At 34.0% G+C, this 142,430-nt stretch overlaps 1 protein-coding gene and 2 non-coding genes across 3 annotated transcripts; 2 read left to right on the top strand and 1 right to left on the bottom strand.

Annotated features, from left to right (window-relative positions):
• The first annotated feature begins 22,823 nt into the window (after nt 1-22,823).
• On the top strand, nt 22,824-22,896 carry Trnar-ccu (transfer RNA arginine (anticodon CCU)). The gene has a single exon. It is a non-coding gene; the product is annotated as a tRNA-Arg (tRNA).
• A 1,860-nt stretch (nt 22,897-24,756) lies between these two features.
• Nucleotides 24,757-24,829, top strand: Trnar-ccu (transfer RNA arginine (anticodon CCU)). Its single transcript has one exon. It is a non-coding gene; the product is annotated as a tRNA-Arg (tRNA).
• A 4,024-nt stretch (nt 24,830-28,853) lies between these two features.
• Nucleotides 28,854-93,851, bottom strand: LOC129228582 (diuretic hormone receptor-like). The gene is made up of 12 exons (XM_054863265.1): nt 93,833-93,851; nt 82,980-83,102; nt 82,791-82,900; nt 74,434-74,534; nt 71,000-71,120; nt 69,389-69,539; nt 62,668-62,752; nt 47,931-47,997; nt 45,739-45,824; nt 41,228-41,360; nt 36,348-36,389; nt 28,854-29,142 (listed from the first exon to the last, which is right to left on the bottom strand). The coding sequence occupies exons 1-12, from the start codon at nt 93,849-93,851 to the stop codon at nt 28,900-28,902; spliced, it is 1,281 nt and encodes a 426-aa protein (XP_054719240.1). The 3' UTR covers nt 28,854-28,899.
• Between the last annotated feature and the right edge of the window lie 48,579 nt (nt 93,852-142,430).

The following is a 142,430-nucleotide window of genomic DNA, read 5'->3' as shown; positions in this document are numbered from 1 at the left end:
TTGAATAATTAAAAAATGTATAAAAAAGTTTAAAAACGTGGTTACGACTGGCATTAATGCAACTTGGATAGTGTTTCCCACAGACCGAAACAGAGGCAGAGCGTTTTCAGCTAGAAGAGCACTTTAATTCAATTAAAAGGGCACTTTCTGATAAAACAATTTTACAATAGAAAAGGTGTTTCTTTTAAAAATCCAAAACTTTTTAGATTGCAATTACTTTTTTTAATAATGAAAACCTTTTGATGCTTACTTAAAAAAAAAATATGCTAAAACATTCAGGTTTATATTCTAATCAGATTCTAGTGGATAAATAAGCGAAACGAGTGAGTTACATTTCAAGGCTTGTGTGAACGAAAAAGTTTGCTTTTGCTGTAAAGCTTTGTCAAGACTTGTAATTAGCAAGCAGGGCGCATTTAACGGTACCTTTAACAGGGGCAGGGTGCAGTGAACTCGTAAAGAAGCCTAGATTTAACACTTCTGTATGTGAGTCTGTTACCATACTTTTAACCAGTTTTTAAAACATCGAAAATTTAATTAGAAAAGGGGTTCATTGAATTTCCGAAACACGTGTGTGCGTACTATGCAATTTTTGAGCAATTGTGCGATGTTATTTATTATTATTATTTTTTTTAACTCTTCTAGCACAAAGGTATTTAATCGGTTTCATCGAAAATGCATTTTGGGTGTTCAGTTGTGCCAAGAAATTTGGCTTGAAAAAAGCAAAAAAAAAAAAAAAAGCTGGGAGGGGGGGGGGGGAGAAATACCTCAATTTAGCATATTTTGTGTTTATTATGTTAGAAAACACTCAACACTTCTTGTTTTACTCTCTGAATGTCAGCGAGTTATCCGCCGAATTCTCTTTTTCTCTCTCTCTCTCTCTCTCTTATTATTTTCTGAGGTTGTTTCAACACTTTTCTCTGCGTATTTCTTTACTCTTTCAAAAGAAAAATAAAAGACCAAGCATTTGTGCTTTAAAAAAAGAGCAGTATAAGGCAGTCGTTTCCAAAGTCAAATAATATCAATGAAATTTATCACCAAGTATGATTACACGAAACTTCTTTTGGCATTTTCCGAAGGTTAAGGTTTCGAGGTAGTGTAGACAAAGCATCCTTTCTTCATTGGTTTTCAGTTTTTCTTTCTTTCTTTCTTTTTTTTTTTTTTTGTGCTGGTAATTTCATTTCTTATGCATCAATCACATAAAGTAGCCTTTGCGTCTTTCACATACGAAAAACCTCTTTTCTTTTCGAAAATGGGACAGACATTTCGGCAACTGTGTCCTTCATACAAAAACCCGAAAGCTCAATTGTGACATCCAGAGACTGCAGTTTTGTCCTTCTGGATGCGATAGCAGGGCTCTCGGTATATTGTATGTAGTTCTGCCTTAAGTCGGAATTAAAAAGGTGGTGTCTGCAAATATTTTTCTGCAAAAATGCGAGGTAAAGTAATGAAACATTTAGGGTATTTAGATGCAAAATATTCGGAATTTTATAGGACATTTTTTTTTTAAATCAGAAGTTTTTTCATCTTCACAAATAAACTGTAGGACTTTTTTTGGCAAGAACTTTGATGACCTGCGTCACCGTATCACCTAAAGACGTATTTGGTTAGTTTTCTTATTGGTGCTTACATATATACGGAGCTTAGTTAATTAGTTTTTTTTTTTTTTTTTTTAAAGCTTAGGTTGACAAGGGAAACTTACACGTCCTTCTTACTATTGAAATAACCGGTTATCAGTTCAGTTTCATATTTTGGAAATATGCATGGATAAAATATTCTAAGGTAAACTCCCCGGGGAACCGGTTTATGCGGCAGCTATTTATTCGACAAACAACCTGCCGCTTGCATGGAAATTCTTTGTAGCAGCTTGGTGTATAATTAACTCCTCTTTTTTTTTCTTCATCATTTGAAAAGTCTATTGCATTAAGAGAAATATTGAAGTTGTACAATTTTTAGCAGCCATGTCATTGACTACTGAGATCTTAGGAGAATCTCTCTGAGATCACTTAAATCAAAGGTCCTTTACCTTAGCTTCTGCGGAACCTTCGAGTTTTCTGGAACTTTGAAAGGGTGCCCGCAAGTGATCAATTTGTTTCAACAATGTTCCAAAATTTAGGAAAAATTTTGATTTTTATAAAAATTGAATTCTTAAAGATGGTTTGTTTATAAAAATAAATAATAACAAATATTCTATGAATACCATAAAATGCTAAATTTCGCGAAGTAGCATGCTACAGATACAGGGTGACAAGAAATAACTTGGACAAGCATAATACAGTATAAGTTTAATGCCAATGAAAATATTACGACCTCACTTACTGATATTTTATCTCATTCCTTGCATGGGGATTTCTTTAGGGATGTCAACGTTTTATGAGGTTCACTCTTGTCGCCAAGATGGACCAAACAGAATAATCCGTTGGGTTCAAATCTGGGGAAAACGGTGGCCATTCTGGAGCTTCAATGAATTCTAGAAAATGTGTCTTGCTCTAATCTTGAGTATCTTAGTTTTTTGTGTAGGTGCGGAATCCTGTTGGAAGGTCCATTATTTACTTCCTTTTACAGAAAAAGAAGTATTGTACTCGCGAAAAGATTTTCCCTCAAAATTCGGCCTTAATTTCCATTTTGCTTACACCCGAATTAATGTTGAGTTTTTTTTTCAACCCGACCACACGCGGATAAGTGTCTAAGAACATGTAAACACCCGAAATATCCATTTTGTCATTCCCCGATTAAATTACAACGACTTTTCTCGTGACGTCCGTATGTACGTATGTATGTATGTGTGTATGTGCGGATGTATATCGCAGAACACAAGAACAGTATGTCCTTGAAAGTTGAAATTTGGTACGTAGACTCCTAGTGAGGTCTAGTTGTGCATCTCCCCTTTTGGTTGCATTCGGGTATTGTTAAAGGGGTCTTTTGCCCCTTTTTGGGGTTAAATCATTGTTAATTTCGATGGATACTCAAGTAGTGTTATAATTTGGCGGACACTTGGCAATATATCGCCAGTCTTTTGGTCGCCAAGTTTTGTCGCGAATTTGGCGACAAATTTGGTGATTTTTTTTTTTTATCTGATTTCAATTTGGCCACTGTTGGTGATATTTAGAGAGTAAACTATTGAATCACATTAAAATTGCAGTAATGGGGAAATGACATTAAATTGGAGTAAAAGGAAGTCATGTGATGCACACATCAGTTTGTTTTCCAAAGAACTTTTGCGATCAAGGTAAAACAACATCTCAAAAAATGTGCTTCCGATATATGTTTCTATATGATTATTTTTATCCCTAACAAAAACAAGTGATGTTTTCCCGCTAGCACATATCCCACCCCAAACCATTACAGACTGACGTCATTCAACAATTTAAAGTCTCGGATACATGGGTGTGCTAAACCTCATAAAACTTTGGCATCTCTAAAGAAATCTTTATGCAAGGAATGGGAGCGGCCACTGATCTGAACTAGTTCAGTGGTTGCGGCCCATGGCCGAAAATTTTGTGGCACGTTTTAAGTTCTGCGTTAAGACTAGAGGTAGCCACTTTGAAAATTTGTAAATATGTTAAATGACATAATGAATTAATACTTATTTTGAAGTTTGGTCGTAATATTTTCATTAGAATTAAAATTATAATGTATTATGCGTGTCCAAGTTAATTATTATCACCCTGTACATTAATCGAGAAACATTTTGCCATATTAAAGTCACATTTTGATTTTTAATATTTTGTACAGGTGAAGTTTCAATTTCAATTAAAAACAAACAGACAAGTCATTAAACAGATTGTTATTTATTAATTTATCATAGTTAAAAAGACTGATGCTAAGGTAGAACTACCTGCAAATATACCAGGCAGCGCGGTTCATACTAACATCGAACTTCTAGCATCTGATCAATATTTTTTAATTAGTTAAGCCTGCATATTATGTCTTGTTTAAGCTGATTTCTAAAAACAAAATATGCCTATCTCATCTGAAGAAATAGATACGCATAAAAAAATAAAATAATGAAAAAATAAAGTAGTAGCACTTTTAATCAATGCAGTTAAATTTTTTTTTTCATGAAAAAATATATAATCGCTTTCAAATAAAAGAAAGTAAAAATGAAAAACATATCAAAAAGAGAAACATTTTCTTTTGAAAGGCGGCAAAACGAGCAAAATCTGTACTTGGCATTAACTGTAAATACATTTATTTATTTTGCTTTTCTAGTGTAAATTTCTTAAAATCAAATTTTTAGTTTTCCTAAAACTTTTATTTTTATTTTCACCACGTTTTTTAAAAACATAAATATTTACCTGACAATAAACAAACCAATTCGTTTCACACTAGTGTGGTAAATTTGAATTAAATGGTTAGAAACGAACTTTTAATTAAATCCCATAAAAAAAAAGTCAAATATTTTCATTTTTCATAACAATTCAACAAGTTTAAAACAATGTTGCAAAAAAATCTGAAATGCTTGAAAGCTCTCAGAAACCAAAAATAAACATCACTTCTTAAAACAAGATATTTTGAGATGCGTGGGAATCAAAATAAATGCTGATTTCTGCTGGCTCTTTGTATTGACTGTAAATGTTATCAACATTCCAGGAAGTTATGCTTGAGAGTTACGAAAAACTTATCTCCTAACATATTTGAAAGCATTAAACATCACCTGAAGATAGTGTCCGATCTAACTGATTGCAATGCCGTATTTGAAAGAAAAATAAACATGTGGTATTTTTTTAGGCAATAAAGCGAGAAGATTGAAAGTGAGCAAATAAACTGAAGTGACAGCTTTGAAAGAAAATAAATATAAGTTGAAAAGTAACGCTATAGGAGTTGAAAAGTCAGTGACCTCTGACGGTAAGAAGTCGAACTACCGGATGGATGACAGGAAGTCTGGAGGATTTAAAAGTACATACCATGAACAGGACATAAAACATGAAAATAAATTTATTATACGGAATTACTTTTTTAAAGTAATAATTACTGAAATGAATAATTTTTTCAGATAAAGAGCTGAAAGCAGGAACATTACTCGCAGTAAAATTTGCTGTGAACAAATTTATTCTTTTTAATTTTTTGAATCAAAAAAAAAAAAAAATGTGGCCAAAAGTTACGTTGAAAACCTTTTGAAGTTAAAAATAAAAGCGGAACATTTTAAAAGCAACTGTGATGCCCAGAGTGTGTGGATATATATATATTTTTTTTTTGCATAATGCAGGATGAGCGAAAATCCCGTGTCCACCATTGTCTCTCTACATTTATGATGGATTTGCTGAAAGAAAGTCAAAAAAACATGCATGCACTGTGACGAGTGAGTGATACACCCCCTAGCAGAAAACTGTGGCTGCCGGTCCGATCAGTGCCATGGAAACTGACTTGCATCACTGCCATTATCACTTGAACATTAATTTCGATTACTGGACAATTCTCGTGCTAATAGTGGGCACATGATTTATTTTGGCGCATTTGGTTCATTTGATAGAGAAACTGAAGAAAAACCTACAAATTCATACTTAACTCAATTAAAAAAAAAAAAAAAACTGTGACCTACTTCTCCCAATTAATTCTAATTTGAATTCCGAAACTTTGAATTCAAATTATGTTTTTCGCAATCACGAGTTGCGACAAGACCCTACTGATTAGAGTTATTGTTTCTAGAAATGGCTCCCCCCCCCAGCATGTCCCTCCTCCTGGGTGGTTACGTGTGTATAGTTGTGTGTGTAAGCTTACGTGTGTGCACGTAGGCGTGTGTATGTGTGTAAAGGCGTGCACACGTAGGGGAGTGTGTATGAGCATGCGTGTGTAGGACATGGACGCCACCGCCCAACAAAAGTGGATTCCGGTGGACAGTGCTCAGGGCCAGCCGCGCCGCCGCCGGTGGACAGCGGTGCTGCATCCCTGGTCCAAGCTGAAAAAGGAACCGTAACGTCAAGGACAGTCAAATGAAAGCAATAAGCAATCGTGATTGCTCAAAAATTATGACGTATGCCAATATCATTCTAACCCGTCCAGTAATCACATGCTTTTTTACTGAGTATGCTCCTCAGATATTTAGGGGATATCCATAAACGATGTCACTTTGCAGTAAAATTGACCCCTTCCCTCGGTGTCACGCATTTTTACACTTTGTCGTAACCTTTTCCCCCTTTGTCACTTGTCACGATGTTTTTGGTAAGCATAGTGTAAAAAAAAAAAGCACGATGTCGCACTTTTTGTTACGCCCTCCCATACTCCCCCTTTTCACAAAATGTCCCAATTTCATGAGCCTCCTCCCCCCACAAAGCGTGACATATTTATGGATTGTCCCTTAGTCACTGTTAAAAAATTCTGAAACGTCACTGATTACTTCCGGGGGGGGGGAGGGTTTCGGGATTTCAAGGGTTTACACTACTTTCCCGTCAAAAACAAGTTTTTTTGCGAAAAAGTTTCCTGAAACGCAACAAGTTCCACGAATGCCGATTTTTTACTGCTGTGAAAGACATTTTTAGCAACCAGTGTAAAAATATATTAAGCTTTTTATTAGGTGTTTCTCCTGCAGCCTAGTTACAGCCCCTCCGGATTGTTTGAGCCCCAATCAAAGGCGAAATACAGCCTCCGGGAAATGTAGTTTTGAAATACAATGAAATACATTTAACACGAAAACGCTTAACTTGAAAAATCGATTTACGCAAACTGGTATAGCGATCCAGACTGTATACAGCGCACTTAAATATAAATCTTTAAACACGAAATTCGTTTATCATGATTTTTTTTTTTTTTTTCGGTCTTTTCAGCTTCGTGTTAAAGGTTTTCCACTGTAATTGCTTGCTGTTCCGTCTTAGCTTCGGTCATATTTGCTTCAGAAGCCCTCCTGGTAAGATGCCACACTGTTACTATACACATGAATAAGTTTTCGCTGAGGGTTCCTGAGTTAGTACAGAAACATGACTGGCTTCGGTCGGAAAGTTTCTGTACTTTTCCGAAAGGTTCCTGATTATTTTCAGGAAGGTTAGAGACCTTGAGCGGGATACTTGCCTAGTTGTTGCTAGATATGTTATAGGTAGAAATCAGGCACATTAACAGCTCATTTTTTTTCCAGGATCGTTTCAAAACTTTTTTTTACAGTTTTGAAGACATCAAAGCCACAAAAATGATAGTTAGGGTGGTTCGAAAAAATCTATTTCTTTATTTCGGAATCGCGTTACCTATCAAAAATGGTAGTTTGGTATTCTGAATGGGGGGAAAATAATAAAATAAATTCTAAGTTGACATCTTCAGTTCGCGCATGAGGCTGAAAATTTGAAAAAATATGCTAAAAATTGAATTTTTGAAAAAATAATATTAGTTTTTTTGTATTTTTATAACGCAATAGCCATAACTTGTCAGTATATAGCTCAGGTTGAACATAAAAAATTATTTTATAGCTTTTACATAACATCTTTCGTTTGAGCATATGCCTTAAATCGGGCTAAATTCTCCTGCCCAATCTAAGACGTATGCGAGAACTAAAGGTCTTATGTAAAAGCTATTAAATATTTTTTAAGTTCAAACTACGCAATTTACTGACAATTAATGGCTGTTGCACTTTTTTAACTACATAAAAACTAATTATTTTATTTTTTGAAAAATTCAATTTTTAGAATATTTTTTCCAACTTTCAACCTCATGCGCGACCTGAAGATGTCAATTAGAATTTTTTTTTATAATTTTTCCCCAATTGAGGATACCAAACTACAACTTTTGAAATGTAACTCGATTCCGAAATAAAGAAATCGGTTTTTCCGAACCACTCTAATGATAATTCATCAACCTACAACACCATATGGATGTTGGCTAAAAAGAGGTTTTTACACTCCAGTTTTGGTATTTACGAGCATAACGACCAAAACACAAAGAGATGGCAACCTGCCCCATCCTGCTGACAGAGAAGGCTTCCGTCCTCTGACGGAAAAACAGCAGTTCCTCTACGCATCCGTCACTCGGAATCATCTGTCTGCACCAAGAACTAGCATACTATTCCTCTTCCGCGCAGACAAATAAAAGGGGGGGGGGGAGGAACAGTAGCGATCTGTGGCATTCCACGATCCTCACAAGAGGACTTCAAGTGGATGAGTCAACGAGGAGTCCAGCTGCTCCAGAGAGATTGTCAAAGGTGAATGCCCCACAAACCGACAGAAAATAAGACGCCTACGACCTAGTTTGGGATGCTTTGTTTCAGGGTGCCAGAAGATTTTTTTCTCATTCTGTTCTTCCTCTCTTCACTTTTCTCTCACTCGCAATCCTTCTTTCTCCCTCCCTTTTTTCTTTTCATATTTACTTATTGGGAGGAAAAATGGAACAGGCGGTATTTCTTTTGCTCTGGAGGACGATTTTTGCCAGTTTAGTTCAGATTAGAATTATAGTCATAGCTGCCAACATTGAAACATGAAAATTAGGGAGATTGTACGTGAAAATATTTAACATTAAAAATTTCTGGAGAAGTCCTTTCAAATAAACTAAACTATTCAAAGATGGTCTGCAATTGCATTTTTAGGACTTCAAATTCAAAAAAATTCGGTGTAAACCCCCAAAACTCCCTTTTTTGTAATATCATCAAAGATTGTCTAGAATTGCGTTTGTGGAAGAACTCAATCCTTTTCTTCCTTTACAATTTACATCATCAAAAATGGCCTGTAGTTGCGTTTTTAGGACTTCAATTGGAAAAAATTTTGAGAGAGCACCCAAACTCTTTCCAATTGTCATTATTATATAAAACTGCGGTTTTTTGGAACTTCTGTTTCAAAAAATTTTTGGAAGAGATTCTTTGAATCTCATTCTTTCTTCTAACGTTTCCGAAGATGGCTTGCAATCGCATTTTTAAAACGTCAATATCGTAAAACTTGTCTAGAAGGTCCCCGAACCTTCTCTTCCCATAACATAAAAAAAGGTCGTCTAAAACTGAGTTTTTAGAGCTGCAGTTTTGAAAAACTTCCTGAGAAGAGCCACAAACCTCCACTTCCTAACATAATCGGAGGTAATGTACAACAGCGTTTTTAAAAGCTTCAATTTCAAAACATTGGACAGTGCCCCCGAGTCTCTTCTCCCCCAAACATTACAAAGATTGTCTCAATGCCATTTTAATAGTACAAATTCGAATTTTTTACGGGAGTGCACCCTTCTCCCCCTCATCATCACCAATGATCGTCTAAAACTACATTCTGAGCACTACAATTTCGAAAAAATCCTGGGAGGCAACCCCCGAGCCCCTTTTCCTCTAACATTTAATTGGAGGAAGCAATTGCACTTTTAAAGCTTCAATTTTGAAAACTGGATGGGGTTGTCTCAAACCTCTTCTCCCTTCACATTACAAAAGATCTTCTAAAATGCATTTTTACGTCTTCAATTAAAACATTTTCCGATAGTGTTATCCCTGCCTCTACCAATGGAATACCATATATACGATTAGGGCTATATTGTTAATACATACTTAGATCTAGTAATGGCTCCTTCTAAACCAGAAGTTGCATCAACTCTCTCTGTATTTATAAGATGCGTTTGAAAAAAAATAAGGGAAACCCAATTTCAATAATTTTTTGGCCTCGCGACGGTCCTGGGAGAATTACCTTATTTTAGAAACGATTTTAACAAATTAAAAATTATATTTTTATTAATTAATTTAATATTTATAAAATCAAAATTCAATAATTTATGAAAATGTCTAAAACGCACAAGTATTTAAAAAACTATTCCTTATATATCAGACTGTCCTGGGCCAGGAATAAAATATGCGGAATTCTCCATTATAAAATGTTTTTTGGGGTATTGGTCTGCAGTTCAGTGCTAGTGCTCTTACCTTATATCAGCACAGTAAAAAATTCCGAAACGTTACTGATTATTTTCGTGGAACGTTTCGGGATCTCACACGTTTTCATCTATTTCCCCGTAAAATCAAGTATCTTTGCAAAAAAGTTTCCTGAATTGCTACAAGTCGAAAGAATGCAGACTTTTCACTGTTATGAAAACTATTTTTAGCTACTAGTTTAAAGATTGACTGAGCGTGTTTATTAAGTTTCAGTTCGATTACGGCCCGTCCAGTTTGACTAGACTCCCAATGAGAGCGAATAAGTCACTGGATAGCTGCAGCTTTGCAAGGCTAGAATCGCAAGCAGGCGAGGAAGATGCGCGGTTCTAACTTGCAATACTGTCTTAACTATGGCCTAGGTTGCATTAATGTTTCTGGTACTTCTTTGGTAAATCAATAATGCTTTAATCAAATGCATTAGACTTATCTAATTTTGCTTGCAGGTTTACGAGATATGACTGGCTTTAAACGGGGAGATTTCTAAATTCTTCAGAAAATTTCCAGAATCATTTCAGAAAGGTTACTGACATTTAGTGGAAAACGTTCCTGTTTTTTGAAAAATATGTTGCTGGAAGAAATTAGGCACATTAAATTGCTCACTATTTTCCATGAACGTTCCTGAATTGTTTTTACAGTGAGTGCCTAGCTGCGGCCCTGGTGCGTAGTTATGTACGCACGTCATAAGCTCTGCTTAAAAAATTGTATATTTCTTAGATCCTTTCCCATTTCTATAGAAATATGTTATACATAAAGAATGGCACTTTCAAAACTAAAGAAATTGGATGTTCACTTTAGGCGTTTAAGATCTGAGATTTAAAACAACAAAAACTTTGTGGAGAACAGTCAGGAAAACCGGAAATTTCGGGGGAAATTCGTTTTTTCCACCAGGGAAAATTTAAAACTTTGAAATTTCTTGTACAAAATAATGTATTCAAAAATGTATTATGTTTACTTTTCAATTTTATTCATTTATTTATTTGCTTAAATATTTTTTTATGCTCAGTATCAGTATTCCTCGTGAAAACACTTTGATTATGAAAGTTGTAAGATAATTTAACTTCCTTGTCCACCAAAGCATTATGTGTTACCTTCCACCCTAATAAAACTGTTAGTGTAAGCGCGGGGCATAGTTATATATCAATAACATCACTTAGTGGAAATGTTTATGTTAAAATGTTAGCATATTTTCTTTATATTACACGTGTACGTAAATACATGTAACCAAATTTTTATAGAGAACGAAAAGCATTTTCTTTTTGTTTAAAATGTCACAATTTAGCAAAAAAAGAAAAAACTGTCAAAAAATTGATTTAGCTATTTGTAAAAATACCGTCCCACTCAAAATTAACTGCCAATTGTGATGGATTAATTTCATAAATTTAACAATAAAGAAAAAACTATGTATGAAAATATAGCTAATGAACTTCATTTTAATTGAAAAAAAGGACAAAATTTCATTTTTAACAATTATTCTAGAATATAGCCAGGAAGTTGTGTACGTGTAAAAGGAACAAAATTACGATATTAAACTGCTTTATCGTGAGCAGAAAAGCAGTTTAAATACTTGCAACTCAAGCTTTCGCCGCGATTCAATGCAGAAAAGAGTATTTTACAGAGATTCATAACACAGTACCCTTAATTTTAAAGTTGGTTCTACAAGAATGTCGCTAAATATTACTAATATCACCAAAGTGCCATTTTTAAGCTTTTTTTAAACCTGAAATTTTTTTTTCGGACATAGAGCTTATATGAGTGACGCTGATACTCTGGTTTCACTACAGCGAACAACAAGTGAAAAAATTAAAAAAAAAAAAAGAAATTTAAAGCTTCTGAAAATAACATTTAAAATTTTAAATATTTTAAGGGGGAGCGTTTCCACGAGTCTTCAAAATAGCTACAAATGTTCTTGAATTTTTCACCTCTCTAGCCCCTAATTAGAATGTTAACGGTTAATACAATCCTCCCTCCTCCAAATAAAATACTGGCTATGAAACTGTCTAAAATTGAAAAATGAATGTTTTCAGAAGCATTTTCAGAGTTTTTTTTGCCATGCAATGTATTTCAAAAATAAATATACAAAAAAATTTGTAATATTTTACAAGTTTCAAATGTTATAAAGTAATAGTTTTCCAGAAGGTGGAAACACGGATGCACTAAAGTTTTTAAATTTTAGCAATGATGTTTATCATATTTTAATCAACATTCCAACAAAGATCTCAATGCCTGCAGTCATATTATATAAAGGTAGTTTCCATTACATAAGAAAATGTTTTAAAGCTTTTTAGGTGTCAGTTTGAACCGTTCAAACATCGCTAATTATTCTTTCCATTATTTTCTTTATCCAGGTTCGTCATCTCAAACTCTTTAAGGGAAATTTGCACATTTAGTAGGGAAATGTAGGGCAAATTGAAATAGCTTAGATAATTTACTTTTTTCAAAATGAACAAACAGGAAATTTGCCCGGAAAATTACGGTACATAAAGAACAAACAATGTATTTTACAATGACACTTGCAATGATTTTTTTAAAAACATTTTTGGCAGTGAATTTGCACCTCTAAAAAAAGGTAGAAATTTTTAACTTTTTTCTTTCGTGGAGCAACATGAAAAATAAAATATTTTTTTTAATGAAATGTTTTCTACTCGATTAGTAAAGATGTTTTTGATAAAATAAATGAGTAAATGAAAGAATGAATCAATAAATGAAAAGAAAATGACACAATAAGTGAAAAAATGAATAAATAAATTAATTTTCGAGAAAAAATAAACGAGTGAATAAAATTGTGAATGAATAAGAAAATAAGTGAAGGAAGGAATTTTTTTTAAATGAAGGGATGTACATGAAATGATTAATAAATGAATACGTAAGTTATTTTGCAAAGGATTGAATAACTAATTGAAATGAGCTATTTCAGTTTGCCCCGTATGTACTTTACTAACTGTACAAAGTATTTACAACACAAATAAACTCAATATTAAAAAAAGGAATGCTGCACCGAATATTAGTAGATCTCAACCGATATTTGAAACGTTAATTACAAAATCTTTATCATTTAATAATAACAAAAATACTTTTTGATTTACAAAAAAATATTACAAAATGAGTATCAATTTTTGAAAACTGCTTTTTTCTTAAAAAATCATATTCTTAGATTTGCAGAGATTACTTTTTAATGACTGGAATAGACAGCATTTCCAACTACATAGTTAAAATATTACCAGATAGGAGACTCTAAAAACAGAGTAAATGTAAATATTTCACCATTTCACTTTACCCCGCTATTTCACTTTGCCCCCCATTTCCCTACATGTTGTACAATACACAATTTAGAAAAAAAAATGCTTGTACACACTTATTTAAATATATTATTTCGAAGCTAGGGGGCACAATTACAAAAATGTTGGCAAACAAAATGTTAAATAAACTCTCACTCCTTTCATGAAAAAAAGTTTGGAGTAGAATTTCGTGGTATTTTTCATCTTAAAATTCAAAAGGTCACAAATATAAAATGTTTTTCATCGATGATAAGTTTTACTATCTTGCACACAATCCCACAGTTTTGATGAAATAGAACGTTCATTTTTGCCGGTGCAAAATCGAGCATGCGCTTTACGTTCTAATATCAAGATCAAAAAGTTTGGTTTGCTTGTTAATGAAACGTTCTTAGTTCTAAGTGATGATGAAAATAAATAACTCATTTGCTGAAATTTTACAGGAATTGAAAAATTAACTTACGGTTATGTAGCTTCCATTTACTCTTATTAGACCATCCTTAAAATGAAGACTAATTGCGTTCGTTATTATAACAGGTGGTGGACTCTTAATGACACATGCTTTTCTGGAACAAACGCGAATCCCCGCGCCTTGTCAAACTACTGCAGACCAAGTTCCAACGTTCCAACATTTTTATTGGAACTTGAAACCGCCATTTAAATTCATGCCATTATTTGTTATGGTGCTGCCATCTATTGATGTGTTTCGGACTTTTCAAGAGAATTCCAGAAACGTCGGGAAATATGGTAGGGATTTGTCGCGTCGTTCCTGAAAGAATGGATCTAAATTAACGGATCCTTAAAATGAACAAATCCAAACGATCTCTTAAAAAATGAACAACCGTTCTCTTGAACTGTGAACTGTTTGGAACATTGTACTACTGATGCACTTGTGAAAAAATCAAAATTTAAAAAATACGACAATCATCTTCAATTTTTTAACTTTCAATTAATCGCCAATTTCCTTTTTCTCAATGCAGTATAATGTATTCATTTCATACCATTTTTACTTTCTGCTGTATTAATTTTTTTTCTTTAACCATTGCTGTTCATTTTCATTTTTTCAATGTGTCCATTAGTAATATTTTGTGTAACTTGTTTTGGCTACCTACAAAATGTTTGGACTTTCCACTTCCAATCCCACGCACCTGTTAAAATCCTTTTCATGCTTTTGTCTTCAAAACAGTTTCTAAAAATTCTTTTTATTTTTTTTCTGTCGATCTTTTTTGTCTTCCATCTATAACATCCCCATCAATTACCATCTACAGTAAAACACCTCTAAAGTCAGGGGCGGATCCAGACAGAATTCTCGGAGGGGGCCATTTGGAAAAATACGATGCTTTGGAAAATTTTTGAATTTTACAAATATTAATATAGCCCACCTTTAACTAGAGCATTTTTTTCGGAACTTTCACTAGGCGACTCAAGTTTAACATTAAGGCTGTAACCTTCGCAATAATTATCCTCTTTTCTTAACAAACGTGTGCATATATCGTCGCCTCAAAGTGGTATTCCTGTAATCATCAGTACTGTTGTGAGGCGACTGTATAGGACTTCTGATTTAAGAGGAAGCTGATATGAACCAACCGTAAGTATAATATTAATTTCGAAGGAAAGAGACCCGGGGGTTTCTCCCCCGAAAAATTTTCGAATTTGTAGTTTTAAAAACGCATTTTAGACGATCTTTGGTAATGTTAGGAGAGATGAGGTTCGGTGGCGCTCCCCTGTCTATTTTTCGAAATACGTAGTAGCTCTAAGAATGCAGTTTTAGACGATCTTTGATGATGTTAAAGGGAGTTAGAGGATTTGAGTTACCATCTAAATAAATTTTTCTTAAAGATGTATTCTAATTATCTTTGGTAATGGTAGGGAGAAGAGGTTTGGAGCGCTCCCCTCGAAATTGTAGCTCTAAAAATGGCTGTTTTAGACGATTTTTGGTGATGTTAAGAGGAGGAGAGATTAAAAGGCCTATACCCAAGAAATTTTACTAATTTGTAGATTTAAAAACGCATTCTAGAGGATCTTAGGTAAGGTTATGGGTTAAAAAGATTCTGAGGTAAACTCCCAAAACTTTTTAAAAATTGAACTCTTTTAAATTGCAAATGTAGATAGTCCATGATTCATGAGTAACTTTAAGAGGACCAGCAATTTTTCGAAATTGAAGCTCCAGAAACGTAATTCTTGAACTTTGTATGTATTATAAAGTTTTTTTTTTTTTTTTTTTTTTTTTGCATTTTTGCTTTAAAAAAGGGGATGTTAACTATTCCTGAAATTTTCTCGGAGGGGGCCATGGCTCCCATGGCCCCCTCCCTGGATCCGCCCATATCTAAAGTCAACACTAACGGGAACAGAGGGGTGCCCACCCCCTAACGGCGGAGGTGCACCCTCCCCCTAAATGTCATGAAGACCCTCCCAAAGCAAGAGCCCCCCAGAAAATGGGGAAAATGCCCCTTAAGACACCCCCTCCCCGCTTAAAAATTCAATGACGCAGTTTGCACCATAACACCCCCCCTCTAGCCGGGCACCCCTGGGGTACAGGGCAAACATTTTTGTCCGTAACACATAAGACATTATTTTGCATTATTCATTTTGTACTCTCAGTTTAAATATATTTATAACTTGCGCATATATGTTTCCATAACTTTTTAAATCTAATCTTTTTTTTAAATATACTATACATTGATAACGCTTACTATTTAAAAAGCAAGAAGTTGAACTCTATTTACTAATATTTACCCTTTTTTTCAATACTACAGTGATATAAGTGTTCAACGGTTGAAAGCAGATAGCGACTTTTGACGCATCTTTACTAATATTATAAAGAGAGAGGGCGGATTTTTGTGTGTTTATATGTTCGAGGTAATCTCCGGAACCACTGCACCTATTCGAAAAATTCTTTCACTATATGAAAGGGGCTTTCTTACTGAGTAACATAGGCTATAATTCGAAAAAATCCAACAAATAGTTCTTTTTTTAATTCAAATTTAGACCCAAATTTCACGTAAATTGCCTATTATTGACTATTTCAAGGGTGAAAAATTACTTGCACATATTAATATTTCATATCGTTGAAAAGGGTAAAATTTTCCGCGTTCTAAGCAATTTGTTTCAATGCTCTAACTTCATTACGACGGGAGCAATTTGCGTTTTTATCTCGAACTTTTTTTGGCTTAGCTGAAATTTTGGCAATACTTTCTTCATTTAATCTATCAACAAAAAGTGAAGGAATTGTCCCACAGTTTTCTTTTTGACACCGTTGGAAAAAGTGGCATTTTTTACTCCAGAAATATCTCGACCTATGGTCGGAAAAGTAACTTTCCATCTCCAAAGGAAAAAAAATTACAAGCCGTTAAAAATAAAGTTCGAATAAATCTAATCTCCATTAAAATTACTGATGTTTTGTTTCGCATTGCCATGGTTACGTCTTTTAGCTTCGCTTCATTTTAATTTCTTAAAGGTCCACAAACTTGGCACCACGGAATTTAAGCAATGGGGAAATGTTTTCGCCAATTCTGCATATTTTACAATAAACTTGATAGCTTTTATCGTCGGATAAAATTTGACAGGACTTACCTACCCTTCGCGTTCCGGAATTCGTTCACCTCAAGTCAATTTCTCTGACGAACAAAGTGTACCGAAAAGTACCAACAGAGAAATTGATGAATTTAAATATAACACCAAGTCCCCCTGCTGGAACCATTCGGGTTGATTCTTCTGTTCTTGCCCTTTTCCAGCTCATCACAAATATAAATACTTATTCAAAATAGGTTACTGATTTTATTTTTACAGTGTGCGCAAAATGCAATATATATTTTATTTATTAAAACATTGAACTCTATTACATGATTATTCCATTTCATATATACGAGAATCCCCCCCCCCACCATAAGAGTGAAAAAGCAACCCCCTGAAAGTGTCAATGGCACAGTCTGCGTGGTGAACACCCCTCGTCTTCTCCCCATATGTACATTGTATATTAATAACATAGTTTTTTAAAAAATGATCACTTTTAAAACAATGACATGAAATAATATTACTTTTTATTTTGGCATGTAAATGCAGCTGTTCCATTTTTGCCACTGACTCATTCCTCCTGACTGTCCTACATTAAACTAGTATGCATGCAGTAGGTACTGTCCTGAGGAAGACAAATTATAGGGACTTGTTTCTTAATTTAGCCGAGGTAAAAAACCCCTACTTTTAATTTTAGGTTTAAGCTCTTGTTTATTGCATATAGTTTAGCATATGGTGCGTTTGGCCCAATGTAATGCATATATTAGAGCTTAAACACTCTCTATTTAGTAAATAGTTTAATATCTTTTGGTCTTTGGACCATATTTATCGAATCTTCCACGACTGATGAGCTCCGAATTCAAACTTTCAACTTTATTCTAATAATTGCTACTTTTAATTTTCTTTTTCTCATTGCTATTCATTGCTTGCGTATTTCATATATATACAAAAATATAGTATTGAGAAATAATTCTTGTTTGTTATATTTGCAGCTTCTTTCCCTTAAGGGCAGGTACATTGCGACTAAAATAAATCGTACTAATGAAGCTCTGCTGAGATAAATAATATTTCATGTATAATATAAATTATAAATCAAAGTATCATGTACATTATAAATCAAAGTATCATATAAATTATAAGTCAAATACTTTAATATGGTGTAAAAATACAAAATTATTTTATTAAGTCTTTTTTTTTTTTTTTTTTTTTTGCTTTTGGTCAAATTGAGGCTCGTAAAACGAAAAAAATGAAGACACTTTTAAATACATATTATCTATTTGTTAAAGAAATTAATACACATTTAACTAATTTAAAGCGTTTCGCTAATGCAAATATTTAAAGAGATATCGTCATTTAGATAATACTGAAGCACTATGTTCCTAATTACAAGAGATAGTTTTTTTTTTTACTTCATATAATCTAGTTACACTGTTTACAAGAGAATGAAAACATGCAACCTTAAAGACGACCTATCAAACCTGACAATTTGCATATTATAACATTTAATTCATAATCCTTGATACATAAATGTTCAGCCAAATATTAACTGAGATTGACACATAAAAACAAAGTACACAATAACACTTATTTAAAGTTTTTTATAATCTTCAATTCATAAATTTTACAGAATAAAACTAGACACAATTGCACTTTAAATATGTGTTCTATGTAATGTAAAATATTTTCAAATTGCAATAGTTCACAACGAAAAAATGATACTGAGGAAAATAGTTTTTTTTAACGAGATTTATATGAACTAAATCTCTTTAAAGTAATAGAGTTGCAAAGCGACTTACCTATTCGTCGGTGGTGGTCTTTTGCAGGCTTTGGTCTCCAAAAAGGTGATTTTTATGACAGAATAAAATTCTGCCAACAAAAATTACCCATTTGGTAGAAAGAAGAAAAGTATCCAAGAAAAAAGTAAATTACCTACACAAGTTATGCGACGCAACGAATTTACATGGCGTCCTCTCGGCAGCTATTTGGTTTTTAATTTCAGTTTGTACTCCTTCCGCGAGCATGCGTCGAGAAGTTGCACTTCGTACTTAAAAATAAGTGACATAGCTTCAAATTCAATTTCATGACGATACATAAGCAAGAAAATATAAGACTTTAAAATTATCTTCAGTGAATTCATGCGAGGAACAAAACTTCTACTAATCCCCTTGATGAGTGTTACTTCGCATACATGAGTCAGCACTTGTTTTCATTGCGTGCTTTCGAAAGTTTCAGTTTGGATTTGGTGCTGGACTATAAAATTGCCGCGTGAGCTGCGCATGTGTCGAGTCTTACTTTCTTGCTAAACGGGAAAGGTTTTTGATAAGAGCAGAAAACTGCTGAAGGCGTACGAATCTGTGTATTACGGAAAGCTTTTTTGTATATTCAGAGAGTTTTCCGAGATTTTTTACAGTGTATATTCAGACGAAGGGAGAGAAAAAAAAAAGAATAGTGCTGAGATGTCAGGAAAAACACATGTTTTGTATTAGAGTAGTTTTATTATCATAGTCGTACCAAAACTTTACAATTCAATTTTTTTTTTTGCCTCTAGAGTAATTGATGAAAAGTCTGATTTCCTCATTGAACATCAAATTCGCATCAAAAGTGTGAAATTGCCGCCCGGTGCGAACCGCCCCCTCCGCCCCTCCCTAGCTACGCCACTGGTCCTGCTAACCTATCAAACAGCATTTATAGAACTCGGTCTTACAGAGACCGATAAACCTTGAAAACTAAGCTAATTTGAAGCATTTATCCTTCTGATTAGGCTCCTAAACCCAGAGAATTATTTGTAGCAATTTTAACTTTTACGTCAACTTTTAGGTCCTATTGCTTTAAAAGGTAAGCATTTTTAAAAAGATCTCTTTGACGACATATGAAATGGGGAGGGTCAGCAGAATTATTACGATTGCCAGTCAATGTCAAATGATATAAACAAAAGTCTTATTTAAATGAAAAGCAAAATTTGTCAATAGAGCAAAAGCTGAACACGTTACTCTTGTTTGCCATCGCTGCAGAAAATTGACGAAAACAATTCTATTAAAAAAGATTGGTACATGATTGTCACCTACTGGAAGAGTACGTTTCTAATCACGTATTTCGCAATTTAGTATCTGATCAGCGACTCGCCTTTGACACGATAGTTAATAACGTTGAAAACCAGGATCGCAAATTCATTTTTATCGGCATACACGGTGGAACTGGAAAAACTTAATTAATTCAACACTAGTCAAAAATCGATCAATAGGCAGACTGCTTTTAGGGATAGTTTTTTACGGAATTGCCGGAACTTTACTTAGTGGTGAAAAAACTCACCATCCCACACTTAAACTACTTTGAATATCTCCTCCAGAAAGACTCCGTATGTTCCATAAGAAAAAACAGGCAATTTGGATAGTTTCTTTAAGAGGGTGTCTCATAGCGCAGGGCGAAGTTCGATATGCCATCGTTCGGATATAGAAGGTATAGATAGTAGTGATGTTCCGGATATCAGTATCCGTATCCGCGGATATCCGAGGAAAAATAAAGATCTGTACTCGTATCCGTATCCGTTACTTTTTTGACGGATCTTAAACGGATCATTTCTATTCTAAAAAATTTTAAATATTTGAATAAAAGACTCTTAATTCCGTTTAAATTAGGTTTTAGTCCCTATTTAAATTATAAGGTATCATTTCAGAAGCCAATTTGTACCCTTCCCCCTCCCCGTTGCAAAGAGGAAGGGGAAATAAGTTTTAAAAGTGTGTATCAGTGTGTTTTTTTGTGGCATCGTAGCTCTTAAACAGATGAACCGATTTTGATAGTTCATTTTTCGTTCAAAAGGTGACTTGATCGAAAGTGTTCTTAGCTTGCTCTCGTTTTTGTAGAACTTTAATTACCGGGGATATTAATCAAAAACCGATTTAACGTTTTTCACAATTATGGTTGTGAAAATTTACCCGTACGTTAAAAATGTTGACCCTAATTGAAAGAACGAAGTTTTCTGTGTTTGATATTTATTTATAGTTGAATTGGGTAAAAAAAAAATTGAGATCCGTATCCGTATCCGCGGATCTACTTTTTTTTAACGATCCGGCACATCACTAATAGATAGAACCCTAAAGGACCAAAATGGCTCAGACAAAGTTATGATAGATGTCTCTTTTGTGTTTGACGGTGCCTTTTATCAATCTTGTGGTATTCCAGAAGAACGCGTGCAGATGTACTTCAAGCCTGATTAAAGTCGTCTCGTTTTAGGAGTCCTATGCGATCTCTGTATCTTAAGAACAACTATAAGAGCCTGTTTAAGAGGTGGTAAGTCTTTCTCGAGTATTTTATTACAAGTAAGCAACGGGAAAATATCTTAGAAAATGAAATCTTATCAAAATAGATGAGTTGGAAAATTCTCTCTAGTTGATTTGAACCTCAATGTTTATCCCAAAACCAAGAATCTTTGTCAAAAGATTTATGAGTGGAAGTGCGAGAGGGCTATAGTTTTTCCAACAACGCTGTGCATCATCAACATCAGTTCCTTCATTCTCCACAGGACTTCCTTTCATGATTTTGATTCAAAAGCTATATTCCAATAATTTTATTGCCCAACTTTAATTTGCCTAATGCTGTGCAATAAAATTGAACCCAAATTAAAATTACTACGGAATAATATAATTTAGAGTATTCTTCTTACAGCATCTGCCGTTCGGTTTGCTCATATTCCTTGCATTCACATGGTCCCTGCATATTTCATTTTCCAATTTAAGTGATTACAATTTCCAATGAAAATTTTTTATGCCATCAACATTATCAAACATGAAGTTCAAACATGCAACTGCGTTCATTTGGGCATATTGTATTGTTCAGTGGGAACTAACTATAAGTTGGTCTCTTTTGATCAGGAAATGACGTAATTCAATTTGTTTCAACTTCATAAAAACGAAACAAAAATGTTGCTTACAACTGAATTTTAAAGTAAAAAGTACCTGCATAATATTTGGTGAAATTTAAATTTAATCTCTCGAGTTACCTGAACAGATGCAATAAAGTTTTGTGTTCTATGCTAAATTTCAATCAGTGGATGTGGAATTCTGTTAAAACATAAAAACTTGGAACATAGTAGTTACCTTTTATTTAGGTTTCTACTTTTGACATCCTCACTTAGGTTGATATCGATGGATTTAATTTTGAATAAGGGTTTCTTGTAGCCACCACAAAAATTGCACGTGTTTAGATCCTCAACAGCAATTACGAAGCATTTCTGAGTAGCGGAAGAATGTGCGAAAAATATAATTTTTGAAACAAATTAGAAATAAACATGTCTCTTTAATTAATTTTAAACGGTGGGCTCCTTGGACTTCCGTAGTTTCGGTAGCCCTCGTGGTCTAATGGATAAGACATCGGGCTCCGGAACCGGGAGTTGTGGCTTCGAGTCCCGCCGAGGGTAAATTGCGGGGTAAGAGTTTTATAGATTTTTCATTAAAAAACATAAATATTTAAAGTGTGATGAAGATAAAGTACCAAGCGAGAAAAATCTCGGAAAGAATGTCACACCGGTATTCAGACTCATTTCTCTTCGATACGGATGCTCGTTTGCGATGGTGAAATGTTGATTTAATCTCCCGAGTTACCTGAACAGATGCAGCAAACTTTTGTGCTCTATGCTAAATTTTAATCAGTGGGTGTGGAATTCTGCTAATACCTTAAAACATGGAGTATAGTTACCTTTGATTTTCATTTCTACTTTTGACATCCTCACACAGGTCGATATTGATGAATTTAGTTTAGAATAAGGCTTTCTTGCAGCCACCACAAAAATTGCACGCGTTAAGCTCCTCAACAGCAATTACGAAGCATTTCCGTAAAACGGAAGAATGTTCCAGAAATATAGTATTTGAAATAAATCAAAAATAAATGTGTCTTTTTAATTAATTAAAAACGTAGGGCCACTTGAGTTTCCGAAAGCTTCGGCAGCATTCGTGGCCTAATGGTTAAGGCATCGGTCTCCTAACCCGGGGATTGCGGGGTCAAATCCCACCGAGGGTAGAAAGCGATGTTAAGCTTTTTCAGTGTCTGCCATTGCAGACAGAGACGTCATAAGTTGAAATAATGATAGACGAGTCAAGAGCATGACTAGCATTTGTAAAACTTTTCGAGAATAAATAGATGTTCCTTTTAATTCGGGATCGAATAGTCAGCACTAACTCCCAGAAACTATCCTTTCATTTACGTTTATATTCGAGTAATTCACTCCTTTATGCGCAGCCCTCGTGGCCTAACGGATAAGGCATCGGTCTCCTAAACCGGGGATTGCGGGTTCGAATCCCGCCGAGGGTAGAGTGCAGGGTTAGTCTTTTTCAGTGTCTGTTTCAATTGCCATAATTAGTAGTGTAAACATATAACGCACAAATATGATCTGTGAAACAAAGTGTCGCAACAATGCAAGACAGATACATACCACGCTTTCGATCAGTTTCGCAAGTAAATTTGCAAATTTAAAGTTACCTGAATAAGAAACTCGAAGTTGTTAGATTCTGAAAAAACTTACTAACAGAAGTAGATTGCTATTTCACATTCGGAGCTAGGTGATGATTACGTTTTTAACAATCAAGTTCTCCGCCAAAACTCTCTCATGGCCGACTGAAATGTCATAAGTTGCTATTATAATTGCCGTGTCAAGAGCAAAACTAGCAGTAATGAAAAGTTTCGAGAAACGTAAAATATGTACTTTTATAATTTCACTCGTGAAAGGTCAAGAAACTTTTGGAGATTATTCTTTCATAAACAAACAGTCATATAACTTACTTTGCGCAGCCCTCGTGGCCTAACGGATAAGGCATCGGTCTCCTAAACCGGCCGAGGGTAAAAAGCATGGCTAGTTTTTCCTGTCTTCTTTACTGGAAGGAGAAAGAAAATGTAATCCAAATCCTTACAAATTGCTGAAAAAGAAAGTTTTGCTACCTTATCAGACTGATCGCTCAGTGGCTGCTTCCTATTGCCTTGGTTAAATCGTGAGGGGAAAAAAATTAAATACCGAAATGTTTACATTCCTCAATATATCAAATTCACTGCAAATAAAAAATTCTTTTTAGAATAGAATTTTGTTTACATTTTATTTATCTTTGACAAGTATTCATTATTTTCGGGTCGCATCTGAGCTACTTTTTGCTTGGCAGTGACTAATTTTAATATTAGAAATAAAACACGCAACAGTTGAATAAAAAATAGTGGTAAAATGTTCCCGTAAATATTTGTAAAAGAAACAAAACTTGTCGTATGTTTTTTTTTTTAATGCATGCTGCCGCTCTCATGGCCTAATGGATAAGGCATCGGTCTCCGGAACCGGGAATTGCGGCTTCGAGTCCCGCCGAGGGTAAATTTCGGGGTAAGAGTTTTATAGATTTTTCATTAAAAAAACTTAAAAATTTAAAGTGTGATGAAAGGAAGATAAAGTTCCAAACGAGAACAATCTCAGAAAGAAAGTCCCAACGGCATTCAGACTCATGTCTCTTCGATACGGATGCTCGTTTGCGATGGTGAAATGTTGATTTAATCTCCCGAGTTACCTAAACAGATGCAGCAAACTTTTGTGCTCTACGCTAAATTTTAATCAGTGGGTGTGGAATTCTGCTAACACCTTAAAACATGGAGTATAGTTACCTTTGATTTTCATTTCTACTTTTGACATCCTCACACAGGTCGATATTGATGAATTTAGTTTAGAATAAGGCTTTCTTGCAGCCACCACAAAAATTGCAAGCGTTAAGCTCCTCAACAGCAATTACGAAGCATTTCCGTAAAACGGAAGAATGTGCCAGAAATATAGTCTCAATAGAAACAAATCAAAAATAAATGTGTCTTTTTAATTAATTAAAATCGTAGGGCCACTTGAGTTTCCGAAAGCTTCGGCAGCATTCGTGGCCTAATGGTTAAGGCATCGGTCTCCTAACCCGGGGATTGCGGTGTCAAATCCCGCCGAGGGTAGAAAGCGATGTTAAGCTTTTGCAGTGTCTGCCATTGCAGACAGAGACGTCATAAGTTGAAATAATGATAGACGAGTCAAGAGCATGACTAGCATTTATAAAACGAGAATAAATAGATGTTCCTTTTAATTCGGGATCGAATAGTCAGCACTAACTCCCAGAAACTATCCTTTCATTTACGTTTATATTCGAGTAATTCACTCCTTTTTGCGCAGCCCTCGTGGCCTAACGGATAAGGCATCGGTCTCCTAAACCGGGGATTGCGGGTTCGAATCCCGCCGAGGGTAGAGTGCAGGGTTAGTCTTTTTCAGTGTCTGTTTCAATTGCCATAATTAGTAGTGTAAACATATAACGCACAAATATGATCTGTGAAACAAAGTGTCGCAACAATGCAAGACAGATACATACCACGCTTTCGATCAGTTTCGCAAGTAAATTTGCAAATTTAAAGTTACCTGAATAAGAAACTCGAAGTTGTTAGATTCTGAAAAAACTTACTAACGGAAGTAGATTGCTAATTCACATTCGGAGCTAGGTGATGATTACGTTTTGAACAATCAAGTTCTCCGCCAAAACTCTCTCATGGCCGCCTGAAATGTCATAAGTTGCTATTATAACTGCCGTGTCAAGAGCAAAAATAGCAGTAATGAAACAGTTTCGAGAAACGTAAAATATGTACTTTTATAATTTCACTCGTGAAAGGTCAAGAAACTTTTGGAGATTATTCTTTCATAAACAAACCAGTCATATAACTTACTTTGCGCAGCCCTCGTGGTCTAACGGATAAGGCATCGGTCTCCTAAACCGGCCGAGGGTAAATAGCATGGCTAGTTTTTGCTGTCTTCTTTAGTGGAAGGAGGAAGAAAATGTAATCCAAATCCTTACAAATTGCTGAAAAAGAAAGTTTTTCTACCTTATCAGACTGATCACTCAGTGGCTGCTTCCTATTGCCTTGGTTAAATCGTAAGAAAAAAAAAATTAAATACCGAAATGTTTACATTCCTCAATATATCAAATTCACTGCAAATAAAATAATCTTTTTTGAATAGAATTTTGTTTATATTTTATTTATTTTTGACAAGTATTCATCCTTTTCGGGTCGCATTTGAGCTACTTTTTGCTTGGCAGTGACTAATTTTGATATTAGAAATAAAACACGCAAAAGTTGAATAAAAAATAGTGGTAAAATGTTCCCGTTGATATTTGTAAAAGAAATAAAACTTTTCGTATGTTTTTTCTTTTTTTTTTTTTTTAATGTATGCTGCCGCTCTCGTGGCCTAATGGATAAGGCATCGGTCTCCGGAACCGGGAATTGCGGCTTCGAGTCCCGCCGACGGTAAATTGCGGGGTAAGTGTTTTATAGATTTTTCATTAAAAAAACTTAAAAATTTAAAGTGTGATGAAAGGAAGATAAAGTACCAAACGAGAACAATCTCAGAAAGAAAGTCCCACCGGTATTCAGACTCATTTCTCTTCGGTACGGATGCTCGTTTCCGATGGTGAAATGTTGATTTAATCTCCCGAGTTACCTGAACAGATGCAGCAAACTTTTGTGCTCTATGCTAAATTTTTATCAGTGGGTGTGGAATTCTGCTAATACCTTAAAACATGGAGTATACACTGTTAAAAATTCAGGAAGATTTTCTGGTAATTGTTACTGTAAAATTGCATCGCCCACGCATCGCTGATTTTTACGGTAATTTATACCGGAGAAATAAGCGATCCCAGCGCCAACTGGTTGCTGCGGCCTACCGAGGAAACCGTAAAATTTTACAGTAACATTTGATTTTTACGATAATAGTTACTGGCAACATGGATGCCAGTAACAATTACCGTAAATTTTCCGGAAAATTTTTAACAGTGTAGTTACCTTTGATTTTCATTTCCACTTTTGACATCCTCACACAGGTTGATAGTGATGAATTTCGTTTAGAATAAGGCTTTCTTGCAGCCACCACAAAAATTGCACGCGTTAAGCTCCTCAACTGCAATTACGAAGCATTTCCGTAAAACGGAAGAATGTGCCAGAAATATAGTCATTGAAACAAATCAAAAATAAATGTGTCTTTTTAATTAATTAAAAACGTAGAGCCACTTGAGTTTCCGAAAGCTTCGGCAGCATTCGTGGCCTAATGGTTAAGGAATCGGCCTAATAACCCGGGGATTGCGGGGTCAAATACCGCCGAGGGTAGAAAGCGATGTTAAGGTTTTTCGGTGTCTGCCATTGCAGACAGAGACGTCATAAGTTAAAATAATGATAGATGAGTCAAGATCATGACTAGCATTTATAAAACTTTTTGAGAATAAATAGATGTTCCTTTTAATTCGGGGTCGAATAGTCTGCACTAACTCCCAGAAACTATCCTTTCATTTACGTTTATAATCGAGTAATTCACTCCTATATGCGCAGCCCTCGTGGCCTAACAGATAAGGCATCGGTCTCCTAAACCAGGGATTGCGGGTTCGAATCCCGCCGAGGGTAGAATGCAGTGTTAGTCTTTTTCAGTGTCTGTTTCAGTTGCAATAATTAGTAGTGTAAACATATCACGCACAAATATGATCTGTGAAACAAAGTGTCGCAACAGTACACGGCAGATACATACTACGCTTTCGATCAGCTTCGTAAGTAAAATTGCAATATTAAAGTTACATGAATAAGGAACTCGAAGTTGTTAGATTCTGAAAAAACTTATCAACAGAAGTAGATTGCTAATTCACTTTCGGAGCTAGGTGATGATTACGTTTTTAACAATCACGTTCTCCCCCATAACTCTTTCCAAGCACTCATGGGCGACTGAAATGTCATAGGTTGCTGTTATAATTGACGTGTCAAGAGCAAAAATAGCAGTAGAGAAACAATTTCGAGAAACGTAAAATATGTACTTTTATAACTTCACTCGTAAAAGGTCAAGAAACTTTTGGAGATTATTCTTTCATAAAAAACCAGTCATATAAGCCTAACGGATAAGGCATCGGTCTCCTAAACCGGGGATTGCGGGTTCGAATCCCGCCGAGGGTGAATAGCACGGCGAGTTTTTGCTGTCTTCTTTAGTGGAAGGAGGAAGAAAATGTAATCCAAATCCTTACAAATTGCTGAAAAAGAAAGTTTTGCTACTTTATCTGACTAATCGCTCAGTGGCTGCTTCCTATTGTCTTGGTGAAATCGTGGGGAAAAAAAAACTAAATTACGAAAGGTTTACATTCCTCGTTATATCTAACTCACTGCAAATAAATTAATCTTTTTAGAATATAATTTTGTTTATATTTTATTTATCTTTGACAAGTATTCATCCTTTTCGGATCGCATTTAAGCTACTTTTTGCTTGGCAGTGACTAATTTTAATATTAGAAATAAAACACGCAACAATTGAATAAAAATAGTAGTAAAATGTTGCCGTAAATAATTGTAAAAGAAATAAAACTTTTCGTATGTTTTTTTTTTTTTAAATGTACGCTGCCGCTCTCGTGGCCTAATGGATAAGGCTTCGGTCTCCGGAACGGGGAATTGCGACTTCGAGTCCCTCCGAGGGTAAATTGCGGGGTAAGAGTTTTATAGATTTTTCATTAAAAAACTTAAAAATTGAAAGTGTGATGAAATGAAGATAAAGTATCAAACGATAACAATCGCAGAAAGAAAGTCCCACCGTTATTCAGACTCATTTCTCTTCGATACGGATGCTCGTTTGCGATGTTGAAATGTTAATTTAATCTCCGGAGTTACCTGAACAGATGCAGTAAACTTTTGTGTTCCATGCTAAATTTTAATCAGAAGAAGTGGAATTCTGCCAATACCTTAAAACATGGAGTATAGTTACCTTTGATTTGCATTTCTACTTTTGACATCCTCATTCAGGTCGATATTGATGAATTTAGTTTAGAATAAGGCTTTCTTGCAGCTACCACAAAAATTGCACGTGTTCAGCTCCTCAACAGCAATTACGAAGCATTTCCGAGAAACGGAAGAATGTGCCAGAAATATAGTCTTTGAAAGAAATTAAAAATAAACATGTCTTTTTAATTAATTTAAAACCGGGGCCACTTGAGTTTCCAAAGCTTCGGCAGCCCGCATGGCCTAATGGATAAGGCATCGGTCTCCGAAACCTGGGATTGCGGGTTCGAGTCCCGTCGAGGGTAGAATGCAAAAACTAGCTAACGTCACTGGATGGTCGACATGTCGCCACTTTTGAACTACGATCCAAGGCATTAGTTTCTCTTACCCCAATTGAATTAACCTTAAGTCCACTACGACACATACATATGTCCATTTTTTCTGTGGATTTCAATTGAACGACTCTCATTTAAAAAGGAATCTTTATTATTTGACGAAATCAGCGTACATTTAAAATCTACTGAACATTTACAACATATTCTCTTGTACTTGTGTGTTGCTCTGCGGACTTGCACTTTTGCTTTGCACAACTTGATTTGATGGAGTTTTGTTCGAAGCGCTGTTGGTTAGGGTGTTTCGAAGAGTTTTTCGGCGTACAGTGCTCTCTTTTTGAGAAGTAGATGAGAATCGACTGCTCCAGTGAGCTGAGTTAGTTCCAACTGTTTTCTGTGTTTGCCATCTCTGCAAGTGAGTTCGCAACGACGCTTGGACCTGGAGTGAAAAAAAGATAAATAAACACCAATTAAAAGCACTTTAACAGTGTTGTGTTCCCTAATGTTTTTTTAGGCCCTGCTTTTGTTACCGCTGGGCAATCTGCAAAAAATAATTATTTATATAGTTCGACAGCAAAAATATGAGCTTTACCTCCACCTCGTTTCAGAATTGTCCATTTTAGTGAAGGGACAGTATGGGAAGAAGAGTTATGTGTGTGGAACGGAATTTGCAAGTGCGTCATTGTTCTATAGATTAAATATGTCACCTTGGCATTTGAAAAAATAACCAAAGAGGTAAAACTATTTAGTTTTGTCCAATCAAGGCAGTTGTCTCATTGGGCAAGTCACATCCTGCGTAAGTGGGTGGGTCTTGGTTTTACTTCTTTCAGCAGCCATTGGTCAGAGATAATAACGCCCCCGATAATTGATTTCAATTGAAAATTGGCTCGAGTAGGGTTGCAAAAAGGATGCAAGGCTTGTAATTTTTACTTTTTTGCCAACTCAACGCAGTTATTGCCGCAACTTAAATCATTCAGGTCTAAATAATCACATAAAGAAAATATAGTAGGAATAAAATATTTTTCATGTCGCCAAAATGTTGCTATACTCCAAAATATGGCATGAGTCCCTTCTTCCTTCGCTACCTATATTAAGGAATGAACCCGTTTTCTCAAATGAATGACAAGGGTCATTTGTTCGCGGTGGGACTATAGGGTAGAGTGAAAAAACTTCTTTTTTTGTTCATATAATCTTGTATGTGGAAAACGTGCCTTTTGTGTACAGTAACAATTCTGAAAAATCACAATATTTTCTTACAATTTTTTGATTTCCCTTCGCCTCACTGAAAAATTGACATTTTGAGATTTTATATCAAAATGCTACATTAAAAGACATCGTAGCGCACTTTTAAGGCCATATATTTATTTATTTATTTTTTTTTGTTTGTTTTTGTGCCGATGGTTATTAAAACGAACAATGTTAAATATTTCATTTTATTTTCGAAAGATGGGGTATTAGTTGTTATCGGAAAAATAAAAGGTTATTTTCCTGCCTTTATCATTAGTTTTGCAGCAACCATCCGGTGAGTGAAGTGGATATTAAAAGGTTTTTTTTTCTATGGATTTCATGAGTTATTATGTATGATTTTGTAGCCAGATTCAGCCTGAATTTAGCACGGCATATTATATTATTATACTAGAGTATTATTATATTACAGCACGAAGCCATAAGTATTTCGGGTTTTGATTCGATTGGGAACAAACTATTTAAGCTGAAAATCAATTTCAGTTATCTGGTTTTTCGTATATGCTTTTTTTCGAGAGAGGTTTTCTACCGCATGAATAATAATATTAAGTATATATATTACTTATTAAATAATAAACATTGCATTTATTATATAAATCAAATTGATGACAGTTACAAGAAACCAAGTATCATGCGTGATATTTGGCGCTCCACGAAATATCCTTCCAGTCAATACTCTCCCAAATAACACCAATGATATGAAGAAATATATATGCAACTAGCTGCGTTGCCCGGCTTTGCCCGGTCTACCTTGAAAATAAAAATTGTGTCAAGTGACTAATATTCAACAATGAGGCGTAAAAAATAAATTTAAAAAAATCATGATTTCCCTTCCAAACAATGACGACAGATATTAAAATACTTTTAAAAAATTAAATCCAGAAAGATGGATTTAAAATGCGTAACCATGGAAACACAAAATAAAATAAGTTTGAGGAATTAAAATGCGAAAGAAAATGGTTCACAATTTGAATGGAATTGAGATTTCTTAAACTTGAATTAAAAAGGCTTGTAACTTTTTTTCCTTTCGAAATAAAAGCTTATTTTTTCGACCAAAGGTCGAGTTAGATCTGGAGTAAAAAAGGTCGCTTTTTCCAATGGCGTCAAAAAGAAAGCTGTTGGACATTTCCTTCAATTTTTATTGATTTATTTAATGAAGAAAGTAGTGCATAAATTTCAGCTAAGCCTAAAACAATTCGAGCTAAAAAAGTAAATAACTCCCGCCGTAATAAAGTTAGAGCATTGAAACAAATTGCGTAGAACGCGAAAAATTCTACCCTTTCTAACGATATGTAATATTAATATGTGCACGTAATTTTTCACCCCCCTATTTGATAATTTATGTGAAAATTGGACGTAAATTGCAACTATTCATCGAATTTTATCCGAACTGGTCTGCAAACCTTTTCAGGACTTAAAGGAACAAACTGTGAAAATTTCAGCGCAATCGGCAGGGTAGTTCTCGAGTTTTGAGAGTTCAAACACACAGACGCTTTTTGGACACTTCATTTTATACTATGTAGAGATTACGACTCGACATCAAAAAGGGAAATGGAAAATACTCATCATTTTTGGACATGTCGCACAATTTTTGCTATGAATTGGAAGAGATCTGGATAACTTGAATTAGCATTCTTTCTGGCTGTTGTTGTTAGCTTTCTTCCACATTTACTTTGGTTACATTTTTGCCAACCAGTTTTTCTATATTTCCTTAAAGCCGCAGACTGTAACACATTCATTTAACTCGAATCGTTTTTTTTTTCTAACTTTAAATGATGGCACAATATACAAATGTTTTGTTTCCCAACTATCACGTTGATGACTCAACTTGAGCAATAGAATAACGTAACATTTTCCGAGAGTCGAGCTTTTTCTTGCCGCAATTTATCAGCTAACAGGTGTGCAAATATTTTCTCTGCTTTTCAAATTGAACATTCTAATTTTTTGTCCCACATAAAAGATCAACATATGCTTTCAATGTGTTGACGACTCTTAAAGTGCTAAACAACATTTGTAGAGTTGTTGAAAATTGCTTTGCTCATTCATGAATAACATGCTTTACTCTTTTTAATTCGCATGCGTTCCTTTTATACAACACATTGATAAGTTTTGTTGAAAAAGTTCTGACATACTATTATTTTCAATTTGGGTATTATATGGTTGAATCCCCTTTTTTTTCATGTCCATTCTTCCCAAATCCAATCCTTTGTGCTGCCAAATTAAATGAAAATTATTCAGAAAACTTAAAATTCGACATAATTAGTAACATTGGTGCACATGAAAAATATGCAAAATAAAAATAATAATAATAAACTTGCAAGATATCTGAATGGAACTGATGGAATAAGGGTTTATTTTGTTTGAGTTCGGCCACTCACAATGCCTGCGGCTTATTTTGCGGTATAGTTAGAAGTTAAATATTTATCTTAAGCAACTTTATTTACAAACCAATTAAACAAGTTCAATGAATAAATTCGACCCAGAAATTAACTTTTCTGAAATACGAAAACGCATCTTCCTAGCATCCAATTAAGTTTAGTTGAGTTGAATCGTTTTCTCAATGCTTCATTTATAAGTTAAAGGTTTACTAAACTTTACTGCTAAAAGACAAACTGTGCTGCGATTGCAACCAGGTTACGTTTAATGAAAGAATGTTCTGTTTATTTTAATATTATAGGCTGCTATCTATTTCAGCATAAGAAATGATCTTTCATATAAAGACTTAAAGTGCTAAATCATACACGGTAAGAGTTATAATCCGTGGATGCAGCAAATTTTCAAAAATCTTGGAGCCACAGCTATTTTTAAAGTTCTATTAAAATGCCCAAATCCCGCCAAATAAATAATTTACTATATTAAAAATAATTACAAATTCCGTGAAAATTTAAAATACTGTCAAATAAAGATAATAAGACATTAAATATTATTGGAAGTTAAAATTTAGTGCAACATACACTGTAAAAAAATTCCGAAACGTTACTGTTTCGTAACGTTTTCGCCTATTTCCCCGTAAAAACAAGCATCTTCACAAAAAAGTTTCCTGAATCGCTACAAGTTGCACGCGTGCAGACTTTTCACTGTTGTGGAAAATATTTTTAGCAACCAGTTAAAAGATTGAATGAGCGTGTTCGTTAAGTGTATCGGCCTAAGGTTGCGTACGGCCTGTCCAGATTGACTGAGCCCTTAATGAGAGCCAAAAAGGCAATGGATAGCTACAGCTTTGCAAGGCAGGAATTGCAGGCAAGAGATATGGTTGGTTCCTTCTTGCATAGCCTTGGCCGTGGTCGCTCTGATTTTTATGGAGCCTACTTGGTAAATCAGGAAGGTTCTAATCAATAACACTAAACCTACTAAATCTTTCTAGAAGGTTCTAGAGACATGACTGGCTATAACAGGAAGATTTCGCATTTCTTCAGAAAGTTTTAAGGTTAATTTCAGAAAGGTTACTGACTTTTAGCAGAAAATGTTCCTGATTTTTTCAAGATATGTTACTGGAAGAAATTGGGCACATCAGCTGCTTATTATTTTCCAGGAACGTTTCTGAATCGTTTTTAGTGTAATTTTTCAACTAAACTAAAAACAACAGCAGTTAACGTCAGGCCTGCTTAGGCAACACGTAACCAGTACTCAGTTCATGTCTGCGATATTTAGAGAAAGGAACCCATCCATTTGATTTGCCGAAGTTGTCTACTTCCCCAATAAAAAACAAGAATGTTGTTTCTTTGATACTTATGTATTATATCGACGACCGCTGTTGCCAAATAAAAAAAAGTGTGGCCCGATTAGGTTGACTAGCGCAAGTTTGGAAAAATTCATTGTTAACAAAATCACTTATTAATAAAAAAAAAGGTTTTAGCTTTTCTTAATGACTTGCTTCACTTAGTAAATATTGTACTTTACATTTTAATGGAAATTATAGACTTTTAAAATTTATCCGAAATACTTGATTACCTATTAAATAGTATAGATTTATAAAATGATACATTGGCCGCCGCTTATATGAATTATGTACGTTTGTTCTAAACAGTTTTGACTCCATAAAACGGCTGATTCAATAAAGTGACTGATTCAATAAAGTGACTGATTCAATAAAGCGGCTGATTCAATAAAGTGACTGATTCAATAAAGCGGCTGATTGATAAAGCGAATGATTTAATAAAGCGGCTGATTTAATAAAGCGGCTGATTCAATAAAGCGACTAATTCAATAAAGCTGGATTTTGATTTGTTTTTGACAATTTGATTCATTACAGCTGTTGATTCAATTAACCACTGATTCAATTGACCGGCGCCCACTGTACATCGAAGCTGGCGACTGTCAGAATCCCCAAATTTCACTATAAAAACGATTCAGAAACGTTCCTGGAAAATAATGGGCAGCTGATGTGCCTAATTTCTTCCAGTAACATATCTTGGAACAATGAGGAACGCTTTCCGCTAAAAGTCAGTAACCTTTCTGAAATTAACCTTGAAACTTCATGAAGACGTGCGAAATCTGCCCTGTTAAAGCCAATCATGTCTCTAGAACCTTCTTGAAAAATTAAATAGGTTTAGTGTAATTGAATAGAACCTTCCTAGTTTACCAAGAAGGCTCCATTTAACTCAGAGCGACCACGGATCAAGTTATGCAAGTAGGAGCCAAGCACATCGATTGTCTGCAATTCCTGCCTTGCAAAGCTGTAGCTATCCATTGACATTTTCGCTCTCATTGGGAGCTTAGTCAATCTGGACAGGCCGTAAGCAACCTTAGGCCGATACACTTAATAAACACGCTCATTCAATCTTTAAACTGGTTGCTAAAATATTTTCCACAACAGTGAAAAGTCTGCACGCGTGCAACTTGTTGCGATTCAGGAAACTTTTTTTGTGATAATACTTGTTTTTACGGGAAAATAGGTGAAAATGTTTGAAATCCCGAGACGTTCCACGGGAATAACCAGTAACATTTCGGAATTGTTTTACAGTGTTGGCAAGATTCATGGTCAACAGGATAACACGTACATTTTTTCTTTAGCTGAATATTAAAACTAGCATTAATTTTATATACACTTTAAAGGACTGCTTGTTTATTCCAAACCACTAGGTAAAGGTACAGTAGGCGCCGCTTAATGTGATCACTTTGGGGCAAATATAATTTGACAACAATAACCGACTGATAACAATAACCGAAAAGAATCCAGGAGACACAAAATAATGATTTTTTTTTCCAATTAAGGTGTATTTATTTTGGCAGCCTCAAATTAAAATCAAAGTGACTCAACTAAACGCACTTTCAAATTATAAATTATTAAATTAACAAAATGGAAATATCTGAATTATGAAAAGTTAAAGCTAAATAATGCAATTTTTAATCACATAGTAATAGGTGAAGTAAAATATGACCGTTTTCCCTGACATTCGTAAACCAGTTTCAAAGCACATTCAGCTTTTCTATCTTTTCCAGCATGGTTTTGATTGTTGTTTAAATTTTAATTTAACTTCGCTTTGTTTTCAATCTCGACACAATTCTTTAATAGTTTACAAAGCAAAGGCAACAATGGAGGTCCTACATCAATGCCATGTCCAGCGAGTGATTTTTTTTAGGTGCAAAAGAAAGTTTTCTTAGGGGGAGTCTGTGGTCACTGGGGCGAACTTTCTGTAGCTTCATTCCTAGAAAATTTTTGAACTGCTATTGAAAATCACAAAATGCTACACAGAAAGTTAGTCTCGTCAGAGTTTGCCTATGTATTTCTGTTAATTGAGGAACAATAACGGGGAAAAAATTGAAAGTTTATGAAAAAGTGATAACAATAAACGAAGACGCTGATTACAATATCCGACTTTTTTAACGTGTGTTAACATACAAGCGTTCCGGGGCTTCGTGATTCTGATCACATTAAGCGAATGATAACATTAACCGTGATCACATTAAGCGGCGCCTACTGTATAAACTAAAAACTAAAAGTATTCACTTTTTTTCTGAGAGATAAAATTCTCCACTAAAAATTTCTGTTAAGAAAATAGTTTAAATTAAACAAATCTATTCAGTAGTTTATTTGCTCTTTTACATTTTTTATGCAAAAGTTACCGCTGAAATTATTTCATGTTTCCTGTCATCACATTACAGTTTTTAAAAGATACAAAATCATCGCCATACATTTACGATCTCCTACTTGCTACATTGGTGATGCCCAGGTAGAACATGTAAGGCTTAAACGTTTCATAAACGTTTTAAATGGTTCTCACAACGTTGAAAACCATTTTACAACGAATTGTGCTACATGGGTAAAAGCATGTTATTGATATTTAAAACCGTATTTTGATTATATATTGCATATCAAATATAGTACGAAAATTTAAAAAATAATAATGAAAAAAGAACAGAAACAAAAGAGAAGAATGCAAAGAGAAAAAGTCTTACTTCTCCATTGAGGAAGCAATATAAAACAGCTACCATGAACCCCTGTGGGAAATAATATTATTTGAGACTTCTTCAATAAAAATTCATTGCAGTAAAAATGGAAAATGGAAAAATGGAAAAATGCTATAGAAAAATTCAATGCAGTAAAAATGGAAATGGAAAACATGGAAAAATGCTATACATCCATCAATTTACTGATTTTAATTATTTTTCCAACTTATAAAATAGATAAAAATGCATTTCTTAATTTTCATTAAATACTAGGGTGAGTAAGTTTTAGTAGGGGAATGTGGGGCAAAGTGAAATGGTGAGATATTTACTCTCTTTTTAGCGATACCTATCTAGTAATATTTTAACCATGTTGTAACACACATAATCTATTCCAGTCAAGAAAAAATTACCTCTGAAAATCAAAAAATATGATAATACAAGCAATTTTCAAAAATTGATATTCGTATTGTAATATTTTGCTGTAAGTAAAAAAAATTTTTTTTGTTATTATTAAATCATAAAGTTATTGTTATTAACATTAAAATGACTCATGATCTCATGAATTTTAAAAATATATTGCATGGAAGTATGTTGGGGTATTTTAATGTGACTTTCATATATTAAATTTGATTTAAATAATTAACGTAAAAAATTAAAATATGAAAAGTGTCCCTAGGTACAACACTCTCCCCTATCTATTCTTACGAAAATAAGTTGAAAAAATCATCAAAACAAAAGAAAACAATCCAAGAATTTGAAAACAATTAAATATTTATATAAATTATTAACAAAATTCTTTTTCTAAAACATGACCATTTAAGATAGAAACATTTACCTCTTTCAGAAATAAATTGTAGGAGTAACATTTCGAAAAAAGTGATCCTTGTAATCCCTAAATACATTATACAGTAACACATTTTATACAGTTTTTTCACACAACCCAAGAAGTTCTCAGAATCTAGGTTTAAAGATAAAAAGGGTAGCATAAACCATAAACATAAATCAAACCAAACATTTAATAAATCAATGATTTGAAAATTTGGGAAAAGAAATTGAAAAGCACTAAGATTAGTAGAAATTATAATAAATCATATGTGACACAGGAATATGTTATAAATACTTATATGTATGGTTACAGTTTAAGGATTATAATGTAGTCATTATATAGGGTGGCTACTTTTGACTAATTTCATGTGATCGTTGTAATCTGAGTAATTTTTTCATTTTGTATTCTTGCATTAAGCTGCTGTTAAAAAGAGATTCCCTGTTACAGTTTTCAAAGAGTTTTTCCCAGCGATACAAAGAAAATGAGATTGATTGAAATAATTATTTTTTGTTTTGGACTCTTAAGTACACTGCTGGCCACATAAAATGCAAAACGAAAATTGACAAGACATATCCCAGCGAAATGTATTTGACGCGCAGTACTAAGATCAAACAATCAAAACTACAGTCTCTAGTGACGAGTGAATAATGACAAATTCAGCAGTTAGTGTAGTCGCCATTGTTGGCTACAACCGCTAACACACGCCTCAGCATCGAATCAAAGAAGGCATGGATGCATCCTTGTAGCTGTTCAAGTGGCTTCCACATATTGACAATGTTGATCTGATGTAGCAGCAGGTGGTGTATCACGGGCAAGTCGTTGTGCAAGCATGTACCACACGTTTTCCATTGCCGATGGATAGGGAGGACAAGGAAGCAATCCAAGCTGGGAGGACCATGGGCTCCAGAGATTGCAGCACTGGCTGCTCAGTGTACAGGGAATGCGAACTAGAAATGTGCGACAGTGAAATCTAATACCACCCCAAACCACGACATTCGGTGCAGGACCAGTGTGGTAATTCATAACGCAACAGTTTATCAGTCTCTCAAAATCTCAGCATTATCACTATCAATAATTAGTACAAATGTTTGCAGATGCAGCATTATTTAAAACAGTGGGAGTGCTTAAAATAATCGCAAAGGACTAGGCTCCAAAGCTAACAGAAGCAAATAGTTGCCCTCAAAAAAAAAAAAAAAAAGAAAAAGTTATTGTTACAAAATCATAACAGAATTTTTTAAAAAATACCAAGCACTTTTCATAATGCACTCAAAAGGACAAAATAACTTTTCTGGGTCAGAAAGTACTATTTAAGAATTCCTGTAGTTTTCGAAAATTCCAAGAAAATGACACCACAAACGAAGAAAAGTGTGGCTCAAGTCATGATTTATTAGAATTTATTATCATTATCTAGCTTTCAATCATCATATTTTTCTTATTGAGAAAGTTTGGTTTGAAATAACTAGAACCGCACTTTTCTTCGTTAGTGGTGTCATTTTCTTGGAATTTTCGAAACGTACAGGAATTCTTAAATTGTCCTTTCTGACCCAGAAAAATTATTTTGTCCTTTTGAGTGCATTATGAAAAATGATTGGTATTTTTAAAAAAATTCTGTTATTTCATTCTTTTTAGTGTAAATGTATTTCAGAAATAGAATGATTTTACCCTCACGAAACTTCAACTTATTTTTTCGTATAAATGTTCGGTACTAAAAGGGAAAAAAACTATTACGTGTCTAAAATTTTAAGCAGTTGGTACTAAAATTTATTCATTGTTCCTCTCTAGGATTTATACTTCGAGATCTTGATTCAAAAATTTCATTATGATTGCTTTTAACATTACTGTTGCGAGGCAACAATATTTGTAACAATGGGTTTTATATTTAAACATTTAATAATGAAATTTGCTGTTTTCCATCCTGACTGAAATAATAATTTTATTTTAGAATGTTAACTTTTCATCGCTAAGTTGTACCTTAAGATTAAGCAAATCATTTAGTGAAATCCCGAAGTCTGTAATGGTCTAGTTGCAGAGATATAAGCAAAACCAGGCCCCAGATTTTTCCGTGACAATCAGGCCAAGTATATAATAAAAGTGCTTAAAAATAACACTCCCAAGCATTGACTAATAATAAGAGTAGACCGAGCTTTCCCATTGTTGCTGCTGAAGAAAATTGGTTCACACATATAACATGTGATTGGTGTGGCTTGGCGAAAACTTTGGCAGCATGGTTTCTAGATGGCGGCATTATCTATAGTTTGGCACTCGACATTTATTTTAAGACGGAATCGATTTTCATTAGGTTTTTTTTCTTTCCCCGGTGCAGAGATTGAACTGTTTTTCTTTTAATTATAAATTATTTTGACATTAGTAATTAGTTTTAGATAACAGTTTTCAGTAACTTTTATTTCATTTGGAACTGATCATTTTAAGTGTAATGTTATGTGTTGACTAAATGTATTCGCAGCAAACAAGTTGAAACAAATTGCTGTCTGCATTATACTGAAACAATTACTGCCTATACTACATTTCTTTCAAAATTGAAAGAAATTAGGAGATACTAGGTTTCTAATGAATGCTGAAGAATTATCTGATTTCAAAAATTTGCTGCCTACGGAAGTTGTCCGCCGTAAGCTACACTAGATTGTAGCCAATTTAGAAATGCGCCACTGTAGTAAACTAAACACTAAATTATTTTCCCACTTTACTTCCTTAAACAAATATGATAGAAATAAGTTGTATCTCAAAACGTGTTTGGTATTTCAAATTTTATAAATTACGTCAAAGCATTATTGCAAGGATGTCATCACAAATTAATAGGGACCAAATTTGACGATCTCGGAAATTTTGAAACTTCAGCTTAGAAATACGAATTATTTAAAGATAGTATGTGTACATAAAAGAGAAAACTAAAAACCAAGGTTGTTTTCAGTTTAAAAGGGAATCTTTTAAATTGGCGGGAAGAAAATGTCGGTTACATAAAGTCAATTTTACTAATACTTAAAAATCATTTCAAAATGCATTTCACTTTTCTGATGATAAAAATAGTTCCAGAAGCTCAAAATAGTGTATAAACTGCATCCCTATGTTTTTCACTGATGTAACTTAATATTTAATAGAAATATTAAGAATGGAAACATTTAATAGAATTAAATAGTTATAAAGTTCCTAGCGAAACACGGCTCGAAAAATGAAAATTTCAAGAAATTAAGTAAAATGTAATATTAACAATACTGCATACTTGTGAAATGTTACGACTAATCCTTTTACACATTTATTATTATTATTTTTGCAAGGAAATGCACAGCAAAAGTGAACCATCTTTCTTGCACTTGGGTGTTTTGAATGAGAAATTAAACTTTTAGCGCTTGGCAAACATAATTTCTTGAAGACGTCGTCTGCTACAATCAATGCCCGCCGTTGCTATGGTACACACCAGTCACATGACTTGGTTTGTGAGCAGCAAAAGGGTTGCCATTGGCCTACTCTTATTATTAGTCTATGCTCCCAAGCAAAAACGATTGCTTCCTTGACAACACAACAATATACGAAACTAAAATCATAAACTTTAAAAATAATTGTACTGCAAGGCTGGACAAGTTATTAGCTTGCAGTCTGTCCACCGATGAGGTGAAAAGGCAAACATCCGGTTTACAGGAGGAAATGGAAGCATTTATTAGTTTTCAGGGATGCCAGCTTTTGCAGATGTATTTTTAATAGATGTAGTTAAATTTGGTTAAAATCGAAGGGGGGCTTCTTGTGAGTACATTTCGGTCAAAGTTACTCCGTTTTCGAGTCAAAAAATTAAAAGTAAATCCTCACAGAAAAAATGTAGCCTCTAAATTAAACAGAGTCATATTGAAGTTATGGAGCACGCGCATCAAATTTTTACTTTACCCCTTTATTTATGTAGACTCGTCTTAACTGTACGCTTGCCAATTCCATATTAACCGTGGGCAGACTGAATTTAAATTATTCATTTCTTCTTCTTTTTTTTTTTGTCTTTTGAAAAGGTAATGACTCTTCTAATTTGCCATAAAAACATACATTTTCGTTGTTTTTTTACCTGTATGGAGAGTAGGGTGGCTTGAATATATATAAAGACCACTTCTGCCGCAGGGTCACTGGGAGTAGCTATGACAATAATATACGTGACTCCAAGGAGAGGAATTAGCACCAGCAATGCTTTGGCAGCTTTCCTGTTCAAAATAAATCGAATAATGGAAACTAAATAAGTCACAAAGCACTATATAAGATACGCCGGCGCATCAGCTTAAGTTTAGCCATTTTGGAACGAATTTTTTGTTGTTGTGGAGCTAGGGTTACCAGAGCAAAGTTACAGGACGTTGCAAAGCTTTGCCAAATTGGCCAAGGAAGATATCTTATTGAATGAACAATTCAAGTGCTACCAATAATTTCTCGCAGTGCAAAATCCCTCGATAACTGAACAGAAAAGATAACCACTTCAGTACGCGCTCCGATCCGAAATGTCTGATCTTAAGCTGATGCGTCAACTTGTCTACATAGTGACCTTAATCAATATACTCGTATTCTACATTCGAACAGAAAGATATTGTTCAAAATTTTTTTCAAAGAAACAATTAAATCAATCTAGTAAATCATCTAATAACAATCACTTGTTTGATCAGAATTAGAATCTAATCCGATTGGAGAAAATAATACAATTAAGCATTATTCATTCGTCAAAAAAATAGTTAATTATGAAATAACTGGCATCTTTAAGACAATGGCGATTTCAAAGAAGACACGGCTTAAGTCCTTGCTAATTACATGCACAAGTATGATTAAAAATTAATTAATCTTAAATCAATATCTCCGGAATTTAAAAACGCACGCCCAAAAGTTTACTTGTGCGGAAAACTGAGTGGCAAAGAATGGATTTAATTAAAACTACATCTTGTCGTAGCTGGAAAACAAAACCGGCAAAACTCATTAGTTTATAATTAAATGAACGCTCTTTTGTTGGGAGGCAGTATGAATGAGAATTGCATTCGGGAATCGACATTTCTGTATTTATTTCGAGTATAAATAGAGAAAATAAAATCTGGGATGAAATGATGAATGAAAAATGTATTAATTTTGAAACTGAGTTTAGGTATTATTGTTGATTATTTAAAATGAAATTTTTGACAGTCGCTTGTTCCGTCCCTTTAATTTTGTCTTAAATTGCACATTTTACAGTAACATATAGAAATAATTCTCCATTTTATATTTGTTACACCTAGCTGGTAGTTTTAAATGAGAAAAATGCAGTAACGTGCATGGCAGAAGGTAGTTAAGAACAAGAGATGAAAAACGAAATATAGTTAAAAATTAATTTTTTTGAAAAAAAAAAAAAAAAAAAAACTTTCCTGTCTTTCTAATATATAAGCATGTAGATAAAAGAAATGCTTCGCATTTTGGCAAAATACGTATATTTAGTGGCATGGGCATCTCCAGAAGAGGGCAAGGGAGAGCTGCTGCCCCCCGCCCCATTCAAAATAAAAAAATATTCAAAATTGATGCAAAAATAAAAAGCAAGAAATATACAAAAAAAAAAGAGCCTTCAATTTTGAAATTTATTAATGCATTCGGATCTAATGACTTTATGACTGATTTTGAAAATATACATTTAAGGCAGTGAGAAGCAAAGGGATGTAAATGAACATTTTCAATTTTTGAGTGAAACGCACGTAAAGCTCCGGTCCTAGGAAGGCTTTCATTGAAAAGTTATTTAAAATCATGCTGTATAGCAGCGCCTACCAGGGCTACTAGTACTATCTCTTGCTCCGAAAGAAAGGAGAGGCTCACCTACCATTGGTGTACTGGATATCACCAAACTTTTTATCTTGGTACTTCCATACTTTTGCTTCTCATTGCCTCATTTCCTCTTTGGGAGCTCATTGAAAAATTTATTGATCTTAGTTGGGGGGGAGGGGAGGGTAATACTGCAATGCCACTACGAAGGTAACGCAAGGTGTATCAAAAACGCTTCCCTTTTCCACTAACTCCTTATAGATTTTTTTTAATTTCTTTTGTCTAAGTGTATTGTTACAAACGACCCCCTCCTAACACACCGCAAACAAGAAAATTTAGAAATTTGGATATTTTTCATGGGTCTTGTGCTAAACCACGGAGTGGTCTTGTTACCGGTCCCTGGTTCGTCATTTCTAAGTTTTTCACGGACGATTGGGAAAAGGATATATTCAAAGCACTTTATTGAGAAAAACAACAAAATACATACATAAATGCATAATCTTATTGGGGTAGGGAAGGGGGAAATTGGCCGTGTTGAGCTGGATACTCCTTTGTTTAGCAGTTTGATCATTTCTTTGTGTAGGCGCTTTTACTCAAAAAGTAACGCCAGGAGTAAAGAAAAACTAGGTATGAATTAGTTTTCGGCACTGACCCTGCAAACTAGTGGGCGCAGTGAAATTGCTACAGCTTTCGAAGTAATGCAAGCAATCAAACAATTGATACATAGTGCTGGCCAAATTATCAGACTAAGACTGTTTTAAAAGCAAATTCTTCATTGATTACATAACTATAGACACATTAAAGAACAGTGAAATAATTATCTAATATTTAGTATGCATTCCCTTGTTCTTGATGCTCATTTTAAGTTTTTTTGGCATACTTTTCACAAGGTTTACACAATTTCTTAACTTTTTAAAAAAGAAGGTAAAAAATTGTTTTACTCACTATTATATATACTCACATACACATACTCACTAATTACCTAAATCTAATTTTAAATATAACAGAACACACTAATAAAAAGAACTAGTGAACTGTTTAAGCTGATTGAGGTTATGTTTCTGGTAGGTAGGTAAACAAAGAACATAAACAAAGCAGACAGTGCTTCCACCTAAACATTAACACATTATTAACACAAACATTAAATTATGCTAAAATTTAAAACTACTCCTGTGCTTTCCATGCAATTACTTTGTAACCAACAAACAATGACTAATTTAATACAGAGAAATGCAGCCATTCTATATAATAGATTAACTAGACTTCCAAACAATTTCTGGAGAGGTTACAGTCTTTGTGCAATTCGTAATCTAAAGACTCAGAGGGGTTTCATTCAATGTGTTCGTGAGAACCCCCAATACAATGACATTAATGATGCTCCCATTGAACTTCTGTCTTTCGCGAACGCACTGAACCATTTGGAACTCGATGTCAGACTAGACTTGGTTCTGGACTTAAAAAAACGCGACCTAAATCCTACTTTTGCGCTATTGCCTTGGAAACAATTAACACTCGTTTCCCTCCTGACGAATGGCTTCACATCTATACTGATGGGTCCCTGTTGGATTTTTCCCGGGGTGCCGGCTTTGGAATATTTTTCGACTATTTTTCTTTTTATCAACATCTTGGATCTTTCACAACCCATTTCGATGGAGAACTTGAAGCCATTCATGTGGCCTTACAACAACTTGCTTCGCATCTGTATCCCTTCCAAAAAGCAGTAATACTTTCAGACTCGACCTCTGCTTTACAGGCTTTGTCTAGTAATAACCATGAAGGTAAGGGGTCTCGTGTACAGTGCTTCAAAAAACTCCTAAGGGGTATAGAGAAACTGTGGCTTTTCAGTGGGTACCATCCCACTGTGGTCTTCCCGGAAATGAGAAAGACGACTTCTTGGCCAAGAAGGGATGTAATATTCTCCAAAGGTCTCGTGGACCCTTGCCGCTCCACTCTGCTGGATTGGAGATCAAAAGGGTTCATAGGGTTGCGTTTCATCGTGTTGCTTCCCGGACTGCTGAAATTAAACCCTGGGGGGAGACTGTGCAATGAGTCCCACTTTATCCCGAATTCTCCTCGAGCTGCTCTATTTGTTCCGCTTTCAACTGAAGGATCCCCGACCTGCACTTTATGCAACTCTGGAAGAGTCATCATGGACGCTGCTCATCTAGACGACTGCTCTGCACTAGCTAATTTTAATTGTGTTGTCGAGAAATATTGGAGAGCCCGCGGTTTTATGGCCTAATGGCCAATGCACCCGGCATTTGTGAAATAAAAATAATTGTGCTAAAATAACCTAATAATCTGTGTACAATATGTACTGTACTTTAACAGTAAAATAAATAGTATTTTAGTACATATAGTGTACAAAAAACAAAAAAAAACAAAAAAAAAAAACTCTTTAGTCTAATAATTTGGAGAGCACTGTACAGATGGACCTTGATATTATCGGGTGCAAAACAGTTTTTGACACAAACTCTGCCGCGGGTAGGTAAAGGGCAATAACTGCAAATTTTCAATTTTTTTATATTTTTTTCATTTTTGTCATCGACTGCACGTTAGCTTGCTAATTTGATTTCTGCTGAAAAAACGTTTAATTCCGCAAATATTCCATACTGTTAGTATTGAATCCAACACACATTTCTTCAAATATCTTAAAAACTCATTGCTGCAGATACTGCCGTTTATCTGCACACGGCAGAACTGTTCAAAGTAGCGGATCCCGTTGATAGGTTTTACCGTTCGTTGCTCATAGCTGAAAAATACCAAAGAAAAATTTTACGCTAGCTAAATATGTTAGATTATTCTGTATTTAGTACTCACCAGTATTGCTTGGACTCCAAGGAGTTGGATGCACGGAGTTTCGTAATTAGCACCCACATTATCCTTCCCAAGAAGAATATGTTCGTCTAGAGTAATAAAACATTGAAATTAAAAATCTTGCTTAACCATTTTAACAGAGTTATTTGGTCCAAGATGCCATGCGTACGAATTTTAGTGACAAAAATAATGTAACACTGTTAGAAAAATTATGAAATATTGAAAGTTATTGTAAAATTTAAAAAAAAAAAAATGAACTGGAGAGATATACATTTGAAATCCTTATCACTTTTCAATCTGTTGTTCAAAATATTTGTTTATTTTAAATATGGATAACGAATATTTTGCCTTGGGCTAAAATATGTTGTGCCTAAACACTCATGCGTATTTTTCCTCAACATAAAGAATGGGAAGGTAAGCGAAAGGCTGCTGCTTGTTTTTCACACATTAAATTTACGAAAGCACTAACTTCTCTATCCTGTGTCACAGAATTCCATCGCCGACCCGTTGAGGAAGCGTCACTGCAATCAAGAATGGACACGACAAGTCGACAAACTTGGACATGACAAGTTTGTTGACTGTCATATTCAATTCTCCTTGCAGTCCAGAGCTCGAGTAGTGATTACTACTTGTTTCCTACTCGTAAGTTTAAGAAACACTTTGATGGCCAACGTTTCCGGTGCGACAAAGTCAAAAAAAGGTGAAATGCTTCCTCAGCAGGTTGGCGGTGGAATTCTGTGACACTCGATAGAGAATTTAGGGCACCGCGGACAATAATGCACAGAAAAAGATGGAGATCATGTATAAAAATAGCGAAACGTTTTTTTCTTTCCACAATGTAAATTTCAATGAGAATAGACAGTGCTGTATATTTATAAAATTGATGTGAACCTGACTTTCGGATCAACCCTCGTATCTACAGGTAGTTATCAAAATAATGCAAACACTTGTGAATAAAAGTGACATTTTTAAATGTGCTTCGTACGTAATAAATAATAAAATGAGATGTCTGGGTTTTTTTTTATAAATAGCAATGTACATATTCTGGTATTATATAGTGAATTAACTGAAGTTCTGGACGTCTTGGATTTTTTTCAAGCGCGTGAAATATCGGACCTCTCAAATTTTAAAAGAGGCCAGATTGTTGGAGAGCGTCTAGCTGAAGCAAGTGTAACTGAAATATGTCAACTTTTTGGAGTTTCTAGAGGTACGGTATCTAAAGTCATGACAGCATACACGCAGCACGGTAAGACAAGCTCGGCAAAGCAAAATAGTGGATTCAAAGAGAAGCTTAGTAAAAGAAACCGACGGTATTCAAGAGGATTGTAATGTCTAAAAAGCGAACAATATCAGCAAAAATAACCAGAGAACTCAATCACCATCTGGATTCACCAGTGTGAGTGATTAGAGTCAGAAGGCACCTTTATCAACAGAACATTTATAGCAAAGTAGCGATTCCCAACACACTTGTCACAGAGTGTTTCCATTATTTTAATGACTACCTGTATATGTTCCAGGACGTATGCCAAAGCGCATTTGTTTTCACTTCCCTATCATTACATTGAAGACAAAAGGGAAACTCAAAGCGCATGTGCGAAGACACAGGTTAAATGCTTCACCGAAAGATATGAGCTCACTGTAGGTTTATGGTGGTTATGACTTATGTCAGTGATAACGAAAGCATTTTACATCCAATTAAAAGGTAGTGGTTGAACAATTGGAGAATTGCTGAAAATACGTTTCGAAACGGTGCGCTGATTAGACGATGATCGATTTTAGTGTCACTTGGTACGCCAACTCATAACTGTCCTGTGTATGGATCATTGAGCAAAAAGAAATCTGTAGTGAAGAGTTGTCACACTTTAACAAAGAACATCGTGAGCCTATGCGCATGATTATATTTGCCTTGTTGGCTCCAGCCATAATGGTAAAACATAGCTGACAGTACTTTCACTGCGTCATTAGAATTGAGAAAGAAAAAAAAACTCCTGTATTTTGTTGTTAAAAACTAAACGCTCTAAAGTTATTTAAAGTTTTTAAAAAAAGGGAAAACAACTAAATTTTGTGGTTAAAAACTAAGCGCTTCAAAGCTATTTAAAATTAAAAAAAAACACGACAATAGCAACGATTAAAAAACTGATGATGATTTACAATTTAAAGATACAGTAATTTTTAATAGCTCAAAATAATCTTACCAATAGCACCAGCATAACAGGACAGCTAAACACATAATCGTAGTAATCTTTGTTTTGCCATGGGCACCTAAAAATTAAAGGAACAAAATATCAAAAAGCTACCGCAAAATAAAAATATAGAGTAATGAAAAAGTAAACGAAGCATAACCAACTAGTAAAGACTCATACAAAAATCGATTACATGTATGCACGAACTTTGCATTGATTTCCTGCCAATAACTCGTAAAATAATTTCTTTGAAAAAATATATTTTTGAAGTGGGTATTATTCACTTTTCTTTAGATGAGTATATTTTTCTCATTTTAAATGCTTTCTTTTAAAAGTCGATCCCTTATTATACTCATACATAAAAGTTAACTTCAAATTGCAGAAATCATGTTTAAAATTCCAAATGCAGGCAAAAAATTCTTTTAAATATCAGTGTTATTATTTTACATTAAAAATTTTTGTTGCTCCAGAAATGTCAACTACTATGATATAATATCAAAACTTAAACATTAAAACCTTCTTTTTTACATTTAAAAAATTTAAATTTCTCCCACAATTGCTAATGTCAAAAATTTTAGTTGTACAAATATGCCCTTATACTAGCCTAACCCAAGAGTTATTTTTCGTATTGTAACGGATTCGGTACGGCTTCCAACTTTCTCGAAAGGATGACACAGTTCTTGATTAAAAATACAGGAAATTTATTTACACTATGTACAGGAAAGAGCGTCAACAACTGCTAAATTAATCATCAGCAATTAAACCAGTATCACTCAACACCGTAAACTCAACGTTTACACACGTATTTACTTCCAAATACGAAAACAACACAGCGAAATGCCTCGCAATAAACAGAGCTAATACACTCTCAGTTCGAAATCTGAATCGAAACTCTACTGTTTATCACGCAGGACGCTTTTATAAACATCGAAGAATTTTCCACAACATTCTTTCTGCTTCCAGAAATGCGTAGACCGTTATCTAATTTTATCAATGAAAAGAAAAGGAAATAGGGGGTCGTATACTTTAGCGGAATGAAAAGGGGTTGTATATTCATTACGGGAAACTATTTACAGGTTACGTCACTACAATAATTACTATTTACAGAATTTGTAACATTGCCCCCTTCCTAAGGACTGCACGTCCCGGGCAGTACAATCCCCAGAAAGGGTGCCAAACTTCTATCACAAGTTCACAAATACACACATTAAATAATAACCAATAATGCATAGGAAACACAATAATAACAAGAAATATTACTAAACATTAAAAGCAAAAATTATCTACAACTTTCATGTTATCAACCATGGTTGTTTACGTAATACTCATGAACTATGGCCATAGTATGGGGCTAACCGATCATAATGTACAACCCTAGGTTTTGCATTAGGTGATTTTTGGATCCTTACTACGACGTCATTTAGTCGGTTAAGGACTTTGTAGGGTCCATCCCAATGCGACTGCAATTTGGGTGACAGACCTTTCCGTCGGATGGGATTCCATAACCAAACCTTGTCGCCTTCGTTGAATTCATGTCCAGTAGACCTTGTGTCGTATCGGGTCTTCATCTTCTCCGCCGCGATGTTGATTCGCTCTCGTGCGAAGTTATGAACGTCTTCCAACCGGGCCTGGAGATCCTGGATGTACTCCTCAGGCGATGCAGGCGCATCCGGAGGACGACCGAAGACGAGATCACAAGGTAGCCTTAGCTCTCGTCCGAAGAGCATCTGAGATGGGGCATACCGGTAGTCTCGTGGACAGCACTGCGGTAGGCCAGCAGGAACAAAGGTAGCTTCATGTCCCAATCCTGTTGATTTCTGGATACCATAAGCGAGAGATTATTCAGGATTGTGCGGTTAAATCTCTCCACCATGCCGTCCGATTGTGGGTGTAGTGGTGTTGTCCTAGTTTTCTCAATTCCGAAAATGTGACATAGGCCCTTAAACACAGCAGAGATGAAATTCCTCCCTTGATCGGAATGAATCTTCAAAGGTGTTCCGTATCTCGAGATCCAATGTTGGACCAGAGTCTCTGCTACGGTGGTAGCCTCTTGATCTGGAATGGGATATGCTTCCGGCCATTTGGTGAAATAGTCGATGGAAACAAGAATGTATTTGTTCCCATCAGCAGTTCTTGGTAGAGGACCCAGGATGTCGATCCCAATTCGTTCGAAAGGAGCTCCAACGTTGTACAGATGTAGCTTCCCTCTGCTTCTTTTCTTCGGTCCTTTACGAGCAGAACAGGCGTCACAAGAATGGCACCACTTCTCCACGTCATCCTTCGCCTTGCTCCAGAAGAAGCGCTCCCGAACTTTATTGAGGGTTTTCAAGACACCAAAATGTCCTCCAGTCGCACTACCATGTATTTCTTTCAGAACATCTGAAATCCTTGATCGGGAAGTAGTAACTGCCACCTAGACGTTTTGCCGTCATCAGATTCCCATTTTCGGTGTAGCACGCCGTTCCGTAAATGGAGCGAGTTCCATAAAACCCAGTATCTTTTTGTTGCAGGACTGAAGATGGAAACGTCCTGCCAGCTAGGTCGCCGACTGTCACTTTCCATGAACTCCAAAATTGGTTTTATGTCGGGGTCTTCAAGTTGATCTTTTCGAACTTGGTCGTCACTCCATGGATTAGGTTCTGATGATATTGGAGTCACTGTCACCTGATAGGCGGTAGGGCTAGTCGTTCCATACTGTTTCTCGATTCGGGAACAATAGTGGCAGTTCTCAGGACAGGGTCTCCTTGATAAAGCGTCAGCATTACCGTGAGATAACCCTTTTCGATGCTTGATCTCCATGTCATATTCCTGGAGCCGCTGTATCCATCTGGCTATCTGACCTTCCGGATTTTTGAAGTTCAAAAGCCAAGTTAATGAGGCATGATCTGTCCGAAGCAGAAATTTTCGGCCGTAGAGGTAATGATGGAAGTGTTCTAAAGCTTTCACTATGGCCAGTAACTCCTTTCTGGTGACGCAGTAATTTCGCTCCGACTTTGATAAGCATTTGCTCCAGTAAGCGATGACATGTTCATTTCCGTCAATTTCTTGGGATAAAACAGCTCCGATGCCCTCGTGGCTCGCATCAGTGTCTAGGATGAAGGATTTTTCAGGCTGAGGATAGGCGAGGATAGGCGTTGATGTTAAAGCCTCCTTCAGTCGTAGAAATGCATCTTCGCATTCTTTGGAACATTCAAACTTTTGCTTGCTCTCCGTCAGCTTATGCAAAGGTCGTGCGATGTTGGAAAAACCCTTTACAAACTTCCTGTAGTACGTGCAGAGCCCCAGGAAACTTCGCAGCTGATGGATGTTTTCGGGACGACTCCAACTCTTGACCGCGGATACCTTTTCTGGATCGGTTTGTACACCTTCAGAAGAGATGATGTGACCAAGGTAGTTCACTTCCCGGCGGAACAAATTACATTTGGACGGGCTTAACTTCAGACTGGCTTCCTTAAGCTTTTGCAGCACCTTCCTAAGATTTGCCAGATGTTCTTCGGAACTGCGTCCCACGATGATGATATCGTCTAAGTAGACCAGACAGGATTCGTAGGAAAGTCCTCTTAACACTGTCTCCATAAGACGCTCGAACGTAGCTGGTGCATTGCAGAGGCCGAAGGGCATCACTTTAAACTGCCACAAGCCTTGTCCAGTTGTAAACGCTGTCTTCTCTCGGTCATCAGGGTGTATTTCAACCTGCCAGTAGCCGCTCTTCAAGTCCAGGGTCGAAAACCACTTGTGTCCGGAAAGAGTGTCCAAGGTGTCGTCTATCCGTGGAAGAGGATAGCTGTCTTTCTTGGTGATTTCATTCAGCCGTCGGTAATCGACACAAAATCTGGTGGAGCCATCTTTCTTTCGGACCAAGACGATGGGAGAGGCCCAAGGACTGGATGAGGGTTCGATTACATCATTCTCCTTCATTTCTTTCAGGAGGGTCTCAACCTCTTCCTTCTTGGCGAACGGTAGTCGTCTTTGATGCTGTTTAATAGGGGGGTGTTCTCCAATGTAGATCCTATGCTGCGTTAAATTCGTACGGCCAACATCCTCCGATGTAGATGAAAACAGATGCTTGAAGTCATCCACCAATTGTTCCGCAGCAGTTCTTTGATCTTTCGATAAGGGTGCACTCCCAATTAACTTCGATGTCAAGGACTCAGAAGACACAGTCTCGTGGGAATTGATTCTTCTAATGATGCAGTTTACTGGAGTACAAGTTGCCAGCACTTCACCTTTCCGGATATTCCTTGGCCTTTCACTCACGTTGACGACTCGCACAGGAATTACATCTTTAGAAAGGTCCACCAGCGTAGATGCTACCAGCACTCCATTTGAGCTATTGCTTAAGTTGGGGTATTCAATGAGTCCAAATCGAAAACTATTGCTTTCTTCAATGGAGCCAGGTATTAATGATTCTGACCTTGAGGGAATCGATAAATCTGTTTGGGCTATTATTTGATGAGCGGATTTTACATCACTTTCTGCGGGGAAAACGGCTATGTCTTCTCTCATCGAGTGCAGTTCATTTGTCTTGAAGTCGAGGTTGAAGTCATACTTCTTTAAAAAGTCCAATCCGAGAATGAAAGGGTCTGTGATAGCAGCAACGAATGCCGTATGATGGTAAGTGGCATTTCCAAACACAATTTCTAAGTTTACTTTACCTTCAATCTCGATCTTGTCACCTGTCACAGTTTGGCGGGTAACGCAGGGCGGCGTCCATAGAATGTTGAGTCCAAATTGACGAGCCACATCTGTTCTAATGATTGTAACATTGGCTCCAGTGTCAATAATCAGTTCGCAGGGAAACCCGTTTACGTATGCGTAAACAAACAGTCCATTACTGCCGCCACTCGTCGATGAAATCTGGAAAACTTTAAGATGGGGCTCATTCCAATTTGGCGACCTCCGCCCCGCGAGATTGCCATGGCTTAGTTTTCCTGGACCTGGGAGGAGAGGTGCTCTTCCCTCTGGTTTCTTGGCGAGCTTCACAGTTTCTTCGTAAGTGACCCTCGCCGCCACATTTCCAGCACTTAAGTGATTGTCCATTTTGGTACTTGGGAGCCGAAGTCCTTTTGAGGATTCCTGCAATTTCTTTTATTTGCTTTTCCAGTTCAGCAAAGCGTGACGAAACCGGATCAGGCTCATCACTTTTCACGCCGCGGATCGAATGGCGATCCTTGCGGGTTGCTTGCTGGACGGCCTCCAACTTCATCGCATACACAACAGCAGAACTCAGGTCTTTGACATCCGCCATCCGTAGAGCTTTCTGGATTTCCGGATCTCGCACCCCGTCGATGTAGTAGTTGAGTGCCAGGTTGTCTCGAACATCCGCAGGACAGTCGCAAAAAGCAAGATGAGACAGTCTCTCGACGTCCGCCGCTAGCTCTTGCAGGGTTTCCCCGGTTTTCTGGAAATGGGACTTCAACTGGAGTCGGCTGAAATCCTTCTGGCACTTTTCACCGAAGCGAAGCTCCAACGCAGATGTGAGGGCGGCGAAATCCAGGCGCTGGCTGTCCGGAAGGGTCTGGAGAATGTCCGCTGCGTCACCTCTCAGGGATGCTGCAAGATGACAGGCCTTGGTAGCAGAGTCCCATCCGTTCGCTTCCGCCACTATCATGAATTGGGTCTTGTACCTGCCACGAACTTTTCCCATCAAATGTGGCCAGTTTAATGGACGGTCGAGCAACAGATGTGGGAGCGCCAAACTGTACCAATCTCCGTTCCATGTCTTTAATTATTTCTTCCTTAAATGAAGTAAATTTCTTGTCTTCTTCTTCCAACTTATTTTCCACATTGGCGATACGCTCTTCCACAGTATCAAATTTTTCTTCCAGAGCATCAACTTTATCTCCCATGGCGGTTAGTTGATTCTCCATCATGGTTTTCATCGACGTTAGGTCACTTTTTATTTCATCTTGACTTGTAGTAATTTTAGCAGTTAAATAACTATTTAACTGTTCTTGGTTAGTCGCCAATTCATTTTTCAATTGTACTTGATTTGCAGTCAATTCATTTTTTAATTGTTCTTGATTAGCCGCCAAACTTTCGGTCAAGTCACTTTTCACAGCATTAATTGCTTCCAGAAGTTGTTTTAATTGGTCATCCATTGCGCGAGTAATCACCATAAAAACAAAGTCTATAAATTCTAACAGTCTTTATGAAAAAAAATGTCCAAAGTCACACTTACTCCAAGAAAGTCCAGAAGAAGCCCCACGTTGGGCGCCAAATTGTAACGGATTCGGTGCGGCTTCCAACTTTCTCGAAAGGATGACACAGTTCTTGATTAAAAATACAGGAAATTTATTTACACTATGTACAGGAAAGAGCGTCAACAACTGCTAAATTAATCATCAGCAATTAAACCAGTATCACTCAACACCGTAAACTCAACGTTTACACACGTATTTACTTCCAAATACGAAAACAACACAGCGAAATGCCTCGCAATAAACAGAGCTAATACACTCTCAGTTCGAAATCTGAATCGAAACTCTAATCACGCAGGACCCTTTTATAAACATCGAAGAATTTTCCACAACATTCTTTCTGCTTCCAGAAATGCGTAGACCGTTATCTAATTTTATCAATGAAAAGAAAAGGAAATAGGGGGTCGTATACTTTAGCGGAATGAAAAGGGGTTGTATATTCATTACGGGAAACTATTTACAGGTTACGTCACTACAATAATTACTATTTACAGAATTTGTAACAGTATGAATCCTAGCACAAAGTGTCTCTACGGTCAAGTCTTTCCGATGGAAATCCATGTGTTAAATGGGGATTAACAGTGGACTATCTCTATTCTGAACTTTCATGGGACCGAACAAAAGTGTTCAGATTATGGAGGTGTTCATTATAGAGGGAGCCTCTGACGCATGCATATGTATTCTATTGTGTTAATGGACTATGTTCAATACTTTGCCAAGTGAGCTATATCAGTTATTGGGATAGAGATACTGAATTTTGGATTGGCGGATTGTGCAATGTCGGATAAAACTCAGTATAGGGCTTAAACTCTCTCATTTTTTTTTCTTTTTTTAATTTAAAACGTTTTACGTTTCAATTAACTATAAAATACTGCAATACAGTTATCTGTCCAATGCCTGAAAAAGAAGAATAATTTAAATACGCTTTTGTATTGCGTATTTTCATGCAAGGTACGTGTAATCAATGGTGAAAAGATTTCCAGGTGATTCTCAACCGCATATTGCCTGTAGGTAATCGTACTTTAGAGGACTTAAATGGTTAAATTCTTGAAATATGCAGTTCATTGGCAGAAACTTCAGGCTCATATTGCGCAGCTGAATGAATTTATGAAGTGTAGCTATATTTACGAAAAAATAATCCTTCTTCTTCCTCTCTTCATCTTCTTAATGATCTTCAATCATTATGATTTAAGAAGGTATTTCAGGTCTTACAATTTGATTCATAGGAATTCCTACGTGCCAAATGTGACCACGTTCAGTATATAGAGAAGTAATAATTCAACGGGGTTGAAAATAGCGTTCATAATACTGGGACATTCATATTACACGGTGTTCATAGTACTACGTTACGTCTATGGAGTTTCGTCCGAACCATCAAAATGTGTTCAGAGTATCGGGGTGTTTACATTAGGGAGTGTACAGATAGAGAGAGTCCACGGTATATCGTTTAAACTCCCTCATAGAGCCTAATGTTAAGATTTCTTGAATTACTTTAAATAGACATAATAAATAGATAAAAATAAAACAAGGAAAGAGAGAGAGAAATAGTGAATTGAAAAGAAAGAAATTAGTGAATTGAAGAGAAAGAAATTAGTGAACTGAAACGAAAGAAATTAGTGAACTAAAAAGAAGGAAATTAGTGAACTGAAAAGAAGGAAATTAATGAACTGAAAAGAAAGAAACAAGTTAACTGGTTCCAAGCCAGTTTGTGTGTGTGTGTGTGTGTTTTTTTGGTGCAATTTTGTTTTTATAAGATTTTTTTTTTCTGTGCGATTTTTTTTTTTTTTTTTTGTGCGGTATATGAAAATTTCTACCAGATTGGGACTCAACTGCTGAAATTATTTATAAAACGGGCGAAGTTACCTTTAAAATGGACGAAGTTGTCTTTAAAACGAACGATTTTTTTATGCAATTTTTATTTATGCGGTCCCTATCCACCGCAGAAAAACAGGTTTGGATGTAACCAATTTTAATATTTTGAAACTTCATTTGAATTGATTTAGCTTTTAACCCTCGACACACAAAGGACGGGGGTTATAAGTTTGACGTGTCTGTGTATCTGTGAACCTGTGTGTCTGTCTGTGGCGCTCTAGCGCCTAAACGGATGGATCGATTTTGAAAAAAAAAAAAAAAAATTCGAAAGGAGAGTTGATCGAGAGTGTTCTTAGCTAGGTTGCGTCTTTGGATGACATTAATTAACGAATATATTAATTAAAAACCTCTAAACGTTTTTTCGCGATTTTTGCAGTGAAAACATAGTTAAAAATTTCACAATTTAATATCAAAATAAAGAAAAAAAATTCCGCGTCTGATAGAATGTGTTTGGAACTTCTATGTTTCATAGAATTCGAATTATAACGTTTATTTAAAACAGATTTTAATAACGGCTAAACCTTTATTCACGCAATTGATAACTGAATTCATTGTTGGCCGACAAGGAAATAAAACTCAATGATTTAAACTTTTTATCTGTTGCCAGTTTCTATTTAACAGCAAATAAAATACTTGACATTGATTTTTAATAATATAAGGCTTTTAAAAGGATTTTCAATATTCCCTCTTGATTCTACAGTTGCAACTCAGTCGGGGTTTTTTAAAATTTTTAATTTTATATTTTCATAGTATTTACAAGATATTAGTCAATGTACAGGGATTTACAAGGCATTACATTTTCCTTCATGTTCGATTGTTTTTTTTTTTTTTTACATTTTTAATTTAACTTTTGTATTTGTATGGGGAAAATAGGCTAAAGCCATATGATAAATACTATGTACCTCAGCACTTGTTCTACAAAAGCGAGGTTAACGACGCTTCTAATGCCTTTGATTTCGTTCTTATACACTGGTTAGCAAGCAGCTCCAATTCTTAAAACAAAATATACCAACAAATGCTCCGCTGTTGCAAGCAATCTATGCCTAATTACTTTTTTTTTTACGTTATGGAACTTTTATTTAAAATTATACATTTCAAATGTATAATTTGAATGTTTCCGTTAAATAAAAGAGTTTGTACTGGAAAACACAGGTTTTCATTCAAGAGTTGCTCTTTTCTAACTTAATACACATTTATTTTAAAACAAATATGCATTCAAATTCCGTTTCATATCAATATTCAGCATCTTCTGTTAATCACTCAGCCATGAAAATTGGTACTTATGCATACGAAATTAAAATCACCTTCGTTAATTACTTTTTAGTGAAATAATAAACTATTCCAGCAGAAATACATTACAAAATATCGAATTGTTCATTTCCCGCTAATCCTAATATATTATTCACCATTTCTCTCCATGCGTCTATCTTTTGCATTCTTAATAGTTTTGCTGCATCTTTTTGACTCAATGCAGATATCTTTGAAAGAATGGCTAGAGGGCACCGCCCAGGCTAAAATTGTTTACCTTCCATTTCATGAATATGTTTTTTTTTTTATGTCATCGTACTTTCTCCACGCTTTCTTTTATCCTGCCATTGCTTTCCAATTATTCTATTGTAATTGGTTGTACGTCAACAAGTTTAGTGTTTACAATCTAGAGACTTTTTCTCGTTGCTTTTGGCTTTCAGTTGTTTTTGTTGCTATACACTGTTTTCTAAATTATCCTTGGAGATCATTAAGAGTTCTTTGTCATATGGTAGATATTTCTGCATTCGCCTTTTTTAAGCTTTTGCCAGCCTGCCAATAGTTCATCTATCATAAAGTGATTGTTAAATTTGTACCTCGAAGCCATAAGCGTACGTCCAAAAACTGTTGTTTTCAGTTTATTAGTGTATAGTGTGTGTTGCATAGACTAATAATAAGAGTAGACCGAGCTATGGCAACCCTTTTGCTACTCACAAACCAAACCATGAGACTGGTGTGTATCACAACAACGGCGGGCGTTGATCGTAGCAGACGACATCTTCCATATCTGAAGAAATCATGTTTGCCAAGCGCTAAGTTTATTTTCTTATTCATAACACCTAAGTGCAAGAAAAATGGTTCACTATTGCTGCTCATTTCCTTTCATAGAAAAATATGTAAAAGGATTATCTGTAACATTTCACAAGTATGCAGTACTTTTTCGAGTCGTGTTTCGCTATGAAGTTTATAAATATTTGTATTAAATATTAAGTTACATTAGTGGAAAGCATAGGAATACATTTTATACACTATTTTTAATAGCTTCTAGAAGTATTTTTATCCCCAGAGAAGTGAAATGAATTTTTAAAAAGGTTTTTAAGTGTTAAAAAGTAGTCTAAATGTTGGCGACAATTTTTCCCACCAATTTGAAAGATCCCTTTTTAAACTAAAAACAATCTTAATTTTTAGTTTTCTCTTTTATGTACACATAAGTCTTTAAGTAATTTATATTTCTATGTTGAAATTTCAAAATTTCCGAGACTGGTAAATATGATTCCTATTAATTTTTCTGACATCCGTTTAATGATGCTTTGACGTTATTTAGACAGTTGGAAATACCAAACTCGTTTTGAGAAAACAACTTATTTCTATCATATTGATTTTAAGACAGTAAAGAGGGAAAATAATTCAGTGTTTAGTTTGCTACAATGGCGGATTTCTAAATTGGCTACCATCTAGTATAGCTTACGGTGGACAACTTCCGTAGGCAGCAAAGTTTTGAAATCAGATATTTCTTCAGAGTTCATTAAAAACCTACTATCCCCAATTTCTTTCAATTTCGCAAGAAATGTAGTAATAGAGGCAGTAATTGTTTCAGTATAATATAGACGACAATTCGTTTCAACTTGTTTGCGGCGAATACTTTTAGTCAACACATAACATTACACTTAAAATGATTAGATCCAAATGAAATAAAAGTTACTGAAAACTGTTATCTAATACTAATAACTAATGTCAACATAATTCATAAGTAAAAGAAAAACAGTTCAACCTGTGCATCTAAAAGAAAAAAAAAAAAAGAACTAATGAAAATTCCGTCCAAAAATACATGTCAAAAGCCAAACTATAGATAATGCCGCCATCTAGCAACCATGCTGCCAAAGTTTTCGCCAAGCCACCAACCACACCAGTCACATGATATACCTGTGAACCAATTTTCTTCATTAGCAAGAATATGAAAGCTCGGTCTAGTCTTATTTTTAGTATATGGTGTGTTGAATCCTATTCAGTATCGAGCCATATAAATGTAATTGTTAAAAAAAAATCCTTTGGAACTATTTAAATGTTTTAAGAGCACGAGTTTCGTCCTTTTGCACCAGGCAAACGTATCCCCTCTCTCTTGAAAAGTAACGACTATGTGACTTACGTTAGTTTGGCTCTGAGTAGTACAGATAATGAGGGCATTTAAGCGTACTTGTTTTCTTAAAACTTCAGAGCAGTCATCTTTGAAATTTTGGGGCCCGTTACAACTGACTTTTACGGACCCAGCCCCATTTTGCTTACCCCTACGTCCCCTTACATATACACGGTAAGATCAAAAAGTAATGAGCCTTCGTTTAAAAAAGTCAGATTTATTGACCTGATAGGTACAACTGACTAATAGTTTTAAAAATAGGCACCTCCTGCAACGATGCACTTCTGTAGGTGACTTTTCCAGCACTCAAAGGGATCCCTTAATCGGGATATCTAGAAGGGTTGCCTTGAAACGAGCTTGGTTGTCCTCGATGGAGTCGAAAAGTTTTCTTTTCAGCACTGATTTTAATAGTGGAAACACGAAGAAGTCAGGAGGCAACAAACTCGGACTGTAGGATGGCTAGGGCACCACGGGAAGGCTGATTCGGACCTTTTTCAGTCAGAACTTCCGGCACAAGTATCGTGCAGACTTTCCGCGTGTGCAACTCCTCCATAACAACTCGTTGCACCGTTGTCTCCGAAGAGTCCAGGGCTTTTGCTACTTGGCAGAGACTAAAAACGCCAGTTCGTATTGAAAAATTTACATATTCGTTGCACATTCACGGCAGTACGGGCCGATGACGGGCGTCCAAACTGGGATTTCTCAGTCACCTCTTCCCGGCCTTACGAAGGCCTCATGCCACTTTTCTAAATGCGAATAAGACAGACACTCAGTCCCAAACGCCTGCTGAATCATTGCGAATGTTTGGAAAGGAAACCAGAGGCAAGATTTGATCGTTTTGCGTTGCTCTGACAAACTTTCCATATCTCACGTGTCATGAATCACCGTATAGAGGTTACTGTTAAGGCCGATGGTGCCACTCCGAAAGCTGGGAGGCTACTGACCTGTGTTAGCTGTCAAGTTAACCCCCCATTACCGTCGCTGTCAAGCGGAGCGAGCTGCAAGGTACGCATGCGTCAGTATAACGTGAAGCTCATTACTTTTGGATTTTGGATCCTACCATGTATTTCATCCCTCACTTTACAAATCTAGGGTACACTTCAGACACAGGCCCGGGCCAACAGGTGCCCCCCTCCGTACTTGTACGCCTCTGCCTGCCAGCGAAACTGATTCGTGTGGCCCGTGGTTTGGTCAATGTTAAAGACCGAAAAGCAAGATTAGTGCCCAGGTCAGAAATTTGGAGTCAAATATTCAGAAATTGGTTTCTGAAAAACAGATGCAATTAATAAAATAAGTATCAAGAAATTAATAACAATTCTTGGTTTGTAATTTTTTTCTATCTTCCATATTTTTCCACGTTATTTGGAAACATTGTAAATGTTTTAAAACTTTACAAGTGTTCTGGCCAGCGAGAATCATTTTAATATGAGGTGCGGCCCTCAGGTGAAAAAAGGCTGGTCATTACTGACGTAGACAGACAAAAAGGCAAAAATTGGGAGTTTTTAACGAACCTTTTATCCCCCCTCCCACTTCCTTACAGGTCTTAATGCTGCTTAAAACTACTTTTATGAGCAAAATTATCTTTTCATGATCATACTGAGTGATCACACTAAAGTTAAATTTGGTGCAAGTCATATGTTTTGCCGGCATCTGTTGACGTTACTAAATTTGATACATACGTTGGGGTGATGAAAATCTCCGTAGCTGAAATATCACAAAAGAAGCGCAAATATTGCAAGTTGTATATAGAATGTATTGCATGTAAAACTTTAAATGCAGCCACCTGTTATAACAGCTGGTTCTTTTTAATAAACCCTGTATTTAGCGTTTGAAAGATTTAAGAAAATACTTAAATAATGACACAAAAATTTTTACCAGTATTTTTAATCAAAGAAGTTCGTTAGCATAAAAAAATCCGCTGCGTTCAAATTTTAAAAATGTAGTTTTACTAAGCAATTTTTGATTTTTGATGAAAATTCATCGGTGCTAGTGATTTTGATTAAATTGTACGAATTAGGGATATAAGTCATTACAATTACTCGGAAGTATTTCTTTTAAATTTTGATATCATTTTGGAACCAATATCTCTGCAGTTTATGTTTCAACAACGCGTGACCATCGAGATGAGTTTTTGGGTCAAGGCTACTATAGTTGTTCCTGAGAAAAATATAGAAGCAATAGACTATTCTCAGAATTATCGTTATAAGATGCAAATGGTACGTTTCCAAAAATTTGTTCACCAAACTAGTCAAAACAAAGTGCTGAACTTGTCAAACTTTTCCAAAACTATGTAGTCGCAATTCAGAATGGAGTTGTTTCTTTCAGTCAAAAGTACTACTTTTAGTCACTGAAATTGATAGAATAAGCAAAAAAAAAAAAAAAAAATAACATGGACCCAGAAAATACTTTTATTTTCCCCAACGGTTATTTTTTCAATTATTTTTTTTAAATGTCCGATTTTTCAAACAAGGCGTGGTCTTTATGACGTCACAAATGATGCACTTCGGCGCATATGTTTACCGCATTTCCACGTTATGATAATCAACACACGAATCAAATACTGCGCTCTACGCTTGCTATCAACCATATCGTTGCCAGTACACGCGAGTAAAGATGCAAATTAAATATTATGCTTTGTAAATGGCAACACTGAATGGCATTTCATCATTTGTGATGTCATCTGGCAGAAGCGTAAACAATTAAAGCACTCCAATCAAAGCATTTTTCAAAAATATTAAACTTTGTCAAATAATTTTAAAAATGGTCAGATTCTATGTTTTTAATGTTCTTTAAAAAAAAATACTTTTAAATTTTGGAAATTACCCCCTTAAATGTTTTATTTTGAAATAAAGTAAGCCCTTAAACAAGATTTAAAAAAGGCACTTAAAGTAAAATTCCGACAAGTAACTGAATTAAGCAACTAAAAATCCAAATATTGTCAATAAAAAGCAACAAAAGTTGCGTTAAAGTGCATGCTTAAAAGTAAGAGGAGCAAAAATAACAATAGAAAATTCGTCCACCAATTTACATGTTACAAATTATGATAAGCCCTCAAAACTTCAATAGCATTAAAAAAGACTTATCTACTTTCGTTTTATAGCATGAGACAACGTTCCATCAAAACCTCTTTATGGTAAAAATTTTAATCAATTTTTTGTTTTCCCACAGTTCTTCAATTTCTTTTTTAAAAAAATAACCCTAACTCCCCACCCACAAACACTATTTTTCAAAGGTTAACATCTCCGCCACATTATTTTCCCATAAAAATGTAATCCTTACTCGAAAATGAAAAACATACCCTCTCTGAGCAAGTGGTTCGTCTGAAGTGCCTCCGGCCACTCCTTTAACGATCGCCCAAGCTGCAGCAATTATGGCAGGGATGCCTGTGAGAAAAAATGAGAAAAATTAATTGACTTTACTCCAGAGTTCGTTCTTCCTCATCGCAAGCAATAAAATTTTCTCAAGATTATGAAGAAAGTGGGAGGAAGCATTGGGAGACGAGAGACAACGGAATAGCTAAAACACAAATTGGCGAACATATTTATTGATGCAATAACTGTCAGTGTGATTCATCCAAAATCTAAAAATAAAATCTTCAAATAAGTAAAAAATTGTTGAACACCGATGAAAATTTAAAAAAAAGTTATAATCAAAATACTGAGTTATAAATTTTTGAATTTAGTATTCATTTCAGCTATTTATGTAATTGAATTCATGCTTTTTGCAAAAATTTAACAACATGAACAATTATTAACTGCCTTTTTATTTGTAGAATTTGAAAATATTTTTACAGCTGCTTTGATGTGCTTTTTTTATAAGATTGTTGAAATATTTTATATGATTTTCGTACATTGTTCCTAGAATGAATTAGTTCCTATTCGGAAGAAAATGGCAATGGATTTCCAAAATTATTTCCGTCGGTATTAAACAAAAATGCGTTCTTTCTTTGCAGAAAACATTTAAATACTTGCTAAAGAATGATTGCCAAACAAATTGTGAGTAGAAAAGAAATAACAACGTACAATTGTACAAATTTCATATTACTGCAGACAGTTCAAAGATATATTTGTCCGAAACTTGGTAAAGATTCACCACCTAGTCACAGCATCGAGCAAGGGCGCCCACATAGGGGGGCAAGTGGGACTCGAGCTCCCCCCCCCCTTAGAAATGAGAACTTCCTTGTATTTGGTACTTTTATCTTTGCAAAAATGTAAAAACATTTCTTCTCCAGCCGTTAATGAATAAGTAATTAAACATATCAAAGTTTAATGAATCTAATCTGTTTCCATGGGGAAAATATCCTGCTAAACGATGGTGAAAATATCTGAGTCCTCCCTCCCCCTCATTACAATTTTGCATATGGGCACCCTTGGCATCGAGTGGTGGATGATGAAGTTTTAGGTTAGTTGTCTACCTCATGGTTGTGCTTGGAAAATATGCCATTGCTGTGTTGGCCACCGATATTCAAAGATATATCCAACGCCACCGTATTACTAAATGCCTATCGCTTTTTCGCTTTTAACATGAGCATATATGAACTCAAAACTGTTCGGTATCATTGCCATCTATCGAAGATATTAGACATTAATAGCGAAGAAATTACTCATTGGTTAATTTCTAAATTTAAGTTTAGCAACTAATCAATTAGAAATTTAATTTGAAATGTTTTTATGTATCGCCATAGCAACGCTTCCGTAGTTGATAGCTGGGCTTCGCTGTTCTCTGAATTCGCAATTCCAATAAACTATAGGGGGCGCTGCAACCACTGTCTAATGGCGGATGAAAAAGGTAAAACAAACAAATGCCGTAACTTTTAACTTGCATCTACGCTTCGTGAATGGCAGTAATTTTTCAACGTGTTTATGGGAAGCTTTCTTTTCTATTCTTCTGAAAGTACATTACACCCTAAACTGTTTGAAGCCTGTAATTTACCCCAAAGAAAACACGTGAAATAGAATGTTTACCTTTTTCAGCAGTATTGTTAACCACCGCAAGGTAGCTCTGCAGTTGCGAATGGGGTCGTTTCCAAAATTTTAGAAGTATTTTTTTCTGAAAGAGCATGCTTAAAAACATAGGATCTGACCATTTTTAAAATAATTTTTTAAAGTTTAATATTAAAAAAAATACTTAAATCGGTGCGCTTTCAATGTTTACACTTCTGTCGTGTGACATCACAAATTTTGAAATGCCATTCAATGTTGCCATTCACGGAACAAAATATTTAATTCGCATCATTACTCACGTGTATTGGCAATGATATGGCTGATAGCAAGCGTAGAGCGCAATTTTAATTCGCTTCCTGATTATCATAACGTGGAAACGTAGTTGAAAAATGCGTCAAATTGCATCATTTGTGACGTCATAAAGACCACGCCTTGTTTGAAAAATCGATCATTTAAAAAAATAATTAAAAAAAACTGTTGGAAAAATGAAATTATTTTCCGGAACCATGTAATTTTTTTTGCTCATTCTATCCATTTCAATGACTAAAAGTAGCACTTTTGACCGAAGGAATCCACCAAATTAATTACCATATATGGGTAGTTCACTTTTAATTAATGCGATAGGCATTTAGTATTAAGGGGGCGTTGATTTTTTCCTGTTGTGATGTTTTCCTATGGTCTTTTCTGAAAGACAGGATTTCATGGCACTTTTTCTGAAGGATTTACTCCTGTGTTTCCATGAGAAATGGAGACAACACCCTGTAGCTGCGGTTAACGGAAGTGCTTCAATGATTAATAATGAACTAGCTGCGTGCCCGGCGTTGCACGGGCTACGTAAAAAACGAAAGAGATGTCCAATTGATGTTTTTGCATTACTCTGACATCAGTTTCTAAAGCGCTAAGAAGTAAATAAATACGCGTAATGCAAGGTTTGCAAAACACCAGTAGAGCATATTTTTGGCAAAAATCTCTTTAAAGTTAATCATAGTTATCAATAATGCAAGTTATGCGTATTTTCAGTTAGCACAAAAGAAAAAAATACATACATTATCAATTATAATCTGTGCTCACTTTAAACTGAATTAAATCTGATAGACTATATCTGAAACATTTGTATGTACAATTACGATCAGCTTTTTACATAAAATGACACATACTTTTTGGTTGCTTACGTGAAACTAAAGCACCAAGACTTAATAAATACCAATTGCATTAATTTAATACCAAGTCATCAGATTCGAATTAAGCTTTAGTTAAAATCCTTAAAAACAATATTTTTGTTCAACTCTGTTTCACTTAAAGAAATTCAAACAATCTTAATTTAACATGTTCTTTTAACGATACAAACTATATTTCAAAAATAGAAACAGGAAGGAAAAATAGAGTTATTACGATTCGAAAACTCACCCATGTGACGGGAAAAAGTCCAACAAAATAAACATAATTAGTCGCACATCCTAAATGTACCAAAATATGAGGTCGGTGAATGATAAACTTACACTACGATCAATAAACATAGCTAAAGAAACAACTTTCATATGCAAAAAATATGTAAGTTGTTTCTTTATAATAATGTAATTCATATGTAAAAAATAAAAAAAAAGACAGACGATAAAATAAAAGCTATGTCCGAATAGGGCAACCAATTTTAAACTAATTTAAAATGAAATTCTAGATGGAAACGTTGTTTTAAGATTTGGACAGCAGCCAAAAAATCTCTTTTAAAACAATTATTAGAATTTTACTTGCTCGCGCATATGCAAAATGGCAACAGGAAAGAAATAAAAATTCCTGAATAACGTTATGTTAATTAACGTTTTAATTAATATCTCTGCTAATTAAAGTCGCACAATTACGAGATTGGTCCCATTGTTTTCTTTGGAAAATTTCGAATTGATCGGTATCTCGTTTGACTCCCGATTCGCAGTGGTTCTAGCGAAGATAGATCTTCAGATAGACAGACAGACGCGAACAGATTTTAATATTATAGTGGATGGATGGATGGATGGATGGACACTCAATGACAAGTACGGCAGGAACTGGAATACCGCATATATATTTACCGTGTCATTGAAAGGGGTACATATAAAACATCTATGAAATTTAGATAACTATGGCTTCTCTGAGAAAATGATTAGTTAAAATAATAACCTTTATAGATTAGAATAATGGTATACAACGTTCATAGAACATTTTGTCCACTCAAAATAAAACACCCTGTACCAGGGGCGCCCATATAGCGGGGCAAGGGAGGGCTCGAGCCCCCCCCCCCCTTTGAAATTAGAACTTCCTTGGTTTTAGTAGTTTTTTCTTTGCAAAAATGTAAAAACATTTCTTTTCTAGCCATTAATGAATAAGTTATTAAAAATGTCAAATTTTAATGACTCTAATCTGCCCTGAAATCGGTTTCCACGTGGAAAATATCCAGCTAAACCACAGGGAAAATTTTTGAGCCCCCCCCCCCCTTTCAACTTTGCATATGGGCGCCCATGCCCTGTACTGACCCCAAACTCTTCTAAGAGACGAATTTCCCGCCCGAAGGATGAGGGCTGTCCGCAAATGATGTCGTGCTTTGAGAGGTGTTCCTGAAATTGTGACAGTTCGTGACAAAGGGAATGGAGGAAGAAACAAGAAATGTGATATCACGCATTTTTTACTTCCTTTTACAAAAAAGGAAGTATTGTATTCGCGAAAACATTTTCACTCAACAATCGACCTTAATTTCCATTTTACTCAACCCCGAGTGAATATCGAGTTTTTTTTTTCGACTCGACCATACATGGATAAGTGCCTAAGAACGTATTGACACGCGAAATATCCATAATGAGGATTCCCGAGTTAATTGCAACGAATTTTCTCGTGACGTCTGTATGTTCGTATGTATGTATGTTCGTATGTGCGTATGTATGTCGCATAACTCAAGAACGGTATGTCCTAGAAAGTTGAAATTTGGTACGTAGACTCCTTGTGGGGTCTAGTTGTACACCTCCTCTTTTGGTTGCATTCGGATATTTCTAAAGGGGTCTTTTGCCCCTTTTGGGGGAGGGGGAATCATTGTTAATTTCGATGTAAACTCAAGTGGTGTTATAATTTGGCGGACACATGGCGATATATCGCCAGTCTTTTGGTCACCAAGTTTTGTCGCCAATTTGGCGACAAATTTGGCATTTCTTTTAAAAATCTGTTTTATTTTGGCTACTGTTGGTGATATTTAGAGAATAAACTATTGAATCACATTAAAATTGCCAGTAATGGGAAAATGACATTAAATTTGAGTAAAAGGAAGTCATGTGATGCACACATCAGCTCGTTATAAGAATATATTTATGAAAAGTAGCGCGAGATTTGACATAGGGGAGAGGGTATGGTGAAGTGTGACTCTTTGTGACAAAGGGGTGGGAGGAGAGGAGGTCAGAAACGTTGAAAAAAGGGGTGACATCATGGACAGCCCCTCAGCATAACTAAAATTAAACAGTTGATGTACCTCATACAAAAGCAGAAGTAACAGTTTGGTCTGCAATGCTGTTATAACTGAAATTTTGTAATGAAAATTTTTTTACTGCAAAACAAGATCGTAGAATTCATCCTATCACAGAAGAAGAAATATAAAACTTTCAAAGCGAGTAAAATATGAGATTTAACAAATCCTTTGATTTTTATAAATTAACTTCAGACATTTGAAGTGAACAGAGGAGAACACGAGGAAAAAATATTTTTATTACAGCTATTGAAAAGATAAGTTAAAAAAAAAAATCTTGAATCAATCACACAAAGGCTTCCGAAATGTTTTTCTGTCACTTCTAATGAAGATAAAGTACTCTTTTTTATGAAGGTTTCGAAGAACAAATTTCTTCCGAAAGATTCAATAAAGAAATGAGATGAATTGTGTCGAGCCTTCGGCAGAAAATACGCTTCTACTTTCAATTGAATATAGTGGCAACGAGGCTTAGGATTTTGTTTCATCACATTGTATCGTTAGTCTTTTTTCAGGAGCTGTCAAATAGTTCGAAGTAAACTTATTCGAGTTCTGAGAAACGGAAGTATTATAAAGTCGATTTTAAAAAAATATTGGCTTTTCGAGGCGAATTTTTAATGTAACAGCAAAAGAAGAATGATCATAAGAGTTATTCAGAATGTTATGATTGAAACATTATATATCATTTGACAAATAATGGATTAAAAACAAATAATTACAAGAACGTAAAGATCTCCTTAAACTCATTTCAGAACGAAAATTATAGGTTTTAGTTAATTTCAAGCTTAAAACTAAGTCTTTGGTGTTTTGTGCTAATCGTTTTTGATTAATATAAGTTGCAGTTTATTTTTGAATGCTGAAATAAAAAGTTTCAGTATAAAAAACACTAAAAAAAGTTGCAAAGATTTGTAGATATAGTTCATTGTAATTAGAGCAGCTAAAAAAGTCTCGCAGGATCCCGGGATCCAGCGGACGTAACAACAAATGACGTAAAATACAATGACGTAAATCCTAGTGTCACGCTATGTCACCTGTCACGCCCATGCTTTTTTACTTCTTCTTTATTCATTGAAAAAATTGCCAAAATTTTAAGTTTTGACGAATTCATATACAGTGCTGGCCGAATAATGAATGTCAAACCGAATATTCTGCCACAATCTGGCCGAATATTCGATATTCGATCAAATCACTAGGGAGTATTCCATGTAAAATCATGACAAAAAGCTTGCATGCAAAGTTTTTAATTGTCAACCAAATGTAAAGATTCTTTTTTGCCGGAACTGTATTTAATAGGATTTCAAACACATTTTGACGCTTTTGAAAACCGACTTTGCTTGTTCTTAATTATGAGTGATTAATCTGCGTAAATGAGAGCAATGCAAGAACTCAATTTAAAATTTCTACACAGATGGACTCCCGATCAGAACTGGTAAAAATTAGTTTTAGCACACATTCGCTCAAACGAAAATTGAATTCCTGACAACACATTCGTTCGATCGTAATTATAATTATTATGTGAAAAATAATTTTTATTTGCATACTCCAGCTAAGCAATACAGATAAATCAAAGTTTGCAATAGAGAAAAGCTGATAAATCTTACCCCATCCTATTCCAATGTATATTTTGAATGGAATATTTTCGATGGAGAATGTCTTAACTACCAACATGTACAAATAAAGTCCTTCTACCAGCATCCAGAAGAAGTTTGTTGCCATCAAGTAGGTTAAAGGAATTACCAGGAAACAAGCAATCTGAAAGATAAACTTGCTGTATTTATGTGCAGAAAAACTTTGATAATCCTACATTGAGTACGCATTCATTTGAAACAGACTGATATAGCAAATAATAATAGAAAATAACACTGTCATGCAAAAAAATGGGCGTTTTTCTACTTAAAAAAGTACTACTTAAAAAGAAATAAATCTGTGCTTCAGAGCTAGACTAATGTAAGTCTAAAAAGGGCGATTATCAGGCTATTGCAGTATTGTATGTGGATTTTTTTTCCACATTGAGCCAGAACAATGTAATTTTAAGAATCAATTCTTTATGGCTATTTACCAGCGTTATAAGAGCACGAGTAGCAACCTCTGTACGTAACAGGCAAACGTTTTTGCGCTTTCCTACAAAGTAATGATAATGTGACTTACTGTAGTCTGACTTTGAGGTACAGAGATTTGAAGCGAAAATTTTAATTGAAAAGAAAACGAAGGTGTGTATTCAAACTTTAATGTTTGATTAGTTTTTAAATTAACTATTCAGTGTTCACAATCGAAGGGTATTATTTTTTAGAATTTGGCCAGCAGGTTGGAGTAGTGGTTTCGCGATGGTCTCTTACTCCCGATAGCGCAGGTTGAAACTTGGCTCCAGTCGGTGGACTTTTTAGAAACAGAAAATCAACCTTTATTCCATTTGATTATGAATCAAGTAAAAGGTCTCGTGAGTATTCGTTTGGCTTTAAATTCGCGCGGCAAAATTAGGCTCTAGCTGAAGTTTCGCATCGAAGCGAGTCCGACTGCCTTCATCTAGTAAGGAAACTGGGTGTCAAATTCTTTTGGTGCTGGCTATCCACCGATAGAGGAGCCACATGAAAGAATAGATAGGAAAGGAAAGAATGCATAAAGGGCATATCTACATTTCTACAGTTTTCTCCTGGGAAAAATTATTAACAACATATCATTCTCCCGAACAGATCTCTATAGTTTAGAATGCCTATAATCTTTTTTAATTAAAAATGACTATATTTTTTTTCCAAAGGGATTATTGCGTAAGAGACCGTAGCAGATCTAACAGACCAGACCTTTTTTCAGACCTAATACGATCTGCCGATCTGGTATTAAATTTTTTATACGCCACTAGTAAGACGCGCAGTGGCACAAGAATTTTGACTCCTTTATTCCCACTAGATCCAAGCACTTTAAATGCCATAATGCGAAATTGCGCTAGGAATTTAATTTAACCGAGAGTATCTCAAGCCAAATAGACAAGCAAGGAATACTTATCATGCTGTATTATCATTCGGTATGGATACTAACGATCTTCTGCACCTTGAAGATCCATAGATCCGGTTTTGAGCCCACCCTTAATCACTACGTCACCCAGTCGATATGTACTCGTATGTGAAACTTTGTTAATTGAACAAGACATTATCATTTCCCTTGCTTGTCTTATTTGACATTTATAGTGTTATTCATATTCTAACTGATACACTTACTTTAACAGCTGTCGAGTTTGAATTCGATTGTAAGGTAGCTGTCAGAATCCACGTCACGTCTATGAGCAAATACGTCACCATTAAGTTTGTGTGGATGGTATTCCGTAAGCATCTTAAATCTCTAAATAAAAAAATTAAATCAATGCATAAATAGAAAGTTCATTTATTATAAAAAATTTTAAATAATTAGTGTTGAAAAGAATGTTTTACAATAATTAATTAAAGAAAATTTCGTTGAATTCAATTGAGATTTTTCACATAAAAAGATGAAGAAAAATAAGTAAAGAAGCACCAATATAAATACACAACAATCCATTTAAGAGCACTATATAAATTCAAAATATAATTTTTTGTTTGCATCTTATGAAAAAGAAATGTTTCGGTTAAAATAAGTAGAATGGGGTCGTTTCCAAAATTTTAAAAGTATTTTTTTCTGAAAGAGCATACTTAAAAACATAGGATCTGACCATTTTTTAAATAATTCATTTAAATTTAATGTTTTAAAAAATTATTTAAATCGTTGCGCTTTCATTGTTTACATTTCTGTCGTGTGACATCACAAATGATGAAATGCCTTTCAATGTTGCCATTCACAGAACAAAATATTTAATTCGCATCTTTACTCACGTGTGTTGGCAACGATATGGTTGGTAGCAAGCGTAAAGCGCAATTTTAATTCGCTGCTTGATTATCATAACGTGGAAACGTATTAGAAAGATGCAACAAATTGCATCAATTGTGACGTCATAAAGACCACGCCTTGTTTGAAAAATCGGACATTTTAAAAAATTAATTAAAAAATAACTGTTGGGAAAATAAAAGTATTTTCTAGGTCCATGTAATTTTTTTTGCTCATTCTATCCATTTCAATGACTAAAAGTAGTACTTTTGACTAAAAGAAACAACCCCATTCTTTGTCCTCAAATATACTTCGTAGATAACATCGTACTCCTCGGGATTCAATTTCTACGAAGAATCTTTTGGCACACAAATATTGTAGTCATCAATGAGAATAAAACTTGGGGGGTGAGAAGGGGTTAGAATTTTTCGTTATTGAGACAAGGAAAAACTAAGCGTCTAGATACAAACAAATATAAATTTGATTAATAGTTTTAAAGTACAAAAAAGAATGAGAGTATAAAGTTTCTTGTTATAAGTATAATCTTAAAATGTTTGGAATTATGCAGATAATACATTTTCTCATTTATTTTTACCTCCCTTGTCGTTGTGGTGGAGGTAGTAGTTATTGAACATTAATAAAGACCACCATTAACAATTAAAGGGGTTCAAAAGCCACACTGTAACTTCAGAGTCGGCGTCCCTAAATCTTTTATTTATCCTTTTAAAAAGATTGCACACTACAGAGAAAATCAAGTTATAATGGCAATACAACTAAAATTAAAACATAATTATAGTTAGCTCAGCACGGTGTCGAAGATATATTCAGTCTCTGAACGTGAAGTTTTCAGCGTATTTGAACTTTGTGAAAACATTTTTAAGACATGATTCCTTCATTTTAAATTTTTTACAGCCTTGCGGTGTGTTTTGTTAAAAGCAATGTAATTTATGAAAAATAATTATTTAACTATTTTTATTTCTGACAAATCAAATACTAATTTTAAAAGTTTTGAGTTTTTTAAGTCACTTACAAACATGAGCATGGGCATCCACATGAAGGGAAAGCGAGGGCTCAAGCCCCCACTCCCCCGCTAGAAATTAGAACTCCCTTGCTTTTTGAATTTTTTTTCTTTGTAAAAATGTATAAACAGTTCTTCTCCTGCCATTTAAGAATAAACTATCAAAAATGTCGAATTTCAATAACTCTAATCTGAACTGAAATCGGTTTCCATGCGAAAAATATCCTGCTAAACCATGGAGAAAATATCTGAGCCCCACCCCTTGCCCGCCCCCCTTAAAATTTTGCATTGGGCGCCCATGAACATAGTTTATAGAAACAAGTACATTTCTGAGTTCATTCCTTTTTTATTCTAATTAAACATAAGTTTTAACTGAAAACCAAGTTTTTCATCAATCTATTATTCCCTGAAATTCCATTATCTAGCAACGAAAGTTTTCATAAAAGTGCTAATGACTTTGAAATGATCACTGCACTATTCATTATACTTTTACAAAGATTTTTCTTCATAAAAAATATCTAATTGTTTTTATTTTTACCGCTGAAATAAATAAATCTTATTGATTGCTTTATTTCGCTAAAAGTACAAAAACACTCAAAGAACTTAAAAGTTTTCGAGCTTCAGCTCTTAATAAACTTTCCAAAGCACTTCTTGCTTTTACATAAAAATGTGTTAATCCGCTCACATATTTTTGTATTTATTTTGACCAAAGCATTTGCCAGACAAAACTTCATTATGGAAAGGAAGATAAAAGAAAATTTAAAAATCCTCTTTAATAAATATTTCAAAAGAGAAGCAGATTTTAAATTATTTTCTTCGAAGAAGTTCTCGCAAAATTAATTGTATTTATGAGCGAAAAGAAATAATTCAGAATCAAATTGATTTTAGAAATTTAAAATAGAAAATATAAATGAAAAAAACTATGTCCCCCATTTTGTATTAGATAATATTAAGTTTAAGCAAGATCAAAATTTTAAAATGATTCCTATCTATTCTTAAGCATCCAGCCATCTTATTAATTAAAATAACTTTTTAGAGTTAATATAGGAAATAGTTGTTTGAGTGTTTTAGCAATAGAGTTGTTTCCTTCAGTCAAAAGTATTACTTTTAGTCACTGAAATTGATAGAATGAGTTAAAAAAAAAAAAAAGAACATGGACCCAGAAAATACTTTCCTTTTCTCAACAGTTATTTTTTAATTACTTTTTTTAAATGTCCGATTTTGAAAACAAGGTGTGGTCTTTATGACGTCACAAATGATGCAATTTGGCGCATCTTTCTACCGCGATTCACGTTATGATAATCCAGAAGCGAATTAAATATTGCGCTCTACCATTGCTATCAACCATATCGTTGCCAATATACGTGAATAAAGATGCGAATTAAATATTTTTCTCCGTGAATGGCAACACTGAATGGCATTTCATCATTTGTGATTTCACACGACAGAAACGTAAACAATGAATTTCCGCAACACAATTAAAAAAAAAAAAAAAATATGCTGTGGATAGGTACCGCGTAAAAAAAAGTCTTACGTAGAAAATAACCCAAAAAACTTACAAAATAAATAAGAATTGCTTCTTTAAAGGAAATCAAAATAAACCAAGTGGAGATAATTTTGCTGAATCGTCAAGCAAAATATCCCGAAAAAAGAAATTTTTTGGGAGGTCACAATGATTTCCCATCGGGGTGCCCCTGTGGTCACTAAAAGTTACTACCTTGCACTTGTTTTATAAATTAGTTCGTCAATTGAGTCTCAATCTGACGCACAAAAAGTTTTGAGTGTAATTATACTCACTCAAACTTGAAAAACACGAATAGAGCCAGAGTCAGCGCAACCAAAGAGATTCCATATCCAACGTAGTATATCGTTGCAGCTTCCTTGGTATCCCATAAAACCTGTTGAAAACAAAGCAATCACGTGTTACACCTCGAATGTTTTCTGTAAGCAAAATGTTTAAAACAAATGTGACATTGTGTAAAGCATTTTTTTTTCTTACCACATTGTTGTTGACTGATAAATTGTTCGTTGACCAAACATTTTACATTTACATTTTCTTGATTTTCACAGTGTTTACCCTTTTCTTTGCCCATCTTCACATATATAAGGTGAGTTCAATCGAATCTGCCATACAAAACGGGGTGATAGAAAAGCCCAAGGGGAGCATAGAACCACCCATTATCGTATCCAATCCTTAACCACAATCGAGTTATGGTAGATATAAAGAAGATGAGTAAAAAAAAAAAATTCTGAGAAAACGACCGATTTCTGAGAGTCCTGTAGCACCTACACACAAATTAAGTACATATTTGAAAAGAACAGACTAAATCCTACAAAATGCCACTTTTCTCATCAAGCTAGTCGCATTTTACAACGATCTACAAGCTTTGAAACATTGGACATACTCAGTATTAAAATGGTGCCAAAATTTTTAATCGACATTTTTAAAAACAACCGTATGAGCTACAGAACGGGCAAATCTATCAAAAACTGACCCATTTCACTAGCTTTTAGATGATACAACAAGAAATCATATTTGGCTTCAAGTTTTCTGCAGAAATTAAGGCTTTTGTTTGAAACAGTGAAAAAATCTGCATTCGTTGAAAAAGGAAAACCAGCGCTTTCCAGCGCGAAGAGTCGCGCTTTTTTGTTTTAAATTTTCTGTTTCACGCAAGTATGTTGCTTTCTTTGTTTAAGATAATGATATTTTTATATCAAAATAATAGTTTTAACATTTATTTAAGTGAAAAAACACAAGAGATAACAATAAGTGGAAATAAAAGAAGCATTACTTTCCCCCACAAGGAAAAATCAATAATAAAAAAGTTACACCAACATCAACGAGTACATTTAATCATTTCAAAATTTACAATAGATGCTGAAATTGGTCACCGCTACACCTGATACATGCCCTTGTTTTTTTGCGAATGGAAACAACCGTTGCTCTAAGTAAAATTTCATTTCTTAGTTTTACTTCTGCTCCATCAACCCAGTTGCGCAATTCCTGCAAACTGTCTACTTCTGCTTCGTATACTTCTTGTTTTAAGAATTTCCAAAGAAGTCAACTGGCGTCAGGTCGGGCAATCTAGGTGGCTAAGGAATGGGACCCATACGACCAATCCATTGGGGGTTCAGAAAATTCCGAACGCCATTTGAAAATGAGCAGGGTTGAAATCGTGTTGAAAAATTATTTCCGCTCTCTTTGAATCTGGAAAGGGGCAGAATCACAGTTCAGCTGATGTTGATGAGTATGTGCTGGACCGAGAAGTGAAATACCCAAGTGTGAGTACACGCACGATTGCTAGAGAAGGTGAACTTTCACAAAATAAAGTTATGAAGTTATGAGTTTAGATGAAAGCTAAAAGTCTTCTACTAATGTTATTAAATCCTTCTTTCGAGCTTAAGAAGAAAAAAAAAAACCACATTGTTACAAATTCACACAAAACAATAAAATTTTTGCCTGGTATAACGTTATCCTCCTTCAAAAAAAAAAAAAAAAAAAGCTTCAAACAGACGAGCATATATGTTTTTAATTTCATGCAGATGCGAAGTTTGTTAATCCGGAGTTTTCTTGTGTTTACGCTTTCGCCATTTACGACAATCAACTCACTTTTTAGAGGAAAATAATGAAAACTAACATTATTTTGAGAAGCTCGAGAATATCATTACGGGAAGAAACAATTTCTGTTGCTGAAAGCATTCTAAAACAAAAGACACATCGAATGCGGTAATAAATACTCACAACAAACCGCCTATGTTTACCAACAGCCTCACGTGGAACGCAATGTTTTACCTTGTTCTTTAATTTTGTAAATCACCGCAAGGTAGCGTATTCGAGCTGGTAGCGTATTGCGAATATACTGAATAATAAGATTCTTCTTCAATCCTTGCCTACTTAACCGCGCGGTTAAATTTGCTGCTTTTGGTTTTCTTTTAATTGACTTACTTGAATTTTGAACATTCAATTTTTCTACGATATTTAAATACCCGTTTTTTTTTTTTTTTTGCTTTCCTTCCTTTCTTTCTTTTTCTATGTTTATTTTTTTATTATTATTATTTTTCTTTCTTTCCTTCTTTTTATTTATTTACTAGCTACGGGTGCTCAAGTACCTTCGTGTCAAATCTGGTTCAGATCCGGTGCAAACTGTGGATATTTTAGGGAACATATACACATATATATATTCTCTGTTTTATATATATATATATATATATATATATATATATATATATATATATATATATATATATATATATATATCCTCTGTTTTGACTAGCTACGTCACCCGGCTTTACGCGGACTACCTCGAAAATAAAAGTTACGTCAAGTGAAGCGTGTTCAACAATTAGGCTCAAATTACAAAAAAAAAATATACTGTAAAATTTCCGTCAAAACAATAATTCTTAAATTTAGTTAACGGCAAGTCTGAAAGTCCCGAACAAATTAAACGCAACCCGCCATTAATATAGCTAAAATCTTTGATTATCATCAGCTGGCAGTCCAAAAAAAAAAAAAGATAAATGGCCCAAAAAAAAAAAAAAAAAAATCAAAAGGGGAAATTTTATTTTAAAGCAAAAAGCAAGAATTTTATTTGTTCACAGTAAAGAAAAAATGCCAACAGATCAAACATGATTTTATTCAGGCTAATTTAAATTGTGCTCGTTGGCAAACGACAAATTTCTGATTTGATATTGGAGTTCCATTAGGATTAAACTTAGACTTTACTGCCTTGTTTTTTTTTTAATTCGAGCAGAGTAAACCAATTTCAGGGGTAATTTTTGCGGGCTTTCGAATGGAACTTGAATCAAGAAAAATCGGACAACTATTTCGGGTAGAAAGAGTTGTGTTTAATGCTACTTGGTCTTAAAACTAAAATTTGAACGGTTCAGTTCTTTTTTGGCGTTTGAACCCCCCCCCCCCCCTCCTCATGTTCCTCTTCGGGTGCCCAAGCATCTCCCTGCCAAATTTGGTTGAGATCCGATGTAAACTGGATTTCCATAGGGAACATATAAACACACATACATACATATTCCTTGTTTTATTTATATAGATTTTTTTAAATTGCTATTTAGGTTAATTCTCTTGTGCGCTTTCTAGTGATTATCTTACTAATATTATATATGCGAAAGTTTGTCTGTATGGATGGATGTATGGATGTATGGATGGATGTATGGATGTTTGTTACTCTTTCACGCAAAAACTACTGAACGGATTTTGATGAAACTTTACAATAATATAGCTTATGCATCAGAATAACACATAGGGTAGTTTTCGTCCCGTTATGGGGGGCAAAACCCCCTTAGGGGGGCAATGAAACACAATTTTTGTATAAATTCTCTAATATTGGGATGAATAAATACTTGCACATATTTACATTATATGTCCATCGAAAGCTCTGATTTTTCTGCTGAAGATGGCACCTGTTCGAAATTTCTAAGTAGAATAAAAAACGAGTTATGAGCTTTTTAGATCCATGTTCGAAGGCTTTCCTCAACTCAATACAGTATTTAGTGTATCATCTCAACTCCCTGTCGATAGCGACAATTGTTGTATTGTTGACTTTCTTTGCTTTTCGTGATTGTTCAAGGCTTTTCTCAAGTCAAATCTTGAAGTAAGATTTTTGCACAAGATTGGCAAATAATACATGATTTGGCTGATGATTTTCCATTTAAACGGAACTTTAAAGTAATTAATGGTTTTTATTATTATTTATGCTAATTGAACACTTACTCATTATCCAAACAACCAGCAGATCGCCAAAATTTTTGCAGAAAGATTTCCGTAGCTGATGCATTTGGCAGTTTTTTTTTCAATGTCGCTGTTTTTGAAGCCGAAGACTACGTCATAATGTTTCTTAGCTTTCACCATGTAAACAAAATATCGCCAATCAAAGAATTTTCAAAAGACTTTTTTTACTGTGTTAAATAATCCAGCAACTAAATTAGGCAAATCCATAAACAGCACAAAAACTTCCATTAATTTTCCTTTTTGCACAATTTCAAACAATCACCAAATTTTATTACTTATTTTGGTAACATTTCGGATGGAACTGTTTAGCGCCATTTTATGGTGACCAAAAATATCTCAGCATCTGGCGACGATATCTCTGTAACGAAAATTAATATCATATCGTTTTACAAAGTAAGGAAAGAATGGGGGAGCATCATCGAAGGTACCTCGAAACGACTTTCGCAAATTCGGTAAAATCGCACCAAGAGCCACAATGATTTAAATTTCCCGAAATAACTAAAGCAAGTATAAGGGGATTACGAGCGCAGCTACTTTTTTTTAATCACTTCGTACTTCATTAGCCATACAGAGAAGGTTTTAGACTCCATGTTAAAAAAAAAAGTATCAACAGATTAATCTTTTTAAACATGAGAAGATTAATTTCATGTTTTTTAAATTTGTATATGCTTAAATATAGTGCTTTCGTTTCTAAATCAATACTACTTTGTTTTTATACTTATTGCTATTTTAGTTTTATGGGTCAGGAAGAAACTCGATTTTTAATCACGTCAAAAAGATGTGTTTTAAATTCTTTTACTTAAAACAGAAAACAAAAGCAAGTAACGATTTTTTCTAATAATTATTACTGACCCAGGCAACGCCGGGTATTTTTGCTAGTGTAGTCATATTGCTGTTAAGCATGACTCCCAATCAAGGACTCATTTTTAGTTACAACTGAAATTGAAAAAAAGTAATCATTTCTCTAGAAATTTCTCAATACTAATTTACCCATGATCAGGTATTTAATGCCAAAGAAGCATTTGGTGATTGAAAGAGAAAAAATGCTTCATTTATATTTTTAATATTTTTTGTCTACTTTGCCTGCATTGACACGATTATTTTATTAATAATTTTAGGAATTTCATTCTCGTTATGATCTTTTTTTAACGTCTTATTTTCTGCGAAATTTTTTTCATGGCTTTACAACATTTCTCTGAACTGCTCGCGCGCTACGTTGCTCATTAAAAATACATTACTAAGCTGAAAAATTCCTTTTTTTTAAAGAAATATTTTGCCACAAGATATATATACATTGTAGCTATTTCATCGCTTTTTAGAGTAAAAAGGAATTTATTTTAATTAATTAGCAACAAATGATGAATTCGAAAATTTAAATTCTTTTTCCTTACTTGGACTTAATATGGTACAGTTTAATTGGAATCGCAAATTGTATAGTTCTCTTTAATAAAAACAGATTGAGATAGAAGTGGCCTTTGGGTATTCAAAAAAATTAAGTGTAATTAAACTGCTTTAATAAAAAGCTAGAGTTTTTTTTTTTTTTTTCAAATGTGCATTCTTAAGCTTGTTTCCCATGAAAATATGTTATTCGGTTGCCGTTTTCAAAATTTGCACGAATAAACTTTAACCATTTATAAAAATTAATACTTGACGTATTAGTGTTAAATGAAAGAATACCATTCATTTCAAAAGAAGAAATTCTAGAATTTCTTTAATTATATGTATTATTTCTTCGGTTTCATTTGATTGTATGTAAAATGCAATGAAACTATATACAATGTAATAAATTCTCAAAGAGCAGATTTTTTTTTTAATGCAGATGACGCAGTAAAATTGAGTTGGCTCATCTTTTACATTCATGGAAGGTCAAAAGAAAACGGGCAAAATCTTTTTTTTTTTTTCGTATCAATAAAACCATCTCGTGGAAAACCTTTGAAATTTATGTCTTTAAGTTTAAATTAGAAAGTTTGCTGTAGTTAAAGTTTTGTAATTTAACGTAAAAGAGAAAATGCCATTTAACGCTCTTTTTATCTAAAGCGAATAACAGATTGCAATGCCTATGTTCCTTTGTCTCTAACTTTTCACAAAGATTTATGTACTAGAAAATCGCCCAACAAAGAATGACGGGTGAAAAGTGCTTCTACATTTGAACGAAGCCATTGACTGTTTGGCGATATTTTCATGTTTGAAATTGTTACCTTAACTCCAGTAGGTAGCGTTCATTGTTGACCATTTTTTCGTTTCTTCATCCCTCTGAAATGACAGTCTTACCAGTGAAACAGTTAAAGTACCGGATCGAGTTCAGCCTTGTCACAATAAAGTCTTTCCCTGCATGTTAAACATTACCAAAACATGTTATCAAATTATCATGTCGTGGCGCGAGTTTCATTATTGAAACACGCGGGTTACTTGATCATCGGCTATTATTTAATATGAGGACTAGTGTTGAAGCATTTATCTGGGATTTTTATGTTGGAAATACTTCACAACAACGTAAAAACTCGCGTGGAACACAAATCAACCTAGATACCTTGGTCTATCAACTGTTCCAAAGTTATTGTTAATTCACTAAAAAATGCCAAAATCTTTCTAAAATCCCCAATTTCTGAAGTTGTTAAAATCACAACACAAAAATTTGCCAGTTTGTTAAGAGCAGAAAGGTTCTTTGGTTAGACATCCGCCTCATTGGATTATCTTGATTTAATGGTGAAGTAAGAAGCATTGAAAGATGTAAAAAAGTGATGTCAAACTGTAGCAAAAACAAAACTCGACAATTACGCAAACTGTAGTACAGATTGTCAGCATTTTGTTGTAAATAAAGCGAACTTTATTAAAACATCCGAAAAGAAAAAAAAATAATGCCGAAATGAAATAATTATTTGGCAGTTCCTCTGCAGATTTTTATGTCATTTTAAACAAATTTTGCTCCAAACGTCTTTTATAAACTTGTGGCAATAGCTTTGTTTAAAGCTGTTTGCTAGCTGCCAGGGCAGCCACCTTGACTTCGCTGCCTACGGCGTCTCATGCAACCCGCCTGACCGCCTTCAGTGGTGCACTTTGGTGGTTTCGCCCATTCTTGCCGCCTGCACCGGTACTTTAATTATTGATCAGTACATTGAATTTTCAGCGAGTAAACCATTGGACCATTCCAAGGTCCGCGTTGCTCCTCTGACTTAACCATTAGCTCGAACCATTCCAAGATCAGCTTTCACCTCTTGTCTACCTATTCACTTCCGCTTTAATGAAAGAAAAAGAGAGAAAGCATTGGTAATTGGCCACTTAGAAATGAAGAACCACTGAGGAAAAAAGGTAATCGTAAATTTTGCAGCGAATGAAATTTCCTTGAGAATTGATGTTTCAATTAATATCACCGCTAATTAAAATCGCAGAAAAACGAAATCTGCCTAAACGTGATGCTCGAAAAATTACGAATATATCGATAACTGGTCCGAGCTTCAAAAAATTTCATCTATAGGTGCTCTTACGACGATATTATCTCTATTCTGGAAGGAAAATCCACTTTTTTTTTATACCTTTACAATCATTCCGTTTGCTGAGCTTTGAATTTTTATGTTTCTATGAAATTTTTGGCAATTAGATTTCATTTTTGCTTAATTTTTTTGAAATAAAATTTAATTATAAACGCTTATTGCTAGTTTCCTGTGAAAAACAAGCATTTTTGCGAAAATGTTTCCCGAATCGCCACAAGTTCCATGGATGCCGATCTCACTCTGTTGTGAGAAACATATTTAGCTATCGGTGTGAAAATATATTCAACTTCTTTATTAGGTGTTTTGCATCCAGCAAAGTTACGAACCGCCCGAGTTACCTCTTTAACGAAGGCAAACTGCATTTTTTTTACATTGTAGCTTCGCAGGAAATGCTTGCAATATACGTCTCAGTTTCGGTCATATTTGTTTTAGGAGCTTTCCTGATAAACCAGGAAAGTACCAAGCTGTTACTATAAACGTGGCTAAATTTTCTCTAAAGGTTTGTAATTTATTCCAGAAACATGACTGGCTTTGATTAGGAAATTTTTTGAAACTTTTTTTTTTTTTTATATAGTGAGAGTACTTGATACAATTTTGGTTAAAAAGAAGTAGAAAGACTATGATTTTGGATCAAATAAAACATAAATACGAGTTAAGCAACTTTCAACAATTTGACTACAGTAGGAGGTAGGTCAGGGAATCTATGCTGTGATTTGTGCTCGACATAACCTCGCCACATATCACCTTTTATAGTACTTATAAAAAGTTCTGAAACACCTGGCGGATGACAGGTATTTCCAGCCATAGATATATTTTTGTTCCTTAATATATCTTTTCCTGTTTTTGGGCAACTAGTCACCTTTTACTGATTAATTTTTTTCATGGTTTTGCGGTATTTCTACGCAAAGAATTCTCACCTTCATCGCTTTGAGCAGTTCGTCGTCGTGAAGACTAAGAGGTTTACATGATCGATAATTTGACCAAGCAGACCAAGTTCCGTTCTCGAAGCAATACCTACTTGCGTTGCCTAAAAAAAGAAAGCTTGATTTTTTGAAATGTTAACGGTAATAAAATGCTTAAATTAAGATAATGAACAAGAAACTTACTATTTGTGTCATATTGCACACCGTTAAACTCATCAAAACATGGAATGCTAGCCAGGCTACCAGCAGACGTGGTCGGCCAACAAGACAGACCATCCCAGGTGGAGTTACAGTATGTTCTTGAGCCTATAAATGGTTTACACAGAAAGTTTTATTTTTTAAGATTTTAAAGAAAAAATGCATAAAAAATTTCTTAAGTAGAAAAAAAATGTTTATATCAGCTTTGTGCTAGATTTAATTGAAGTCTAAAGCCAATATAAATAATGCACAAATTAACAAGAAAACGCAGCATATAGCTATTTCAAGACTACACTGCAAATTCCCAGTACATATTGGAAACTTTTGGAACACTTTAGTTCAAAATAACTGTTCAAACTGCCTGAATGTGCACTAAAATGTGTTCCGAATGCACTCCGCTTAAATTCAGTAGACTAAAATGTGCTCAGAGGAAGTCCTGCTCAGGATATTTGATAAATTTAAATTTGAGAACACATTTGAGAAGAAATTGGGAGCACATATTAACAGATTGGGAGCACATATAAACAGATTGGGAACTTATTTGGGCGTACTTGGAGAATCATCGCTTTTTCATGTACAAGAATTATTATAAAAGCTTTCTTTAACTTCCAATCAATAGAATCTCTTATTACGATGCTACTGGTGTCTCGAATGGCGCTAAAAAGAATGGTCTTTACTGGTCGAAGGAAAACCAATACTCGGAGGTGATTGACAGCTGCCCCGTGATATTACTGTAAAATTAATATCAAAAACTATTGCTATAATCAAAGCAACTTATCATAAGTTCAGTAAAAAGTGCGCTACATCGCCTTCTAAAAGAAGGTACAAGTATCAGTGTTCCACAAATATTCCCAAATGTGTCATGAAAAGCTTTAAAAGAGTGTGCTGAACCAAATAAGTGTTCTGAAAGCTGTTCTCATAAGTGTTTATGAAACTGTTCCAAAATGTGTTCTTCAAAGTGTCCTAAAAAAGAGGACTGGTGTCCGTATACAAAAAGTGTCTGAAGATTTGCAGTGTGCAATGGAAACTCTTCATCAGTATGAAAATGCTTGACACACAGCACGAAAGTCGTAAGAGAACCCAATTCGAGAGAAAGGCTGGGTTTTGTCATGACTTTCTTGAGTTATGAACATTTTCGCACTGACGAAGAGACTCTCCTGTAGCCTTGAAATAGCTATAGGCTGTATTTCCTTGATAATTTGTGCATCATTTGTGCTTATTTTTCACTTAGAACCTATCTTAAATTCTCAAATTAAAGTATGCAGTAAAAATTCAAAATTTTTGAAATATTCCCTTTTAAAATGTTACGAGGGTAATGTCATGAGTCGTGGAGGGGACTTGTTGCATAAATCAAAAAATCTGTTCTCTCAGTTTTTCAGGCCAGCAAAAATTTATTCTTGCTTATGTTTACCTGAATTTTATAAGTGCTTGCGATTCCAGATTTGAGAGCGGGAGAAGCTGGACGGAAAAGAATTAGTGACAATTCTTTGCGAAAAAATGTGAAGAAGTAGTCAAAAATTTACTCAGCATACAACTCAGAGTGTTTGATAATATACTGTAAAAGTCAACTGTAAAAATGGTCCATTGAACATTTGGCAAAAAATAAATTTCTCTTTGAATCACAAGATCAAATAATCCTTGATGGCCTTTCGTGAGTGAAAAACTGAGTTTGGAAATTAGACCCATTTAGTAGATATCTCCTTCTAGTATCATTCAAATTGATGAAACTATTTAAATATTGGCTAGTCATAAGAAGAATGATTAAAGTGAAAAACCAACGAAAATAAAGCACAAATTCTCATTGAAATACAGCAAAGTTTTCTCGAAACTTTCTGGTTGTGTGGTGAGCTTTTTGCACTGATGAAGAGGCTCCACTGTAGCCTTGAAATAGCTATTTGCTGTATTTGTGCGTTGTTTACGTTGGTTCGTCATTTTAATCATATTATAGCACAAATGTTTATTTCATCATCTTTCATTTCGTAATAAGAAGGTACTTTTCTGTTAAGGGTACATCACTGGGTGCAATTTTTGTTTTTGGGAAACTTAACTCATTTATCGCTATTGCAAGCGAAAAACTTCGCATTTGACATTCAACAACATTAAATTTTAAATTTTAGGGTTGCAATATACTTGCAGACAACGCCAATAGAATTAAGCAATTTTTCTATTGATGCCAAGGTAGAAAGTAAAAAATCGCCAAACCAAGTGAAGTACTTTTAACGGAAAAGTACCAATAATATAGTCCTAATGAGCGATCATAAAAGATGACGCTATGTTAGCGGCCGCTTGAATCAACTCAATGAAACCCGTATGAATCGACTAAATTAACCTTTTTTTAGGATCTTGAGGACATGATTTATAATCTTTTACAAACTATGTGCGATTTTTTGGGCAATATCTGTAACTGTAAAGCAAATTGAGCACGGTTTATGAAATCTTATTACATTGTGAAAAAATTCCGAAGCGGTACTGGTTACTTCCGTGGAACGTCTCGGGATTTCACACGTTTTCACCTATTTCACCGTAAAAACTAATACCTTCACAAAAAAGTTTCCTGAATCGCTACAAGTTGCACGCGTGCAGACTTTTCACTGTTGTGGAAAATATTTTTAGCAACCAGTTTATAGAATGAAAGAGCGTGTTTATTAAGTGTATCGGCCGTAAGGCTGCTTACGGCCTGTCCAAATTGACTAAGCTCCCAATGAGAGCGAAAAAGTCAGTGGACAGCTACAGCTTTACAAGGCAAGAGATATGCTTGGTTCCTTCTTGCTTAACTTTGGCCGTGGTCGCTCTCATTTTTATGGAGCCTTCTTGGTAAATCGGGAAGTTTCTAATCAATAACACTAACTCTACTTATTTTTTCTCGAAGGTTTTAGAGGCTATTACAGGGGAGATTTCGCATTTCTTTAGAAAGTTTCAAGGTTAATTTCAGAAAGGCTACTGACTTTTAGCAGAAAACGTTCCTGGTTTTTCCAAGATATGTTACTGGAAGAAATTGGGCACATCAGCTGCCTATTATTTTCCAGGAACGTTTCTGAATCGTTTTTAGTGTTATTTTCTTGCGTTCAATGCATAAAGGACTATAACAGTTCTTAAACAATGTCTCTAGAGAACAGAACGAAAATTTCAAGTTTGCTTTGCAACATTGGGGATGAATTTTCCATTAACCGACATTTTTTTTTTTTTAAATCTTAACATATGAAGTAGTGAGAAGCACACTGTAAAAATTATTCAGAAACGTTCCTGGAAAATAATTGACAGCTAATGTGCCCAACTTCTGCCTGTAACATATCTTGCAAAAACCAAGAACGTTTTCTGTTCAAAGTCAGTAATTTTCCTGAAATTATCCTTGAATCTTTCTGAAGAATTTAGAACTATCCCTAGTTAAAGCCAGTCTGGAACCTTCAAGGGAAATTCGGAGAGTTTAATGTAATTGATTAGAACCTATATGAATTACTAAGAAAGCTCCAGTAGCATCAATGTAAACATAGCCAAAGCTAAGGCAGAACTGCAAGTAGGAACCAAGCAAGTTTCTAGACCACAATTTTTGCCTTGCAAAGCTGCAGCTATTCAGAGATTTATCTGCTCTTTTTGGGAGCTCAGTCAATTTGGACGGGCCAATAATCAAACTAAAGCGAATAGACTTATCAAACACGCTCCATCAATCTTTAAAACGGTGCCTAAAAATATTTTTCACAACAATGAAAATTCCGCTCTTGTGCAACTAGTAGGAATTCAGGAGACTTTTTTTGCAAAAAAAATACTTGATTTTACATGGAAATAGTTGAAAACCCTTGAAATATCAAAACATTCCACGAAAATAATCAGCGACGTTTTGGAATTTTTTTACAGCGCAAAGAAGTACAAGTGTCAAAAAGCAAATATGGCAAAAGCGAAAGCAGAGATGCAAGCAAACACCGAACAGCGTATTAGCCTGAATAGATACAATATCCAGAAACTGCACTTCATTCTTGTTTGAGACTTCGCAGTCTGAGAGGGCCGAAACTAAGCTGAAGGCAAAACACATAACGAAGAAGTTGAATACATTTTCAAACTGGTAGCTGAAAATGTTCTACAAAACAGTTAGAAGTCTGTATTCGTAAAACTTTTTGCGATTCTGAAAATGTTTTAGTAAATACACTTGCTTTACACAGGAAACTTGTGGAAACCAGCGAAACCCCAAAATGTTGCCCGAAAATAATCTGAGACGTTTCGGGATTTTCCTACAGTGACAGCATGATGTTGAAAAACTTTACTATGAAAGTATACCTAGCATCTAAATTTTAAACGTATTTTTTTTTTCAAAACTTGAAAACGTCCACATACATCACTTTGCTTCTCATTGCTCTATATCTCAAATTTTAAGAGATGTTATTGACATTTCGATTTTTTCCCCTCTAAAACTTTGTGTCTTACATTTTCAGAAAGGTTGTCGTTAAAGTGATATAGCGATTTTTAAAAAGAAAATGGTATTGTGGAGTAGCTGAAGACACACCAAGTAAAAGAAAACGCATTTCTGTCCAGCCAGTTTTGACATTTAAATGCATGTTTAAAAACTAGGATAGGATTTGCTTTTCCCTCACATATTCTTGGAGAAAATCATTGATCGCGGTGCCCGATAATCCTTTAGAGCTGAAATGTCTTTTACAGAGCCTAAGATCATTAAAGAAACATACTTAAATTTCTCAGGTCGATAAACTTTTTGTTCTTTATTTCGCGTTAAGAGGGGGAAAAAAAAGGTTTTACGGTTCCCTCCTAAGATTCCTAATTCAGAAAGGACGAAATAGAAGACACATATTTTAGCTATATTTAGAAATTCTTTTCAATGGATGCGGTTAGATTTTAAACGCTGAAAGAATAAAGAACATGAAAGCAAAAATGCCGATAAACAAAAAAAGTATTTTTGCTAATGTTGACATTCAAGGAACTTTCAGTGCTGAAATCAATTAAATGTGGGTATATACTTTTTATAGGGTATCTTTTAAAGTAAAAGAGCTTATTTAAGAATATTTTGATGAAATTCTGAGTTAGAAAATTATACGTTAAAGTAGCATATATAAAGCTAAATGCTTAAGTTTAATTTCTGTATTGAAAGGAAGCATCTAAATTACAAGTTTTCCAACCCCATAATTTCCGATCAGAGAAAAATTCGAAGCAAATGCTCAAAGAGCTTTTAAAATTAGTCGTGTTTTGGGAATTTTCTTTATCACTTTTAAGAGAAAACTTCAGAAGACAAGATTTAGCTTGCTGGATGACTTGCTTTCCAAGTTACTATCATACTACACTGTAAAAAAAATTCCGAAACGTTACTGGTTATTACAATGGAACGTCTCGAGATTTCACAGGTTTTTACCTGTTTCCCTGTAAAAACAAATATCTTCACAAAAAAGTTTCCTGAATCGTTTCAAGTTGCACGCATGCAGACTTTTTTCACTGGTGGGGAAAAATTTTTTAGCAACCAGTTTAAAGATTGAATGAATGTTTATTAAGTGTATCGGCCTGAGTTCGCTTGCGGCCTGTCCAGATTGACTAAGCTGCCAGTGAGAGCGAAAACGTCAATGGATAGCTAAGGCTTTGCAAGGCAGGAATTGCAGGCAAGAGATATGCTTGGTTCCTTCTTGCATAGCCTTGGCCGTAGTCGCTCTAATTCTTATGGAGCTTTCCTGGTAAATCAGGACGGTTCTAATCAGTTATACTAAACCTGCTTAATTTTTCTAGAAGGTTCTAGAGACATGACTGGCTTTAACAGAGATGATTTTCGTACTTCAGAAAGTTTCAAGGTTAATTTCAGAAAGGTTACTGACTTTTAGTAGAAAACGTTCCTGGTTTTTCCAAGATATATTACTGGAAGAAACATCAGCTGCCTATTATTTTCCAGGAACGTTTCTGAATCGTTTTTACAGTGTAGTTTTATTTTTAATTTTCCTACTAAGGTAAACACACCAGTAGTGGCCCCTTCAAGGTTCATATCTGAAAACATAGGATTGCAGGTCTCCCAATGGATTCAAAAGTACGTCAGACATGCAGGAGGTATTACTTCCTGCACGTTTGAATTCATTGGGAAACATGGTATCCTATTTTTTCAGATATAAACCTTGAAGTGGCTACTACTGAAGCACTGGCCACTACTGATTTGTTTATCTTACTGTGTTTGACGATTTTTCGTTGATTTGAAGCATAAATTATTATTGTTACAATGTTGAAAAAACATCATTAGGTTATAATACAGTGCGGACATAGGGCTAGGCTTGCAAAGAACATGCACTCTCCGAGTAATATATTCATAACCTCCAGCGTATAACTGCGCATTACATTGCGCATATTCATTGATTATTTACACTTTTCCAACATTTATAGTGAGTGCTAATCTTTATTACAGATGATTTTGAAAGCTTTTTGAATAGCATACGGAGCGTGCATGTTGTTTGCAGGTCCAGTCTTACGTGGAACGCACTGTATAACGTTAAAAAACATTGCGAATTCGTACCCAGTATTGTTCCACACAATGGGGTTGTTTCCTTCAGTCAAAAGTAGTACTTTTTGTCACTGAAATTGATAGAATAAGCAAAAAAAAAAAAAAAAAAAAACACAGACTCAGAAAAATACTTTCATTTTCCCAACAGTTATTTTTTAATTATTTTTTTTAAATGTCCGATTCTTCAAACAAGGCGTGGTCTTTATGACGTCACAAATGATGCACTATGGCGCATCTTTCTACCGCATTTCCACGTTATGATAATCAAGAAGCGAATTACAATTGCGCTCTACGCTTGCTATCAACCATATCGTTGACAATACACGTGAGTAAAGACGCGAATTATAACATTTTGGACCGTGAATGGCAACACTGAATGGCATTTCATCATTTGTGATGTCATCGGCAGAAACGTAAATAGTAAAAGCGAAAAGATTTAAGTAATGTTTTAAAAATATTAAACTTAAAGAAATTATTTAAAAAATGTTCAGATTCTATGTTTTTAAGCATGCTCTTTCAGAAAAAAAAAATACTTTTAAAATTTTGGAAACGACCCCATTGCAAAACGTTTAGTTTTTATTCTAAACTAGAAAGTCGCTCGTCAAGGTATTAGGTGTTCTTCTACATTTGAAACTAGTATGTTGTGGCCATCACGAAACTTTCTTCTATATTTTTCTTTTTCTTATTCTTTTTTTTTTTTTTCTGATCCCTCCCCATGCTTGACGAGGAAGCAATATTCCCAACAAAAACAAAATTACACATGCAAAAACTTGACCCAATGTCTGAATTATTGCAAAAGCAAAGCAAAGAGCGAAAATTGAAAGTTATTTTAAAAGCCTTGCTTGAATTAATTACAAATATTTTATTTGTTAACAAACATAAGATGGCAACAGTTAAACATTTTAAATCATTGAGATAATATTTCCGATCATTTCCATACAATTAAAATCACGAGAAATACGCAGACGACAATCTATTACGATTTATCTTTCTTATTGTTGCATTAATAAAACTATTTTTATTCGCAAAAAAAAAAAAAAATCAACACCTCTTGGAGCGATCGGCGTCAAAATAGAACCAAAGCCTGTTTACATATGGATTCACATATATTCCAAATTTCAACCAGAACGTAGCATTACTTCTTGAGATAGGGCACTCACAATGGAAAAAAAGAACGGGGCGATTGCGCTACCCCCCCTTTTTAGCTGTTGACACAAAAAATAAAATCAGTTCTTATACCCACTAAGGGATACTTGCCGATAAATTTTTCTTTCATTCCGTTCATTATTTCTTGAGATACAGCAGTCACAATTGACGACTACAAAAAACGTTCTATAGCTCAACCCCCGTTTGAGTTATTGACACCAAAATTGAATCAGCACCTGTTCCTGTTAATACCAACATATGGACCAAATTTTGTTTGATTCCACCAGTTACTTCCTGAGGAATAGCAAGCACGCGTAACTCGAAAAACGTCCCATTGCTCCACCCCCCTTGGAGGAATTCGCGCCAAAAACTAATGGGCACAAGTTCACATAGGGGCACATATGTGTACTAAATTTCGTTCGATTTCATGCGGTAGTTTTTGTTGTAGAGCGGCCACAAAAAACTGGTCACACACAGACGTGACACACATACATACACACACACATACACACACACATACACACACACACACAGACAGACAGACATTTTCCAAAAATGGTCGAAATGGACTCAGCACACCTCAAAACGTTCGAATCCGTCAAAATTCGAAATTCGAAAATTTGCACGAATCCAATACTTTCTTCTATATATTAGATATAGAAGAAAGTAAAAAGCCATTGCCTGTTTGGTGATATTTTGATAGTTGAAATTGTAACCCTCACTCCAGTGGATGAACCATGAACTCCTGTAAGTAGCGTTCATTGTTGATCACTTTTTCATTTCTTCATTCCCCTGAAATGACAGTCTTACCAGTAAAACATTTGAGTTACCGGATCGCAGCCTCGTCACAATGAAGATTGTCCCTGCATGTTAAACATTACCAAAACATATTATCAAATCATCATGCCGTGGCGCGAGTTTCATTGCTGAAACACGCGGGTTACTCGATCATCGGCTATTATTTATATGAGAATTAGAGCATCAAACATTGCTTAAGATTGCAAAATTTTCTTCCTTATTTTATTTGTTTACTTGATTTTATGAATTTTTCGGGGCATCAATTTTTCAGGCATCAGAGTTTTCTGTTGTGAACGTCTGCAGACGCTCATCAGCAGAACACGTGATCATGTGTCATCTGATTTCGCACCGGATCAGAACAGAAAACTTTGATGCCAAGACAAACATTAATTTATAAAAAAATTGGAATTCAAAATCGAAAAAAAAAGCAATGCCACAAGCAATACATTAAATTTCTTTCTGCAAAAATGTACAATTCCAATAAACTATAGAATGCGCTGCAGTCTCTTCCAAATGGCGGCTGAAAGGGGTAAAACAAACGAATTCCAGTACTTATGATCTGCTTTGAACTTAGTGACAGTACTGATTCATCATGTGTATGGAGTTCTCCTTTAGTATTCTTTTGAAATTACACTACACCACAAAGTGTCTGAAGCATATATTTTAACACAAAAGAAAAACGCGGAATAGAACGTTTGACTTTTTTCGGTAGTTTATTAAATCGCCACAAGATTGCGTATTCAAACTCTAGAACTACGAATGAAAAATGAATAAACAATCAATGCTGCTTTTAGCGTTCAGTTTTTGTTTAACACATTGAAAAGCTCGCATTGAGATATGACAGTTATAGCATCCTATGTAGGACAAAAAACAAAATGACTTTTCTTTTTATTTCCCTAATACTATACCGTTTTAGAAATAATCTGTTTTATAAATATAAAATGGTGCAATTGAAAAGTTTCTTGAGAAAAAGAATTCGTTCGGTGTGTGTTAGTTTATTTTAACCTTAGGGAAAATATTTGTATAGTAAAAGTTTACGATTCGGAAATTCTGTTGTTTGTGCGATGAAATTATGTGCTACAAATAGTTTATTTAATGCGATTGTCTCGAGCGAAATATGGAAGTAAACGTTAAAAATCGCAGTTGCGTTATACAAAGTAAAGAAGTGTCTTCTCCAGGCGTATGACAGGCTAGTCGAAAGAAAGAACAATTACGTGTTATTTTCCTTCTCTCAAAGTTAATTTAATAGCAGACTTTGTCCAAAATATTCGCTAAAGTGAAATAAAGAAAAAAAAGAAAAAAAAGAAAGAAAGAAATGAACTTCCAGCATCCAACATTCATTTGAATTTTGACGTCTTGAATTCATATCTTGTTTTTCGCACTCACGAATTCCGATAGACCCTACTCGATGAATTTCTTGATTCTACATGAAAAGGAAATCGTCAAGAAATTTGCACCCGTGATGTTAGAAGTGATTTTCTAGAATAGAAAATACGAGGCATATCCGTAAAAAAAAAGAAATGGTTGATTAAGATGCGGTTATAGAGATAAAGATCTTATGGCCGATATCCACCAGTAGTTTAGTCTCATCGTCATGTCAAATCTGAAAAATCAGAGCAACATTAACTTTGGTCAAGTGTACATAATACGCAATTCGTGATTGCTCAAAAAAAAAAAAAAAAAAAAAAAAAAAAAAAAAAAAAGAGAGAGAGAGAGAGAGAGAGAAAAGAAAAAAAAAAAGCCATCCAGCTTTACGTTCCTGGAATTCATTTAAGTTTTGACACATATTGAATTCAAATTATGCTTTTCACGATCACAAATTGCGATAGGGCCCCACTCGTTGCGTTTCTTGTGTCTACAAATGGAATAAAATGAAGATGGAGAAGAAATTCGCATCCGTCATATTATGGCTGGTGATTTTGTTTTAGATTAGGTAATACGAGGCATATCCATAAAAAACAAGAAATGATAATTAAGATGCGGTAATAAAGATATGGTTATTATGGCTAATTTACACCCGTACACTTATTATAGTGAGATTATAGGCATTAAAGATTATATTTACAGCGTATACCGTTGTGGTATTTTTGTTTCTTATCATTCTTAAATGATGGGAATCAGTAATCTGTAAAATTTGAATTTAGATGAAGTTTTGCTATTTTAGTTCATCTGTATCAGTGTTTTTCTTGAAAAAAACGTTATTTTACTCAAAAAATTATTTCTTTATTATTATTTTTATTTTTTTTTACTTTTTTTTTGTCAGTGGTACTTAATGTTGTAATCGAGATACACACACCGTATGATTTACAGGTTATATTAAAATCCATATTTCCTCAGTGAAGCTTTTTTCTACTTTTTTTTCTTACTCGATCGTACTTAATATTTTAATGAAGATGCACATGTACCCCGTAAGACTTACCGGGTTTATTAAAATCCATATTTCCTTAGTGCTATTTTTTTTTTTTATTTTTTTAGTCTGTCTTACTAAAAATTGCAATCGAGATGCACATGTACCCTGTATGAATACCGGGTTTGTTAAAATTAATACTAGCTGCGTCGCCCGGGGTCTGCACGGTTAACCTCGAAAATAAAAGTTATGTAAGTGACGCGTGTTCAACAATCAGGCATTGAACAACAAAAAAAAAAAAAAATCCGTATAATTTTGCGGCAGATTGCGGAAAAAGAAACATTTTAAATCCCTCGATCACAGGAAAAGTCTTCAAAGCAAAAGCCAGAATTTCATTCATATTCGAGAAAAAAAAATGGCGACAGATTTTTCTTCTCAATGATTTTCTTCACGCTACAAATATTAATAAAAGCATTGTTACGGAAAGTTGAGATGAAGAACTGAATAATAAGTTGAATGTAGGAAAGTCTTCGAAAATTGGGATTTTATGTCGATATCTAAGTGTCATAATTAATAGTTTTTAACTGATATATCCGCTAATTATTAGCGGAGGATTATATTAAATAGCCAAGCATAAAGACGGGGAAATTACGAATCGATCAAAACCTGGTTCGATGGTCAATTCACTGGCGTTCGAGAGAAGTAACTTGGACATAGATACATACATAGGGTACATACATAGATACTTACGCTCAGTTTTTTATTATGTAAGATTTTTTTTAGTCATGCTTTTTCCCTTTTCTTTTTGTCTTTCAATGTATTTCGCTTTAGATATTCTTTATCTCTTTATTCACTTATTTTTCATCAAGAAATCAAAAATTGTTTTGTTATAATTGAGTTGCTCCCTTATGCTCCACTGCAGTTTTAAGCAATGAGTGTTTTCACAACTATTCCAATCAATAATGCATTTTATTGAACATTTGTGTTCCGTTTGGTAACCCTCCCCTCCATAAAATTTTACATAAATACGTAGGAACTGCTTTTGGAAAAACAGATATTATACGATGAGTTCTTCGCGTTTACAGACTTGTCAATACACATGTTTCTGTTTCGCTTTAATATGCTTGGAAAACATCTGCTACTTTTCTGCAAGAGTAGCAAATCCTAAAAAGCGAATAAATATCGAAGACTTGCTCAACTGTTTTCGACATCAAGAAGCATATTTCTTAAAAAGGCCTCTGAAAAATAAAACGTAAAGGGAAGAAATCTTCAGTTACAGTCAAAGATTCTGAAAATGTTTCGATCTTTTTATCGTAAAAAGGAAGCAAAAAGCTGCAATTTCTTGTAGAAATAGCATTTTGCTTGAGAAATGAAAATCAGTCAAAAAAATTCGAAAAAAAATCTTTTTGTTCTGGCGTAGAACTTTTTAGAGGTTTTCAGGATTCAAAAATACACATTTTGGAAGTAACGGAAATAGCGAGATCAAAAGTTGTGAGTTTGGATGTTTCATATATGCCTATATTTAGATGAAACATAAAATAGTCGTAACTAGAGCTCAGATTATCTTAATATATAAAAATCTTAATGAGCGGACGTTTGTCACCATAAGGCTTTTAAACGGCTGGACCGATTTTGATCAAATTTTTTGTGTGTTATTAAGTTGTGGCAAGCATGGTTTTGAAGCGCGATGGATCGAATCGGAAACGTTTTTGTTAGTTAACTAATTAATTTAAACATTGGATGGTTATATCTCATAAATGATTAATATTTATTTTAACCTATTGTTGAGCGAGAACCGATTTTAGGTCCGTGTGATACATTTTAAATGATGTACTGGAAGGTTTACGCAAAACGTGTGTTCTGTCATCGTAGTTGAACCATGTGACCGGATCGGTGCTTCAGGTTTTCCTAACTAAATGATCAGAAAGTACCGTACCCAGCAACATTTGTTTCTCGGCTCAAATCCTTCTGCGTTTTGGCAGCAATGTCAAGAATACTTTAAGGATTATCAAACTAATCAGTATTTTATTAAAGGAAAAGGTGATGGAATTTAAAGACGAAACAAATTTTATTTTCGTCCAGATAAATTACAACAGGGTAGTTCTGTACACAAAAGATCAGTGCAGTGGAAGATCTTTATCTTTGGTGCAAAAAAAAAAAAAAACAAATTAGGCAATGTATGAAGTTTTAAAAGTTTTCGTTCAAAATATCGGACCGCTAATCGTTCGGAGTTAGCTTCACTCACTGATCGGCTGGATTACAGTAACGTGGTGGTTTGGCGACTTTGGATATAAACAATAGAGTTGCATGATCATTTGTTTTCATTTTAAAGCTAACTGTTAATGTAACGTATTGCATTTTTTGTTTGTTTGGCGAAATATTTCAAATTGCAAATAATAGTTTTTCGTTTGTAAAGAGTGTTTAGTCATTTTAGTTGAAGAATGTGCTTATTTTACATTGGGAGGGGGGCTTCGCTTATTCAGAGAACAGTTTTTACCTTTATCATTTTTTAAGGTGATATTCTTTCGATTGTTTTGTTCTTTTTCATATGGCGAACGTTGCAGCGGGATTTCCCGTTTGTTCTAGATGGGTAGTTAGTTTTTTACACTTAATATCTGAGGACTCTTTTTATCCTTTGAGTATGGCTGAAGACACAAACCATCCAGTACGTTAGAAAAAATAGTTAATAAAACAACTGCTCAGTGGGCATAGATAAATCAAGTTGTAATAAATACTATACGCATTCTGACACCAAGCCCTTCCTTAAAACATTTTCTTTTTACCTATTTTTTTTTTAACAAAACGGTTCAAACACCTGATGGTTTATTGAAATTTTTTTACTTTTCAATTTACAAAGTTTGAACAGAACAACGTCTGTCGGGTCCTCCAGTTTACATAATAAAATCCTCAAAATATGCATACAAATATGCACTAAAACTCCGAAAAATGCACTACAAATTCAAAAAATATGTGAACCCTATTTTTTTCATTCTTTCAAATAAAAGTTTTTACATATGAATAAAAAACCGAATGACTTTTCTATTGTTCTATTTTTCAAAAAATGTTTTTGATGACAAATTTTAATTTTTGGCGATTACATGCACAAAAAAATAGTATGCACATTTATAATATGGAAAAAAAAGCGGGCGACTCTAGGAAAACTCACTGGTCACTCGATTTCTTGTTCTTTATGAAAAACAAAATATTTTTTTCTGGTATTTCTTGTATGACTAAAAACGAATTGTGTGTCATAAAAACACTTGTTAGTAGTGAAACTTTTTTATCTTTTCTTTTCTTTTTTTTACTTTCTGAACTGTTATTTCACCAGCGCCTTTTCCCTCACACCAAGATCTTGTGCTTTCTACGCCTGACTTAGGCACATTGACAACGAAATTGTATATTTTGATCAATAAAATAGGTTATAAACAACAAGAAAACTAAACAGTGCTCGAAATTCTCTTTGTAATTGCTTCCAAAAACAATGAAAATTAACAGTAATTGTCAAGTTAGCTTCTTAACCAATAATAAAGCTGAAAGTCTATATGTCTGGATATCTGGATGTCTGTTACACGTATAGCGCCTAGACTGTTTGGCGAATTTTCATGAAATTTGGCATGAAATCAGATCGTAGCATAGGAATGAGCACCTCGAAGCGATTTTCCGTAAACTAGATTTTGTTCTTTTTCTGTTCCAATTTTAAGAACATTTTACCAAGCAAATTATCATGAAACGGACGAGCAAATTATCATTGTAAATTGGCAAGAAATTAATCATCCATTGTTTGTAAATTATACAGGCCAAATGATCTTTTAATTTTCTACTACGGACAAAGCCGTGCGGGTACCTCTAGTTGTTAATAAAAGCAAGGCTTCACTCGATACCCGAAACGTATCGAGTAAAACTTTGGTAAGAGTTAACAAACTAATTTCAAGGCTGAACTTAGATAACGTGGATTGCGCTTCTAAACAGATGACTTGACTTGAATCAAAGAAGCCTTCGAAAATCTGTATTATTTAAGAAGTTTAAAATGCCCAAAATATACAAATTATGTTTGCTTAGCTTCAGCTTTGAGATCAATTAGTTATATTTATTAACAAAACTAACTTTATAGTTACTATTATTTTTCATTGTTTTTGCCAACAATTAAAAACAATCACGTGATTTCCGTCAAGCAAAAATGTTGTTGTGGATCAGAATTTCAAAGCCCTCGCATGAAAAATTTCATTTCCAGAATCTAAAAAGAAGAGAAAAAGGCAGGAATATGCAATTATATATTTTGAGAATGTGCCGTTTTTATGCAGTTACATACGTTAATGTTAAGAAAAACCACACAACTGCACATGCACATATTTATGTAATCTCTTATTAATTAACTCCTTTACATTCCTTTATTTAATAATACATTTATTTTCCCATTAATTCTCTATTTTATTCATCAATTTATTTTTCTCAAATATTAATTTACGCATTTACTTATTTACTAGCCGTCTGCGGTGACCAGCTGGTCGCTTTTTCCCGCCATTCGCCTTTTTATGCAAACAGCTGCCTATGGTGGCTGTTTAGCTTACTTGTCATTCATCTTTTTACGCCCAGATTGCCGCCTTCGGCGGCTGTTTAGATTAATTGTGAGAAATTTTTTATCAATCTATATCTATCTATATCAAACTTTAAATAAATAAATACTTTCTATATCTATCTCCAGTTGACGTTGCTAAATCTATCTCCAGTTGCGTTTTGTACCATACACCGTTTTAAGCAAAGATTGACGCCTTCGGCGGCTTCTATTTACCTATACGATCTATCACTATTTGTTTTACCTAACCGAATATTTCCTAACCAAAAAGAAAAAAAAAGATCACTCAAAATATGTGCGTTTTATTAATTTTATTAAATAGCACAAAATCGAAAAAAAAGAAAAAAAAACTCTATTTTTTGTTCCCCGTAGTCCGCAGTGTGCAAAAAGTAGAGCTTCCAAAAAAAAAAAAAACTTATTGTTTTTATCGAAATAAATGTGCGCAAATATGTAACGTAAAATAGATACAGCAAAACGTCCGACGGGGGAGGAGGGGGAATCGGCAGAAGAAAAAAATGATATCCCTAAACTTAAAAAAGTAAAGAAAAAGCAAGCGCTACCGATTAAATATAGAAGTGAGCAATGGTAAAAATAATAATGATAATAATACTTGTAGCGGTTAAAGATTCGATTCTTCAATACCGAACCGAAATTCAGGTAGTTAGTCCAGTCATTTAAGCTTAAATTAGGTAAGAATCTCGGAATTCGAGATACCCAGCTGTAAGTCTGTAAATACTTGTATATTGACACATTAAAAGTTGTCTCAAAACCTACATATGGTTGGGTGTACGCAACTATTAAATTTCAAGGTCAAAGGTCACAAAAATCTTTTCTTTTTTTTTGCGCTTTTTTTTTGTAAATATCTCCTTTCCTATGGGTTTTTTGCTATTTGTATTTATTATCAATGTTGTAGAATACAAAATTCTCTACAAATTTTGTTGCAAAAAATTTTTTATACGGTGAACCGTTTTCGAAATAGAAGGCGGAGAGCGCGCGGTCACAGGATCACCTCAGGTCAACCGGTGCCTTTGGTCGAAAACGCGCCATATATAGTTGATGAACTATCGATAAATCAATGATTATAAATATCTGTCATTTTTTAGCCTACTTTCCCAGTAAAAGTCAGAAAAAGAAGAAAAAAGCATGAAAGAAGGCTTAATGCATCTTAAAAATATCGTGAAAAACAAAAAAAAAACTCAAAAATAAATAAAATAATTAAATAAATATTGAAAAATTAAAAATTTGAAAGTAGGGTATTGAGATGGGGAAAAATGTCTGTCGGTCTGTCTGTCGGTCTGTCTGTCGGTCTGTCTGTCTGTCGGTCTGTCTGTCTGTCCCCCCCCTAATAACTTTTGAATGAATAGTCCGATTCGAACAAACTTTTTTTTGTTCGAAAGATCTCGGCGAGGACACCTCATTCCCATATTTCACTTTTTAATTTGAACTATTTTTTGTTCAATTTTGAACAGTTCAAAAAAACTTAACATTAGCGCCTACGGGGAAATTCAAAGCAATTCCGAACTGTGAGGCGAATTTGCTTCAAACAAACTTTGTAGGAAAAAGCTTTTGATAAAAAACTTGTATATAAGATATCTTTTTGATTTGAACAATTTTCCGTTCAATTTTGAACAGTTCAAATCCCTTAACATTAGCGCCTACGGGGAAACTGAAAGTCAATGTAGATTCCGTACTTGAAGGCGGATTTACTTCAAACAAACTTTGTTGGAAATAGCTCTTGACGACCTACTCCCGACTCCGACTCCGAGAATTTAGGGGGACCTGACACCGACTCTGACTCCTGTTCCCGACAATTAATCGGACTCCGACTCCCCGACTTCGACTCTGACTTCGTAGCTTTGGCAAACATTTATACACGGAGGACAAATGACTGACTCCGATTCTTGGATATTCGACTCCGACTCTTTTACCCCAAAGAGATTGACTCCGACTCCGACTCCGCTGCTGTGGTTTTAACTGTGAAATAATTATTGTTGATATGATTTGTTTTTATTTTCACGCTAAAGTTTTAATTTAGGTATTTAGTTTTCGGTGAATAAACTCGAAAAATATGCGCAGACGATTTTTTTTTTTTTTTTGACAATGAAAATTATTTCTTTAAGTTGACATTTTATTGTTTTTTTTTTATTTTGGTAAGTGCATTAATTCGTTTAAAAAATTATTTTCGGCAACAGGGGAAAAAGAAACGATTTTTTTTATATGATATATTTATTTTAATGAACTTATTATTATTTTTTCGTTTTGAAAGCTGTTAAAAAAATTTTTTAATGGAAAGAAGTGTATTAGCTGCTTTGTTTAAAAGGTGCTGCTATTTTATTTGTTCGTTTTTTTGAAGAAAAGTAAGGAATATTTTATTTCTAGAAATCAGCTTAAAATATTTAAAAAAATATGTTTGAAAAAATTTGCGATTTTAGCTATTTTTGAGAATATTGATCAGGTACTAGAAAGTAGTATGGGTATACGGGAAAGTAGGCTCGTCTAGTTCTAGACGGAACTTCTTGTTATTAACTATTGTATTATATTTTATCATTTTCTTCATGCATTAAATCTATATACAATTTTCTGCAATTGCAAGAGTGGTTGTGGTTCGCGATGCGGATGCAAGAAAGCGGGCTTGCAATGCTCTTTTAGTCTGTGGCCAATGTAATGGGCAAGCTTGTCTCAATGCTCTACCATATCCGAGCGACATTAACGAAGATGGAGCCTTTGACCCTGAAATCATGGAAGAACTTGAGACAAATGTCGTTGAAGACGATGATGAAGACCAGTTTGAAATTTACCAGCAGCCGGAACACGACGATGAAGAGGAAGAAGATGATTAAAATTATAAATTGTAGTTTTTGTACTCTTTATTCCATTTTTTTACTTTTAGTAAAAATAAATGTATTGAATGAGATTTTTTAATAAAAAGATTAATTCATAAATTATTTGTTTTTTTTTTCATTATGTAAGAAGTTATTAATATTAATTAGGTTAAAATTCAAACATAATTCCTATATTTTCATTAACAATTCTGCTGTTACATGGGCAGGTAAGTGTTGTTAAGTAAATTAATACTAAATAAAAAGTGGATAGGTTAGGGAAAAAATGATAAAATATAATATAATAGTTAATAAAAATTGACAGATATTTATAATTATTGATTTATCGATAGTTCATCAACTAGTATATATGGCACGTTTTCGACCGGAGGCACCGGTTGACCTGAAGTGATTGTGACCGCGCGCTCTCCGCATTCTGTCTCGAAAACGGTTCACCGTATAAAAAAATTTTTGCAACAAATTTTGTAGAGAATTTTGTATTCTACAATATTGATAATAAATACAAATAGCAAAAAACGCATAGGAAATGAGATATTTACAAAAAAAAGCGCAAAAAAAAAGATTTTTGTGACCTTTGACCTTGAAATTTAATAGTTGCGTACATCCTACCATATGAAGGTTTTGAGACAACTTTTAGGGTGTCAATATACAAGTATTTACAGACTTACAGCTGGGTATCTCGAATTCCGAGGTGAACTTACTATAATGACTGGACTAAGTAATGTCATAGCAGAAAGAAGGAAGGATTTTTTTCGACCGAATCTACGGGCATGCGAAAACGGGAAGAACGTTCTGCATTTAAAAAATTGTAAAAAAAAAAAAAAAACTATTGCGTATTTTTAAAAAGTTTTTTTTTCTGAAGAGGGTGAAATGTTCTCACTATCACATATTTAAATCTTAGAAAAGAGGCTTTTGTACATTTTGCAGGATGGTTTCGAAAAAAACTAAACGCAGAAAAAAATGCAAAATCAAGGTGTTTTTTTCAAAAATTCATAAAAAATACAAAAAATGCTCAATCTTTTTGTTCATTATATTTAAAATTAAATTTCCTACACTACAGTATAAAAAAATGTTTATCTGGCGCAATTGGTTCTGGATCTGTGAGGCAAAAAGTACTAAAAAGTGTAAAAAACACATAAAACATTGAATAACTTTTTTTCTAATTATAATATCAAAAATCGAAGCCCGAGGGTCACATCTTCAGCAAAAATTGCACCTGTATACCAAATTTCATCTTTCTAGGCCTCACCGTTTTCCCGGGAAGTGCGTCACACACGCATACACAAACAAACAAACATCTTATTTTATAACATGTATAGATTTATTCGTAATTTTTTCCATTAGCTATTCATTTATTCATTCATTCTTTTACTTACTCATTCTCTTGATCAAAAATATTTTTATAATTGAATATAAAATACTTCATTAAACAAAAATTTATTTCTCCCTTTTCCACATAAAATAAAAAAGTTTAAAAATTCCTTATTTACTGCCAAAAATGAAAAATAAATAAATAAATGTTTCAATACCAATTTTATAAAATGCATTGTTTTTTCTTCATATACTGTTATTTTCAAAAAAATTTAAAAGTTGTTCATTTCGAAAAAAAGTAAGTTAGCTTAACTATTTCACTTTGCCCACACTACACTACTATTCTTTCCAGTTAATGGTAAAATCTTTTTGATTTAGGTAATTTATCTCAAGCAAAAATCATCAAAATTTTCCCAAATAGCTAGTAATGAAGTTATTATTAGAATGAATTGTTGTTGTTAATGCCACTTGTGGGACCCGAGTCCCATTCGCATAACGAGTATGAACTTGAGGCGGAAAGTATCAGCACCTGAAAATGTGAGGCTCCAAATGGCGTTGTTCCCTTCCGTCAAAAGTACTACTTCTTAATCATTGAAATTGATAGAATAAGCAAAAACAAAATAGCATGGAGTCAGAAAAAACTTTTCTTTTCCTAACAGTTATTTTTTATTTATTTTTTTTAAATGCCCGATTTTGGAAATAAGGCATGGTTTTTATGACGTCACAAGTGATATACTTTGGCGCGCTACTCCGTTGCCGCGCTAAATGTTTACGCTTTGCTGTCAATCGCGTTGCCAGTTATGATAATTTGCGCTGTGCGCTAATGGCATCAGTGAGTGGCATTTCATCATTTGTGACGTCATGTGCAGAAGCGTAAAAATGAATTTCAAACCGCGCACCAATTAAAATAATTGTTAAAAATATTAAACTTAGTCAAATTATTTAAAAAATGGTTAAATTCTATGTTTTAAAGCATGCTCTTTCAAAAAAATAAAATACTTTAAAATTTCGGAAACAACCCCACTGGAAGAGTCCAACTTCCTCGATAGGTGACAACACTACCTCTTCAATTTAGACATAGTTCTGAAGGAGAGGCAATGTCTTCAGGAACTCTGCATCCACGTTAGCTACTAATGACAGACCTCTGACTTTCGGAACTACGGATTTAACAAGCACGTACTCAGTGGCGGATACAAGGGGAGGGTCATGGGGTCACGACCCCCCCCCCCCCCATAAACCGTCGACAACAGTATCCGTTCACATTGTATTCAAACACTTTCAGCATAAAATGTAAATGATTACAATATCTTTTCAATTCATTAATTGTTTTTGAAAGTAAATATTTGAACTATTACTTCGTTTCAATACTTATTAAATTAATTTTCAACTTTTATCCCCAATTAGGAGCTTTTAATTGACCCTCAAGCTGTTTCAGAATTTTTTCGTACCCAAAACCGTAGGTCCGTTTATGGGGGGTGGGGGTCAGCATGACCCCCCCCCCTAAAATGGTTTTCTGTATCCGCGACCTATCCACTAGGCTACCCTCAGCTATAAGTTCAACTTTTTGAACTATAATTTTTTCAGCACGTCTTATGAACTTTAATGCCTATCATGATGTCCACAATGAGAGAAATTTATCTTGCTGAGAATCTTCCACTTACCCTTATTATCAAAGATAAAATCAATTCTGTTCATTTTAGTTATTTGCTATTTTGATTCAAAAAAAGTATTGCTGAGAATTTTCTTTATGTTAGAAAAAAGACAGAACTTTTTTTGGATTTTAAGCAAAAAAAACAAGAGAAAAATCAATGCATGATACAATTTGCAATCTTAAAACTAATTTGCCTTAGTATAAATTTCAATTTTCTAAGGAATATTTCGTCGTTAAAAAGACGAATGGGCGTAGTTAAAAAAAATCAAAAAATGAGTTATGGCTACCACAGAAATGTCCAAAGTCGGTTTTATAATATGACCAATGGACGTATCGCTGCAATAAATAGTAAAAAAGTTTCAGCCCCTAACACTGGTGGCGGTTCTCAAGCGATACAGTAAACCGGAAATCTTTAAAGCGGTTTTCTGCAAAATGCTTAAAAGTCTGATACGTTTAAGCGACGATTTGTTTGCTTGTTATGCAAGGGGAATCAAAACAATTTTTCTCTTTTAAATCCACAAATCTACTGCAAACGTTTTTGATAATGTATCTTTCTTTTTATTTACACGTTGACTCTCTTCTATTTTATCTAAATCAAAAGCCCAAAAGGTTACAGTTTTAAAAATAAAGGTTTCTTCATCATTTTGAAATCTTTGCACTCACATATTTAAAAGACAGACATATAAAACCTATACCTTCTTTATTTGCCGGATACGGTTGCGTTAGGAAATCCAAAAAACAGTCCACTTCTTGAGATTCAGTATCCTCCATAAAATTCCTCTCCAAAGAGCTATTATCCTTGTTTATCTGAGCGATTTCTTTCTGATGCAACATCTTGAAGGGAACTATGTTTCTCTTTACGTCATAAAATCCTTTATCCTCCCAACTACACAGCAAACATCACATCGTTAGGAGACCTGGAGAAAGAGAAATCATTATCTGAAAGAATATTTATGAAACATTTTCAAATGGTACGTAGCGTATTTTAAAATGGATAAAGCCTTTGGTTATTATTTAAAACTTTTTTTCACGTGATAGAGCAGAATAATATGTGTCTTAAAAAATTTTATACGTAACGTTTCTAAACAAGATCTTATGGGAAGTATGGTTGAGGAAATCTTTGTATGTATTATCTTTCATTAAAAAAAGGAAGATAAGTGAGTAATGTATTTTTATGAGAGCTAATGGGAGAAAACGTCTGCGGAATGAATGGGGTGGTTTCCTTCAGTCAAAAGTACTACTTTTAGTTATTGAAATGGATAGAATGAGCAAAAAAAAAAAAAAAACATGGACCCAGAAAATACTTTTATCTTCCCAACAATTTTTTTTAATTAATTTTTTGAAATGTCCAACTTTTCAACAAGGCGAAGTCTTTATGACGTCACAAATGATGAAATTTGGCACATCTTTCTACTACATTTCCACGTTATGATAATCAAGCAGCGAATTAAAATTGCGCTCTACGCTTGCTATCAACCACATCGTTGCCAATGCACGTTGCACGTGAGTAAAGATGCGAATGAAATATTTTGTTCTGTCACTGTGAATGGCAACATTGAATGGCATTTCATCATTTGTCATTCATCATGTCACACGACAGAAGTGTAAACAATGAAAACGCAACGATTTAAGTATTTCTTTAATAATATTAAACTTAAATAAATTATTTAAAAGATGGTCAGATCCTATGTTTCTAAGCATGCTCTTTCAAAAAAAAAAAACTTTTAAAATTTTGAAAACGACCCCATTATTAAGAGGATGTTCACAAATATTATAACGCTTTGCGGGGAAATGGGGGGGGGGGCATGAAATTGTGAGAGTTTGTGACAAGAGAGATGGAAGTAGGATGGACGGGTTTCCTGTTAAATTAGTCAGCAGCATTCCGTCCATCACCAGCCTTTTCAGGCGTATCATGCACTATTACATCCCACAAGTCTTTATCGGTCAAGTACATTGCCATTTAAAATTTTTAAACATCGTAATTTGTGCCATTAAATTTTACGAAAGCTTTTTTTTCTTCCGCCATTATACAAACAACTCAAAATTTTGCTATTTATCTGTAGAGAATTACGCCTGGGACCGAAAACTGTCAAATTATTCAGCAGAGTTTAGCAATATAAAAACAATTTTATTTTGACTAAGAGTAAAAATGGCAAATAAACATCATATTAAGCACATAACGAAACACGACACACTAAAAAAAAACATGGAATCAAATGTACTAAATTTAGATGAACGTGAAGCACGTAGAAAATTAAAGACTATTGCCAAACTGAAATTCTGATAAAAACATTACTAAGTTAAATTATGTAAATGAAACTGATTGTTTTAAAAAGAATTTTGAGTCATAAATCTAACATTTCTACAAGCAATGTGGCATCACGATTTTTTTCAAATAACAATATGCTTCCAAAAAACCGCATGGTAGGTGACAAGGGGAGGGGAGGGGATAAGGTGAAGAGTGAGATTCTGTGACAAAGGGGTGAGGGGGTCAAATTTGCTTAAAAAATTTGTTTTCAATTTTGATACATATCTTTTTTTTTCCTATTTAGTATTGTCGATTTTTAAAATTGTTTAACAAGTAAAACTTAATAATCCGATTTTTTCAGAATAAATATTTTCGTTTAATGAAATTTTCTACTGAAGACTTTTACAGTAAACCAGTTTGAGTGAAAATATCATATCCGTAGATAAGTTATAATGGGCCATTCCATGGAAAACAGTCATTTTGTCTCGCACGTGACGACTCATATAATTCATTAAAAATAATAATTGAAACTGGTAATGAAGAACATTTTGTTTCTTTCCAAGATAATATACTATTGTGTAATAATGAAAAATAATTATTTGTAGCATTTGAAAGAGCATAGTAGTAAAACATGTTTCTGGTTGAATAAATAAGTTGCCCTCGTGTACCCGTTATCGAAATATAAGGTTTCAAAGTTTGCCGAAATTTTAAGAGCGGTCGCCAAATTTAGCGAGTTTTGCTGAGCAATGAGAAACACACTTTGCAAATGAATGACCTACTACATGCAGGCGGTGATATCATCGGCGGGAAATTGTCGTCTTCAGTTTCCCGCCAAGTCTTTAAATTTGGCACATTTCTTAAAATTTCGACAGACTTTATGCATCGATAACGGGGGCGCAAGGGCAAATATTTTTTGCGTCAAGGATACGTCCCAAAAAACTCTTTCGATTGCTACCCTTTTCAACTTTTTCATTAATACATTATTCTTGTTCTTAACTGGTAAGGAAATCACAAACGTTAGTGTAATTTCTTAAGCAGAAAAATTGTTCATCATCTTTTAAAATTAGTATTTTTTAAGGCAATATATGAGCTGTCACGTATGGGACAAAATGTGACGTTTTCTTTGAATAAAATTATACCTATTTTTTCAACTGTTTAAAATTTTTATTTCTCAAAAAATGAGATATTTTTCCTTTACATTGAAACTTTAACTTTCAAAACCTACAGTTTGATTCTTCATTGCTAATAATAGCGCAAAAACATTGAAGCGCAGCGCCCTTACAGGAGCAATTAGCCATTTAGTCCCTCCCGTGACGGTTCATATATTCGTGACGGTCATTGAAAAGTAATAATTTAAAAAATGAATGACGAAGTTTTTTACTTAATAAATCCCATTGACGTGCAAGACTTCTTAAGCAACAAAATTTTGTTCAATACTGTTTTAAATTACAACTAGCTTTGTCGCCCGGCTTTGCACGATCTGCCTCGAAAATAAAAGTTATGTCAAGTGACGCGTGTTCAACACTCAGGCTTGAAGAACAACAAGAAAAAATCAGTGAAATTTTGCGGCAGATTGCGGTAAAGCAACCAAAAAGTATATATTTTAAATCCACCGATTGCAGGAAAAGCCTTTAAAACAAAAGCAAGAAATTTACTTGTTCATATTCGAGAAACAAAAATGGCAACGGATCTTCCGTCTCAATGATTTTCTTCACGCTATAATTTTAATCAAAGCATTGTTTCGGAAAGTTTAGATGAAGCACTCAATAATAATTTGAATGGAAGAAAGCCTTCGAAAAATAGGAATTTTATGTCGAAATCTAAGTGTCATAACTAATAGTTTTTAACTGATATCTCCGCTAATTATTATCAGAGGATTATGTTAAATCGCCAAACATGAAGACGGGAAGATTACGAATCCATCGATTCCTGGTTCGATGGTCAGTTCACTGTCGTTCGGGAGAAATAACTCGGACATAGATGACTACATACATAGATGACTGCATAGATACATAGGTACATACGTAGATACATACGCTCAGTTTTTAATTATGTAAGATGTTTAATGAAACATATGATCGTTACTTGCGAGACAAAAGCGAATTGCAAGATGTTGATTTCAGATGTCACTCACGTAATGCATGCAAATAAATTACATTCTAAATAAGAACAATTAAAAATAACTGTGTCAGGAGTATCTTTGTATCAAACGTAAAGATTAAAAATGAGCTTATTCCTAATAAATTAAAACTTTAAGATCAACGACAGAATTTTAATGAAATTATAGAATCTGATTGTCCCGCAAGTCAAGGTGAAATGGCCTGAATTCAGTTTTACTTGCTGTAAAGACAACTTCAATTAGTCGATGATTCTTTGGAGCTCTCCCAAATTGCAACCGCTTTCAAAACTGTAATTTCAAATATTTATGCAGTCGTATTTCAAATCCAAGTATTTTTGGAAGTAAGTTGAAGTTCGATAATACATTGTCGCATAATTTACTATGAATTATTTGGGTAATAACCTAATCAGAATGTGATTTAGGTTGAATCCGAATTCTGTTGACAGAATCGTTTGGCAAGCACTTGCATTCGAAATAGTTTCAAGACAGAATTGCAAATGTTTCTTTGCATGATATATGTAAAGATTTATGAACTTGGGTTCATGGTGAAACTTGCGCATAATTTCCATGGATTATATGCATTTTCGTGCAATTGAGAAACATATTAAAGATGATATTTTAAAATCAGTTATTTGATAGTATTGTGTCAAGTGAAAAATTCAAAATATCCACTGCTCACAAACATTTTCCAGTACGGGTTAATGATGTAACACTCTTCATCAAATAACAATCTAATTTTTATTGAGAACTAGCGGTTCGCGCACGGCTTTGCCCGTAGTCTAAAATTTAAAGGTCATTTGGTTCGCCTGTATATTGACAAATAATGGATGATGAATTTCTCGCCAATATGCAATGTTAATTTGTTCGTTCAAGTTATGCTAACTGGCTCGTCTGTGTTATGATAATTTACTCATCCATGTTACGGTAATTTGCTCGGTAAAATGGGCTTAAAATTGGAATAGAAAGAGAACAAAATCGAATTTTCTAAAAATCGCTTTGAGGTGCTGATTCCTATGCTACGAACTAATTCTGTGCCAAATTTCATGAAAATTGGCCAAACTATCAAGGCACTATGCGCCGTCCAGATTTTCAGCGTTATTATTAGTAAAGAAAACAAGCTTTAATTTGTAATGAAAATCACATTGATGATAAGTGAAATCGTAATTCTTTGTAAAACATAAAAAATGACGAAAATTTACAAAAAAGAAAATTGAGATAGCCTAATTGATGCCTAATAGTCTAAATCAGATGCGCTGAACAGTCTCAATTTTGAGCCCATCCAATCCATTAAATTGAAACATTTTCCAGTACAGGTTAATCAAATCAAACAACGAGTTTACCTGCATCAACTGACCATCTGTTTTTTATTGAGAAAAACAAGCTTTATTTTGTACTTTGTACGTATTATCTTTACTAATAATAAAGCTGAAAGTCTCTCTGTCCGGAGGATGTCTGGATGTCTGGATCTCTGTGACGCGCATGCGCGTAGACCGTTCGGCCTATTTTCATGAAATTTGGCGCAAAGTTAGTTTGTAGCATAGGGGTGTGCACCTCGAAGCGATTTTTCGAAAATTCGATTTTGTTCTTTTTCTATTCCAGTTTTAAGCCCATTTTTCACAGAAATTTAATAAAATGGGAAAGAATTTGTTCTGAAAATTATCTTTCTTTTCTTTACTTCTTTATCTTTCTTTTCTTTACTTCTTTATCTTTCTACTTTTCTTTTCTTTTTAAATAACGAAATTGAAAGTCTCTCTGTATGGATGTTTGGATCTCTGTGACGCGCATAGCTCCTAGACCGTTCAGCCGATTTTCATGAAATTTCACGCACAATTAGTTTGAAGCACGGGGGTGTGTACCTCGAAGCGATTATTTGATTTTATTAATTTTTATTAAAATCTTAAGCCCTTTTTCACATAATCTTTACTAATAATAAAGCTGAAAGTCTCTCTGTCCAGAGGATGTCTGGATGTCTGTAGGATGTCTGGATCTCTTTTGACACGCATAGCGCCTAGACCGTTCGGCCGATTTTCATGAAATTTTGCATAAAGATAGTTTGTAGCATGGGTGTGCGCACCTCGAAGCGATTTTTTGAAAATTCGATGTGGTTCTTTTTCTATTCCAATTTTACGAACAAAATTATCATAAGATGGACGAGTAAATTACGAAATTACCATAACGTGGAACCATAACATGGGCATAAGTCAATTGGCGATAAAATTCACCATACATTATTTGTAAATATACAGGCGAACCAAAAGACCTTTTAATTTTCTATTACGAGCAAAACCGTGCGGGTACCACTAGTTAAAAATAATCACTTATTGATGGGTAGAATCGCGTTTCTTTGTATAAGGAATGACGGAATTAAAAAAAAAAATTGAAGTAAATCTTGAGACACAGAATCTAATGGTTTAAATCTTAAATCAGATGCGCTTAGCAGTATCGATTTTGAATCCGATACACCGAATACTATAAGAGTAAAATTAAAATTAGACATGCCTAACAATCTAAATCTTAAACCAGATGTGCCAACTAGTCCAAACAGATGCAACAAATGGTCTAAATCTCAAATCGGAAAAGTCTCTTGTTTTGATTTCGCTTGAATCTGTTTTGGTTTACAAATGCAAGCATGTTTTTTCTTCTTAGAAAGATTTAATTATAAACCAAGTACTATTTCTAAAATTGTTCATTCAAAACATAATTGAGAATGAAAAAAGAACGACAACTTGAATAATTAGAACTAACGATGCACAGATTTTCTTTTTTTTTCATCTAGCTTCCCAATTTAAAGTGCATGAAATTAAGTTAATTATTTTCCATTTCAACGAAAGACTTAATTACTTTACACGACATGCGAGAGTTTTAAAAAGCAAAGTAATCATCATTTGATGAAAAGAGATTTCCCGCGATTTATCTCCTTTTCAAATCTTTTTCTTTAGCACAATGCAGTTTGGGAATGTTATCTTAAATTGAAATGAAAAAAAAAAAAACTTTTATCCCTTCCTTCCCACATTATTTACGCACAAAATTTGCAACAGTATTATGCAAAACTGATATAAATTATCAGAGAAAAAAAAAATCAACTCAAAAAATTATAAATAACTACAAGTTAAAAACATTTTTTACTTTTTTAGTTTGCTACGAAATTTATTTGTACATGAAAGATAAGTGATTCTAAATTTCTGCCTTTTGATATTTTTCCTAAATTGAATGTTGGTATTTTAGCCCCTTTCCCATCTTTATTTATTTATTTATTTTTTGTTTCTTTATTGGAAGTTTCCAATATTAACCTATTATTTAGGATCTCGTACATATTTGGGTCTTTCTGTTAAGTTAATGTGTAATTCTTTTTTTTTTTTTTACTTTTTCGAAATTTTATGACTTATGAAAATTTTAATGGAATCAAACACGTTATTCTAGGTTATTGAAGAATTTATTTGTTGCTTCCAGGTCCGTCCTTTAAAGGGATCATTAAGGGTAATTACCTACCCCCTCACCCCCCCCCCCCCCATGGCTTTGAGAAACTAATGTATTTACATATCAGTGGGTGCGGTTTTGGTTGTTTTTCGGTACAATTTGCATTGAGTATACACCCTTTAACCTCCTCCTCACTGGAAAAAATCGAAATGACGGGCCTGGTTGCTTCGTTTTTTTTAGATCGCACAATTATCTCTTTTTCTACGAAGCTTCTGAATATATTGCATACTAAATATAAATTGGGACCCAAAAAACTCAGTTGATGAGCCGTAAAAATTGTTAATGCAACTTCTCTGCGAGTTGTTTCATGTGTGGAGAACAATTTCAGAATTTGTTCTTATTTTTCATCAGTTTTATTTATTTATTTGTTTAGTTATTTTTTTAAATTAATTTTTGCAATTTTAGCGGCTCGAAATAAATTATTATCTACAGACTGGTCCCAGTTACAGTAAACTCGCATTCATCCGCGGGCGGCGAACAACGGCCAAAGAAAAAAAAAAGAAAAAAAACGGCAGTGCTTAACCGTTAATCGTTGCCGAAAGAGGTTTTTTACGGCATTTATTTTGTGCATTTATCTACGTTCAGTTACTAAATGCAGATAAGTGCACACATTTTAACTCAACAAGCGCAAAATTTATTTTTAGACAGTCCTACTGCTTTCTTCCCCTTCCTTCCAATGACGCCAAGCCATTTTAGGTCGCAGAAAGCTGACTAGTAGACCAATTGAGAATAGATAAAATGGAGGGAGTGAAGATTTTCATTCATGAAACAACGAACCCAAGTCACGTGATATATTTTAAAGAAAAGCAATGAAAGAAATGAGGTTTCTTTCGCTAGTTTCACGCAAAACGTGTCAACCATTCGTCGATGTTGAGTCACGTGACTTGAGCTCTTTGCCCAAACTTTTGCTTAGCTAATGATTAGAGTGGTTCCCTCCATTTTAATTCCTGCTCTAAGGTAAAAACCTGATTTTTAGCTCAACACTATATTTACTACTTTAGATATTCCCTGCTTACTGATTTTTAGACTTACGCTACCTACGTGCCTAAATGAGTGGCCGGATCAGTCTGCGAAAAATTCCTCTCCCTCCCCATTGAGTTTTTAGTGTAACCTAACTAGTTTCATCTGTTGTGCTTGCACGATTTGCTCGTGTATGTGTATAATCCGTTTGCCATATTGAGCAGTCCATTTCAAACTTTTACAGGCATTTTTTTACGTACGTTCCTATCATTTTAGCTGTATTTAAAATACATCCGCGTCTTATTGATCTTGTGGTGGTTAGAGGTAGTATATTCACTACATAACTCGGTTTTTAGTAGATCACTGTTTAATACACATATTTACACGCTCACTCTTCCAGTGATAATCGTGCTCTGACTGATTCTCAGTTAGCCTTGTGGGAGTTCAAGTGGTTGCGGAATTGGGGTTTCCATAGTTGCCCAATTGGGATTTCTCCTCTTGCATGAACTGGGCGGTCATTCCAAGCTCGTCAGCTTGCGAGATCGAGATTTTCGCTCACGTGATTGGTTGTGACGTAGAAATGTCACAAAGTAGTATTCCAATCTACTCGAATCTAGCCGCTAGCTAAGTTCGAGTAGATTAAAATGCTACTTTGTGACATTTCTACGTCGCAACCGATCACGTGAGCGAAAATCTCGATCTCGCAAGCTGACGAGCTTGGAATGACCGCCCTGATCTGATGAATTTATGGGTTTCCCACAATCTCTTTTAACTATTTCATACACTAGCATCGTTTTTACCTAATTTGCTGATTATTCGTGGTTGTTTTGCCACCCTATTCCATGGATAATCAGGAGTCTACTGCAGGGGATATGGGGCAAAGTGAAATAGCGGGATAACGTGAATAGTGGGGCAAAAAGAAATGGTGAAATATTTACTCTGCTTTTAGTGTCAGCTTTCTAGTAATAATTTAACTATGTAGTAACATATGTAATCTATTCCAGTCAAGAAAAAAATACCTGTGAAAGTTAAAGAATATGAAAATACAAGCAATTTTCAAAAATTGATACTCATATTGTAATATTTGTAGTAGATCAAAAATATTTTTTTGGTATAAGTAAATGATAAAGTTCTTGTTTGTAACATTTTAAATATTAATTGAGACCTACTAATATTCGGTGCAATATTTTTTTCTTTAATATTAAACTTTTTTGTATTTTAAATGCTTTGTACAGTTAGTCAAGTGCAGGCGGGGCAAAGTGAAATCGTTCATTTCACTTACTTATTCAGTCTTTTATCAAATCACTTACGTATTTATTTATTGATTAGTTTATTTACATTCCTTCATTTAATAATTCCCTGGTTTATTCATTCATTCACCATTTTATTTACATTTCTTTTCTTTACTAAAAACAAAGCTAAAAGTCTCTCTGTCCGGATTTCTCTCTTTCAAGAGCAAAGTTAGTTTGTAGCATGGGGGTGTGCACCTCAAAGCGATTTTTCGAAAATTCGATGTGGTTCTTTTTCTGTTCCAATTTTAAGAACAAAATTATCACAAGATGGACGAGTAAATTATGAAATTATCATAACGTGGAACCGTAACATGGGCACAAGCCAATTGGCGAGATACGAAATTATCATAACGTGGAACCGTAACATGGGTACAAGCCAATTAGCGAGAAAATTCACCACACATTATTTGTAAATATACAGGCGAACCAAAAGACCTTTTAATTTTTCTGTTACGGGTAAAGCCGTGCGGGTACCACTAGTATCTCATACATTAACTTCTTCATTTATGTGTTCTTTTATTGATTCATTTATTCATTAATTCTTTTATTCACTCATTTATTTAATCAAAAATATATTTAATTATTAAAAAGAAAATACTTCATTGGAAAATATTTCATTTTTCACTTTTCCCCCCATGTAAAAAAAGGGGGAAATTTTCCGCCTTTTTTGGAGGTAAAATTTTTGTATAAAAAATGAAAAATAATGTTTCAATGGAAGGTTTTTTGTAAAACACATTGTTTTTTCTTTATGTACCGTAATTTCAGAACGAATTTCTCATTTTTACATTTTAAAAAAGCAAGTTACCTTAACTATTTCACTTTGCCCCACATTCCCCTACTGAATTTTATTGACAATTGAGAGTGAACGATATTCGTGCGTCTAGTTTTAAACACATTTTTACTTAGAACAGTATTTACTTACTTTTCCATTAAATTAAATTCTCGCAAAAATTTTTAAATCCTTTGCTTGAAAATTTTTTTACGAACTGAAATCTTTCTTTAAAAAATAGAAAAAGATAAACGTACCTATTGAACAAGAGAAAAATTAGCCGCTAATTACACTGTTAATTACTTTTTTTGTGAGCATGATTAAGTTGATTGAAAGAGATTAGAATGAAAGTAGCATCACAGCGATGTAAAACCAAGTAGAGAAATAAAGTTGAATGCTTAGTTTTTTTACTAGCAACAGTCGTCAGATTTTCTATTGGTGTTTTCTGGTCGTGTACAAAATCATAACGTATGAGAGTTAATAGGAGAAATGCAAATCTTTACTAATAAATAAGCTGGAAGTCTGGATCTCTGTCTGGATGTCTCGATGTCTGGATGTCTGTGACGCGCATAGCGCCTAGAGCGTTCGGCCGATTTTCATGAAATTTTGCACATAATTAGTTCGTAGCATGGGGGTATGTACCTAGAAGCGGTTTTTAAAAAATTCGATTTTGTTCTTTTTCTATTCCAATTTTAAGGAAATTTTTCCGAGCAAATTATCATAACGTGGACGAGTACAAATTACAGTAACGTGGTGCATGAGAAAATTATCATAACATGGAACATGGGCGAGCAAATGAACATAGCAAATTTGCGAGAAATTCATCATCTATTATTTGTAAATATACAGGCGAAGGAAATGACCTCTTAATTTTCTACTACAGGCAAAGCCGTGCGGGTACCGCTAGTGTGTAATAAACATAGTAGATTAGCACTGCCATGAAAAGGCAAAGGGTAATCTGCAAAATTATCATTTTTCATTGTTTCTTTCTTTTTCTTTTTTTTTCATCTGTACTATTTTAGCTTCTTTGTCAGAGTTTGCTTATTTGTTTCCGCTTAAAATAAAGTGTGAAAAAACGTAAAATTCCATCATTTCCTTGTCGTAAGTATGGAACCCAAATCTTGTTTTTTCAGCTATCTCAAAAACTGATTTCTGCAGATACTGCCCATTACTTATCCATGGCAGAGAAATACTTGAACAGAAAAAGGTTGTAAAATAGACATTGGGATGGAAGCATACTTCTCATTCAGTCATGGGCAATTTAAATGTATTTTCATTTTTATTGTTTGATCGCTATCTTTTTTTTTAACTTCAAATATTTTCTTAAACAGTTAATTAAATCCTAAACTTGTCTCAAATATTTTTCTTTCTTTTTTTTTTCGATTTCCCCCCCCCCCCCGGTTTTTTTCCCCTTTAAATAAAGAAAAAATGGATGTGGATCAACTGCTCAAGAAATAACATAAAAAGGTTAAGCTGAACTGCAAACGACATTATTCTTATAGTCCATGGCCACAGTGAGACTATATCAGCCTAGGCTCTTGAGAGTGTCCGGCTCGAAATTGGAGTAGTACAGTGGCCGCCGCTTAAACGAATCACATTTGTTCCAAACAGTTTTGACTCCATAAAGCGGCTGATTCAATAAAGCGGCTGATTCAATAAATTGACTGATTCAGTAACGCGGCAGATTGATAAAGCGAATGATTCAATAAAGCGGCTGATTCAATAAAAACTGGATTTTATTCTATTTTTGACAATTTGATTCATTAAAGCGGCTGATTCAATTAACCACTGATTCAATTAGCCGGTATCCACTGTATAAGCTTTATAAGAGGATTGGACCCGACAACCAAACTGACAAGGGACTAATTTTCGCTTTCGGCGGTCCTAACGTCTGAATGGCGATGGAATCTTCTTCTTCTCTCATAGAACAAACGTATTGCAGGTATTCCTATTTCCTCAGTGACAGTTTTACAAGCAACTCCTCAGTATAATTGGTCTGAGTAATAAGAAATACTTTCAATGCAGTTGGCTATGTCGATAAGTTCGCAATGGCTGAAATACAAAACGCTGGAGGGTTGCAATTGGACCCCTCTAAGAGAGATTAAATCTAGTTTGCCCTTACTTCAGAACATTCATGACTTTAAATATATTTCGAGCTGAGCATTTTTTTTATGTATGACGTTCTAAATTGGAGCAACAATTTTAAATGTTAATTCGGTGGAATAAAGCATGCTTAATCTGAATGTATTTATCACTTTCTAATGGCTGGCCGAGAAAATTAAAAAGATAAAAATAGAGAACATACACACAAAACACAACGAACAATATGAAACCTTTTTTTTAGTATTAAAATGGTGGAAATGGTTTTAATGATAAAATTTGTCAGCAATAAGCTTATTTATTTTGTTGCCATGTTTGCTCTATGTGACTACATTACACTAACGTTTATTACCCTAATTTTCAAAGTTAATCAGACTACACCTTCCCTCTTAGATAGTAATAAATCTCGCAATCATTGTTGTTAAGTTTTTATGATTATTAAACTCTCATAAATTGAATTTACCAGCTTTTGTAACGTACGTTTCCCATAACATTCCATCATAGAATCTGGAGCCCATTCAATTATGATTTTACGACCCATTCCCATGAAAATGGCGGAAAGTCACGAAACATTCTTTTATGGCTCCGAGCTTTACGGCCGAAGTGGGAACTTCGTTACGACGGAGATTCACAACGAAAATTCGGCTGGCTTGACATAAAATACTTTTGACGGTAATGTTTTCATTAACTAATTGATTGGCTCGTTAAGAAGCTGGAAATAACTTGTGAAAAGTGACAATGTTTTATTTTTTGTAAAAGGAAGCTTTTATCACTCTATAGAATGAAAATACTTCCAAACATATGAAACAGGTTAGGTTTTCATATTAGGTATGTAAAACAAAAAAAAAAGGATTTTTTTTCTATAAACTGTTTGCAATCAAGGATTTGCATTTGGTTTTGAAACATTGCTTTATTTTCTTTTCAGTTTGCTAATTGTGTCTTTAATTATTTATTTCACATTTCTATGGTCAATAGTTGATTGCTCTATGTCTCGAATGTTTACATTTTGCGTAAATTTCAGTATATCTTTTGAAATTTTTCATTCATACCCAATATTTAACAAAAAAAGCTAATAATTCTTAATCTTTTCCAAGGTATGTCATAATACATGAATCAATCAGCAAAAAATAAGTTTTTCAAAAAGAAAAAAATCGATTAACTTTTACAATCAAGGATTTACAGTTAGGTCTCAAAACATTGCTTTTATTATTATTTTTTTAATTTACTAACTGTCAGTTTAATTATTTATTTTTAATTTCTATGCTCTATATTTGGTTCCTCCATGTCTTGAAACGTTTACATTTCGCTTAAGTTTTAGTCTATCTTTTGAGATTTTCAATCATACACAAGATCTAACTAAAAACACTAATAAATCTTCATTTTTTTAAAAATCATATCATAAACCAACCAGCAAAAACAAGGCATGTAGTAAGATATATGGGCAAATGTAATCTTAAATTAAAGATACAGCTGAAAATTGTTATGCGAAAAAAAAAATCGATTTTTTTACAGCAAACAAAATAATAGGGAAACATATTCTAAATGAAAATATCTTCGGTATAAGAAACTCAAAAGTTAGATATGCTTTAACAAATAATAATTCATAATCATCGTTTTACTAAGCATAGAGTTACAAAACCCTCTGCGACACACAACATAGCCTTACACAGGGTTCAATTGCAACATAAAGCAATGGATTATGTACCTCGTTTTCTACCAATCACAAAGAACTCCAAGCCACGGCAAAGTGAAATTAATAATCAATCTTGGTGGCACAAAAAAGATTTAAATGAACTAAATGAATGGATAAATCAACGTTATTCAGGCACGAGTTAAGAAAAACATTAGGGACACAGATTTTGGAGTTATATGGCGCACTTTCTAGTAATTCATAAAATTGTGAAATGCATGATATAAGATAAGCAATCACAGTGAAGTTAATAAGCAATCTTGGTGACGCAAAAAAGATTTAAATGAATTAAATGAATTAATAAATCAAAGTAATTCAGACACGAGTTAAGAAAAATATTAGAGACACACATATTGGAATTATATAGAGCACTTTTTAGTAATTCATAAAATTGTGCAAACACAGTGAAATCATGTCCCGAAGCTTACACCTTTATGAAATTAGGATAAGGTTCCTTGATACCCAGAAACAAGTTTTTACAAAAGCAAAATTTACAAATTTAGATGTTTTAGATACTGTTAACACAAAAGAAAATATTATTCTTTTTAAAATTCGATACGTTAAATCACTGTTGGAATCTTATAATTGCAGATATCACTTTCTTACCACTGATATAATGAAAAATGAAACAATAAATCATTTATCTAGAATGTATAAGAAATTTTTAAACTTGCAAAAATAATCTGTTCGCAATGAGGTTGTTTACTTCAGTCAAAAGTAGTACTTTTTAACACTGAAATTGATGTAATAAGCAAAAAAAAAAAAAAAAAAACCATGGACTCGAAAATACTTTCATTTTCCCAACAGTTATTTTTTAATCAATTTTTTAAAATGTCCGATTCTTCCAACAAGGCGTGATCTTTATGACGTCACAAATGATGCACTATGGCGCATCTTTCTACGGCATTTCCACGTTATGATAATCAAGAAGAGAATTACAATTGCGCTCTACGCTTGCTATCAACCATATCATTGCCAATACACGTGAGTAAAGATGCGAATTAACTATTTTGGACCGTGAATGGCAACACTGAATACCATTTCATCATTTGTGATGTCAGCGGCAGAAGCGTTAAACGATAAAAGAGCACCGATTTAAGTAATTTTTTAAAAATATTAAACTTAAAGAAATTATTTGAAAAATGGTCAAATTCTAGGTTTTTAAGCATGCGCTTTCAGAAAAAAATACTTTTAAAATTTTGAAAACGACCTCATTCCAGAACTTAAATACGCCACCTTGCGGAAATGTGACAAATAAGCCAAATAGGTAAAACATTTCAAGCTTGCTCGGAGAATGCAGATGTCTCATTGGACACGTGTAAATGGGGAGTCCCATTGTTTTACCTCTTCCTGTAGTCATTTGGGCCATAGACGGCAGCATCTCCTATTGTTTATTCGAATTACAAAATCAAAACTTTATGAAAAAAATAAATATATTTTAAAAGTAGGAATTGACGTATCTTATTGTAATAGCTAAAAACAGGAAGGAATATCTATTGAAGCAAGAGCGAAACTTTTGAAATTTAAAAATGTTTCTCCATTCTGGCGCTGGTAGCAATTTTTTATGCCATAATGGGTTTATAATCAACGTGAGTCTCTAGTGTTTTATTATTATCAGGGCACATGATAAAACGTCCCAACCTCTTTCCGCACATTTATTTTAGTTTCGTTATTCTAAATTTTAAAATAATCTCTCAGGATTATCTAAAAAAATTAACGCTTTGTCCTGACTTTTGACATTTTCATGCAATTTGTTAATTTTTATGCAGAAAATCATTTAACGTAATGGAGGATCGTTTTGGATAACAATTCATAAAGCTTAGATGACCTTTTTAGCAATTTAGCTTAATATTTATAGGTTTTCCTACATAGCATAATTCCTATAATTTTTGTGTCAACGGGATGAAAAATTAAAAATGAAAGCTTTTTTTCATGCGATCTTTCATATTTCTGATCTTGTACATAAAAAAACGTGATTATTAGAAATGAATAAAACACAATTTTCACTAAAACATAACTTATTTCAAAGTGCACAAATTTTGATTTATTTGACTAGATTGTATTGTAAAAATCCCATGAATTAGCTTAAAATGTATACGTAAAAAGCTTAGGAAATATTTCTCAATCCGCTTCGAATGAGAAACAACTGCACTAGATTTAAAATAAAACGCGAAACTAATAAATAAATTTATGTTTTTTCAACCTTATTCATGATAGTTACACAGTTAAATAAACAACACAAGGAGTAATAATCACTAGTAAACAAAGTTACCCGAATAACATTTTAACATCTACTTAGAATGATTTCCATTGATTTTTCACAATTATAGAGTTCCCGCAAATTTAATCAAAGCACACAATGGAATGGCACCATTTACTTCCCTCAAATCTCGCTACATTAAACCAATATGGATAAATAATGCAAACACATAAATGATAAAAATAATTATCATATTAAAAGTACATCATATTAAACATTAATGTGCACACAAGTTTGAACTTAATCATGGAAAAATAATCTAGCCTTTTCGCACTGATTTAATAAGTCTTAGTTCAAAAGATCAGCTTCAAATAACATGAAAAGTTAATGAAGCGTTTCATAATCATTACTTTATTAATTAAATAAATAGCTGTTCTTACAATATAGTTAGATAAAATTTCATTTCCAAGAAAAAAGTTCATTTCGCCTGAAATGTAAATTAGATTCCTGGTTTTAATGAATTTCGAATTCAGTTGGTTCGCTGCATTGTTTCAATTGGATTATTTTAGCTTGTTTATCCAAAATAAATCTTTTACGATTTAAATCAAGCATTGTGTGGAATTCTCGCTCTAGATTTCCCAGAAATACGAAAATAATTAAATAGCTTAGGCAAAGCAAATTAATGCCGTATGACATGTTTTCGCCTTGACAGAAAAGTTAGTGGCTCTGTAAGAAGATAACGGGACACTATTTAAATCTTTTTTCTGATCGATCAATAAAATGGGTCACGCTAAGAAAAGAAAGATAACATTTCAATTCCACTGAAAGAGACAAAATTAGGAAAAAACATTCGAAAACAAATGAAATGTATAATTTTTCAACCGGCTAGTTGATATTTGTCTCAATATGCAGTAATTCAAAATGCAGAAAAAATGTCTCAAGCAAGACTTTTATTTACTCAATAAACAAAAACCGAAACCAAGAAAGAGAGAGCTTAGATACACAATGGGGTCGTTTTCTAAAGTTTAAAAGCATTTTTTTCTGAAAGAACATGTTTAAAAACACGGGATTTGACCATTTTTTAAACGCGCAGACTCAATTTTATTTTTTTACATGTTTGCGCATGACATCACAAATGATTAACTGATACAATTAGCGCAGAACGCAATATTTAATTCGCTTCTGAATTATCATAACCTGGAAACGCGGTAGACTGCAAGCGTAATCATTCAGTGCGACAGTGGAGTGTGCACCAAACTTCATCACTTGTGACATCATAAAGACCACGATTGGACATCAAAATAAAATAATTGAAAATTAAACGCTTTGAAAAAAAAAATTCCTCGTTCTATTTTTTTTTTTTTTTTTTGGACTGATGGAAACACCCCATTAGAGAGAGTATATTGGAGCCAAGGTTCATTGGCTAGAAATCTCAAACCGTAAATCTCGAAGTAAAAAGGACATGTTGATTTGATCAATTTAGAAATGCATTCTATAGCATTTAAAAATGTGAAAAAAGTTGAAATATTTAAGAACTTTTACTAAAAGACTACGAGAGAGGTAACTAGTTTTACAAAATCGAATTTGTTACACAAAAAAGTAGGCTACTTTTGTTTTGGACGAATTTTCTCTTTTTTTCCCGCATGAACAGTATCATTTAAGGCGGCTCTCCCTCGATTCCAAAAGTAAAAGGCCTTGTCCCTTCACTTTTCAAACTTAAAAATTAACAATCAATGGAAAAATAATTTTTACTCTGTGGATTGATTTATTTCACAAAAATGAAAACTAAAAAATCCAAATAAATTGGATTTTTTCACGTTATTTCAAAAGAATGCAACTTTGAATTGGAAGGGGAGAAATCTACGGTTGCAATACGTCCCGATTTTTGTGGCCTCATTCCACATTTTATAGAGATCACTTTATCAGTAATGATGAAATTCAATAGGGAAGGGAGTTGTACCTTGGGACACTTTTCATATTTTAAGTTTTAATGTCAATTATTTAAATCAAATTTAAATTCTAAAAGTCACACTACCCCATCATATTTCTACGCAATATTTTTTAAAAAATTCAGACAATTTGAAAATAAAATATTGCCAGCCATTTAAAGTAAGAGTTCCAAGCTGTCCCAAGATACAACATCCTATTGTACCTTGGGACACATCCTGTTCACTGTAAAAACGATTCAGAAACGTTCCTGGAAAATAATAGGCAGCTGATGTGCCCAATTTCAACCAGTAACATATTTTACAAAAACCAGGAACGTTTTCCGATAAAAGTCAGTAACCTTTCTGAAATATTAGGAAATCTCCCTTGTTACAGCCAGTTGTGAACCTTAACTAGATTTTTTTTATTTGATTAGGGCCTTCCTGATTTACCAAGACAGCTCCAGAAGTATTAGAGCAACCATGGCCAAAGCTACGCGAAAATCGCAAGCAAGAACCAAGCATATTCCTTGCCTGCAATTCCTGCCTCGCAAGGCTGTAGCTATCCAGTGACTTATTTGCTCCCATTGGGAACTTAGTCAATCCAGACGGGCCGTAACCAATTTACGCCGATACCCTTAATAAACACGCTCAGTCATTATTTAAACTGGTAGCAAAAAATATTTTTCACACCAGTGCAAGGTCTGCATTCGTGCATCTTTTAGGAATTCAGGAAACTTTTTTGCGAAGATACATGATTTTTTAGGGAAATAGGTGAAAACCTCTGAAATTCCGAAACGTTCCACGGAAATAACCAGTAACGTTTCGGAATTTTTTTACAGTGTTGTACCTATGGGAAAGTCTTCATGATGCAGGAAACACTCATATACTTAAACCAATTTTACACCAAAAAAAAATTTCTTTTTTCATGGTAATGAATTAAATTATGAATAATGAATTATGAGTTATTATCCAACATTTAATGTGTTTAAAAGACTACGTAAGATTAGAACATTGTTCATGTTCCTAAACCTATCTTAATTATTAAGAACCATGCATATGTTGTACCTTGGAGCGTGTCCTAAGGCACATTATGTTTGGCTGTCCTAAGGTACAATCACCGCGTCATTTAAGAAAAACCAAAATGGTGGTCAATCTAGATGCACTATCATTATTTTCTCATAAGCAAAATATTTAAAGTACTTCTCTTTCGTAGCAAAATAAAATCAGTTGATTATTTTCGCCAATACAAAGACAGAAAATAAAATAAAAATTGAAAAAAAAAATATTTACTTTGGAGTCATGAAATCTTCTTTCTCCCACAAAACCGTTAGTTTTACTCATTTGATGCTGATTTTTACTGTGGCACCATTTAGTGGTGAAGGTTACTATTAGAGATTACAAAAACATGGCTGATAAAAATAGATTCTTATAAATTACCAGTGTCCCGAGGTACAACACTCTCCCCTACTACATTAAAGTTTTCCACACACACACAAAAAAAAAAAAAAAAAAAAAAAAAAAAGAAAAAAAGAAAAAGAAAAAGAAAAGAAAGAAAGAACAGATTTTAAGGGAACTGTCCCCAAATACTTCACACCTCCTTTGACCCCTCACCTTTTTAGTGCACCAGCCGCCTATGGTATCATCATTTACATGCCTTTAAAGACGTATTTCTAATGAATTTGACTATGAATAAAAGTTTTATTTCATCAACAGTTCCCTCATCTGTTTATAAAGGAAACACTGACAAATATATATGTCCCAAAACAAAATATTATTAAGGTAGTATTTTACTGTATAAACGTTTACGCTTTAGGTTCTGAAATTTAGATCATTTTGGGAGTTGACAAGCATTTTTCTTCACATATTAGTGTTCATGATCTTTCATAAAAAATAAATTTAGCAATTCAGATCATAAAATATTTTATTTTTCTTAAATAAGCATCTTCATATATATAACGGTCAAAATCACTGATCGAATAACGCTCTGACGTAACCAACAATAAAAGTTTGCACCATAGCTTGCGTAACGGCATTATTTCATTGTTGAAGCACCAAAAATTTAATAAGGTATTTATAATTCGATACTATTTTTTGGCCATGTTTGACCTTCGGGTGAAGGTTTTATTGGGACAAGGCTGAACTGGATCCGGTAACTTAACTGTTTCACTGATAAGACTCATTTTAGGAAAATGAAGAAACGAAAAAATAGTCGACAATATGAACGCTATCTACTGGAGTTTAGGGTTAATCCACTGGAGTTAGGGTTAAAACTTCAACTGTCAAAATGTCGCTTGGTTTCAATGTAGAAGCAATTTTCACCAGTTATATCTTGACGGGCGACTTTCTAGTATTTTGATGAAGAGTGTTCCATCATTAACCCGTACCGGAAAAAAATTGTGAGCAGCGGATATTTTTGATTTTTCACTTGACACAATATTATCGAATAACACATTTTAAAACATTATCTTCAATATGTTTTCAAATGTGAAGGGTGATTTTCAACTTAGTAAATAATCATGAATTTCTTTTAAAAATAGCACACATTCACCATTAAATTATGCATTTGTTCTGGGCGTGATATTTGATAACTGTTTTAAGAGCGAAATTAAAGTTTTCATTAAAGTTCTCCAAAGCATGCTGTTTTTCATAGTTTTATTTGGTGGTTTTAATTGGTGGTTTTTTTGGTAGTTTTAAAGTTGGTCGAATGTCGTTTTTGATTTTCATGTTTTGCTCATTAAATTGTTAGATCTATTTTTTTTATAATTTGACAGTTTTACATTTCTAACAGCATATATTTGCATAAATAACCGTTACGGTTACAATTAAGTGAGTTATTTACTTTTTTTAAATTTTATTTCGAATATTGTGTTTATAAATTTAATGTGTAAATATAAAATCTTCCAAAAAAAAAAGGGAGAACTGATACTTTCACTTTAAAAAAATATTAATTTCATTAAAAACAAACACTCTTAAAAAAAAGGAACTTATTTATTTTTCTTCAGCTGCTTCCGAACTCACTTCATTTCCCCCATTTTCATTTTCCTTCTTACTCTCGAAAGCAGCATCTTTAAAGAAAAAGTTCGAAATGGTATTAAAAAACTATTAATAATGTTTTCTCGGAAATTGCAGAAACTCTTTATTCCCGGGGAAGCAGCTTTAATGCAAACTAATCCTCTTCAGTGAAGAGTCACCCATGCATGATAAGAAACTCGGAGCCTTATCAGTTTAGAGATGTGACAATAATTAATCATTTGAAAAGAATGTTAAATTCCTGAAAAGCACTATACTTTAATTATGAAGCATGGTATTTAATTATTAAAAAAAATGTTCGGATGTTCGAAACGTGATTTTTTGTAAGGAATGTCTTAGAGATATTATTTTCATATCACATCAATGAATTAATTAAAATTAATTCATATGATTTTTTTTCACTCATAAAATTAATAACTTTCTAGGCATTTTAAGAACTTAGTTTAAAGTATATGTACTATGTATGATGAGATGCAATGTGTTCAAAATTAAGTTCGGTATGTAATATGTGTGTGTGTTTGTATGTCATTTCTTGCTTATATGTTTGTCAGAAATACATAAATAAACTCATTTGTGAAAGTGAAGTGTTAAAAAAAACAAAAAAAAAATGCAAGTAAGCGCTTTTTTAACATTGTCGACTTTTTGTACATATAAAGCAGATGATCTTTGTCTGTGCACGAAGTTCAAGAGACTTCAGAGCACTTAATGTTTTGAAATCCGGTGCAAAATTATGCAGTCCTAGTACAAAGTTACATTGCACTATGCATCCTTGTTACCCTCAACAGGATAGATACAGTGATGATTGGTGGGGTAAATAAATAACTAAATAAATGCACCCTTGTTGCGCCCTTAGAAGAGTTTTCTTTTCATTTCTAATTATTATTCTATTATTATTAGTAATTTTTACTTCCTTTTACAAAAAAGGAAGTATTGTATTCGCGAAAAAAATTTCACTCAAAAAACGACCTTAATTTCCATTTTGCTCACCCCCGAATAAATGTTGAGGGTTTTTTTTTTTTTTTTTTTCCGACTCGACCCCAAGTGGATAAGTGCCTAAGGACGTACAGACACGCGAAATAACCATTCTGACGATTGCCAAGAAAAAAAAAAAAAAAAACAACGAGTTTTCTCGTGACATCTGTATGTACGTATGTATGTGCTTATGTGCGTATGCGCGGATGTGCCGATGTGCACTTTAAAAAAATTCCGAAACGTTACTGGTTATATTCGTAGAACGTTCCGGGATTTCAGAGATTTTAACCTATTTCCTCGTAAAGTTAAGTATTTTAGCAAAAAAGTTTCCTGAATTGCTAAAAGATGTATGAATGCAGTCTTTTCACTGGTATGAAAAATGGTTTTTTGCTACCAGTTTAAAGGTTGACTGAGCGTGTTTATTAAGCGTATCGGCTTTAGTTTAATAACGGCCCGTCTGGATTGACTAAGCTCCCAATGAGAGCAAATAAGTCACTGGATAGCTGTAGCTTTGCGAGGCAGGAATTGCAGGGAGGAAATATGCTTGGTTCTTGCTTGCAATTTTTGCGTGGCTACGGTTGCTCTAATGCTTCTAAGGCTTTCTTAAGGAAGGTTCTAATCAAATACAGAAAACTTGTTTCATTTTTCTAGAAGGTGCACGACTGGCTTTAACAAGGGAGTTTTCCCAGTATTTCAGAAAGTTACTGACTTTTATCGGAAAACGTTCCTGGTTTTTGTAAGATATGTTACTGGTTGAAATTGGGCATATAAGCTGCCTATTATTTTCCAGGAACGTTTCTGAATCGTTTTTACAGTGTGCGTATGTGCGTATGTATGTCGCATAACTCAAGAACGGAATGTCCTGGCAAGTTGAAATTTGGTACGTAGACTCCTAGTAAGGTCTAGTTTTGTCGCCAACTTGGCGAAAAATTTGGCGACTTTTTTTTTAAATTTGGTTTCAATTTCGCCACTGTTGGTGATATTTAGAGAGTAAACTATTGAATCACATTAAAACTGCCAATAATGAGAAAATGACATCAAATTGGAGTAAAAAGAAGTCATGTGATGCACACATCAGCTCGTTTTTATTGCTGTTATTTTTTCTTTTTTTTTTTTTTTTTTTTGCAAGTAGCTTTTTTACTTGCCAAGCTTTTAAATAAATATCCTAATGACGTAGGCAAAGAATCAACTATCATCTTAACATCGTATTTCATTCAGAATAGCTTTTTTCTTCAAAAAATAAAGTTTGTTCTAAGTTTCTACGTTACTTAGAACAAGAATTAAAGCGTCTCTAATTTAGTGTTTTTTCGGGTGGAGGGTTCTCTTATACTCTAAATATAATGCGTATTTTGATTAAATTATTTTTTCTTCCCAGCGATGTTTATTTCAACTATTTAATTACTGTAATGCATATTTTGATTCATTTTCTCTCTCTCTCTCTCTCTTTCAGGGAGGAGAAAATTATCATTTTTATCTGACTGTCATGAGTATTGTAATTAAGTTCATTTTTCTTTGGTGGGGATGGTTTTTTTTTGTTCGATTTATTTTACACCTTTTATTTATGCTACTGCAAGTTTAGTTTAATTCTTTGCCTGTGCACCGCTGGACGGGTACCACTAGTGCTTTCCTATATAAGTATTGCAGCAAGGAATTGTTGATTTCTCTGCATTAACTTAGCGATAATAGCGAAACAACTTTTACGTAATACGACGAAGTTAAAATCAATTTAATTTGTTTGTAAAAATAGTTAATTGACTTAATGAATATTACTTTGACGCAAGTAAACTCTGTTTTGGAGTGCAAAAATTAATTATGTTTTAGAGCAAGTTTGAGAAAAACTTATGAATTTGGAGTAAAATTAGTTAAACTTGTTTTGGCGCAAATTAACTGTAGAAAAATAATTTATAGTTTGAGGTGCGAAATGTTGAAAAAATCTATTGTCTTATTCGAGAATAGAAGTACGTGAAAATGAAAATAAGGTGAGTTTGAAGCAAAATAAAGCTGGATTTTTTATTTGTGGGAGCCATTTTATTAAATAATATCTGGATTTCATAGCAACTTTTGCTTCTTTCACCTTTACCTTACCAATGTTAAGAGCAAATAACACACACCAAGCAAAAGTGATGTGTACAAATTATGTCATGATTAATTTTGAAATTGAACTTCTTTTGGAATTGATGACAATAAAAATAATAAAATAAAGGAGAAAACTAAGAATATATAAATTTAATTTAAACGCATCAATGCCGAGAGAAGAATCTTTTCTTGGAAAGTGAAATCGACATCAATTTTATAAAATACATGAGGCTTCTAGTACTTTTACGTTATAAAACAAAAAAAAAATGTCACTGATTACTACCGAGTAAAGTTAAGGGTTTTCAAGGATTTACACCAGCAACCTGTTTAAAAATAAATAAAAAAAACTATCCTGAATCGCAACATGTTACATGAATGCCAATTTTGCACTGCGGTGAAAAACATTTTTATCTCAGCGTAAAATGTTCCAGACTTCTTTATTAGGTGCTTCTCCTTCTACTTAGTTACGGTCCCTCCGGATTGACTGAGCCCCCATCAAGGGCGAAATGCAGTCTCCGGATATTGTAGCTTTGAATGAATTTCCAATCATTCCGCCTTAGCTTCAGCCATATTAGCTTCCCTAATGTATCAAGATGATGCAAAACTATTACTATAAACCTATAAAAGTTTTTCCTGAAGGTTCTTGAGTTAGTTCAGAAAAATGACTTGCTTTGATTGGATAGATTTTTGAATTTTTCAGAATTCATTTTACTAACTTTTAGCGAGGATGCGTTCCTGGTTTATGCCAGATATGTTACTGGCAGAAATTAGTTTCAGATTATTTTCCAGCTACGTTTTGATTTATTTTATTTATTTATTATTTATTTATTTATTTATTGCAGTGTAAATGCAAATCTATGCATACTTCATTTTACGTAGCACGTTTCGACATCGATCGATAATAATTTTAAATATAAAGGTATTTTCTTTGGACAGCTATGAATATATTTTCAAGTCAAAAGAAAAATTGTGTCATGGAATTAAAATTACGAATTTAATACGCTTTTAAATTATGCTTAAGTCTCCACTTCTCTCTCTGTAGTACTACCTTAGTTTACCTTTATATATCTATATTCACACGCGGAAAATATGCATAAATAAGTAAAAACTTCGAAATAGTATAATTTCTATTTGAAAAATTATGTAGTGTATGTTCAATAACCTCTATGGCAAGCCACCTTATAACCCCATACATTTTTCTGTCTATTGATGCTCGCTATTTTTTTTTTTTTTTTACAGTGATAAAACTCCTTTTTATCACTTTGCAGTTTAGGTTGAGTTTCCTTTGGCAATTTTTATTTTAGATTTAGTTTCTTCTTCAGCACTAACTTTCGAAACTAAGTTTGTGAAATACTCGAATGTAGTCTAATGCATAAATATGTAAGAAATATAATAATTTTTATAGCTTTATCCTCAGTTTACATAAACTCCCTAGTTGTTAAAAGACGAGAACCTTCGTATTAACCTTTATAACAAAATGTTTTAATCTCTAGAGATTTAGTAAACATTTAAGCTGTAATATATTAACCATTTTTCAGTGGCAAATAGCTATAAAAACTCACAACACGTTAGATTGTATTTATATTTTCACGCTGTCAAAGGGAAAAAAAGGTACAAATACACGATAAGAAGAAATACTAAGAAGCAACCTAAATACTGACAATACTTCTGAAGAAATTTGAAATGTATTTAAAAATTTAACAATTCCTCTCGGAAAAACGTATCACAAAGCTTATTAATTCTCTTAAATAATTCACTTAACGTAACATAAAGTTTTATAAATTTAAATGCTATTCTTTTCTAAATTCCTTCATTTCTTCAAAGCATTTGACGCTCGAAGAGAGATATTTAATTCAATTGTAAAGAGAAATAATATTCTTATTGTGAAATAAAGTTTTTTAAATAGCAAAACCTTTAATTTAAGATTCTCAGAAATAAGTCAAGATAAATCGTTCCAGTTTAGAAAGTTTTTAAACTTTCATTAACTTGATTTATACTTGAATTTGATGTTTGATATAAGAAATTAATTACCGTGGTGCCATAGGGAGGATATCTTTTAAGTTCTTTGAATCAAATATTTTTCTCAAGTTTTCCAAAAGTGACAAAAATTATTTGTTTGTTTTATTCTTTATTGTTTAAGAAAATATACATTCCCGTTGACGGTATAAAATGCGAGATGTCAAATAGTTTTGAAACTTTGACGGCAAAGTAAGCAAACGTTTAGTAATTTAATTCTTAAACATCGCTTCTGACTGAAATTCGGCCAAGTGCACTGTTAAAAATTCAGGAAAATTTATGTTAAATCTTACCGTAAAATGGAGAATGTACAGTACAGAACCACGTGACTTGCATTACGAAGAATATAGCACCGTATTTCCCCTCACACGATATTTCCCAACTCGTATGGTGGACAGCAAAGCCGCCTGCCAATCCGAAAGTCCCGAGTTCGAACCTGCTGCTCGTATTTTGCGTTTCTTAACTATCGTTTATTCTACCATATATATATATATATATATATGTGTGTGTGTGTGTGTGTGTGTGTGTATATATATATATACTAAAATGGCAAAGTACCTTTATTACATTTTTAAAAGCGCCAAGTTATTAATTTATTAGCATCTTTTTACTCAAAATTTAATTTTAGAAAACTGAAAAATTCAATTTTAAAGAAAATATTAAAGGAACTCTTTAGAATTTTTAGATAAATATTAACTGAGAAGAACAGAATGAAAGACGTCTTCTCTCCAAAATAAACAAATAAGCTCTTCTCGTTTGACCACTTTATCAAACAAGTTTCGCTACTGAACTATTAAAGGTAAATATCTGACATGCATTATAAAAATTACGATTTTCAAAATTTGCCGAGAAGTTGCAGTTAAATTACTTGCATTTAAGACTCCAGTCTCGGCCCAAGCTATTCAAAAACTCGATTAATTTACTAGGGAGCTAAAGTTTCTTCGAACTAACAACAATTATGCACGTTCCTCAAATACGGTGTGGCAATTACTGTCGCGTTCGATAAATTAGCAAGAAAATTGAACTCCTTAATAGAGTGACGTCAACTTCGATCGGCTTGAACAAGATGTCTTCACAACAGTTTTCTTCTGATGAGCTTGCTTTTTGATGTTCAGTGAAATTCTAGAATTTGTTGCACATTGGAGAGATTTGAAGATTCTGAGTTCATTTCAAGATAATCATTTGCATCGTCACGAAAGACATTGAAAGATTTGGAAAAATAAGTACTGTAGAACCTTGATTAACCAAGCTTCGATAAACATAGACTTCTGTTTTCCGAGCCAATATTTTAATAAAGAAAGGTAACAGACTTTTTAAAAAAATAATGTAAATTTTAAAAAAATGTTGAATTTTCAATTTGAAAGAAAAACATTTTTTCTGGAAATTTGTGTATTTTTAAATGTATTTTTTAGTATTTAACTTGCAAAAAAAATGCAATCGACTTTTAAAATTTTACAACTAGTTATTTTCCTATTTTAGTTTTTTAACTAAAATATTGCTTTTTATATTTACCAGACAAGTTCTTACACAAAGTTTCAATTAACCGAGATTTCCGACATCCGGGGTACTCGCGGTCCCAATTAGCTAGGATAGTCGAGGTTCTATTGTGCAGTTTTCTTTTAAATTATGTTTCTTCCATTCCATTTATTTGAAATTTTAAAATCACTAGTTTTCTTCTTTTTCGTTAATAAAGTCAAACTCTTCTATTTTTTATTTAAAAAGAAAGACATTTAATTATATAATTACGTAAAATGTAAAATAGTATCTTCCTCTTACAACTTGCTTTCATGATTTCCTTATTGCTATTCCTTATTTGTTCGTGTATAATCATACTATTTTTCTTTCTTTCTTTTTTCTTACTTCGTTTATTTATTTACTACAAAATCGCCCGTCAAGGTATGACGGGTGAAAATTTCTTCTCTTCTTCTACATTTTAACGAAGCAATTGCCTGATCGGTGATATTTTGATGGTTTAAATTTTAACCCTAACTCCAGTGAATGAACCCTAAAATCCAGCAGATAGCGTTCATTGTTGAATATTTTTACGTTTCTTCAGTGTCCTAAAATGACAGTTTTACCAATAAAACAGTTAAGTGACCGGATTGAGTTCAGTCTTATCACAATAAAGCCTTTCCCTGCATTTCAAACATTACCAAAACACATTATCAAATTACCATGCCGTGGCGCGAGTTTCATTGTTGAAACACGCGCGTTACTCGATCATCGGCTATTATATCTGGTATACAAATAAGTTTAAAAGAATTTTCAAGAGATGGTGTCACTGGTATTAAATAGAAACGGACAATGTTGCAACTAACTTCATCGTTAGGCTTTCATTTTCAGTATGAGACTTTCGCTGAAGTGGAAACAACATAGTTTTTGTGTGCTGTGAAGATCTCAACTTTTGTGCCAATAAAACACAATTGGCGGGAAAGTTCACTTTTCTGCTTCCATTTGAAGAATAGTGTGGCTGAAGGCAATCGAATGTTGCAAGAAGCTTACGGGGGAACATGATTTTGATACCAATGACAAAGAGCATGATGGACAGCCACAAAAGTTTGAAATTGCCGAATTAGAGACTATATTGGTTGAATACTGGTGCCAAACAACTTTACCGAACTCAGTTGATGCGTTTTAGCCGAGCATTGCGGAAAAATAGACCACAATATAAGGGGAAACAGACAAGGTAACTTTGCAACATAATAACACTCGTCCACATGTTGCATCGCTGGTCAAAATATGCCTCGCTACCCGGAAATGGGCAATCCTACTACACCCGCTATATAGCCCAGACATTGCCCCTCCCGACTACTGTTTGTTTTTGTCGATGACACTTGCTCTTGAGGATTAGCACTTCTGCTCTTTTGAAAAAGTCCAAAATCGGATCGATTCGTTAATAGCATCAAAAAACGAATAGTTTTTTTGAGTAAGCATCCAAAAATTTCAGAAAGATAGGAACAGTTAGTGACCAACGATAGATAATGCTTCGAAAGCTGAACATATAACCATTTGTTCACAATAAACGTTAAACTTGTAAAAAAAAATTTTTAAACTTATTTGTACACCAGATATATATGAGGATTTGTTCACTTATTTATTTATTTGTTTATCTTTCTTTCTTTCCCTCTTTATTTTATTTATTTATTTTTCTACTTATAAATTTTACTTATTTTATTAAAGATCTGTTTATTTATTTTCATATACAACCATGCGAAAAACCGACTTCAAACAAAAATATTTTTATTTGAGCACTCTAAAAAACAAGATTGTAATAAATGTTACAAAGTTGTTGACATGCACGTATTTATAATGGGATTATTTCCGAAATTTTAAAGGTTTTTATTTTTTGAAAGAGCATGCTTAAAAACATAGAATGGTACCATTTTTTAAAATGATTTTACAAAGTTTAATATTTTTAAACAATTATTTTAATTGGTGTACAGATTGAAATTCATTTTTCACGCTTCTGCACAAGACATCACAAGTGATGAAATGCCATTCACTGATGCCATTAGCGCACAGTGCAAATTATCATAACCTGGCAACGCGGTTCACAGCAAATTGTACACATTTAGCACGGCAATGGAGTTGTGCGCCAAAGTACATCACTTGTGACGTCATGAAGACCACGCTTTAGCTCTAAAATCGGACATTTAAAAAAATAAATAAAAATTACTGTTGGGAAAATAAAAGTATTTTCTGGCTCGATGTTTTTATTATTATTATTTTATTTATTCATTATTTATTTATTTATTTATTTATTTATTTATTTGCTTATTCTATCAATTTCAGTGGCTAAAAGTAGTACTTTTGAGTGAAGGAAACAGCCCCATTGATAGCACAGGGAAAGAGCACCATATTTCCCTTCAAAAAATCCATCAAAGTTTGATTCTTTTTACGCCTAATACTTTTTCGATACAGTTCATAGGCCATAAAAATGATAATATAATGCAAAACCCATTCGTTATGCTAATAAGTTAGTGCTGCATTTAGCTGAAAACAATCACGGTCGTAAAAAATACCCAATTTTAAAGAATAAGTAACCAAGAAAACGAAAAAAAACTGTTTTAATGAGGTTAACTCCTTCAAAACATGGTGGGAACTTACACTGATGTGCCCTCTAAAGCAAAAAGAAAAAAAAGTTTTATAAATTCTTCGCTCCCGTTAATACCAATAATTTATATTCCAAAACTTTTCCGTAGCAGGCGAAGCTTATTTTCAGAGCGACGCTAACGCGGAAGAAAAATTCCCTTTTGGAGAAGAAAACGTCCGCAGGAAATGACATCAGTTTGTTCCGCATTAATATTTTTTGCTCCTTGATTTTGAGTTGAAAACTGGTTGTACTCTTTCCACGCGAGAGTAAAAGAAATTATATATTTTCATTAGAAATTCCGTTAGTTCATTTGTTTAAAACATATGATTTGTTACCCACAAAGGGGGTCCTTTCCGAAATTTTAAAAGTTTTTTTTTTTTTGTATGTTTGAAAACATAGGATTTGATCATTTTTTAAATAATTTGATGAAGTTTTATATTTTTAAAAAATTATTTTCTTTGGTGAGCAGATTCAATTTCCTTTTTTTCACATGACATCACAAGTGATGAAATGCCATTCACTGATGCCCATTAGTTCAGAGCGCAAGATTTAATTCGCTTCTTTACTCACATGGTTTAGCAACGATATGGTTGATAGCAAGCGTAGAGCGCAATATTTAATTCGCTTCTGAATGGGGTGGTTTCCTTCAAGCAAAAGTACTACTTTTAGTCATTGAAACGGATAGAATGAGCAAAAAAATTACATGGACCAAGAAAATACTTTCATTTTCCAACAGTTTTTTTTGTATTTATTAATTTTTTAAAATGTCCAATTTTTCAAACAAGGCGTGGTCTTTATGACCTCACAAAGGATGAAATTCGGCGCATCTTTCTACTACGTTGCCACGTTATGATAAAAAGGAGCGAATTAAAATTGCGCTCTACGCTTGCTATCAACCATGTCGTTGCCAGTACACGTGAGTAAAGATGCGAAATCAATATTTTGTTCTGTGAATGGCAACATTGAATGGCATTTCATCATTTGTGATGTCACACGACAGAAATGTAAACAATAAAAGCGCGCGGATTTAAGTAATTTTTTAAAAATATTAAGCTTAAATAAATTATTTAAAAATGGTCAGATCCTATGTTTTTAAGCATGCTCTTTCAGAAAAAAATACTTTTAAAATTTTGGAAACGACCCCATTATCAATATTTGGAAAGGTGGTACAGAGAAAGCGTAAACATTTACCGCGCCAGCTGATTGCGCGCAAAAGCGCATCACTTGGGACGTCATAAAGAGAGACCACGCCTTGTTTGGAAAATCGGACATTAAAAAAAAAAAGTTAAAAATTAAACGTTGGGAAAATTAAAGTTTTTCCGCTACATGTTTTCTTTCTTTAATGCTGAGTCTATCAATTTTAGTGACTAAAAGTAGTACTTTTGACTGAAGGAAACAACCCTATTGCTAATTATCAAGTAGGGGTCTTAGGGTAATTCCTGTTCAGAAAATGCAAAAATCCATTTTGTGAAAAATCTGTTCAAGACAGAATACTTATTTTTATCGAAAAATTGATAGCTTGTAAAGCAAGTCCTATATGCAGCTTCTTTCGGTCGAAAATTAAAGTAGAATTTGATAAATTTAAAAGTTTCAGCGATTAGAAATTACCCACAGGATCGGAGCAATACTGATTATTTCTGCTGTTATAAATGCAACAAGTTTTTTTTTTTTGTTTTTTTTTTTTGATGAAAAGATGCGCTTTTTGAAATAGTTATACAGGAGTAATTTATAAATAACGCATTTGATGGAATAAATGAACCCGCTGGTATTAGTTAAGGAGCAAACAAGATGAATATTTGAAAAAGAGAAAAACTAAACGTTTTAAAATTTCCAATTTACGTTTTTTAATCTTATAGCTTTTATAAACCGAGATGGTCTTGTTACCATTCGGGGGAGAAGTTGAGGAGTTGTCTTCAGTTGTCTTATAGCTTTTATATGCGGTGTTTACTACTGCATCATAAGCAGTGAATGTATCAGTTTCGTTTTAAAATACAGGACAAAGAGATATGCGTTTGATACTACCTTTTTCAGTTTTGGTTACGTTTGAGCCATTTGAAGTTGCCAGAATATTTTTCTAAAAAGTCCTCATTTCTATTCTGTTAGCATTTTCTCTGTCAATATACACAGGATCGTTTTCATAGGGCATTGTATTTTGGTTTTGGAATTTTTTTTTTTTTTTTTTTTTTTTGATGTTAGCTTTCAAGGATTTGGCTTTTTCTAGTTCCATATTTTTATTGATTTGGTTATTATATACATTTTTTCAAATGATTCTACTATGGCTTACTTGTACTCGCATGTTCCTTTATTTGTTTGATTTTCGTTTTCTTAGTGTTCTTATAGTGGAGGCAGTAAATACAGTTAATTCGCGATAACTCGAATCTAAAAAGGTTGACGAAAAGCTTCGACTTATCAGAAGTTTGACTTACCGCTAGTTAAGGTTTTTCACTTTTTAATATAAAAAACCATCAAATATTTCAATTAATATGTACATACAATAGACAAAATTACAGAACTTAAAACCTTTTAAGCACAATATTCACTGTTTAATCAAAAATATTGAGAGAAATAAATCAAAAGCTTGGTCTTGATTTCGATACTGCTGAAACCACTTGAATAGAGCTGATTCTACTTCAGGAAAGGTGCACATCTTCATTCGTTTCAAATTCGGATTCATGGAATCTACCGCTTTAGAAATTTCTCTTTTTCTTTTAATATCGTTAACAGAGTACTCGTTTAAACATCTTTAATAGTAAAGAAATCTCACTCTGTCTCTCAGGAACTTATCAGCAAACGATCAAACTAATGAATGAAGGGGAACACATCTTAACTTAGGTCAGCCTTTGAATAAAAGTACAATCAGTTGACTTAATATCTTGACAGCTTAAAAGCAAATTCGTAGCAAAATCATAGGTGAAATAATTTTTCTCTATAGTCACTTGTTTCCTTTTTTTCTTTTTGTTCTTTCGAAATAAACTTCGAGACATCTTTGAAAAAACTTCGAGTTAAAGGAAGTTAACTTCGAGATATTGAGAGCAATTAGCATGGAAGTAAGGACAAAGAGATAAAACTTGGTAAAAAATTCGAGTTATAATAATATTTGAGTTATCGGACTTCGAGTTATCGCGAATTGACTGTAAATATTAATTGTTACCTAAAAGAACTAACGTTGTGTATTCATAATCTCTATTCAAATCATATTTGCAACATGAAATGATCATGACCAGGAATTTTGCAAGTGATCAATATCTGTCCCAATAAGGGGCAACTTTCGATATCGAAGTAATTATTTTTATTACTTGCAATCGATGCTTAAACAGTAATCAAAAGTTAACTCTTTTCAGATAAATTTAAAACACACCCACTCACAATGAATTGAATTTTAAGAGAAGGAAGAGGATCTTGGTAAGATCTTAGTAACTACACTGGTGTGCAAAAATTAAGGACGAGGTCGAAAAATTAGCATATCAGCTGAACGAAGAGACAGAGCGGACAGAAAGACCAATCAGGAGATTAAGTAAGGTGATGTACGGTAGCACATGCGCAGATATGCAGGCAGACGTAATGGGGGAGTGTCTGATTAGTATAATGTATGTTGTCGGTGTAAAATCAGTTTTTCTGGCAAAGAGATTGCACGCCGTATAGCAGTTAAAATCACACCGAGTTGCAGCCTCAGCGAGAAATGGCGAATAATCAATCTGTTAGACGACATCTGGATGCTTTTACCCGAGGTCGAATCATTGGGAAGTTGGAGAAAGGCCGCAGTGTGACAAGTGTGGCTGCAGAGTTCGGAATTGCTCACAGCATCGTTTCACGACTTTGGAGACAATTTCAAACTACAGGAACAGCTATCTGGGGATTCAGTAGTGGTCGTCCACGAGGAACCACACCCGCAAATGACCGGTATATTGTCTTACAGGTCAGAAGAAACAGGCGGCAGACAGCGGGAGAAATCGCTAGACACACGACACAGGCGACGGGACGACCGATATCGCGTTTTACCGTGGCCAGAAGACTGCACAGTGGTGGTCTGTTTGCACGACGCCCTATACGGTGTGTACCTCTAACGCCTGCCCATCGGAGAAGGCTTCTTGATGATGACAATGAATGGGGACGAGTACTCTTTACAGATGAGAGCAGATTCAGTCTGAGTAGCGATTCTCATCGCATACTCATCTGGAGAGAGCGGGGTAGCCGCAATCATCCCTCGAACATCATTGAAAGGGACAGGTATGGAGGTCGTGGTGTTCTCGTTTGGGGAGGCATCATGCTTGGTAGTCGTACAGACCTTCACATCTTCGACGCAGGTTCAGTCAACGGGACCCGTTATTGTAACGAGATTCTTCTCTCATATGTGCGTCTTTTTAGAGGCGCTATGGGTCCGCAGTTCCTTTTCATGGACGACAATGCACCATGTCATCGCACAGTAGCTGCCGAACAGCTCTTAGAGAGTGAGGATATTGAACGTATGGATTAGCCGGCACGATCTCCGGATCTCAATCACATCGAGCATGTATGGGATTTTCCAGGCAGACGCTTGGCAGCTCGTACCTTACCACCAGTAACGATTCGGGAGCTTCGATTGGCGCTGCAAGACAAATGGGCAGCAATGCCTCAACAACTCATTGACACCCTCATTCTCAGCATGGGCAGACGCTGTGAAACCTGCCTAGCAGTCGGGGGAGATCATATCTCCTACTAAAGACCGGATGTTTCTTGCTGGACACCCATCACGGGGATGTTTCGGCCTTCAGTCGCATTGCGCTCCATGCTACTTTTTCAATAAAGCTTCTTTTTATCCCTCTGATTTCTCTTTTAGTAAGTGTTGCTTACATTACGCATGTCCTTACGTATTGGGGATCTTACGGTATTAAATGTGTTGATTTGGAAAGCTTTTGTACAAAGTTATATTGAAAAAACCGTCTCGTCCTTAATTTTTGCACACCAGTGTATATGTGGGATCCTTGGTAATCTTGGGGGGATCTTGGTAAATCTGGGAGCACCTGTCTTTGAAATAGCCAGTTTAGTAATCAACTTAAAAAAATGCTGAATTTTATAGATTAAACAGCAGTTGAGTAAATGTAGTTATTCTGTAAGAAAGTGTACTTGAATTCTGGGCAGCGTTTTGCATTACATTTAACTTTTTTTTAATTATAAAAATTAAGTGATCCTTATTTGCAAAAGAAATGTAATGATCAGGAATTTCCCCTCGTCGCTGAAGATAGCTATTTCACTGCTATAATGGAGCATCTTCATCTGGGCAACAAGTATTCAACACACACAACGAGAAAGTCGTGGATGTACTTTCTAGTGGCGTGTTATTCTTCTTTTTGAGGTTTACTTAATACTATCTTGTTCCGTGTTGTTCTTCTTGAGGTCCACTCATGATTTTCTTGCAGCGTGTTATTCTTCTTGTTATGTGGTTCATTCAAGACTTTCTTGTGTGTTATTCTTCTTATTGAGGTTCAGTCAAGACTAAATCATTGGGTACTATTCTTATTGAGATTCACTCAAGACTAACTCGTTGGGTACTATTCTTCTTATTGAGGTTCACTCAAGACTTTCTTATAATGTGTTATTCTTCTTGTTGAGGTTCACAGAAGGATTCTTGTGTATGTGTGTGTGTGTTGAGGATGCTTTGCACTGATTAAGGTGATCCTTACATCATTGAAATGCAGTTTTACTTGACAATTTGTGCTTCATTTACGCTGTTTTTTATTTTAAACTCTTGGTACTTTCGTAACAAACTTTTAAATTGACTAATATTAACGAAGATAGAATTCCTGCATGCCTTTGAATATTTCGCTTTTCAGAATAACTCAGATCGTTAAAAATTCTTGATTTACTTCAAAAAAGATTTACTTCAAAAGTCATTCCAGAGAGAAAATTATTCAAATGCTGCGGTTTTTAAATTTATAAATTCATTTCATTATGAAATTATTCAAATATCTAACCATTTTATTCCCCATTTACCGCATTGAAACGAGAGTTAGATCAAAATATCTTTTAAACTAAATTCTTTTTTATAAGAACAAAACACGCTTTCAATTCTCAGAACGATGAATGTTCATTTGAAAGTAAAATGACAAATATATTCGCTTGTTTGGAATCTTCAAAGTTAAAAATTCCACTACTCTTAATTGTCGGGAACGTATCGTCTAGGGAAAACTTTTAACTAATATTCCAGCAAAAACCAATGCATTGCAGTATTTAAAAGATTTCTTCCGCTTCTATGAATTATATAATTTGGATTTTAAGAAGAAAGAAAACGAAATCGAATAATTTTGCTTTCTCACGCGCATTTTGTGTATTTTTTATCCTTGGATTTCATTCATCAATGTATTTCACATTTTAAAAGCATTTGAAAAGTTTTTGGTGATTAAATAAATATGAGTAGTTTATTAAATTAGACAAATCCTTACTTTCATCTTATCAAGGAATGCTTCTGAAAATAACTCTAGTCAACAAAAAGAACTTTTTGTCTGCCTACTGGTTTTAAATAGTCAATTCCTTCTAATTTTGAATCGAGAAAACGATTATGGCAGTAATTTTTTTTTATTAGCTCTTGCTTTTAGGATACATAAAAGCCCACAGGAGAAAGATGCACAGCAATCACACATTGATTTAAAGGTATTGTTAAAAAGGGGAAAAAAATATATGCAATACATATTATTAAATAGGTCCTGTTTTATAAAAAAAAAAATTATTCTTATTTGTTCGGAAAACAGTGGTTGCTTTTAACTTATTGCTGTAAACTCTTCATTTTTCGATTACTTTTTGTACGTCAAAGAAGGACCATCTCTTGTAATAGTTCAGCAAAATTTGGTGAGCATTAACTCAGCCGAATGAATCTGATATCAAGGTTCCACTATAAAGATATCTTGGTGAAACCTTTTCTCATGCTTATAGTTTTAGTTTTTAAACAAAAAATATCTTGGAAGAAGTGAACAAAATAGAGTTTCAGAGGCACATCATTCATTAATGGTCACAGAACTTCCGTAGGGATTGTTTGACCAACTGTTTTTAGTTCTCGTCTTCTTTGATGCTTAGAAACACTTGTAATACGTATACCCTTAAAGGCTTCGTGGGTGATTTTTTCTCCCCTCGCTATTCCCCCCCCCCCCAAAAAAAAACAGTGATTTTTATAATTAAGCGTATTTGAAGGGCCGTTAAAAATTCTTAGCTTCAATACATTAGGGAAATTTCTCTCTAAGGTACTGGAAAATTGTCTTTGTTCACAGCTTCCACGAAGTTATTCAATATTCCCAGCAGAATGAGGATGTGTGGAAGCTGAAATGGGTGGATCTACTAAAGGCTGATTTTGAGCA

Source organism: Uloborus diversus, chromosome 8 (genome assembly GCF_026930045.1).
Source record: "Uloborus diversus isolate 005 chromosome 8, Udiv.v.3.1, whole genome shotgun sequence".
NCBI classification, from domain to species: domain Eukaryota; kingdom Metazoa; phylum Arthropoda; class Arachnida; order Araneae; family Uloboridae; genus Uloborus; species Uloborus diversus.
This window is presented reverse-complemented; position numbering and strand designations above follow the sequence as displayed.

Excerpts from the sequence above, each read along its gene's own strand:
- LOC129228582 (XM_054863265.1), bottom strand. Across the intron at positions 47,998-62,667 it reads GAACCACTTGCTCAGAGAGG|GTGCCCATGGCAAAACAAAG; the intron begins GTATGTTTTTCA and ends TTTAATTTTTAG. Across the intron at positions 45,825-47,930 it reads CTGTTATGCTGGTGCTATTG|ACGAACATATTCTTCTTGGG; the intron begins GTAAGATTATTT and ends TTATTACTCTAG.